The sequence below is a fragment of the Doryrhamphus excisus genome, linkage group LG17 (assembly GCF_037039965.1).
Source record: "Doryrhamphus excisus strain RoL-2023G ecotype Guam linkage group LG17, RoL_Dexc_Guam_v1.1, whole genome shotgun sequence".
NCBI classification, from domain to species: Eukaryota; Metazoa; Chordata; class Actinopteri; order Syngnathiformes; family Syngnathidae; genus Doryrhamphus; species Doryrhamphus excisus.
Genome location: NC_136373.1, coordinates 6,852,637 through 6,965,056, shown reverse-complemented (window position 1 = coordinate 6,965,056; position 112,420 = coordinate 6,852,637). Strand labels below are relative to the sequence as shown.

The 112,420-nt window shown below is 41.4% G+C and overlaps 6 protein-coding genes across 9 annotated transcripts; 5 read left to right on the top strand and 1 right to left on the bottom strand.

Annotated features, from left to right (window-relative positions):
• Window positions 1-12,700: 12,700 nt before the first annotated feature.
• celsr3 (cadherin, EGF LAG seven-pass G-type receptor 3) lies at window positions 12,701-67,637 on the top strand. Of its 2 annotated transcripts, XM_078797929.1 has the most exons (37): window positions 12,701-17,989; window positions 28,950-29,293; window positions 30,112-30,400; window positions 34,433-34,655; window positions 36,652-36,767; window positions 36,869-36,957; window positions 37,887-37,901; window positions 38,576-38,733; window positions 41,753-41,916; window positions 42,426-42,551; window positions 42,785-42,954; window positions 43,021-43,206; window positions 44,374-44,484; window positions 44,577-44,745; window positions 47,702-47,843; window positions 48,132-48,252; window positions 49,969-50,152; window positions 50,239-50,340; window positions 50,410-50,504; window positions 50,582-50,791; window positions 53,180-53,375; window positions 54,455-54,658; window positions 54,726-54,903; window positions 54,989-55,156; window positions 55,341-55,467; window positions 55,631-55,837; window positions 57,463-57,637; window positions 58,281-58,393; window positions 58,472-58,551; window positions 59,534-59,660; window positions 59,736-59,852; window positions 60,536-60,633; window positions 62,343-62,434; window positions 62,507-62,680; window positions 63,141-63,335; window positions 64,135-65,149; window positions 66,267-67,637. In XM_078797929.1, the coding sequence occupies exons 1-37, from the start codon at window positions 13,033-13,035 to the stop codon at window positions 66,292-66,294; spliced, it is 11,265 nt and encodes a 3,754-aa protein (XP_078654055.1). In that variant the 5' UTR covers window positions 12,701-13,032; the 3' UTR covers window positions 66,295-67,637. The 2 variants fall into 2 exon arrangements, with proteins under 2 accessions (XP_078654055.1, XP_057940080.2); XM_058084097.2 differs by lacking the exon at window positions 37,887-37,901 and having other exon boundaries at window positions 14,869-17,989; window positions 66,267-67,635.
• Window positions 67,638-67,656: 19 nt separating this feature from the next.
• On the bottom strand, window positions 67,657-72,088 carry fsbp (fibrinogen silencer binding protein). Its single transcript, XM_058084794.2, has 4 exons — window positions 71,679-72,088; window positions 69,741-69,793; window positions 69,489-69,660; window positions 67,657-69,364 (listed from the first exon to the last, which is right to left on the bottom strand). The coding sequence occupies exons 1-4, from the start codon at window positions 71,881-71,883 to the stop codon at window positions 69,042-69,044; spliced, it is 753 nt and encodes a 250-aa protein (XP_057940777.2). The 5' UTR covers window positions 71,884-72,088; the 3' UTR covers window positions 67,657-69,041.
• A 189-nt stretch (window positions 72,089-72,277) lies between these two features.
• wdr6 (WD repeat domain 6) lies at window positions 72,278-80,095 on the top strand. The gene is made up of 7 exons (XM_078797930.1): window positions 72,278-72,363; window positions 72,561-72,630; window positions 72,820-72,963; window positions 73,716-76,179; window positions 76,775-76,852; window positions 76,962-77,078; window positions 79,149-80,095. The coding sequence occupies exons 2-7, from the start codon at window positions 72,561-72,563 to the stop codon at window positions 79,942-79,944; spliced, it is 3,669 nt and encodes a 1,222-aa protein (XP_078654056.1). The 5' UTR covers window positions 72,278-72,363; the 3' UTR covers window positions 79,945-80,095.
• Window positions 80,096-80,311: 216 nt separating this feature from the next.
• LOC131137170 (uncharacterized) lies at window positions 80,312-81,466 on the top strand. The gene is made up of 4 exons (XM_058084795.2): window positions 80,312-80,591; window positions 80,724-80,784; window positions 80,856-81,119; window positions 81,194-81,466. Exons 1-4 carry the CDS (start codon window positions 80,448-80,450, stop codon window positions 81,400-81,402), a joined length of 678 nt encoding a protein of 225 aa, XP_057940778.2. The 5' UTR covers window positions 80,312-80,447; the 3' UTR covers window positions 81,403-81,466.
• An 844-nt stretch (window positions 81,467-82,310) lies between these two features.
• slc26a6.1 (solute carrier family 26 member 6, tandem duplicate 1) lies at window positions 82,311-93,745 on the top strand. Of its 3 annotated transcripts, none has more exons than XM_078797935.1 (18): window positions 82,311-82,527; window positions 82,591-82,730; window positions 83,891-84,001; window positions 84,076-84,203; window positions 85,113-85,277; window positions 85,377-85,529; window positions 85,753-85,835; window positions 87,048-87,195; window positions 87,355-87,468; window positions 87,583-87,660; window positions 88,287-88,382; window positions 88,483-88,589; window positions 89,843-89,912; window positions 89,982-90,071; window positions 90,134-90,286; window positions 91,457-91,511; window positions 91,640-91,752; window positions 93,606-93,745. In XM_078797935.1, exons 1-18 carry the CDS (start codon window positions 82,388-82,390, stop codon window positions 93,645-93,647), a joined length of 1,986 nt encoding a protein of 661 aa, XP_078654061.1. In that variant the 5' UTR covers window positions 82,311-82,387; the 3' UTR covers window positions 93,648-93,745. The 3 variants fall into 3 exon arrangements, with proteins under 3 accessions (XP_078654061.1, XP_078654060.1, XP_078654062.1); XM_078797934.1 differs by having other exon boundaries at window positions 82,311-82,533; XM_078797936.1 differs by having other exon boundaries at window positions 82,504-82,537.
• Window positions 93,732-103,798, top strand: slc26a6.2 (solute carrier family 26 member 6, tandem duplicate 2). Its single transcript, XM_078797933.1, has 19 exons — window positions 93,732-93,868; window positions 94,686-94,825; window positions 96,276-96,386; window positions 96,449-96,624; window positions 96,701-96,865; window positions 97,021-97,173; window positions 98,347-98,429; window positions 98,505-98,652; window positions 98,734-98,847; window positions 99,121-99,198; window positions 99,561-99,656; window positions 100,778-100,884; window positions 101,006-101,075; window positions 101,212-101,304; window positions 101,640-101,747; window positions 101,845-101,979; window positions 102,553-102,607; window positions 102,691-102,818; window positions 103,039-103,798. The coding sequence occupies exons 1-19, from the start codon at window positions 93,741-93,743 to the stop codon at window positions 103,060-103,062; spliced, it is 2,112 nt and encodes a 703-aa protein (XP_078654059.1). The 5' UTR covers window positions 93,732-93,740; the 3' UTR covers window positions 103,063-103,798.
• The last annotated feature ends 8,622 nt before the right edge of the window (window positions 103,799-112,420 follow it).

Genomic DNA, 112,420 nt, shown 5'->3' with positions numbered 1-112,420 from the left:
GAAGGTCTTCGGGGTTTAGGCATGATGACACGTGTAGTGCACAAGGTTCACCGTTAGAGGGCGACATGTTCAACAAAGCTGTGGTGAAAAGGTGAAAAGGTTTAGTTATATGATGTCACTAAATTACTCTTAAACAGGTTCCAACCATTTATTACATGCATTGTGCTATTATATTAACCTAACTACATAGCTTGTATTTATTTGTATTTTTTAAGAATAATAATATTAAAATATTACCATTAATACCACTAATAATACTAATAATAATGCTGTTAATAATATATATATATTTTTTAATTTTCAGGGAAGTGGAGGGTGGTTGGGGGCGTGAAAGTGGTTCTAAAAAAAAAAAAGGATATTCGAGAGAGTGGAGCATGTAGAGTCATGGCTGATCTGCTGTGTTGAAGATAGATGAATGAATGAGGACAGGGAAGCTCCAGAGAATATTTGGGGGGGGTACGCTGTAGTGTCTGGATGTGATTGACACTGTCAGAAATGTGTTCATTTAGCAATATATTTGGGATTATTTCTCACATCTAGAGCTGTTTCTAATATTTCGGCCCTCTTTTGTGGCTCAGTAAGGTCATAAAGTCCAATGTTCATGTTGAAAGACGTGTATTTGACCCAAGATAGCTTGAGGTGCGGCAAGAATCGAGGTTTGAGTAGTGCGTTAAATAATCAAATACAAATATACTACAACTATTCCATATTATCATCAGTGTACGTGTTAATGCATGGTCGCGGCATGTACTGTATATCAAACCACATCGTTTTTTTTAGAGTCCAAATAGATGTAGTCCAATGACCGCATTGTTAGCTAGCTGAAATTAACTTGTTTTCTTGTGTTATAATGCACAAAGGCTTATTATATTTCAAAAATGGTGCAGTTCCTGTTTAAGTTTAACTGAATTTGAGTCCGCTTACTTCATGTAACTTCCAGTGAATATGTTAAGACTCCTTTTGGAATATGCGTTAAAAGTAAGAAGAAAATCATTTGAAAGTTCTCATGAAGTACATTGTTGTGGGTGGATCAATGTCGGTTTGGTCCTGAAGCAGCCATTTTGGGCCAGAAGAATGACTGACAGGAAAGGGGGTGTGGTCATGGTGAAGGGGCCTCACTGAAGATAAGAATGGGGGAGGGGGAGGATGATCAGCTGAAGCAGAGCCTGTTTTCTGGCTGGATAGAATAAATTGAGAATTGAATTGAATTCAATTATTTTAATTAGGATTCCATGCATTTCCTAATTGGACTGCCGTGGTGCGTTCAGGACAGCAGCTTGTGTTTGACACCGTGCTTGTTCTGCCCTTGGGAGGCATTCACTTGCAATTATTAGTACTTGTACAGAACCAAAATCATTTCAATTTGCAACCACGGTCATTTGAAATGAAGCAATTTAAATCCTAAAAATATGACAATATTCCATATGCCGCCTCAAAGGAAAGATGCATTGTGGGTAATTGCTGTACTGTACAAAAAAGATGTAGCTATTTTCCTCTTTGTTCCTGTCATAGAGCGAATCTTTGACTAACCTCTATCCTCACCAGGGTCGTGGCTATGCTGGAGCCTATCCCAGCTGACTTCAGGTGAGAGGCGGGGTACACCCTGGACTGGTCGCCAGCCAATCGGTGAGCACAATCATTCCCACTCACATTCATACCTATTTATAGCTTTATCAGACCCCATATTTAGTAAATATATACGTATATATTTACAGTATGACGCTGGGTTATGTGGTGTACACTAATTAAGAATCATGGCGGAAGAAGTTGGCTGGTGAAACACAGTATTACGCACACAGGATGTTATGTTGGTTTTTTTGGCCAAGGTCAGGGGTCAACTACTCAGCAGAAGATCATTTGGAAGGAAATGGGCCCCACACACCATTAGGTCAGATTTAGTTAGCGAATGCTCTAATTGGTTATGAAGATGAGAAATTTCGGCTATCTAATGTTCTAATGAAGAGAGATCTGGGAGTCTGTGTGGGATTTCATACTGCCCTAACCCTTCCTCGGAATAATCTGTAGCAGATGTTTGGTGCACACACACACACACACACACACACACACACACACACACTGGCTTCATCAGCTAAATGATAGAACGGCCACTCTTGACTGCATCATCACAGATTCAGTGATCTAAAATTTGTTTAGATCAGGGGTGGGCAAACTACGGCCCGGGGTCCACATGCGGCCCACCAAGCATTTGAATCCGGCCCGCCATTTGCTTTTATTTTAAGTATTTCAACTTTCAACATACAAACTGGCAACATGAAGTCGGATGTCTTATTTAGTTAAAAAACAACAACAAAACTGTAAAATTAAATTACATAGTTTAATGTGGTCTGATGTTTAAAGTCATTCATTCATTCATTTTCTACCGCTTATCCTCACGAGGGGTGCTGGAGCCCCCCCAGTTGTCTTTGGGCGAGAGGCGCAGTACACCCTGGACTGGTGGCCAGCCAATCACAGGGCACATATAAACAAACAACCATTCACACTCACATTCATACCTATGGACAATTTGGATTCGCCAATTAACCTAGCATGTTTTTGGAATGTGGGAGGAAACCGGAGTACCCGGAGAAAACCCACGCATGCACGGGGAGAACATGCAAACTCCACACAGAGATGGCCGAGGGTGGAATTGAACCCTGGTTTCCTAGCTGTGAGGTCTGTGCGCTACCCACACGACCGCTATGCAGCCCTGATGTTTAAAGTGCTCCTGAAAAAAGGGATATTCAACATACAGCTGATAGTATAACACTTATACAGATAAAATTAGACAAATAATTCAAGGAAAATTAACAATTTTGTTAACTCAATGCGACTCACGAGTAAAAATATTTGCCCACCCCTGGTTTAGATGATTAGATTAACTTTCAGTAAGATTCTAGTGGTGCTAAAGACTGCAGTCAGTATCATGATTTTATTAGGATATGAAGGGCATGCACCGTGATACCGATACTTACCTATGTCAAGTACTGTTTACATCTAGAGTACAACAATGTATGCATGACGCACAATTCCACTATTTGCAAGGGACCTACAAGAAGAAGCTCTAATTGCACAAAAGAAAATGTGACAATTGATCATAAAAAATATTTCATGGATTTATATTCATTCATACCATCAATGTGTTTGTTATTGAACTGATATACAACTGACTAGCTTGTAAGCATTTATGATATACACTGATTGATGGATCCATTCAGTCTTTTCATTGGTAATGTGAATTACTGCCACGTACAAGACTGGAGTGTGTGTGTGTGTGTGTGGTGCCTTTGTGGGGTCATTGGAGGGGATAGTTTCATTTAATCTGATGAAGTTGCCTTGATTCAACAGCTGTCACCCAGACTTGTTTTGTTTTTTTTCTGTCCCAATCTCCTTAATGTGTCTCTACCACCACATTACTTTTGTAGGAATATACAACAACTAACAACTACAACAACAGACTCACCAATAAAATCAGGAATCGTGCATGAGTGGGTTTTCTCTGGGTACTCCGGTTAATTGGACTCTAATTTGTCCATAAGCATGCATGGTTGTTTGTCTATATGTGCCCTGTGATTGGCTGCCGACCAGTCCAGGGTGTACCCCGCTTCTCGTCCGAAGACAGCTGGGATAGGCTCCAGCATACTTGTGACCCTAGTGAGGATAAGCAGCATAGAAAATGAATGAATGGATGGCGGTCTAACAAAAACCAAAATCTAAAGACAATGTGGTGTCCTGTCATCACGATTGATTGTCGACATACTGTATAATTCCGTGAGTGCAGGGTTTTATTTGCCAGGATTTGTACAACACACAATGCATCAGTAGCCACGTTTACATGGACCCAAATATTCCAATTCCATTCACGTTATTTGCTCAAACGGAAAGAATGTAACCTTTGTATACACCTCATTCCGAAAGAAAAGTGCCAATCCGAATGAATATATAATCGGATTCACAGGGGTGGAATATTCCTTTCCCCAATCCGATTGAGGTATCTTGTACCCGCTCAATCGGAAAGTTGTCAGGGTGCGTTCTTTCAGCGCATGCTCAGCTGTGACGTAACACGCAGACGTCTCTTAGGTTTTGAAAATGGCGGCGAGCAGTCATCACTGGACTACAGCGGAAAGTTTGTTTTTGATACAAATTTTAAAAGAACTGAACGTAATTGCAAGACTGGACGGCCGAAAAACTATTTATTATTATTATTAAAAATTAATCCCATCCCCTATACGCCTCTTCTTCACTGTCATTTTCCGCAGGATCACATGGGTTTCAAGTTGCTGCTTTAAAAAAAAAGCGAAGCAACTGTCCCAACAACCGTGGTAATCACACTCTCGTCCGCCATCTTTGAGGAATCACGTGATAATGTTTACGTTTTACTGCGTATGCCCCATTGACTATTCCGTTTACTTATAGCGGTGCATGTAGACAGGAACAGGAGATTGGAATATTCCTTTCCATGTATACACTGTTTTCTGGTACGTCATACGGAAAGATTCCATTCGGAAAGAGGAAAATCTTTTCATGTAAACGTGGCTAGTGACACACAAACTGGGTCAACTGTAGAGCAGTATAAGTTTGGGAAGCCTTTGCTATTATGTTTCTGCTCATTTGAACGTTTATTCACATTAAAAGCGTAAGCGAGGCATCATTTCTTTCATCAAACACTAAAATTGTTCTTCACATGTGGAGGTAGTTACCGAGACAAATAGCACATCTTTTGTGTTAAAAGGTGTTGGATTTTATATAATTTAGGCCTCTTCTTACCTTCTCTTATGCGTCTGAGCTGTAATTACCCTCTTTGAAAGGCTTTTTATGATAACATGATCATTTTTTGGACTCTACCCAACATTGCTGCTGACTGCACTTATGATAAGTGCTGTAATGGTGGCAGAATGTAAATGTGGAAATGTAAATGTAGTAGAAGAGCCTGGCTGTCATCCATCAGGAATACAAGACGGTAGCGTTGAGCGCTAATGTACGTCTGGAGGTACGTCTCCGTTTTGGTGATTATGTTGAAAGGACAAGTACGCCGCAGAGAGGTGGCTGGCATTAACTTCAATTATCCTGTCAAGAAATACACTGATTGAATTGTAGTTTAACTAGCCGCTCAAAGTGCTGTAATAGGCTTTAGTTTGAATTAAGGAAATTATTAAAATATAATTCAATAAGTCAATTCATTATTTTTGTACCGCTTATCTTCATGAGGGTCGCAGGGGGTGCTGGAGCCTATCCCAGCTGTCTTCGGGCGAGAGGCGGGCTACACCCTGGACTATGTCTTAATTGTTTATGCCTTAAATGTATTATTTTCTGTTATGTTTACTATAAATGTGTGTAAAAGTGATTATAGGGGTGTTATTTCATGTCGAGAGGTCTCTAATAATGTTCATTCATTTTCTACCGCTTATCCTCACAAGGGTGGTGGGGTGTCTTCGGGTGAGAGGCGCGGTACACCACGGACTGGTGGCCAGCCAATCACAGGGCACATATAGACAAACAACCATTCACAATCACATTCATACCTATGGACAATTTGGAGTCGCCAATTAACCTAGCATGTTTTTGGAATGTGGGAGGAACCGAACATAAACATTCCAAAAAATGTAAATATTATTTATGTCTTAATTGTTTATGCCTAAAATGTATTCTTTTCTATTATGTTTACTATAAATGTGTGTAGAATTGATTATAGGGGTGTTATTTCATGTCGAGAGGTCTCTAATAATGTTCAATCATTCATTCATTTTCTACCGCTTATCCTCACAAGGGTGGTGGGGTGTCTTCGGGCGAGAAGCGGGGTACCTCCTGGACTGGTGGCCAGCCAATCACAGGGCACATATAGACAAACAACCATTCACACTCACATTCATACCTATGGACAATTTGGAGTCGCCAATTAACCTAGCATGTTTTTGGAAACCGGAGTACCCTGAGAAAACCCACGCATGCGCAAGGAGAACATGCAAACTCCACACAGAGATGGTCGAGGGTGGAATTGAACCCTGGTTTCCTGTGAGGTCTGCATGCTAACCACTATACCACCGTGCAGCCTCACTGCATGTTCCACATGGCAAAAATTTCTACTCCCATTCGGTGTGGAAGTGGTACCTTTTTAAATTTCTTTTTAAAATTCTTAAATTTAATTTTGTATTTGTGTGTCATGAGCCAATGCGCCACTTTTGGTACAAGTTTCAGGGAAAATGTAAAACAAGCCAAGAATAACAAGTTGAGATATTTTTATCTCCCTTGCTGCATAATTTCAGCTCCAGTAATGTCACCACTCTCCCGCTCTTTGTTTGTCTTCATCCTTCATGTTATTGTATTCACTCTAGTTTCTCGCCTACCCTGCTGTGTTTATTCTTACCACAGAGTTTATCTGACAACATCATCCCACTTTCACACTTAGCCCCCCCCCCCCCCCCCCCCTCCGTCCTATCGCCTCATTCTTTATATTCAGTGATGTAGGTCAGTGACTGAGTAAAAGACGACACGTGTCAGGCCTGTAAAGAGCTCTGTTCTCCTCTTCGGCACAGCTCCCGTTCTTTTCTGAGTGTTTTTACTTTGGAGCTTGTTGGTGTGTCCGTCGTTACTCGTCTATGCCGATGATGCCATCTCTTATCTTTATAACTGGGGAGTCTCCATCTTTTTAATGGTCTTTCATAGCTAAAAGCTTCACTAACCCCTTACTGTGTAGGGTCAAGTATTGGACACCATAGAGACAGAGATCATAAAATTTTTGCCATCATATGACCTTTAACTTTCTAGACAGTTTCTTTTATTATTTTAAATATAGTAAATGGATGTTTTTTTTTGTTTGAGAGAAATCCACAAATCTATCAAATCAACACATCGGTCAGAAAGGTTAGACTTGAAGACCTCGCAATTTAGACAATCATGGCACGCGCCATGGCGGCTCACTCCATATGTCGCCCTCACACTGTGTGGAGAGAGAACGGGGTGGGGGGGTTTCTAGCAAGTGGCTCTTCTGTCATTGACTGCTCGTTTCATTTGAAAGAGAGGGATGTCTCTCTGTGTGTTTGAGACACACACACACACACACACACACACACACACACACAAGTGGACAGATGAACAGCAGGCCAGTTACCACCTGCTGGCCTGCCGCTCACAATCTCCCCAGGCTTTTGGGGGGAGGGCGTGGGGGGGGGGGGTGGATCAGGGTTACAGACAGCCTGTGGCAGACTTCCCCCTTCACATCTTCACCCCCTCTATCAGTCCAACCCCCCTCTGTACCTCCACCCGACAGAAAGGCAAAAGGGCGGAGGCCCAGCAGACAATTAGTGGGGACCACTATATGCATGCACATGGGACAGCATAGATATAGACAACATAGAACCATCTAGTAGAACGTCTTTTAGTTTCCTTCCAACTTTGTACCATCTGTCCCTATCTCACCTTAACACACACGATTGTGGCAATAATCCATCAGTGTGCGTACACCCCAAATCTAACTCACACAAACAGACACACACACACATTCTCTGTCACCATGGAAACAAACATGGACACAGCCCGATGCCTGGAGGCGCACGGCGTCGAGAACACTTCCCGTATAGGGAGTCAGACGGTTATCGATCCTCTTAGTGCACAAGTCCAGATGATTACACACAAACACACACAAACACACACACACAAAGCAAATGAATACATACTGTCCTTTCAGAAAACTGTCCAACTTGCCCTTTTTTTCTTCAGTCAATCCGAACCCTCATGGTCGCTCCAGGTTCGATTCCCAGCATTTCCAGTTTCGGAAGCAAAATGACATAAAAAAACTGCACCTATATAAATGGATCGCACACAGCAGCTGAATGGATCAACAGCAGGCAGGAAAGATCCGACTGTTCATGGACCCGCATTATCTCAGCTAGACTGCAGGGAATAAGATTTAGTATTAGAAGTAGACATCAACAAGTCATGTTACAACCTGCACACTCAACCATCCATCCATTTTTTTTATGCCGCTTGTCTTTACTAGGGTGGTGGGAGTTTGTCAATTGCCATCTGGGGTACATAAAAAAAAACTTAAAAACAATTAGCCCCACAACACTCAAAATTACGAGAGCCCCTGAACGCCTCACAGTGCAAGACAGAGTGACAAGTTGTTCTTTGCTCTGTGTGCATCATATCAACAAATAGGGAAATGAGGCTTGTATGTATTTTTAGATACTATTAAAAAAGTGGGTAGTGGTTTGTTTAGAGTTGGGACACCATGGAAAGATTCCAGTCAGATAATCAAAACTAGCAAACCGCTGTCAGTGCGGCTCAAGCTTTTTGTAATGGTAATGGTAATGGTTTTATTTCATTTGAACAGATTACAATTGAATGCATCACATAAACAGTTCACAGTTCCACATGTCCAAAAGGAGTAGGAAGAAGCAAAGCTTATTAAATCCTACCCCTCCATCTGGTACTTTTACAATCAGTAACTGTTACATTTGTTCACTTCCTGCTTTCCATAATACAGATTAGGTTTTTTTTTTTTTTTTTAATAATGCACATCATACTGAAGTACAAGGTGATATGACCATACAATGACATAATGGGTACCATCGTAACTTTTGTACAATGCACTTAACTCCTTGGACACAAGTTGCCGCTGCATTCAGGGACACTTGTAAATCACGGCAAACACACCCACACATGCAGCCAAAGTATGTAATATTTACAAAACCAACCGCTTGTTGCTCATACAACAATAAGACAATGTTATTAAATGTTCCACTTGTAACAGACATCAATGTTAAACACACCTTTGGACCAATACTGATACTAAGTGTGCAGGACTCAGGGGGTACATGGCTTCAGGTCAAAAGTCCTAAGGGGTAAGTGATTGTAATAAGTTTGGGAACCACTGGGTTACAGCATCTTAACGTTTGTCTCATTTTGTCCCCTGACTTCCTCTTCTCCCGTCACGGTCCTGTGATGTCAGAGCCCCACGGGGTGTTCTACTGCCAGTCAGTCAGTCACTTTCGCTTAGCGTTTGTAGTCTGTGGAGCCTCTCTGATCCATTATAAATAGCTCTAAGTGGCACAATGCACTGCTCAGTGCTGTCACTCAACACCTTCTATTAGAACTTGTACTTGTTATCCTGATCTGGTTCTCAGAGTGGAAAGAAAGATGGACGTGAAACTTTTGTATATCATGACACAATTATAATTAGCCAAATACTTAGTCTCGTATTTGTTTTTTATGGCGGATTTGACTGAATTTGCCCTCTCTGTTTTTTACTTTTCAACTATGTTTTACGGCTGCACGGCGGTATAGTGGTTAGCACGCAGACCTCACAGCTAGGAAAATAAGGTTCAATTCCACGCTTGGCCATCTCTGTGTGGAGTTTGCGTGTTCTCCCCGTGCATGCATGGGTTTTCTCCGGCTAGTCCGGTTTCCTCCCACATTCCAAAAACATGCTAGGTTAATTGGCGACTCCAAATTGTCCATAGGTATGAATGTGAGTGTGAATGGTTGTTTGTCTATATGTGCCCTGTGATTGGCTGGCCACCAGTCCAGGCTGTACCCCGCCTCTCGCCTGAAGACAGCTGGTATAGGCTCCAGCACCCACCGCGACCCTCTTGAGGAAAAGCGGTAGAAAATGAATGAATGAATGAACAATGTTTCAATTTCTGTCCTATTGCACATTCTCCTCATATTATTATTATTATTACAGTTCCCGCTCCACTGTATATAATTAACTATCCATATTACTGAATAGGAATGACATGATTTCATGGCAGGAATGTTCTCCTTCCTGCTGATGAAATATTATTCCCCATAATAAAACCACAGGTCAAGACTTTCAAGGGCAAGCAAGGATTAAGCTTTTCGCTTCCTAGGATGAGCACAGAAGTTGCTTCCATAAAAATGCTGCTGAAAGCAAGTCTTCATGTTTCTTAGTCTGGTGACATAGAAATTATGCCGATTTTGAGCTTGTTTGACAGTTAATGAGGATGCTAATAATTGCCTTTGCGAAAATTGAAGGGAGGTTTTCTGCCCAAGTGACCTTCCTGTTCACTTGGAAGACGTACAATTGACCCCATGACCTTGCACATCAAGGATGGCTTTGTGATTGACTGCTTCCTTCGCATATCAGCGCATCTGGGGCTGTAATGTGTGAGTACGTAGTAATAGTGTCACACTCTGCCTCGTCACACAACTTGACTAGACATCCTCCGACACGCTCCCCCGACATGCAGCCATTCTAAATCCTATTAAGGGCACTAGCCAGTGCCAAGTAACCTACATTCCACTGTAATCACACTGTGTGACTGAGGCGTGCGGTGCAGCCACATCGAGAGGGGAAAACAACCCCACAACAAATCCTGTTGACAAAGTGAAAGGCTGCAGGCATCCTGAGGCCGAGGGAGGAGAATAGTATCTTTTGTGTGTTTTTAAATCGTCTTTAGAAATAGAAGATGGGCTTTTTGGGTGAACCGTATCATTTTGGATACGCTCCAAGTTTCTATGGGATGAGGAAAAAGGAGGAAAAGCGGAACTTCACATTAAAGTGAAGCTCCCGCAATGGGAGCATATTTTTGGGTAGGGTTTAATTTTCGTCTATTGGATGTCCCTCCATTCATTTTCTATATAGCGCTCGTCCTCATCATGGGTACAGTCTGGACTGGTCGCCACTCAATCATATTCGGGGGGGGGGGGGGGGCAAATTACGAGAAAAGCCATAAAAATAGGTACAATTCAAACTTAGTGACCAGGGGAGGCCAATGTGATTTTTTTCAGAATTACTGCATTACAATTTTAGTCATATTTGATCCATTTAAATTTATTTAATATGTTTAAACTTGACTTGAAGCTATGTTTATTTATGCTACCCCTCCCCTGTACTGTGTCATTTATACAAAATCGAAACTGAACAAACAAAACACCTTACACATCGCTGACTCGCGGTGTGTGTATTGTGTGACCGATAAATAACCTGCCATGGGGCCAAAGAGTTGAATGCGAGCAATTTGATAAAGAAGATGAGAAATAGTGATGTACAGTAAACTCAATTACTTTTACCGACTTGGGTTTTTATGAGTCACTAACAAAAGTGAACCCTGTACTCGATTCACTTGAGTTGGGTATGCACAACATTTTTTATTAAGTATAAAATTTGTCAAAGTGCATTTATCATCTAGTTTTTCCGTCTTTTTAAACAAAAATTGTTGATGAAAATTAGGAAAATTAACCCTGGTAATTTGTATGTCAAAATATTAGAGGTACATATTGTAAAATTAATACCTATCGCTCAGAAGTGATCATTATGATTATTGTAAGGGATACTTATGTTGACCAATGTAAATAAGGCAATTTTTATTGAAGAATTTGACTGTTATTGCCACTATTTAATATTTAAACCAGTTTTTCGTCCTTTGCATAGGCTCCATGACGTCACATTTAAGCTCTGACGTTCCCCAGACATTTTTTTATACCCTACAAAATCAGCAATATACAATTACGCATGCTTGTGCGTATTTGGCTGCTGCTCAGCCTCTTCCAGACCGACACGCCTTGTGTGTGTGTGTTTGTGTGTGTGCGTTTCCTCCCATCATCCATGACAGGAAATCATGCTCAATCCCACCCGTGTCCCATTAGGAAAAAAAAAACCTGCCCACGCAGCCAGAAGGAACGATTTGCTGAAGAGAAATGTGCAGACTACATATTTGCATAATGTGATTTTTGTATCCTCGCTCTAACACTATCATGCAAGGCATCTATCCATTTAGCCACGCACAAATTGGTGTAAAATTGTGCGCATGCGCTTAATTGGTGTTAATACGGTACATATAAAGATGAATCAGAATCATAATCAGAATAGCCTTTATTAATGCCCTTTAATATCATCAACCATATCATGTTGCTGTACTGTATTACTCATCAGAGCCGAGCCTGAGGATGACGTCACTGTTGAGAGATACCCATCTCTGAGGTTACGTCACCTTACTGGAAATTCCACAGTAGACAAAATGGTATCAGATTATATATTTGGCCATTGGTCACCTAGAAAAAGTGTAGTAAGCATTTAAAAAAGACACAATTGAATGATAACATTATTATTATATATAATATAAAATTATATATAATGTAAAATTATATATATTATATATAATAAAATTATATATAATACAATTATATATATTATATATAATGAAACTTATATAATTATGTATAATCATAATAATAATACTATTATTGTTATCATTATTTATTATTAACAAACTCACTGAATTAGAAGACAACACGTAATTTCTTGCAGTTAATTCAAATTATTTCAAATTAATTCAAAAGAGCAACAAAAAACAATACAGGTAATTTCTAATCCCATTCCAGCTCATTAGAAGTCCCCACATTCTTCTTCGTCAGTCTGACAAAATAAAATGAAATTAAATAAATTCAATAAAGTAAAACAGGGGAATAATCCCTGTTCAAATATTCAATTTCAAGCAAAGTGATGTAAGACTTTATGTTAATGTTCGTACAGGTTGAATGGAGTGACGGTGGAGTGATGGTGGGCTCCGTGTCCAAACCCACGCCAACCATTATGAGAACGACAATGTAAGGATGCAGGCCATGGGAGGAGGTGTACAAATATGGGAGGAAAGAGGCGGAGAATTTGATTGCGAGTGTGTGTGTGTGTGTGCGTGTGGATGCTGGAGGCGTGCACAGACGCCAAGAGTGCGTGCGCGCGCGCGTGTGTGTGTGTGAGGCAGCCAGTAAGAGTGCGAGCCATGTTGGATCTGAGTGAAGGTGTGGAGAGATGATGCTGCCGCTGCCGCCACCGCCGCCGCCGCGCCGCCCCTGACTCACACAGCCTGAGCATCACACACCACAGCGGGTAGATGCCAACTCTTCAGGCCGAGGAAGAGACGGGGGAGCCTGGGGGAAGGTGTCGGGAGGTGCCGGCGGTCCTGGAAGTAGCCACCTAGCCGGAGTGGAGGAGTGAGAAGTAACCAGGGGAAGAAGGCAAGAAAAAAAGAGAGAGGGGGGAGAAAAAGGGAGACTGAGGACGGAAGAGACTAAATGGCTACACTGCTACCGGGCTTCACCCAGCTCTTGCCTCTGGTACTTCACCTGCTTCTCCTCAGCTCTTTGTTCGCCCTCACCCCGCGGACGGTGAATGCAGCGGGGGCTTCCGACCTGTGGACCCAGGGCGCCCGCCTTAGGGATGCCAGTAAAGCGAGCAAGCGGTGTGAGCAAGCATGGGAGTCGCCGGAGGACAGCTGGGATCTACCCGCGAGCAGGTGGAGCGTGGAGCGGACACATCCAGAGGGACGCCCGGGAAGAGGAGAAGGGATGCCGGGGGCACGAAAGGAGACGCCGGAAGGAGTCGGGACGTTCTGGAGGCTTGGGGACGACCCGCCGATACTATCTCCTCCTTATCTTCTCCGTGATGGAGTCAGTGCGGGATGGGGAGTGGAAACGGGGAGGCCGGGGAAGAAGGGCGTTGTTCCGCCCTCCACCTCAGAAGCTTTCAGCTCCTCGCCGGTTCAGAGCGGTAAAAAACGGACAGTACAAAGGACTACAACGTGCGCGCTGCCACGGCCACACCTAACTAAACGTGGCGCTCATACAGCCTTTGTGCGAGCGTTTGGCCTGTGCAAAGCACCCGGAAGTGGAGGAAGGAGCGGTGGAGGGGTGTGGAAGAAGACTCGTCATGTGAGCAGGCTCAGGTCTTCCTCTATGAAATCATCTTCTTCTTATTGCACCCCTTTTTTTCTTTTTGGATACAATTCAGCTTCTCATCATGCATTTGAATCACAACCCAATAGAATCAAAACCCAGAGTTACCAGAACAAAAAGGCATCTGATGATGATGGTGGTGGTGGTGGTAGTGGTGGGGGGTCAGCCAGTATGGTCAAGAGAAGGGCTGGTAATTGTTCTCATTTGGGCAGGCACAATGCTATCGATCCGGGTAGCGTCCATGTGGGGGGTGAGGGTGCCTGGAGTAGGGAAGCGTGGTCAGATGGGGAGGAAGAGGACAGATGTTGCACACTGGCAATGTTTACATGCAGTGAAAAAGTTGAAAGAGGACGAGTTAACCAACACGTGAACTTATCTAATTATGCTGACAGTGATTCGGCTTTTCCGAGTCTGACGCTCCAACATCAAGCGCATCATGAAGTGAAAGCTGCAGCTGGAAGCAGGAGCAGGAGAGAGGAGAAGGAGACTCCCGGTGGTTGTTCGGATTTTTTGGAGGGAGCAAGGTGTGGTTTGTTAGCTGAGTTTATACATCCTGAGGAAAATATAACTCAGAGTTATCCAACATGGCAGTTCCCCATCCCCGAAGTATCAAGTCAGTGTTTTATTAGTGACAAAATTCAAATGTCATCACTCGTCCAAATACAAACAAGCCATTGTGTAAAAATTGAACCTCTTGAACAAGTCTGTTTGTCTCCAGCTGAATTTAAATCAGACGCGGCTGACTCAGCATCTTCTGTGCCTGGGAAGTTAACCGTTCCTTCTCAGCATCACTCCTTTCCTTTACAAGTCAACTTAACCACATGGCGCTATGAGTTTCCTCTATGGCCCTACTCTATAGCGGATGAGGGGATTTCAGCACATGGGACAGCTCTCTTTTTGTTGGGGGGTTTCAACAGAAACAGTAACAACAACAAAGAAGATAGTGGGGAAGACATGCATGATTTTGGTGACGAATCAGAGCCGGTAGAGTCCACTGAGCAAGTGTTGTTTGACAGTGTCCGACTATCTGCGAGGCGGAATATTTGGGGTGGGGGAGGAAGGGAGAGTAGCATTCAGCCAGAGGGGGACAGACTGGAGGGCTCTGCTGCTGCTGCTGCTGCTGCTGGGGGAGGAAAATTACAGGTGGGGGAGGGTGGGTTAATAGGAGGCAGAGGACCACGGGAAGACGGAAAGGACGGGAAGCAGAGCAAGATGGGGACAACAAAGCTAGACCAAGCTGAGGAGATCAAGGCAGAGGGAGGGAAGGGTCAGGATAGGGGCAATAATACCACCACCAGCACACAGCTAGATAGTGAAAGATGGACGAGAGAGAGCCAGGCTGATGAAAGCCGCGAGGATGAGAGTGAGCCAGAGGGGGAGGCTGAGGAGAAGCACGGTTCAAGGGGAGAGAGGAGCCTGGAAAGGCTGATAATAGAGTCGGATGATAAAACCTTGCAGGAAGAACGGGCGGGTAAGGTTTTGATGGCATGGCCTCGCTCTCGACGGGCAGCAAACAGACATCCCCATTTTTCACTGTATAACTACCAAGTACAAGTAGCTGAAAACCAGCCGCCTGGGACCTCTGTTATTGTCATGTCTGCCACAGACCCGGATGCAGGCGATGCAGGCAGACTCAGCTTCAGCATGGCCCCACTGATGAACAGCCGATCCTCTGACTATTTCCACATCCATCCCGATACTGGCTTAATCACCTCTACCCAGATTCTAGATCGAGAACATATGGATCTGCATTATTTTCGAGTCACCGCGACCGATCATGGTTCCCCTCGACTCTCTGGCACCACAATGGTCGCCATTACTGTTGCAGACCGCAATGATCACTCTCCTATATTTGAGCAGACAGAGTACAGAGAAACTATCAGGGAGAATGTCGAGGAAGGGTATCCAATCCTTCAATTGAGGGCGACAGATTTAGACTCCCCATCCAATGCTAATATCCGCTACCGATTTGTTGGCGACACTGCTACAGTTGGTAGAGCCGCTTTTGAGATTGACCCCAGATCAGGCCTCATAACTACACGTGGAATTGTTGATCGAGAAACAAGCGAGCACTACACGCTCCAGGTGGAGGCTAGTGACCAGGGAAAGGAACCAGGACCACGCTCGGCCACGGTTAAGGTCTTTATAACCGTGCTGGATGAAAATGACAATGTGCCACAGTTCAGCGAGAAACGCTACGTGGTTGCAGTGAAAGAGAATGTGAGACCTCACTCGGAGATCCTCCGTGTTAGCGCTACAGACCAGGACAAGGACAGTAATGCTGCAGTTCACTACAATATCATCAGCGGGAATAGCCGTGGACAGTTTTCCATAGACAGTTTCACCGGGGAGATCCAAGTGGTGGCACCTCTGGATTACGAGGCCGAGAGGGAGTACACCTTGCGTGTACGTGCACAGGACAACGGCCGACCCCCTCTTTCCAACAATACTGGCATTGTTAGCGTGCAGGTGACTGACGTCAATGACAACCCACCCATTTTTGTATCCACACCGTTTCAAGCATCGGTACTAGAGAGTGCCCCGGTTGGAAGCTCCATCCTCCACATTCAGGCCATCGATACCGATGCTGGCGACAACGCACGCCTCGAGTATAGACTGACAGGCACCAGCTCAGATACACCGTTCCTGATTAATTCTGCAACGGGTTGGGTCACGGTCAAATCCATTCTTGACAGAGAATCCGTAGAGCACTATTTCTTTGGTGTAGAAGCCAGAGATTATGGGATGCCGCCTCTTTCTGCCACAGCAAGTGTCACAATAACAGTAATGGACGTTAATGATAATCGACCCGAGTTTTTACAAAAGGAATACTACGCTCGCCTGAACGAGGACGCCGCGGTTGGCACCAGTGTGGTAACTGTCACGGCCGTGGATCGGGATGTCAACAGTGCTGTGACTTATCAGATAACAGGCGGGAACACCAGGAACCGCTTTGCCATCAGCACCGCAGGGGGCGCAGGGCTACTGTCTTTAGCCCTCCCGCTGGACTATAAACAAGAGCGGCGCTATGTCTTAACCGTCACCGCCTCGGATCGTACGCTTCATGACACCTGTCAGGTTCACATCAACATCACTGATGCCAACACACACCGGCCTGTGTTTCAGAGCGCACACTACTCCGTTAGCGTGAATGAGGATCGGCCTATTGGGAGTCAAGTGGTTGTCATCAGCGCAACAGATGATGATGTTGGTGAAAATGCTCGCATTACATACTTCCTGGAGGACAACATCCCTCAGTTTCGCATAGACCCTGCATCTGGGGCTATCACGCTCCAAGCAGAACTTGACTATGAAGATCAGATGACCTACACTTTGGCAATAACAGCCAAAGATAACGGCATTCCACAGAAATCAGATACCACATACGTGGAGGTGAATGTAAACGACGTGAACGACAACGCACCTCAGTTCCTCAGTCCAAGATATCAGGGAACTGTGAGTGAAGACGCTCCTCCATTCACAAGTGTCCTCCAAATCTCAGCCACTGACCGAGATGCACATGCCAACGGACGCGTTCAGTACACGTTCCAAAATGGCGAGGATGGAGATGGAGATTTTACCATTGAGCCGACATCTGGAATCGTGCGAACTGTTCGCCGTTTGGACCGTGAAAGTGTGCCATTTTATGAGCTCACAGCCTATGCCGTCGACCGAGGCGTTCCTCCCCAGAAAACTCCGGTTCACATTCAAGTCACAGTTCTTGATGTGAATGATAACGCCCCTGTCTTCCCTGCAGATGACTTTGAGGTTCTCGTGAGGGAAAACAGTGCTGTGGGCTCTGTCGTTGCCCAGATCACAGCCACAGACCCGGATGAGGGCGCCAACGCCCAAATCATGTATCAGATCGTGGAAGGCAACATCCCGGAGATCTTTCAGATGGACATCTTCTCAGGGGAGCTGACCTCCCTCATCGATCTTGACTATGAGGCTCGCAATGAGTATGTCATTGTCGTCCAGGCCACCTCAGCCCCTCTGGTCAGCCGAGCTACCGTGCGAATCAAATTGGTGGACCAGAACGACAACAAACCCACTCTGCAGGACTTCCAAATTATTTTTAACAACTTTGTATCCAACCGTTCAAATAGTTTCCCCAGCGGGATAATTGGGAAAGTCCCGGCCCACGATCCCGATGTTTCGGACCGGCTGTACTACACCATTGACAGAGGCAACGATCTCCACCTGCTGCTGCTCAACCACACCAGCGGAGAGATCCGACTGAGCCGTAAACTGGATAATAACAGGCCTCTGGTGGCTCCCATGCTGATCACTGTCACAGGTAAGAGAGCATGAAAGGGGAGTGGCGGGGAGGGAATATGGTATGGCTGCATCCACTGTGTCAAGCAGCATGAAGATAACTGGCGAGGAAGTATTTTGGGGATTTTTGTGTGTCCCGTCCTCTGACTGGAGTTGATTTTTATCTGGCAAGTTGGAAATGTGCATGTGAAATGAGGCGCAAAATGCTTGCTAATACTGAATACTAAAGAGTTTGTTGACCAGCCGGTTGTTTAAAAGACTCGGTTACTGTGTTGTTCTGATCTATTTGTATGGCTTTTACACCATAATTAGTGATACCATTAGTAATAATTGTCTGTGATTCTGTGTTTCCAAGTGTAAACATATTGCTTGTGTTTTCATTCATTCATTCAATTTCTACCGCTTATCTTCACGAGGGTCACGAGGGTTGCTGGAGCCTATCCCAGCTGTCTTTGGGCGAGAGGCGGGGTACCTGGTGGCCAGCCAATCACAGGGCACATATAGACAAACAACCATTCACACTCACATTCATACCTATGGACAATTTGGAGTCACCGTAGAAAACCCACGCAATCACAGGCAGAACATGCAAACTCCACGCAGAGATGGCCGAGGGTGGAACTGAACACGGGTCTCCTAGCTGTAAGGTCTGCACGCTAACCACTCAACCAACATGCAGCCCGCTTGTGTTTTCATTTCTCACTATATAAGCCATTTGGTGAAATTTTTTAAAGTACGGCAGCGCCTTGCCTATTAGAATTCAAAATTGTGAGCACCCCCCCCCAGTCATTTAGCGTTCTGAAAATGTGGCCACAGAACAATTTATTTCAATAGCCCTGCAGTAGCGCTAACAATCAAATGAGGTGTCATGAGTAAATTGGTGGACGAGCTTGTAAGGAAGTGGAATAACAAGTAAGGTGTTAAGTAAATTAATCAAATGACGAGTGACTTGTGAGTATTTTAAGTAAATAAGGAACGAGTGAAGAATGGAGTGTGCAAATCTAGTAATGAGCCGGTACAGCAAGCATGACAAGTGTAACCTATTGTTTACAATTTAACTAACATAAAAACCAACACATAAAAAGCATGTGTGTTTACTGGGCCCTTTAATGTACTGTAATGTACTTCATGCCAGATTTGTCTCACTATTCCAACAGTTGTGAGATTATATTAAAACTACAGTCATGCCATGTGTACAGCATGTGTGTGTGTGTGTGTTATCTCTGCCTTATTCTATCAACTTGTATGCACACGGATTAATGAATGAATTCTGGTCATCTTCCTCTTACTTCAGCATATACTATATTTTTCCACCCTTATATTATCCTTATTTCATATATAGCCATGCTTCTTCTTGCTTTCATTTAAACCCCACTCTTCCTTCTCAGCACTTCCCTTGTATCGCCCAAATTTCTCCTGGGACCCCTCTCCTTTATTTTTGTCTCTGCTTCTTTTTGTCCTTTGTGTTTTCCTCACCGCATATTTCCTCTCACGGTGTGACTGTGTGTGTATGTTGTCTGTTTTGAACATGCATAGCTGATTTGTGTGTTTGTGCAAGCTGTGTATCCTTCGCAGAAGCGTTTCTTCTCTTGAGTACAGTACAGTCATGCTTATGCATGATTTTGTGTTTTCCCATGTGTGACATCACAAAGTGCGTACTCAAAGATTTGCACTCCGTAGTGTATTCATTTCTTTCTAGTCAATAGTATCTCTGCATGGCAGAAAGCGCTGGGCCTGAACTCCTCTCTTTTGTCTTGGTCTCAGTCCTCCCTTTTCCTCTAGTTTCTGCTTCCACACTATAGGTTCTCTGGATAATTCCCATTTGTTCATGGTTTGTGGTTTAAATATCTATTTACACACACAATTATGCAGGACAAACATCTGGCTGCAGGGTCAGTAGGCTGAGGAAAATCATGTTTTATTCTGGTCTGGCACCCCGAAGGGCGTCAGCTGAAGGTGACCTCGATCAAAGCAACCGGCAAACCGTTGTAGTGTTCTATTGGCCAAGAACGGCTTTGGTTGCACTCGCCAAATCTCAGAGGCAAGGCTTTGGTGAAGGACAAAAGCAAGCTCAGGCTTGTTGTTGCTATATGTGTAAGGACACAGAGCAGGAGTAAAGGTGTCCCATTCATCCGACTCAGACATCTACTTGGCCTCGGTGGAGGACTGTGCTCTGTTGGGTGCCAGTCTGGTTTAGATAGAGACCATTACTGGCTGGAATCCCACAAGCAGCTGACTCTGCAAACACAGCTGCCTACAAGCACTGTACAGCAGGGGTCTCAAACTCAATTTACCTGGGGGCCACCGGAGCTAGGTTCTGGGTGAAGCCAGGTTGCATCAGGTTTTAAAAAAAAAACCCAAAATGCATTTATTAAAGAATGGAAAACAAACAATAAAAAAACTATCTTCAATGCTTTTGTTTCTGCTATACCCTACACTATTTCAGTACTTTGGTTCGGTTTTCCACACCAACATATCAGATAAAACATTCCACTGTTCTCAAATATCTTAATTTTTATTTTTCTATACACAAAATAAGATTAAAATAAATAAATAAACAAATTCTCGGGCATCTCTGTGTGGAGTTTGCATGTTCTCCCCGTGCATGCGTGGGTTTTCTCCGGGTACTCCGGTTTCCTCCCACATTCCAAAAACATGCTAGGTTAATTGGCGACTCCAAATTGTCCATAGGTATGAATGTGAGTGTGAATGGTTGTTTGTCTATATGTGCCCTGTGATTGGCTGGCGACCAGTCTAGGGTGTACCCCGCCTTATGCCCGAAGACAGCTGGGATAGGCTCCAGCACCCCCCGCGACCCTCGTGAGGAAAAGCGGTAGAAAATGAATGAATGAATGAAATAAACAAATTAAGAAGAAAGACAATAAATCAGTAATAAATAAGTAAAATAATAATAAAACAGCAAATAAGAAAAACGTAAGAAACCACATACAGTTGGTAGAGAAATTATTTTTTTCAGATTCAAATGTACAGTATTAACAGTTATTTAACCTTTAACAGGAACATTAATGAAACGTAATAATTTTACACAATTAGCGAGTTAGCATCGTACTCAGTTCCATCTGGGAGCAGCGTCATAACTTTAACATGTTTGATGAGATGCTTTATCTTGACGTGTATTTTCCGTTTTATTCCAAATCATTTCCTGCATTTATTTGTACCCAGCGTCACAAGCCTCAAAACTCCTCAAGCCGCGAGTTTGAGACCCCTGCTGTACAGTATTCATTCTGGCTAAGCTACTATATAGAGCACCTTTACCAGCTCGGTTGCCAAGAGTTAAATGTTTCTGGTGGAGCAGCCAGACCCAGTTGCCACTCTCCTAGAGGCTCCGAAGGCCAGATGGTTACTTTTTTTTTTTCTCTTGTTGAAATTTTATTGGCCTGCAGAGACTAGAGACTAGACCTATGACCCTGTCTGTAGCCTCATTGCGTGCTTAAACCGATGTGAACACACAAGTAAGCGTACATCACAGGAGTCATCCCCGTCACTAATACGCAGCCAAACAGGAACAATTGTTGAGGTAAATGTAAATTCAGGCAGGCATCATGCCACGGGCAAATCAGCCTCAGGTGCTTGACTGAGGTAAAACCCACAGTTACATCACAGGCACACTGCAGATAAGACGAGGGACCAAAACAAACTTCCGACGTGAATACCATTGCACATTTTCAGAGATTTGTCCACAGAACAAATAGAAAACAGATGCAGGACGATGGCATCTGCCACATCCAGCTGCTAACCGCTGTCCCTTGTAGAAGAGGTCAGTGGATTTGTGTGAGGCTGCAGATCTACTTATGGACGACAATAGACACAATGTGTGTGTGTGTACATGTGATACTGGCTAATGGGCGGAGACTTCAAATGCCGCAGGGCTTTTGTGTTAGCTCAAGTATCCGCTTTAATGTAAAGGATTAAAGTATCCCTTGTAAAAGGCTGCTTTAAATCCAGTGTCGCCAAGGTCGCTAACTGTGTGTGTGTGTGTGTGTGTGTGTGTGTGGGGCTGTTTTTTCAACTGAGTTCTACTTTTAGTATAATGACTGACCTCAGGGCTTGAAAGGCTTTCAAAACAAACAGAGCAGAAATCAGATGTCAAGTCAGTGCACAAGCTACTTGTGTATGTGTGTGTATGTGTGTGTGTTGCAATGATAACTGTAAATTGAAATTGCCATACGCTATAAATTATATTTGACTACTGAGAGATGCTGACACTAAGGTCTCTGTGTTGTCAGGTCACTGTTGTATTTGTGTGAGTAACTGGAAGAAAAGCTTGTGGGGGTGAAGTCATTGGGCACCATGTGTTGGTTCCTCACTACATCACTGGTTTAAAAAAAATTAATTCATGAATGATCACTGTTTTGTGGTTAACTATGGACTACTTTTTGTAAAAAAAAATCGAATATTTTCTACTGAAATGTTTGTTGATTAATCGAGTAATTGGAAAAAACACATTTAATTTTTATATTTTTATTTAGTTTTATACCTAAAAATGTAATCCAATACTTCTCTACAAGAGAGGAGAAATATGATCTCAGGGAAGAACTACATTTAAAACACTTATATGCTAGGACTACGTTAAAAAGCCATAGCATTTCAGTATGTGGAATCAAACTATGGAATGGATTGAGTAAGGAAGTCAAACAATGCACAACGATGAGCCAATTCAAGAAACAATACAAGCAGTTGATGTTTGCTAAATACAAGGATGAAGAGTCTTGAACCAGTCATGATGTGCTATACATATCACTATATTGACACTTACTATGGTACCCATTATGTCAGTGTTTGGTCATATCATCTTGTACTTTGGTACGTGACAAAAAAAAAAACTATATTAGGAAAGCAGGAAGTGAACAAATGTAACAGTTACTGATTGTAAAAGTACCAGATGGAGGGGTAGGATTTAATAAGCTTTGCTTCTTCCTACTCCTTTTGGACATGTGGAACTGTGAACTGATTATGTGATGCACTCAAGCAATCAACACCATTACCATTACCATATTTACTTTTGCTTCTCTTTCGTTACCTTGACACTTTTTCTAGCCTCTTTAATCTTCCTGTGTCTTCAAACCGCTGCTTCCTTCTTCGTCGAAACAGGAAAAAAATCCTCTACTATTTTTTTGTAATCGAGGTATTGGAATTATCTGAATAATCATTGTAGTCCGATTTATATGTAGTTTGGTGGTGATGAGGTATCAGTAATGTTACATTTATAAGACATGGCAATATAAGCTGTAGAAATATCATGTGAATTAGTCAGGAGCAGTGTTTTGTCAAAATGCACTTGCATGCTTTCCAGGCAACAGAGAGGAGAGCCAAACAAAACCCTGTTGACGGCGTAGTGTGAAATGGGATTGAACCCATCTGATGGTGGATACACTAATGGGCTGAAGGCACCATGTCAGATTTTTGTGTACTTCTGAGAAGCAAGCAATTGGCTTTTGTTCAGTCTAAATCCAATTTTTGCTCTTCATTTGAAGATGGTTTGCGTGTTAGTTTATAACAAATCCGCCCCCTTTGGGCTTTTTTACTTTTGTAATCCTCATCGCTTACATTAGCAAGAGAGCAGATACTTACTTAGAGTCTTAAGCACAACAGTGCCAATGAATATGAATGACGGGAGCAAGAGGGGCTTTTAAGTATTTAATCTTGTCAGACATGGCTGTCTGCATGCACAGCCCATGACGTGGACGGGATGTGGAGAAACATCTTCCAATCATCCAATCAAACACAAGGTTTTCTTTAAACTTTCTGCCTTGAGGCGTTTTTCCTTTGCCTCCATCACCAAATCCTCATATGGCATTTAATGGTTTTCTTGAATGAGTACTATAATAATCTCATACTCAAGTATAGTTTATTTGCTAAAATGTTACATCACAGGTAAAATGGGTAAACAAATTATTTTATTATTATTATTTTGGATTTCGAGTGTGCGAATGAGCCAATTCAAGAAACAATACAAGCAGTTGATGTTTGCTAAATACAAGGATGAAGAGTCTTGAACCAGTCATGATGTGCTATATATATCACTATATTGACACTTACTATGGTACCCATTATGTCATTGGATGGTTATATCACCTCGTACTTTGGTACGGGACAAAAAATAAATAAAAATACAAAATAAAAATTAATTAAATTATAATAAGAAAGCAGGAAGTGCACAAATGTAACAGTTACTGATTGTAAAAGTACCAGATGGAGGGGTAGGATTTAATAAGCTTCCTACTCCTTTTGGACATGTGGAACTGTGAACTGATTATGTGATGCATTCAATTGTCATCTGATGCATGTTCAAATGAAATAAACATTACCATTATCATTAGCTTGGAGATACTGACTGTCAATAGCATTTGCGGTGCGCCCTTATTGTGCATTTTGTGCAAAACAAATATTAACAGATGAATTTGTTTCATAAGACATAATGTAAATCCAATGAATCCATTGATAATCAGTTGAAATTAGTTTGTTTGTTGATGATTTAGTAGCAATGTGTGCAGAGGCTGACATCCAATTAGAAAATGTTGCCAGATAGTCACCAATAAATAGATGTACTTTAGAAATTGAGACAATTTTCATTATGTGGGCAAAGGTTTGTAGCTTTTCATGCATGACTCAGCTGAATTTAATTTTATCGTCATGTTGTGATAAGAGCTAGGAGACCAGGGTTCAATTCCACCCTCGGCCATCTCTGTGTGGAGTTTGCATGTTCTCCCCGTGCATGCGTGGATTTTCCTTTCCTCCCACATTCCAAAAACATGCTAGGTTAATTGGCGACTTGTCCATAGGTATGAATGTGAGTGTGAATGGTTGTTTGTCTATATGTGCCCTGTGATTGGCTGGCCACCAGTCCAGGGTGTACCCTGCCTCTCGCCAGTAGACAGCTGGGATAGGCTCCAGCACCCCCTCAACCCTCGTGAGGATAAGCGGTAGAAAATGAATGAATGTTGTGATAAGTCCCAAAATATTGTGATACATGCGTACTAGTAGAACAGATTAAATAGGTTTGCATTATTTCTTAGGGGAAAAACTGATTTAGTGACAGTATGTTCCGGTTCCGGAGTTGGACGCTTACTGAGGTTCTACTGTATCCTCCGATGTTATGCTCATTCCCGCCTGTGCCCCTGTAAAGACGTTTTGCTTGATGTTGGCAGTGATTTTCAACCAATCCATCCACCCATTTTCTTACTCAAATTTGACAAACATGTACTCCTCTAAAGATATATCCCAAATTTTGAGGTAATTCAACACAAATACCCCAAAGTTGCAGTTAGTGTTATGTAGAGCGCATTGAGCGGTGCAAGAAATTTCAAGGCATGACTACAATGTGGTGTATTTGTCATGAAAAACAACAGCAAAGGCAACACTTTATGGTGCATGTTTGCACCAATTTGTCCCTTTTGGGTCTGGAGTTTCAGGAATAAATGAGTTTACTTACACAAATAAATACATCTGTCCAATTTCTTCCACTTTTCAAACCTGAACCTCAGTAGACGGCTTGCTTGAAAATCTTTTTCCTGGACTGGCTTCTATTATCGACTACTTTGCAGACTATTTCTATGCACATTTCCAGGAAGTGAGAGCGGGATGCTGTGACATTTGAAGGAGCTTTCAACATGCTATTAGTCAAGCTACCTGGCAAAGTGAGATAGCACTGAAATCCCCATTTGTGAACCAACACAGCATGTTCGAGGCTGAACACTGATCGAACCCGCCTTTTTTTCCATGTTGGGCTAGTATCCAGCACCGGTGGGACCTCACCGCCGATTCTACATCAGCATGCTTATTCTTTAAAGGCTTTATGAGCACTCTCCCGTCCTCCTGTGAAGCTCAGATGGGAAGATCTCATCTTCTTGAGAGCCCACACGAGTTGTGAAAGCCTCTCTTGAGTTGTTATTTACAAAATGCTTTGTTTTGTGGTCAAAATAGCTTCCTATTTTGTGGTCTTTGTGTGATATTAATGTTTTATTGTTTCCATGCACGCTAAAGCGGCAGAGTGGTGATGCATTAGTTATGACTGAGCTGTTTTATTTGGAAGTTCGAAACTAAATCACCTGTCCTCACTTCCCATCATCACTCTAGAGAGATTCACAAAGCAGCCAAAGCTTTTTATTCCACAGCGGGATGTATTTCTGAATTAATAATGCCATCAGTCAACATCTCTTCTCTACGCTATTGTTCTTTATAGAAGTTCTGCTGCACTGCAGGCTCTTGCATCTCCGCTCGAGATGATGTTTGACCTTGTTTGTTCATGTACGGGGTGATTGGCTGTCCAAATAGTTGACAGTGGATGTGGGATTTGCTAAATGTCAATCAAAGTCCCGTGTGCTGTATACTGAAGCATGCTGAGACTTCTTAAGCTTCTTCAGACCTGTGGGGCTGCACTTGCTGACGAGTCAGATGATTGATTATCGTTGCTATGGGAAGGTCAGGAAGCAAAGTGAAGGCTTTTGTCCACACGCAAACCAAACCGCAACACATTGTTATGCTATGCATTTCTCATTTTTGCTTTCATTTCTGGTTCAACTCCTTTTTTAATAATAACGTGAATTTAATACTGAATAAGATTGTAGTATTTTTGGAAGTAAGTCCTGTTGATCTGCATGGTGGAAGAGTGGTTAGCGTGCAGGCCACACAGCGAGGAGACCCAAGTTCAATCCCACCCTCGGCCATGTTTGCATGTGTGGGTTTTCTCCGGGTACTCCGGTTTCCTCCCACATTCCAAAAACATGCTAGGTTAATTGGCGACTCCAAATTGTCCATAGGTATGAATGTGAGTGTGAATGGTTGTTTGTCTATATGTGCCCTGTGATTGGCTGGCCACCAGTCCAGGGTGTGCCCCGCCTCTTGCCTGAAGACAGCTGGGATAGGCTCCAGCACACCCGCGACCCTCGTGAAGATAAGCGGTAGAAAATGAATGAATAAGATTGTAGTATTTTTGGAAGTAAGTCTTGTTGATCTGCACGGCGGTCGAGTGGTTAGCGCACAGGCCACACAGCTAGGAGACCCAAGTTCGATTCCACCCTTGACTATCTCTGTGTGGAGTTTGCATGTTCTCCCCGTGCATGCGTGGGTTTTCTCCGGTTTCCTCCCACATTCCAAAAACATGCTAGGTTAATTGCACGACTCCAAATTGTCCATAGGTATGAATGTGAGTGTGAATGGTTGTTTGTCTATATGTGTCCTGTGATTGGCTGGCTACCATTCCAGGGTGTACCCCGCCTCTCGCTTGAAGACAGCTGGGATAGGCTCCAGCACCCCCGCGACCCTCATGAGGATAAGCGGTATAAAATGAATGATAGTCCTCTTGATGACACCGGATGGTAGAGGAGTAATTACACAGTGTCCTGTAATACTGTGAGTTTGCGAGTGTTTGTGTGCATGAGATTAAATCCCACTCCAGCAGATTATCCAAAGTCGTTTCCAAGATCTCTGTATCATTTAAATGACAATAGAAGATCATCTTCAATTTGTGTTCCATGATGGCAATAATATAATAATGCTGCCTTTTCTCTGCCCCCACAGCGGAAGATGACGTAATGATGACATGTCATTTATTTCATCTAATGTGACTTTGTGTGTCGGTACAGTAGGATAGTGTCACCACCTACTGTTGTACTACGTGTGTTCATTTTTCAGTGTGGCTCTCTCTTCCTTCTTAATGTCTCTTTTCCTTCTGGCTCTTTATTTATCACAGAGGGTCCTCCCCTCCGCTATATTGTGTGTGTGTGTGTGTTGGAGGTCAGTGGGGAGTGAGGTGCCTCATAATCCGGTTGTCAAACCAGCTGCCACCTCCAAACAAGCCGTATCCTCACTTACCTTTTTCTTCCACTTTTCTTCATCTCTTTGTTGCTTAGCAAATTGTTGTCACAGAGATTAAAAGGTGACAAGATTTATTAATTAATCACATTCATTCATTTTCGACGAGGGTCGCGGGGGTTGCTGGAGAGCCTTTCCCCGCTGTCTTTTGACGAGAGGCGGGGTACACCCTGGACTGGTGGCCAGCCAATCACAGGGCACATATATACAAACAACCATTCACACTCACATTCATACCTATGGACAATTTGGAGTCGCCAATTAACCTAGCATGTTTTTGGAATGTGGGAGGAAACCGGAGTACCCGGAGAAAACCCACGCATGCACAGGGAGAACATGCAAACTCCACACAGAGATGGCCGATGGTGGAATTGAACCCTGGTCTCCCAGCTGTGAGGTCTGCGCGCTAGCCACTCAACTGCCCTGCAGCCCTTAATTAATCACATGATAGATAGATGGATGGATGGATGGATGGATGGATGGATAGATGGATGGATGGATGGATGGATAGACTTTCTTTATTGTCATTGCACAATAACACAGCAGTGAAATTGCCAACGAAATGTCGTTGCCTGCTCCCGTATAATAATAAATAATAAATAATAATGTGGAGAATAAAATGACAAATTTTTCCGGTCTCCATAAATTACCATATGCATTTGTGTCTGTTTTTCTAGTGTTTCATAATCGACACGCTTCATAGAACAACAGCGAGTAGAGTGGCACCTTTTGTCAGTCATACAGTCTTTGTCTCCGTGGGGAGAGGCGGGGCCACTAGCATACAGCCCCTGTATGTTTTGTGTTAAATCTGTTATTTTCTAAAGCTGCAGTTATTTTGACATCAAAATCGTTTTGTCCTGTGTTGTTTTTGTTGTTTCATAGAAACAAACACCTGTTCAAACAAAAAAGATGGACGTCACTTGTTTCTCTGCAGAAATTTTCTCTGGTTTTTGGTCAAAAATCAGGTGTTGAAACCACACTGTGTTCTCCTGCCAATTTATAAAGACCCCAAAAGGCTAGAAACAAACTCATTTTTCTAATGAGAGTCTAGAGTTCCTTTACACAGTTTCAATGTTTTTGTAGTCCTAAAAAGTCCAACTCGCTGGTATTCCATTCACTTCTCATCAATCAATTTTTTTTTTCCATAGATGGCGTTCACAGCATTTCCGCTCACTGTGTCCTCCGTGTCCTCATCATCACCGAGGACATGCTGGGCAGCAGCGTCACTGTCCGCCTCCAGAACATGTCCCAGGAGCACTTCCTGTCACCTCAGCTGGGTCACTTCCTGGAGGGGGTGTCGGCCGTGCTTTCGGTGCCCGTTGAGGACGTCTTTGTCTTCAACATCCAGCCGGACATGGACGCCGCCCCAGGAGGAATCCTGAACGTCAGCTTCTCTGCCGCACTGCCGGGAGGACATTTCTTTCCTTCCGAGGCCCTGGAGGAACAACTCTACCTTAACAGGCCGCGGCTGACATCACTCACACAGATGGAGGTTGGTAAAATACCCAATTCCGCCTTGAATTGAGTCAAATTAGACCAAAAAGTTACGTTTGTTGCCATGGCAACAGGGGCCGCAATGTGAATGTATGAGTGACAAGTACAAAAGCACTTTACCTTGAAGGGAAAAACGAAATACGTTTTCCGTATGTTGAAGAATTATTTGAATCATGAAAAAATATATTAACATAATAATAATAATAATAATAATGATAATATAATAATATATAAACATATTCAAGAAAAAAGAATGTAATAATAATAATAATAATATATAAACATATTCAAGAAAAATAATATAATAATAATAATATTCAAGAAAAAAATAATATTCAAGAAAAAAGAATATAATATAATAATAATAATATATAAACATATTCAAGAAAAAATAATATTCAAGAAAAAAATAATATAATAATAATAATATAATAATATCTAAACATATTGAAGAAAAATATAATAATAATAATAATAATAATATTCAAGAAAGAAAGAATATTATAATAATAATAATATATAAACATATTCAAGAAAAATATAATAATAATAATATTCAAGAAAAAAGAATATTATAATAATAATAATATAATAATAATATATAAACATATTAAAGAAAAAAAGAATATTCAAGAAAAAAAGAATAATATAATAATAATATAATAATAATATATAAACATATTCAAGAAAAAAGAATATAATAATAATACTATTCAAGAAAAAAAGGAATATTCAAGAAAAAAAGAATAGCATTTAAATTTGCCGGCCGATACTAGCTACCACTACTAACAATGTCTTCCTCTCCTGTCCTTTCAGGTCCTGCCATTTGACGACAACGTGTGTCTCCGCGAGCCGTGCCAAAACTACATGAAGTGCATCTCCGTGCTGCGCTTCAATAGCTCCGCCCCCTTCATCTCCTCGCCCTCCATCCTGTTCCGGCCCATCCACCCTATTGCTGGCCTCCGCTGCCGTTGTCCGGTGGGCTTCACTGGTGACTACTGCGAGATGGAGATCAACCTTTGCTACTCCAACCCCTGCCTCAACGGAGGGGTTTGCGCCCGAAAAGAGGGAGGGTACACATGCATTTGCCGTGAAGACTACACTGGTGAGTAGCGATGGAGTGTATTTAGAAAGGCAAGCGCACATATTCAGTAGAACAACCATTCAAGCTCACATTCACATTTATAAACAATGAGAAATATATGTTTCATTCTCATGAACACAATGGCTTTCAAAAGTGGGGCAGCTCTCGCCGTTGCAGGTGTGAAGTAAAAATAGAGTGATACATGGATGAGGACAAGGGAACACAAAAGGGATCAAAAGCCGAGTGGAGGCCGAGGAGAAGGTAGCATTTACAGAGGACGTTATATGAAGCGAGCACTGCAGGGGGAAATGGGATGAGTGATGTCCTCGATTGCAGCCAAGGAAATCCATCGGCTTCTGGGTGGTTGGTTTGTGTAGGCGTCGGGGTGAGTCTGCCTCTTGTCAAAAAGCCTGGGGGCAAAGAGGTGGAGCGTGAACAAACGGGGCAATTGATTCTGCAAAACATGAAAATCTCTAGTGCGCTCATTCAATTTTTTTTCCACACAATTTAGCTTCCATTTTACACTCATTCACTCTCTGATTATGAGAGGACCTTTTTAATCCTTATGTCTTTGGACTTTCACTTAACTTTGAGCTATGACCCCCGTTTTACATCTATTGATGTGTTGGCTGATTCAGCGAAACGGACCACTTGTAACCTCTAGTATTCATCACTTAGCCAAGGATGGGAAGCTTGCCTTCACCTTCACCAGAAGGTGATCGGACTTTTACCACAAACTCTGCAAAGCCTTTCAAGATACAGCTAACAACAGAATAATTGATGACAAAAAGCTCATTTATGTATGTGAAAAAAAAGTCACAGATTAGACAAACTGGGTGATTTGGGTTTCATTATGCATTTCTTTAGGCGCTATAGAGGAGAAAAGGCTTTAAAAGGGAGCGAGACCTACAGAGGGAAGACAAGAGGAAAGATGGAGGGATGCTGCGTGGAGTATATTGGCCTCCAGGGATGTACCATGTGTTAGGGAGGAGGCGGGAAAGGGGGGCGGTGCAAACTAAGATGCCGAGGGGTGGCTGAAGAATATGCTGGCTTTGATGAATAAAACATCTGCATGAATGAAGGGATGCTGTGAATACATTAAGCGTGGAGGAGGAAGAAGGGATGATGAACAGGAAAAAGGTAGAAAGAAAGACAAGGGAGGAAGGAGCAATAGACAACGGAGGAGGTAAAAATAGGATTCAGGCAAGGGGGGCAAAGTTTCCTCATGTGAAAGTTGTTCTTCAACTTTTTTGCATATCACATGACACACGAGTGGGCGACGCAATTAGAATATAATACAATATAATATATACAATATATATATTATTGTAATGGACAATTTGGACACACCTGTTCTGAATGGTCTGTTTGTGATGAAGCATTGTTCACTGTATATTTAAAAAAAAAAAAAACAATTCTCCACTTTATTTACAGCCTGTCTCCACCTGTTCTCAACCGGGTGTGTATAATGAGCCAGACTGTATGTGTGTGTAAATGGGTTTAAGTGTCAGCACACGTATAATTCATGAGTATTAATGTCTATTTATTTATTTTAATATTAATGAGTCTGTGGAAGCAGGCTGGTGGTGCAAAAGACAAAGGCAGGCAAATCTGCAGTGTTAAAGCAGTTATTTTAGGTAGTAGGTTGCATGTTGTGTGACCTTGTTTGGATTATTGGAAACAGCATTTATCCTCATTTTACCTTTTTGCGTGTTCTTTACTCCCCTGTTATGAGAAGGGAAAAGTGGATACCGCAAATATACCAAAGATTCTCCTATTTGGTGAAATAGAGCAAAAAGAAGCAAGATGCTTGGATTAGCCTGCTGCTGTGTTTAATGTAACTGTCAGGAACATATGACGGATCCCAGGAGGTGGCATACGTGGTGCATGATGCGCATGGTGGCCTCTGATGCACAGTTTGATGCATTTGGTAATGGTTTTATTTCATTTGAACATGCATCAGATTACAATTGAATGCATCACATAATCAGTTCACAGTTCCACATGTCCAAAAGGAGTAGGAAGAAGCAAATTTTACAATCAGTAACTGTTACATTTGTTCACTTCCTGCTTTCCTAGTATAGTTTATTTTTTTTTTTTGTCCCGTACCGAAGTAGGAGGTGATATGACCATCCAATGACATAATGGGTACCATAGTAAGTGTCAATATAGTGATATATATAGCACATCATGACTGGTTCAAGACTCTTCATCCTTGTATTTAGCAAACATCAACTGCTTGTATTGTTTCTTGAATTGGCTCATCGTTGTGCATTGTTTGACTTCCTTACTCCATTCCAATCCATAGTTTGATTCCACATACTGAAATGCTATGGCTTTTTAACGTAGTCCTAGCATATAAGTGTTTCAAATGTAGTTCTTCCCTGAGATCATATTTCTCCTCTCTTGTAGAGAAGTATTGGATGACATTTTTAGGGAATTGGTTATTTTTAGCCTTATGCATTATTTTAGCTGTTTGAAGATTAACTATATCAGCAAATTTAAGTATTTGTGATTTTAGAAATAAGGAGTTATGTTCTCTGTAGGCGGCATTATGAATTATCCTTAATCATTTAAAGTCAAAGAGAGGCGTTCATTTGATTGGTTAAGATTACACTCAGCTGCGTTAAACCCTTTCACGCCTTCCCTCTTTGCCACTTACGGCGGTGGGAGAGATGGAGGCGTGGGTGCACGATGCTGCGCCAGACTGCGCTGCTCATGAAATTTGCGCTGGCCACACCCCCTTTGCCGTGTATGCTATCTGTCTGTGCATATTTGGATCCTGTGATGTGAAGACTTTTTGCCAGTGGGCAGCAGCTAAAACAGTACAAACAATGCATGATGAAACCTGACAGCCTGGAGAACAACACCAATGATTATCTACACATATATGTGTGTGTATGTGTGTGTGTAAGGAAGATAAATAGTGCAGATAAGAGAGAGGTTCAATGCAGTGGTTGTGTATTGGAAGGGAAAAATCCACATTTGTAGCACATTTGCTGTTTTTTTTTTTTGCTTGTGTGTATGGTGGCCAGCAGGTTCTGAAGTGGGTCCTTAAAGACTAGTTTGTCTCCAGGCTAGTTTCAACCCCTTGTCTGCTCTCTTTATGTGAGTCAAGGGGAGGGTGTGAGTGTGAGTGTGAGCAGCTGCTGTGTCAGACAGCGTTTGTGTCCAAATGTGCTCTAGGAAAGGTGAACACTGAGCCAGTCTTTACTGGATGTGGTATGTAGTAATGGGTGGCTTGTGTGGGTGTTTCTGTGCATGTAGCCAACAAGTGAGGTAGATGATAGCCATGTTTTTGATGAATCCAGAAGAAATTTTGACCCTGAAGGGAACTTAACCTCCATTTGGACCTCATTTTATTCGACATGGTAACTATTTAAACCTCTGTTGGGTGTTTTTTTTTATCGCTCTAATATTCTGTGTTCCTTCGTTAAGGATTGACCTTTACTCTGATCAAATGAAGCGTTTATCCTCCTCAAGGAATCAGACCCCTGCTGCTTACACTCCATAATCAAGATGTCATTTGCATAAAGATGAGAGTGTGACTGGAATGAGTGTCTTTTGTTGCATTGAAATGTGCCTGACACTCTGAAAAACCTGCCTGTGAGGTTTTGGTGTGAGATGTGCACCTGTCAGGCAATTTAACACTGCGCAGGGTGCGCTTCGCCTGCGCCAAGAATAGACCAGGTCGGAGCTGGCCAGCTTTCAGCGCACCTTTGGGGCACTGTTTTGTCACAAAATTGTCACTGGGCCAAGCTGACAATGTGGACACCTCCATTGGTGCGCCGCCACGCCCATCTCGGGGCTGTCCAGTCTATTAATTTACCAAATTGGGTGGTCACAGTGGTGCGCTGGACCAAATTACCACTGTGTGGCTGTTACATTACAATATTTTTTCATGCTAATAGCCTATAATAATATATAAATTAGCTTTCCAAGTATATAATTAGTGCTTTAATGTTTGTATATAGTATTAGGTAATATTATGAAATATATTTCATAATAAGATTTATGGTATCTTTTGGTAAAATATCTACCTCTTCTTCACAGGTGACCGCTGTGAGTTCGATCGCCGTCATGGCGGCTGCATGCCGGGCGTGTGTCGTAACGGAGGAACATGTCGGGAGCTCTCAGGTGGCGGCTTCCGATGCGAGTGCCCCGCCGGTGGGTTCGAGCGGCCATATTGCACTGTCACTGCCCGCTCCTTCCCGCCTAAAACCTTCGCCATGTTCCGGGGCCTGAGACAGAGATTTCACCTCTCTTTCTCTTTAACGTAAGTACATATGAAAAAATGATTCTTCTGTCTGGGCTGTCACCTCTCAAAATCCAATTTCCCTCATCCAGAGATCTGTAATTACGTTCTTTGATTCATCAAGGCTCCATCTTTTTAGTTCATCATTATCTCAGAGATGGATGCTATTAGCTTTCCCTCTTTGTTTCTTCTCTCGTCTTTCAGTTGTCCATCACCAAGTTTCATTAACATCTGAGATCCCAATAAATCTAACTTTGTTTTGTCTTAAACGGTTTTCCAATTCTTCCAACTTCTCCCATAACAAAGGGATATCTTTTTTGTATCTGGGGATTAACTTGATGCTCTTGCTCAGTTGATCCCATATACTGTACTGGCCTTTTTTGTTGAATTTGACTTCTAATAGTGACTAACCTTAAAGCAGGGGTCTCAAACTCAATTTACCTGGGGGCCACTGGAGCTAGGGTCTGGGCAAGGCTGGGCCGCATCAGGTTTCCCCCCCCCCCAAAAAAACGCATTTATTAAAAACAGAAAAATATACAAACTTTTTCAGTGCTTTGGTGCGGATTTTCTACAATAAAAGCTCTGATAAAACATTCCACTGTTCTCAAATTTTTATTTTTCTGCACAAAATAAGATGAAAAATAAATAAACTAATCAAGAATAAAGAAAATCAATCAATCAGTAATAAATAAATATAATAATAATAAAACGGCAAATAATAAAAACTTGAGAAACCACATATAGTTGGTGGGTAGACAAATTATTTTTTCAGATTAAAATGAACAAAGCATTATCAGAGCCCTGTAGACATGACAAAACACGACTATAGTCACATTTATACTCTTTTTATTTACAACATATTGCGCAACTGCAGTGTCTTGAGACACATGCTAACTCGCAAACTAGAGAGCTAGCGACCTAAACAGTAGCCTTCAAGTTATTTCCTTTAAACTTAAATAGCCAAAAACTTACCACTTCCACACGGATAGGGAGGATAACTATTAACAGTTATTTAACCTTTAACATGAACATTAATCAAACATAATAATTTTTTCTGGGTACATGATACCATACAGCATCCATATCAAACTTGCGCGGGCCGCACTAACATTAAACTTTCATATCAAGGCGGGGGCCTCAAAGGCCGCATGTTTGAGACCCCTGCCTTAAAGGTTCTCCATGGCATTCTTACTTAAATTTTGTATTTTATTCCTCTTTACCTTTTTTGTTGCATGGAAAAAAAATATTTGGCTTGATTTCACACAACACTGCAATGCACGGCTGTATTTATCTTTATATATTCCCTTTTCATCAGTCACTCTTAGAGGTGCAATATTTGTCTTTGTGATTTTGCCCTAGGACAGATACCGGGTAAATACTGTCTGCTGTATTATTCACGGGGGCTGCAGCATGTACTGTTTGTGTGTCCCGGCCAGCTGGAATAGGAGTGTGTGCTGCTAAGATGAATGAATAGCTGACTGAACAGATTTTAAGCGGAACAACATCAATATGCTTTGGCCTCAGGGGAGACAAATATTAAATAAAGATGTTTTCTGCTCAATTTGTACAACATATTTATTTAATGTCCAATTAGATAATCCAACAACTTATAACAGACCTATGCAGTTTATCCTTTCAGCCTCTTTTTACTGGTGATTGTGCAACTGTTGGTTGCTTTGGAGAAATGCGATAGCTCTGCATTCTGCTGCATGGTGCAGCACTGCGTGGCCTACTGCAGAGACACAATAGAATAGCTATCGAAATGACCTGTATCTGTTTTGGTCCTTAGCAGGAGGAGCTATCACATTGTAGTCATGGTAACTAGACTACCTACAACTACCTACTTCAAGCACTTGAAAGGCCAATATTGGCAGTATTTTACTTATTAGCTACTGTCTACAATATTTACAGTCATAATTTTGTAATGTTAGGACGTATAGAGTGTTTAGATTTGTTTGCATATATGTTTGCATATATCTATGAACTAACTATGACATAATATGTGTGTCTTTTCAAGGTTTGCAACACTTGAGAACAACGGTCTTCTTTTCTACAATGGCCGCTTCAACGAGAAACATGACTTCATCGCTTTAGAGATCCAAGAAGGACAAGTGGTGCTGAAATATTCTACAGGTATGTTTTGGTTTTTGCTAACATTGTCCACCATATTTACGAAGTGTCCATCGATGTCACGGAACAAATGGGTTAATTTCAAGTTTTTGCAATACCCGCAGGTGAATCGTCCACTCAGGTGAGTCCCTTCCTGCCAGGAGGCGTGAGTGATGGGGAGTGGCACACGGTTCACATCCACTACTACAACAAAGTGAGTTCATCCTCAATTGTGTTTTTATTCTTACCCATATACAGTGTAATTTATGTATATATTAGGGATGACAATCGATTAAAATATTTAATCATGATTAATCATGCTGTCTGTAGTTAACTTGGAATTAATCACATTTAATCGCAGATAGAAATGACTATAATAATAATAATTATTATTATTATTTTATTAATATATAATATTTACTTATATTATTTACATATGTATTATTACTTATATTATTTAATTATATATTACTTATATATTCTTTATTTTACATTATTTTAAAAATATATATACACTCTGAAAGCATATTTTTGTATTACTATTTTTCTTTATTATTATCATATCAGCTCTGAAACTCGCCCACAAATGTTCAACAAATACAAAATGTGAGCGAGTGAGACCTCTCACACTGACACCAAGGCTTTTTGTACAAATGTAAATATCCAAAACAAAGCACAATAGTCATAAAATTATTTGACTACAATAGTCCCCCAGTTTTTGAATGTTTAATGCAAGCGCCAATGTGTCCTACTTTGTTTGACAGTCTTTGAACGCACCATCTCCCTTTTTGCCCATGCACAGATGCATGTATTTAGATGCATTTTTTTTTACCTTTTTCTTTTACATCATATTTGCTCCCAAATGCTGATACTATGTGGGAATACATAATTGTAAGATTTGATGACTTTATTGAGTGTTAATGTGTATATTCGTGGTACACAACCTCACTGAAAAAGTATTGCTTTGTACTGCTGTTTTTTTGTGTGCTTTTGTTCTGTCTGCAGAACTCCAGTAGATGTTTTTATTTGAGCACAAATGTGTGTGTTCCATCATGTGGGCATTTGTTCATTATTCCATCCTTACACAATGGATGCACATTATCTTTAATTTTTTGTTCTTTTTTTTTTTTTTTTATTCCTCAGCCAGCTATACGCTATGTGAGTATGCGTGTGAATGAACTTACATGCTGCCTCGTTTTCCAATCAGATTTTTTTTTCCTCAGTATTGTTTTGTTGTCTTACTAACCCGTTTCCCCTTTCCTTGCTAACAATGAGATGACGTGTATCCCACTGGTTTGCCTTGGAGTCATTGGGGGTATATGCTGATAGTGGCTCGACATAACTAGCCAGACAGCATCCGCAATCAGACTTAATCGGTCCCACGACGGCGGTTATCGACTTATGTTTTTATGCCAAGTGCGCGTTCACATGAAAGATGGCGTTTGATGTCATATTATTACATCTGTTGAAAAGTGGAGCCAGTGTATTTTACATCAGATTTATTACACTAACTATTCCCAACTAGTCTTTTTTATTTAGAAATGCTGCACAAGTTGCATTCAATGCACCTTGTAGTTTTTGTGGAAAAATTATTTCCTCCACATGAGAAAATTCAGTTGATACACAGTGGGATACATCGTGGTGGCCTACAAGGTGCATTTCTACTTGACAATATAATGTTTCGATATTGTTTGTTGTGCCGTCTTACTCCCTGCTGTCGATAAATATAACCTTGACGTTTATCCTGTTTTCCTCTGCACGTCTGCTCGTGTGTGGTTGTTGTTTCTTTACATCACACATTTAATCTTCTGTTCTTGTTTGTGTGTGGTCAGCCTAAGCGCAGCATGAGTGGCGAGGCCCAGGGTCCATCAGATGAGAAGATTGCTGTGGTAAGCGTTGATGACTGCGATACAGCCTTGTCACTCCGCTTTGGCACGCAGCTTGGAAATTACAGCTGCGCCGCTCAGGGCAAACAGACCAGCAACAAGAAGTGAGTTCTTTTATGTACAGTATATATGTTGACAAAGTCAATTAGTTAGAACTCATCACTTGTCCCTTATATTATTGTATTCAGGATTTCATTGTTTGTGGAATTATGTCATTGATAATAGTGCTGCGTTAATCCAGGCTAAATTGGGATTCGAACATGTGTACAGCGTTCGTCTTACCTGGGGATACTTACCTGCAGGAATGTTTGGGCAGGAGCCACCATGAGTCTCTGGGTTTTATAGGTTTGGTGATGTCATTAGTGACATCATCAGATCATACCATGTACAGGGGATGAGGGGAAGGGGTTGTAAGGTTGGATGGGTATTTAATCTCGGGTTCGGGTAGGGAAATATGTGTATGGGTTAATGTTTTATGGAGAGTTGTAGTAGCAGTGGGGTCACATCAGATGATGGTGTTGAAATACAGTTTTAAGCGTTTCATGATTAGATGTGTTTTGTAGACCAACCTATGGACGAAAGTGGGACATTCTGGGCAGATTGGGAGCCCTATAAGAGTATATAATATTCATTCATTCATTTTCTACCGCTTTTCCTCACGAGGGTCGCGGGGGTGCTGGAGCCTATCCCAGCTGTCTTCGGGCGAGAGGCGGGGTACACCCTGGACTGGTGGCCAGCCAATCACAAGGCACATATAGACAAACAACCATTCACACTCACATTCATACCTATGGACAATTTAGAGTCACGCATGCACGGGGAGAACATGCAGTATATAATATAATATATATAATATATACAATACCTTTTTTTCTTCTTTTTGTTTTGGGAAGTCAAGTCAAATCATTCTTTTTTTTTTCCAATTTATTATTATTTTTTCTTGTGTTTTCCACAAGTTTCTCTGCTAAACTAAATAAGTTTGCCTCCTGAATTGTTTTGGCCTTCGGACACTACATTACGACAATATATGTTTACACTTCAAGTACCATGCAATATATACTGTATATGTAGATGTGATGTTCACACACTACAGATTTTCAATAATATTCAGGTCTGGAGCCTGAAATGGCCATTCTAGAACATTGTACTACGTTCCCCTGCATGGATGCCTTAGTAGAATTTGAGGTGTGTTTAGGGTCATTGTCTTGTTGGAAGTATCCAGCCCCACCTCAACTTTATCACCGATTCTTGAGCATTCTTGGTATGAACCTGCTGATACTAACTGGAATCCATGTCACCTTCAAGTTGAGGATTCCCAGTACCTGTACTGGCTACACAGCACACAGCATGATGGAACCACCACCAAATGTTACTGTGGGTAGCAAGTGTTGGTCTTGGAATGCTGTGTTCTTTATCCGCCATGCATACCGCCACTTGTTATGTTCAAATAACTCCATGGTGGTCACAGCTAGGAGACCTGGGTTCGATTCGGAGTTTGCTGCTTCAGCAAATACTTATCTATTTATCTACTTATTTTTTTTTATCACTGCTCATGTCAAATTTCGAGTGTCGTAATGTGTCATTTGTAACCCTACTTGTGGTGTCTGCTGACAATTTTGTACAACAAACACAAACCAAGCTTGTCGTCGTGGTGATGCGCGGCCTCTGGGTAATCTGTAATCACGTTGGCTGTGTCATGTCAGCCCGCAGCAACAGAGAATGGATCAGAGAAGGTCTAGCTGTTGTAAATCTCTCCTCTCTCCGCACGTCTCCTCGTCAGAACTGATTTTTTTTTTTTTATATCTGACAAAAGTTGAGCTTCATCTCTAGTTTGTGTGACTCTGGGGCCATTTGTCTTGTTTTGTTTCCTCAGTCTCGCTCAAGCGCTACTAAAGCAAAGCTCTGGAAACAGAAAAGCTCTCCCAGTGACAGCACATTCATGTCTCATTTTTATGTAATGTGACATATTCTTTTGTTTCATCCACTCACCTTCCTGCTATCTTTTTTCTACATTTCTACTCTCTTGATGTTTGCTGTAACTCACACTTAATCTTTGTTTGTTCATCTGCCTCCCCGGCTGCCTCCTGTCATCCTTTTATCTTTTTTTTTTGCCTCCATTTTTTTTGTTTTTTATTTTTTGCTCCTGTCTCCGCTCTATTCCCACTCTGCTTTGTAATCCAACTGATATTTAATCTCCTTCATCTCTCTTCTTGTCTCCTGTTTGCAATTCATTTCTTCCTCTGATTTATCTTTACCCTCAACATGACCACCATTAGTATTTGAATTCCTTCTTAAACACCACAATCTAATTGTTAAATGTACTACAAAAAAGGTCAGTAAGGATAATTCATAATGCCGCCTACAGAGAACATACTAACTCCTTATTTCTAAAATCACAAATACTTAAACTTGCTGATATAGTTCATCTTCAAACAGCTAAAATAATGCATAAGGCTAAAAATAACCAATTACCTAAAAATGTCATCCAATACTTCTCTACAAGAGAGGAGAAATATGATCTCAGGGAAGAACTACATTTGAAACACTTCTATGCTAGGACTACGTTAAAAAGCCATAGCATTTCAGTATGTGGAATCAAACTATGGAATGGATTGAGTAAGGAAGTCAAACAATGCACAACGATGAGCCAATTCAAGAAACAATACAAGCAGTTGATGTTTGCTAAATACAAGGATGAAGAGTCTTGAACCAGTCATGATGTGCTATATATATCACTATATTGACACTTACTATGGTACCCATTATGTCATTGGATGGTCATATCACCTTGTACTTCGGTACGTGGTACATTATTTAAACAAACAAACAAACAAACAAAACCTTAAACTGTATTACGGAAAGCAGGAAGTGAACAAATGTAACAGTTACTGATTGTAAAAGTACCAGATGGAGGGGTAGGATTTAATAAGCTTTGCTTCTTCCTACTCCTTTTGGACATGTGGAACTGTGAACTGATTATGGGATGCACTCAATTGTAATCTGATGCATGTTCAAATGAAATTAAACCATTACCATTACCATAATCCCCCTTTTTTATTAGGTTCTTCCCTTTTCTCCTGACGCTCTGTATTAATGAACTATCTTCCATTTCCTTCTTATTAGGTCTCTTGACCTAACTGGTCCACTGTTCTTGGGTGGAGTTCCCAATGTTCCAGATAACTTCCCATTTGGCACCAGGGAGTTTATTGGCTGTATGAAGGAGCTGCACATTGATAACAAGCCGCTGGACCTGGCTGGGTTTATTGCCAACAACGGAACCCTCCCAGGTCAGCACTGCTAGTCGTTATTGTTCATTTGTGTCACTTGAGTGAACAAACTGGCCCAGTAACTATATCAGGAAATGCATTATGTAAAGGTACAATTGTGATATTTGACTGTTTTTTTGCATTCCTGTAATATATGGTGTACCTTTCCACGATAGCCAATTCAAGAAACAATACAAGCAGTTGATGTTTGCTAAATACAAGGATGAAGAGTATTGAACCAGTCATGATGTGCTATATATATCACTATATTGACACTTACTATGGTACCCATTATGTCATTGGATGGTCATATCACCTATAAAAAAACCTTAAACTATATTAGGAAAGCAGGAAGTGAACAAATGTAACAGTTACTGATTGTAAAAGTACCAGATGGAGGGGTAGGATTTAATAAGCTTTGCTTCTTCCTACTCCTTTTGGACATGTGGAACTGTGAACTGATTATGTGATGCATTCAATTGTAATCTGATGCATGTTCAAATGAAATAAAACCATTACCATTACCATAGGCTGCACTGCTAAACTTCCCTACTGCAAGTCCAATCCTTGTCAGAATGGAGGAACCTGCCGGGTCAGCTGGGAGACGTTCTCCTGTGATTGCCCACTTGGGTACGGAGGCAAGGACTGCGGCCATGGTGAGAGTCTTTTCAGTTTCATTTCATGGTTGATTCTTGGTATATTTTACCTTGTCACCCCATGAAGGTCTTTTCAATAGCTCGCTAACGTTGTCGTGAAAGCATCCATTAAGGTACTTAGCAGAAAATGTTCACAGTATTAAAAAAATGCTTTTGGTTTTCAGTGGCAGACATGTACAGCACGGTTCAATGCTTTTACCAAAAGCACATCAAAAACATGTTTTTTCCCGTAGTGATGCCCCACCCCCATCGCTTCCTGGGAAACAGCGCCCTGTGGTGGGACTTGAAGAATGACGTAACCATCTCCACTCCTTGGTACCTGGGCTTGGTGTTCCGAACCAGAGCCAGAGAGGGGACTCTGCTCCAGGCCCAGGCGGGCCAGTACACCAGCCTGCTCTTCCAGGTCTCTCCAGTTTCTCCTTGCTTGGTTTCTAGATTGTGTTTACTGACGTTTCCCATCTTTTCCCAGCTAACAAATGGCCAGCTAGTTTTCTCGGTGACTCGGGGTTCAACCAGACCAGTGAGGCTGAGGCTGGATCAGGTTCAAGTGGCGGACGGGCGGTGGCATGACCTCCAGCTTGAGTTGCGTGATGTGCACAGCGGGCGTGAGACACGTTACGTCGCTACACTTCGCCTTGATTTTGGACTCTATCAGGTAAGAGATACTTGAAATGATCACTCATTTATCACTGCACCTTTATCCAGATTTTCACAAAATTGTAACGGGTCCCTGCTGTCAGTCAGTCTGCTCTGCATTAAATATTAAAATGCCAATGACCAGAGGACACAGAAAGATGATTGAACTAAGAAGTGGCAGAATAGCAAATAGCAATAATATTTTTTACTGTCTTACATCATTTAGAAAAGAATGATGAGTTGAAATATGAGACGATGACACAGTCACCACCAATTAGACTGATTATGTTTGTTTGGCAGCGACTGTCAGCCCAACATCAATCCTGACTGCTGAAAGAGGAACCCCTTAAATGGGACTTATTGATTTACAGTTCATGCTTGATGTTCCCGGCTATTATGTCAGCATTGGCCCACTCTATATTGATCTGAATGTTATTGTTAGCTTTTACTTAAAAGAGGACCTATTATGCTTTTTCCACTTTTCTGACCTATAAATGTAGCTAGAATGTTGTATTCCAGTGTTAAACGATGCCAGTGTTTCAAATAATGAGGTTTGCGCATTTCGAAGTGAGCTCTGAACGCTCGGTTTCAGAGAGTTTTTTTCTAACATTGTCTCTTATGACATCACAGAGTGCAGGGCTTCCTTATATGGGCGTGTACTGCTTCTCACAAGCTCTGCCTTTCATTGTAGGGTGTTAGCTAAGCCTCCCAGGGACAGTTTCTTCGGGTGTAAGGGAAAGCCATTTTGTCTCGGATGAGGATGCTGAGGTTCTCATTGGGAGTGACCAGGATGGATAGGATCAGGAACGAGTACATCAGAGGGACATTACATGTTAGAGGCCAGAGGAGGGATAGTGAATATATTGGTAGAAGGATGCTGCGTAGAGGAAGCCCAAAGAGGAAGTTTATGGATGTAGTGAAGGAGGACATGAGGAGCAATTGATTTGCTGTGACGACCCCTGAAGGGAAAAGCCGAAAAAGAAAGAAGAAGAAGAAGAAGGGGACCTTTAATGTATACATCATCTCAACTGGTTGTGACAACCTTGATAGCTTCACTCCAAAACAATTACCTTTTACGAGGTCAAACACTATCATCATTGAAACGATATCTTTATGCATCTTTGTTCAGGAATTCAGTTTCCATCCATTATTAATGATCATCCTTCCTTTCCCCCCCTCCTATTAGGGAACAGCAATAGTGGGAAATGAGATTCATGGTTTGAAGGTGAAACATCTGCATGTGGGAGGAGTGTTGGGCTCTGGAGAGGTCCAGAACGGGATAAGGGGATGCATACAGGTGAGGAGAAATTGATTCATTATCCATGAAGCAGAAGCCAATTTGCTCCTTTAAACCTTAAATGCCATGACACCCCCTCTATCTCATTCTAGGGCGTTCGTTTGGGTGTGAGACCGGACTCTCCCTTGCTGCCCCGCCCCTCCAGAACGGTGAAAGTGGAGATCGGCTGCAATGTCGGCAACCCCTGCGTTTCATCTCCTTGCCCCGCCCACAGCCGATGTTCTGACCACTGGGAGCGACATTCCTGCATATGTGAACCAGGTGAGAACCTTCCCTCCATAATATGGTCCAATCCATCTCACAGTTTGGAGATCATTGAAACGAGAGAGAAAGAAACCCAAACTTCTTAATTGGCTGAATCTAATGAAGGAGGAAAAGATTAAAGCAGAAGTCGACACAACAGAGATGGAAAACACATGAAGACATGAACCAAAAAGATGAAACACAGCAACAGACAGATTGAAAATGTTAATGGTTAATTAAGAGAAGGCAGTGGCAGACTGGAATAATGTAAACAGAGGAGATTTGGGGCGGCAGATGGAAATCGGAGAAGAAAGAAGGTCTCATCAAATAGCCCGGAAACACTGGAGACGAACTCCTTAAATCAATAAATATACTGTCTTCATTATTTCGTTATGTTGATTTGTAGAACCACAAAATGAATTATGTGTCAGGAGATGGGGATAACGGCTGCGCAGTGGACGAATGGTTAGCACGCAGGCCTCACAACTAGGAGACCCAAGTTCATTTCCACCATCTGCCATCTCTGTGTGGAGTTTGCATGTTCTGTGTATGTGTGTGGGTTTCCTCCCACATTCCAAAAACATGCTACGTTAATTAGCGACTCTAAATTGTCCATAGGTATGAATGTGAGTGTGAATGGTTGTTTGTCTATATGTGCCCTGTGATTGGCTGGCCACCAGTCCAGGGTGTACCCCACCTCTCGCCTGAAGACAGCTGGGATAGTCTCCAGCACCGCCGCGACCCTCGTGAGGATAAGTGGTAGAAAATGAATGAATGAATGAATCAGATCGGGAAAACGGCTGCGTGGTAGTTGAGTGGTTAGCACGCAGACCTCACAGCTAGGAGACCTGAGTTCAATTCCACCCTCGGCTATCTCTGTGGAGTTTGCATGTTCTCCCCATGCGTGTGTGGGTTTTCTCCGGGTACTCCAGTTTCCTCCCACATTCCAAAAACATGCTAGGTTAATTGGCGACTCCAAATTGTCCATAGGTATGAATGTGAGTGTGAATGGTTGTTTGTCTATATGTGCCCTGTGATTGGCTGGCGACCATTCCAGGATATACCCCGCCTCTAGCCTGAAGACAGCTGGGATAGGCTCTAGCACCCCTGCTACCCTCGTTAGGATAAGCAGTAGAAAATGAATAAATGAGATCGGGAAGACGGCTGTGCGGTGATCGAGTGGTTAGCACGCAGGCCTCACAGCTAAGAGACACAAGTTCAATTCCACCCTCGGCTATCTCTGTGTGGAGTTTGCATGTTCTTCCCGTGCATGCGTGGGTTTTCTCCGGGTACTCCGGTTTCCTCCCACATTCCAAAAACATGCTAGGTTAATTGGCGACTCCAAATTGTCCATAGGTATGAATGTGAGTGTGAATGGTTGTTTGTCTATATGTGCCCTGTGATTGGCTGGCGACCAGTCCAGGGTGTACCCCGCCTCTCGCCTGAAGACAGCTGGGATAGTTTCCAGCATACCTGCGACCCTCTTGAGGATAAGCGATACAGAAATTGTATGGATGGAACTTGGACTTTTTTCCTTGTTGTTCAGTGCGGCCCTTAAGCTAAAACTGTAAGACAGTGTATGTGCAAACTCAACAAATTAAGAAAGTAAGAGTGAAGTTGCTAACAAGAAAAAGTTAGAAAATGAGAGCAAGTGCTTGCAGCAAAGATGGAGGGAGTGAAGAAGGAGTGGTGAAGAGGATACGATGTGTGTGTGTGTGTGTGTGTGTGTGCGGGAGCCTGAGGCCTGGCAGCCTGAAAGAGGAAGCAGAGAGGCAATGCTCCTCCTGCAGCATCCTTTGTATGCCAGACTCTCGCCTGTGAGCTAATGCTAAAGCACCTGAACTTATTCAATTGGAACATCACATACAAACACATAATCGTATGGAAAAAAACTTCCTGTGTGTACACTCAGAGTTTATTTTCAGCTCCGGCTCTCATTATCTTTGATTAGCACGATGATCATTAAAAATGGAGAACGCCAGACAACAAGTGCAGCTCAAAGACGAATAAAAGTTTAATAAGAGCACGGAAAGAAAAAATAAGAGAGGTGCGCTGTAAATAATTCTCTTTCATTTGAGAGACAAGATATGCAAATGACAGTCTATGGAACTGCTGTACGTTTAAATGAGACCTTTTGTTTTACATTTTTGATGGATTTTAATACTCATGTGCTCATGATAGCCTTGAGGACTCTAATTTAAATGTCACTTCAAAATTTTTAATAAAAGTGCCGCTGGTATGACAAGAAAAATCATCCCTGTATCTGATATCATCTGGGGTTTATATATATATATATATATATATATATATATATATATATATATATATATATATGTGTGTGTGTATGTACTGCTTGTATTATCTGTCAATCAACAATGAAACTGTTTAAGAATATAACCATTAACTCATATATGTATGTCTAATAGCCTATTGATTTAAAAAAAAATGTTCATAGTTTCAAATCTGTGTGTTTCTCCGCTTCTTCTTTCCCTTATTGTTGCCACAAGGCCGGTATCAATAAAGGCTGTCGTCACGGTGCTCAGTCAGTTGCCATGGTGAACGGCTGAAGATGTATAGGGCTGATAGTGGATGATTGAATGTGTCTTTGCCAGGAAAGCAAGCAACAGTAGTAGTAGAATATGACACAGAAACTGATTGCAAACATCTCAAGATATATACAAAACATATATAGAGGAAATGTAAGAATGTAAATACTGAACATTTAATGTTGTTATTTTAAACACAGTGGGATGACATCTGTTATAATACAGTATTAACCCTCAGTATGTTTACAGAAATGCTCAATGCTATGAAAATAATCATAAAACATTGCCAGAATCCGTCACTCATGCATCAATAATAATGTTGCATTTCAATTGGAAATCGGCACTTGCAGCTATAATCTTCCGACGTATGTTTGACATAGAAAATGAGCTTTAGTACATAAATAACTTTATATTTCATTGTTTTGCAGGTTACTATGGGAAAGGCTGCACTGATGCTTGCCATCTGAACCCATGCGACAATGAGGCTCAGTGCCACAGGAAGCCCACGTCGTCACATGGGTACACATGTGACTGCGGAGACAACCACTATGGACAGTACTGCCAAGACAGGTATTTTGTGTGTTTATGTGTACTCCTTATATGTCTTTTTATTATTTATTATGATAGTGAGTAGCAAGAGTTGGTAGTGTCGTGGTCTGGGGCTGCATGAGTGCTGCTGACACTGAAGTAAACATAAACTTGTACCGTGACATCATGATCATGTAGGAGTGGAAGAGGATTCCATTAAAGCAGTGCTAGATAGCAATGGTGCTAACACGTGTTCGTTCGATTGTGGACAGTAAACGGCTTCTGAAATACGATGGCTGTATCAGTAGTACTCTCTCTGTGCTCATTTAGGATAGACCACCAGTGTCCGAGGGGCTGGTGGGGGTCTCCCACCTGTGGACCTTGTCACTGTGACACCAATAAAGGATTTGATCCAGACTGTAACAAAACCAGTGGGCACTGTCAGTGCAAGGTAAGGAACAAACTAACTAGAATACTGCAATGACTACTTTAAAAAATATCTTGTTTTCACATATAACATATTGAGCATGTGCCTGCTTCTCAGAGGTTTATTCAGCAGTGATACCTGCATATTTACCGATCTGTTTATCCTGGTTTTAATCTGCTCCTTTGACCCTAGTCTCTTAATCTCTGACGGTAACACTCACACAGGTCGTACATGTGGACCCAGGCAGATAAATACAATATAGAAGATATCCCTTGATATCATGTACAATATGTTTCTTGTATTGTCGTGATTCTATCACCAGTAGGTGATGTGTTTATATTGAAGCCACATGGCACAGGTCACCATTCATAAAACTATCAGTAGCCACGTTTACATGAGATTTTCCTCTTTCCGAATGGAATCTTTCTGAATGATGTACCAGAAAACAGTGTATACATGGAAAGGAATATTCCAATCTCCTGTCTACATGCACCGCTATAATCAAATGGAATAGTCAATAGGGCATGCGCAGTAAAATGTAAACAACATCACGTGATTCATCAAAGATGGCGGACGAGAGTGTGATTACCACGGTTTTTGGGACAGTTGCTATGCTTTTTTTAAAGCAGCAACTTGAACGTTGAAGGTATTTGCTCAATTTTGCTAGCTAAAGATAAAAGCAAGCTAAAACAAACACATGTCTCACAAAAGAAAGAAAAGATACTTATACACGCACCCACACAAAAAAGGACTAACTGACAGTTAAAGAGGAAACATCGAGTACGCATATGACAGCTTGCTTTGCAACAAAGAAAAAGCAGAATGTTCCAGATGCCTTGATGCCCCTGTGAACAAAGGAAAGATGCCTTGATGCCCCTGCGAACAAACAAAAGCAGAAACACCATGAAAGCGGTTCAAGCAAGGGCAGTGACGAAATCTGATTGGTCCAGGACTCCAGCCTCTTACACAATGAGTGTATAAAAGACCGGGCAGGGAAAGGAAGGGTGCTTTTTTTGCAGCTGTGCTGTAATAAGACCCGCTTACTTGTAGGCATACAGGGACTGCAGATAAGTCCGGACGTCTGTATTGGGTATTGTTGTCAGGAATAAACAATCTGGTTCTCATTCTATCATTTGGTTCTTTAAGATTCCCTTATCCGCTGTCGTCCAGTGACGACTGCTCGCCGCCATTTTCAAAACCTGAGAGACGTCTGCGTGTTACGTCACAGCTGAGCATGCGCTGAAAGAATGCATCCTGACAACTTTCCGATTGAGCGGGTACAAGATACTTCAATCGGATTGGGGAAAGGAATATTCCACCCCCGTAAATCCGATTATATATTCATTCGGATTGGCACTTTTCTTTCGGAATGAGGTGTATACAAAGGTTACATTCTTTCTGTTTGAGCAAATAACCCAAATGGAATTGGAATATTTGGGTCCATGTAAACATGGCTACTCTGACATTATTATACTTCATGATAATGGCTATCATCTTTGCATGCATTTATCCTAATCATATTCTCATTAGTTTTACTTGTGCAAAATCATATTTTTTTATGCACCTGAAAATTCATATTAATAGTCCTTGCACTTGCAAACTTTGGCCTCATGGCGGGTTAATTATCACACCTAATAATGCATGGACAGAGAGTGTTATGCAATACTGTACAAAAACAATACGGAACTCTGGGATATTTCACATCAGTGACACTGTGCTTATGTGTGGGAATATATTCAGGAGTTTCACTATCGTCCACGGGGCACAGACGGCTGCCTGCCTTGTGACTGTTACCCGGTGGGCTCCTTCTCACGGACATGTGACCCTGAGATTGGCCAGTGCCAGTGCAGACCCGGTGTGATCGGTCGCCAGTGCAACATGTGTGACAACCCCTTTGCTGAGGTCACAAACTCAGGGTGTGAAGGTACGAAGAGAAAAATATTACTACACAAATTATATATTATTACTATATTATTTCTGTATCATGAGTAAGATTTCCTTTTTATGCAGTCATTTATGATGGCTGCCCAAAAACCATCACTCAAGGCATCTGGTGGCCACGGACCAAGTTCAACTTGCCTGCAGCAGTTCCCTGCCCCAAAGGCTCTGTGGGTGAGTCCACACATTGACATTAACAGGTCGTGACCTCGTGGAAAAACACTGCTTCTCTTTGCCTTGCAGGCGCTGCCATCAGACACTGTGACGTTGAGAGAGGCTGGATGGAGCCAGACCTTTACAACTGCACCTCTCCTCCATTTGTGGAGCTCAGCGCTGCTGTATGTTGTTGACAAGTCATAAGCTACTCGGTGTCAAAGTGTCAATCTGAATACTTACATCGATTGTTTTCATCTAGCTGGACTCTCTTGAACGCAATGAAACAGAGCTAAACACGATTATGGAAAAGAAGCTTGCACATCAGCTCCGTGATGTCACCGAAGCGACCGGCCGCCTCTATGGTAACGATTTGCTGATTGCAGAGCGACTGTTGTCACGCCTGTTGGCCTTCGAGACCCAACAAAGTGGCTTTGGACTTACTGCCACTCAAGATGCGCACTTTAATGAGGTAGGATACTGAATACATGCATAGTACACACACACTGTGACACACTGTTCAGTCTACCGCTTTTTCCTCACGAGGGTCGCTGGGGGTGCTGGAGCCTATCCCAGCTGTCTTCGGGCAAGAGGCGGGGTACACCCTGGACTGGTCGCCAGCCAATCACAGGGCACATATAGACAAACAACCATTCACACTCACATTCATACCTATGGACAATTTGGAGTCGCCAATTAACCTAGCATGTTTTTGGAATGTGGGAGGAAACTGGAGTACCCGGAGTAAACCCACGCATGCACGGGGAGAACATGCAAACTCCACACAGAGGGTGGAATTAAACTCGGGTCTCCTAGCTGTGAGGTCTGCGCGCTAACCACACGACCGCCGTGCCGGCCCGTGACACATTGTATTGTATTTAAATGTTGGAGTCCAGTCCGGAATATTGGCTGTTGGGAGTGGGATGGGACAGGAGTGATCCTGCTAATCCGGACCAGACGTTGTAGTGACCTAATTCTAAATTTGGTACATGGATATCGCCACTCTTTGATCATTCCTAAATCTGCACGGATACAGGCTTAATTACCACTTATAAATTCCTCAGTTAGAATTTCTAATAAGGAGTATTTGCATGATAAATTATAATATTCTGAAATTAATTTTTACATGTACTCACCTTGAGTCAATGTTTTTAACTGTGACATATTCCCAGCATGTTTATCAGTAGTCGCTAGTCATTTTAATGTGTGAATATGTTATGAAATTCAGCACTGCCACAGTGCCAATTGTGCCTGCTGGCACTGTGAACCGTGACAATTGTACGCTCCCCAATCTGATTGCATTATGGCATTGTAGATTAAAGAGAGCATCTCTAATCCATGTAAATGCAATCAATTTGGTGCAATTTTAGCATCACAAAAGGATTACTGCCATGCTACTGATAATGCAAACATGGTATTGTCAGTAAACATCTGCATAATAGATGCAACATGCAACAGTAGTTTTGCATGAGATACTGTACTTTTATGGGTATTGTTGCTACGGCAATGCAGTGAGGGGAGCTCATCCAATATTGCAGTATTAACAGAGCCTCGTTTGGAGGAAGCGAGGATAATATACATATATGAGGAAGCAGGAATGTAATTCTTCCTCTGCGTGATAGCAGTTGGGCACGCTAATACACCGTGCTACTGAAAGGGGCTCAGTCATTGTTATACCTTTCCAGGCGGGTTGCTATGGAAACTGACATGGCCGTGGAAGTAATACAGTACTGTAAATGATGTTTTGTCATCAGAGTATGCTCTAATTACTGTGCATTTAATCATACGTTGTGGGGCATGCTGAATCCTCTGTCACTCCTGCTTAAGACATTATAAGAAAATTAGAAGAAATTTAATCGTCATCATAATTAAAAGGGATTTGATTGTTAATTTTGTGCACACAATCATCAGTCCAATTAGTTTTCATTAACTTAAATGATCAGTAGATGGCAATTTTATTTAATTTACTCCACCCACGGCCTGCCTTCCGGGCACGCACACTCTGCTGTGAACACACTCCCAAGTGCTCCCGAGGACTTCCTGATTACTGCCGAACACCACTTTCTTTTTTTTTTTTTCAAATTTTGTCGGTATAGGAGTTGATAATAAATTAATAAACCTTTGGAGAGCTACTTGAAAAGTGGTTAGGAGCTACTGGTTGGAGACCTCTGACTTACTGTGTCTGACCTCCAAGAGTTTACTGAGTGCAGACAATCTTGGCACAACATTGGTAGTAGAAATGTGGTCATTACCCATTTTTTGCAGGACTACCCATGTTTATAAAAAAACTCAGATAGAACCACCAATTGTGCCAATAGCAACTCCAGACATCAGTGAGTGCATGCAGCTAAGACGCTCCCTGTACGCACAGTCTACAGTATGATGCTACACACATCAACTTACTTACATCAAAATAAACACATTTAGGACACCGATAAATTTAATTGTTACTTACAGCTTGCTTTTCCAACTCTTCAACATGAAGAAGTAACTATGGTATCAAAATAATGCTTACGCAATAACATACATGCAAAACTATACTTTCATCTACAACCTGCAAGGTATGCTGGGCAAACTTGCTTAAGTTACGTCCCCTCTGAAACTGGACTGTTGGTTTTCTCATGATTGTCACCTTTCATCCAGATCCAAGTACAGTTGCTATGCGCTGAATTTTTTTTACAAATTGTATTAATAATGTGTATTAATATTTAATAATAATTAATATATAATAATGTGTGAATCAAATCATATTGTTCATTGAGCTTCTTATCACACAGCACTTCTGTGGACCTTCAGTGACCCTTAAGAGTTTATTTTCTTGTTCGTTTCCCCTTCCTCAAAATAATTCTTCTTCTTTTAGAACATCCTGCGGGGCTGCAGCGTACTTTTGAGTCCCGGAACGGAGGGGCTTTGGAGGGCCCTCGCCCAGGGTCAGAACCACATTCCTGGTGGTCCTTCCGAGCTGACAGAATTACTGGGGCAGTATACGCAGAATCTGGCCCAGAACATGAAGCTCACCTACCTCAACCCTGTGGCCCTGGTAGCTCCTAATATTGGTGAGTTGAAAGTGACATATTATTTCTTTTACTAACATTTTTTAATATTTGCATTGTTTTAATTTTTTTCAATGTTATAAAGCTTCATTTGGCGCATGTAGGATCCATTTAAATGTGGATCCATCTATAAGTAAATATAAGATGCATGTAAATATGATTCCATGTCAGATAAAGGGTAAAATGTCACCTCATCCCAAGATATGATAACATAACTACCGGTCATAAAATTGTAGCAAAACATGGCGACTGAATCCGTTGCTTTTCTGCAAAGAACGGACATGAGCGACTGAAATTTAGGCAACTAACTTTAAATTTTACATGATAACATTTTAAAACCAGATTAATCGCAGTTATCAAATTAATCAATCGCGATTAATCATCACATCATACCGGTCATAAAATTGCAGCAAAACATGCTGACTGATTCCATTGCTTTTCTGCAAAGAATGGACATGAGAAACTTAAATTTAGGCAACCAACTTTAAGTTTTACATGATAACATTTTAAAACCAGATTAATCACAGTTTGAAAATTAATTAATCACGATTAATCACCACATCATACCTGTCATAAAATTGTAGCAAAACATGGCGACTGAATCCATTGCTTTTCTGCAAAGAACGGACATGAGCGACTCAAATTTAGGCAACCAACTTTAAATTTTACATGTTAACAATTTTAAACCAGATTAATCTCAGTTAGCAAATTAATTAATCATGATTAATCACCAAATCGCACAATTTTCCTTTATATTACCTAATAGTATTGCCATATTACCTTGCCATTTTCCTTTGTTCATTAGCAAAGAGTGCATTTGGAATACAGGAAGTGGACAAATGTGTTGCAATTGATGTGAAACAGATGACCTAATGGACTAGAGATGTGTTTGTTCGGCGGCGGAGATACATACTGTATATGGTGTTGGAATTGCACTGCGTGCTTGCCATGATGTTGCCGTTTGAGTCTTCAATTGTATGTCAATAAAAGTTATGTTGACTATTATGTGGCCATCGACTTAAGCAGTGTATAAGTTACAAAGGTTAGCGGACTAACGATGTTCTAATTGTATTGTCACACAGTCATGAATCTGGATCGGGTGGAAAACCACACCGACGTGCGGCGACGTTTCCCACGTTACCACACCACGCTGTTTCGCAGTCAATCCGTCTGGGATCCCTACACCCACGTGTTACTGCCCCCTGCTGCCCTGGGGCCACAACGACAACAGCAACAACATAGCTGGAGGGAGAAGGAGCGGAAAGAGAAAGAAGTTGAGAAAGAATGTAAGAGTACATATCAAAGAGTACGGAACATGCTAACAACATGCTAACTATAACTGCTCCTTCTCAGACATCCCTCCTGTTCAACCCCCAGTCAGCATTTCAGCCAATCACACGAGTGAATACACAGCAGCCAGACGCACCCGCGCAGCGCCTGAACCTCCCATCACAATAGTCATTTTGCTGATCTATAGAAGTCTTGGGGGAGCGCTACCTCCAAAGTATCACACAGACCGACGAGGAGTGAGGTGAGTACCGAATACCGAATGATGCTTTCTGATCATGTTAATGTATGACTTATGTAACCCTGTATTTGCTTTCATACGGTCCCAGGCTTCCCAGACACCCAGTAATGAACTCCCCAGTGGTCACCATATCTGTCTACAACAACCAGACGTTCGTGGGTGGACATTTGGACCAGCCCATCCTACTGGAGTTCAAACTACTGGAGACGGCCAATCGCAGCAAGCCGTTGTGTGTCCAGTGGAACCACAGCAGCCAGTGAGTACACACCATACCGATTGTGCATTACTTTTTACAATTGCTCTTTCTAAGAAACTAAGAAATATTAATGTTTTTCCTTATCTATCAGTTATTTCAGTGATATTTAAAACAAAAAAAAACACAACAAATGAATCTATATTATCAACGCAAACATATGTGTTGTTGTTGTGTGTCCCTGCAGGTGTGAGATCGGAGGTTGTTGGACAGTGAGGGACTGCATGGTGGTGTATAGGAACACCTCACATGTCCGCTGTCAGTGTCAAAGGTTTGGTACCTTCGGGGTGCTGATGGACAGTTCCCACAGAGAGGTTTGTACAATAGGCTTACATTCACTTACTGGACATTTCACCTATATAGTATATACATATATAGTGAAATGCAGATGAAAATGCTCAGAAGATGCCTAGTGGGATACATTGTAGTCGTCTAGAACATTGCTTTTTTTTAATCTATACCTCTTTTCGCAAGCAGCAGTTAGAAGGCGATTTGGAGACACTCGCCCTGGTTACTTATTCCTTCCTGGTGCTCTCCATGCTGGCTCTACTTGTCACTGTCCTGGTTCTGTCGTGCCTCCGAGGCCTAAAGTCCAACACCCGGAGCATCCATTCCAACACAGCTGCAGCCATGTTTTTGTCCGAGCTTGTGTTTCTGCTGGGGGTCAATCAAACTGAGCAACAGGTTTGTACTTGACTTTTAATTTTTTTCAATCAAAAGGTCCCCTTTTTGATTGAGTAATGTTAAGTAACTATGTAAATATATATAGCATCGGTCCCTTCCCCCGGCTACGTTTCATTAACCATATACGTAATTGTGTGTGTTGTGTACATCTTGCTTTTTTTTTTTTCCAGAGGAGGTGCGACAAATATGTGCTCAGTCAGCGTGTAATCACATTAATTAAAGTGCATCCTCACACAGACAGCTGTAGAGTGAAGACAGTTACCTCCAGCTTTCCCCTTCATGCACATCACACTCGGGAGAGCATGTTAGTGCTCACAGCGGTTACGCCATATTTTGCTATTTCTGTCTTCCTTCACAGTTTAGTTGATTCTTTATGCACACATGTGTGTGTGTGCGTGTGTGTGTGCATTGATGCATGCGAGTGACTAAAATGTACCATATGGGTTTATTTCTGCTGCAGTTGCTTTGCCATTTTAAAGATTGAATTCACTTAGATTTTGTTAATTATATATATATATTGTTCATAAAAAAATGTACATTTAACTCAATAATTAAGTCTGCACGGTGGTCGAGTGGGTAGCGCGCAGACACAACTGACCGTTTTCCACACTTAAATTATCCTAAAATATTATTAATACGGCCATCAGTGGATTCAAATGTTAAAGTAGGATTAATCACAGCTAGGAGACCCGAGTTCAATTCCACCCTCTGTGTAGAGTTTGCATGTTCTCCCCGTGCATGCGTGGGTTTTTGTCCGGGTTTCCTCCCACATTCCAAAAACATGCTAGGTTAATTGGCGACTCCAAATTGTCCATAGGTATGAATGTGAGTGTGAATGGTTGTTTGTCTATATGTGCCCTGTGATTGGCTGGCCACCAGTCCAGGGTGTGACAGCTGGGATAGGCTCCAGCACCCCAGCGACCCTCATGAGGATAAGCGGTAGAAAATGAATGAATATATTTATTGTTCATTTAAAAAATTGTAAATTTACCTCAATAATTAAGGCTGCACGGCGGTCGAGTGGTTAGCGCGCAGACACAACTGACCGTTTTCCACACTTAAATTACCCTAAAATATTATTAATCGGGTCGTCAGTGGATTAAAATGTTAAGTTAGGATTAATCACAGCTAGGAGACCCGAGTTCAATTCCAACATGGAGTTTGCATGTTCTCCCCGTGCATGCGTGGTTTTTCTCCGGGTACTCCGGTTTCCTCCCATATTCCAAAAACATGATAGGTTAATTGGCGACTTCAAATCGTCCATAGGTATGAATTTGAGTGTGAATGGTTGTTTGTCTATATGTTCCCTGTGATTGGCTGGCCACCAGTCCAGGGTGTGACAGCTGGGATAGGCTCCAGCACCCCAGCGACCCTCATGAGGATAAGCGGTAGAAAATGAATGAATGAATGAACTCAATAATTAATTATCCATTATAAATCCATTAGCAAGATTATCTCTTTAGCTCTTATTTCACACTTCCCCATTCGTCCTTCATTCTCCCCTCCTCGTTGCTTCGTATCTCTGAGCCATCTGTCTGGCCTTGCTTCGATAAGTTATCTCCTTTTGGCTCATTCAGCCATTCTTTCTTTCCCTTTGAATCACTTGTCTCTTCATTTTCTTCCAGTTCCTGTGCACGGTGGTAGCCATCTTGCTGCATTACTTCTTTATGTCAACATTTGCTTGGATGTTTGTGGAGGGCCTTCACATCTACAGGATGCAGACGGAGCAACGTAACATCAATTTTGGAGCCATGAGATTCTACTATGCCATCGGCTGGGGCGTGCCTGCTATTATTACTGGTATACACTATATTTTTGTATGAATAAACGTGGTCATGTAAAAAACCATCGGCTAAATATTAGTACCAGACATTTGCTTGGTACTGTATTTGTTGCTAGGCAGATTTATCAATCTTTACTGCTTCATAGGCCAAAAACAATTGTCAACCACACACCCTTAGGCTATTTCAATGGCAAACTCACAGAGATTTTGACGTTTTGTCCCTTGCCAAAGATCATGAGATGTGTTTAGGTACACACATATACATATACACATATACCAGTAGGATTATACTGTAGTAAATATAGAATATGATATTGTGCAGGAAGAAAAACTGCACCGACTACTAGGTCGATACATGATTTTAAGTTGATGCCAACACAGTCAAGTCGTTGCAGATGCCTTCACCAGCTGTCCGTGCAGATAAGCCGTCCTATTGGCATTTGTCTGGAACCCGATTCCATTTAAGCTGTGAGATAGGACACCGGAATGCACACACAAGACAGACGTTTTATTTTTTTGTTGACACATCCCATTAAGAATTCATTTCTGTCAGCGTCTTCCAATTACTTGCTGCATACAACTAAATTTCTCTCCCTGAGACATATATAGAACAAGCATATAATATACAATATGTATTGTGTTTGTGTCTTTCCGTGAAAGGTCTGGCAGTGGGCTTGGACCCTGAAGGTTATGGGAACCCAGACTTTTGTTGGATCTCAATCTATGACAAGCTGATTTGGAGCTTTGCTGGGCCCATTGGAATTGTCATACTGGTAACGTTCACATGGAGAAGTGATGAGTTAACTCTTAAATTGAACATATGAAGATAATCTGACTCTCCATCTGTCCAGATGAACGGGGGTATTTTCACGATTGTGGCCAAGATGTCTTGTAACCCAACACAGAAGGAGACCAAGAAACTCCCTGTCATGTGAGTACAGCTCCATAAAGTTTATATTTTCAATGGTTAACAAAAATCTACCCAGCTGGCCATTTTCCATACTTAAGTTACCCTAAAATATTATTAATAGGGCCATCAGTGGATTAAAATGTTAAGTTAGGATTAATCACATTTTGGGGCTGTATGGTGGACGAGTGGTTAGTATGCAGGCCTCACAGCTAGGAGACCCGAGTTCGATTCCATCCTCTGTATGCATGTTCTCCCCGTGCATGCGTGGGTTTCCTCACACATTCCAAAAACATGTGAGTGTGAATGGTTGTTTGTCTATATGTGCCCTGTGATTGGCTGGCCACCAGTCCAGGGTGTACCCCGCCTCTTGCCCAAAGACAGCTGGGATAGGCTCCAGCACCCCCGCGGCCCTTGTGAGGAAAAGCGGTAGAAAATGAATGAATGAAAATTAGGATTAATCACATTTTTGGCGCTGTACAGTTAGCACGCAGGCCTCACAGCTAGGAGACACGAGTTCAATTCCACCCTCTGTGTGGAGTTTGCATGTTCTCCCCGTGCATGCGTGGGTTTCCTCCCACATTCCAAAAACATGCTAGGTTAATTGGCGACTCCAAATTGTCCATAGGTATGAATGTGAGTGTGAATGGTTGTTTGTCTATATGTGCCCTGTGATTGGCTGGCCACCAGTCCAGGGTGTACCCCGCCTCTCGCCTGAAGACAGCTGGGATAGGCTCCAGCACCGCCAGTGACCCTCGGTAGAAAATGAATGAATAAACCATTTTTGCGGATTAAAAAATGGATGGACGGACGAGAGGCGGGGTCACCCTGGACTGGTCGCCAGCCAATGGTAGGGCATGAAACAGCATAATTTATGAATTAATTATTTTGTGAAAAACCGCTATCCATAAATGGCGTGATGTTCGAACCATGATTTAGTGAGGGACAACTGTATATATAAAATATTTTTTCTCCACACTCATTGCTGCCCTATCTTCTTCTGCAGTGCGACCATTCGCAACGCATTCCTACTGCTGATGATAGCCACCTCCACCTGGCTGTGTGGCTTGATGGCTGTCAACAACAGCATCCTGGCGTTCTACTATATATTCGACGTCCTCTGTCTAGTGCAGGTATGAACAAAGTATACAGTATGTACTCGACGGCCATGTGGGCGCTTAGTTATGATTGCTAATGCTGCTTTTTAGGGCCTGTCTGTATCACTGGTCTTCACCGTGTTCAACTCTGAGGTGAAGGAGGCCTGGACGGTGGCCTGTTTGGGGAAGAAGAGTCTTGAAGAGCCGCCAAGACCAGCGCAGAATACGGTGAGTTACACATAATCCGCCCCTGAGTTTATTGTTTGGTGACTTTATTTGTCGACATTAGTCGCAAACGTAAATGCACATTTTTGGATCTCATTAGATAGTGTAAATGTGCCTAATGAAATGTCCAGTGAGTGTGTTTACTGTTGGAGATCTTTTTGTAGGTACATATATACTTGTTATCTTCTGCTGAACTGACCTCAGTGAGCTCCTTCCTGCCTTCCATATTCCCCCATCCTTCATCTCTTCCTCCTGTCCTCTCATTCTCCAGCTGCCTCCAGGGATTGGTACTGACCCAAATAGAATAATAGGAATATACCACCCGGCGCATTCCACGCGTCGCACATTGTGGGTGCATAGTGATGCAGTATGTTGGTTAAGACGCAGTTCATCCATCCTTTTAACGTCCATTTGCCTCTAAACTCTCGCATATTTTTAGATGTACAAACTGGACCGTGTTTTAACCCTCCGCTCCGTTGACCTGTATGTACAGTACATTATAGATGATCTGCTCCCTTTCTGTCTCATTAAACATAAACGAGAACAGTGGTCTTATACAGTATAGAAAGCCCAAGTCATGTCCTATTTTAACTGCTCCTGTCAAAGCGCTTCGTCCGGTGACAACTGATGGGAAATCTTCGCTTTGTTCTAATAAACGTCATCTTACATAAAAATACTTTATCCAGGCCCAGAATCCATATCACAACGCTTCGTTGTTGGAGCAGAGTGGGCTGCACCGCATCACACTTGGAGCCTCCACCATCTCCTCTGTCAGCTCTGCCAGGTAAAAAAAAAACACATTTATTATATGGAAATAATATACACTACCGTTTGGGATCACTTGGGAATTTTTGGGGCCAGGAAGCTTTCCTGGTGGTTGCCTTCCACAAATAAATGAATGCATGAGAAGCATTGTATAAGGGCCAGTTTTGGTTGGATTGTTGTTTCTCGGTCGGGTTGTTGATTGATTAATTAGCTAATTAATTAGTTAGCAAGCTCCCCCCAGACTTAGTTAGTCAGTATAGTTACTCCAGACCCCATTCACTGTGCAATATCTGATCAACCTCCATGTGCAATATTAAGGGCTCTAAATGCAATATACTAAGTGTGAAGTATTTCCATAATGCCTCATATTAACTCTCTAACAACATCTCAGTGTATAGACTGGTCATAGTATATCTCATCTCGTTTCATATTATCTACATGCTGTATTGTATATAACTGGGGAAAACTGTTGATTTTGTTAATACTTGGGTTGTTTATATTATTTATTTTTCTATATTGTGTATTTTGTACTGCTTAACTGATTCTGTACTCTTGCTGCTGTGCAATACAAATTTCCCCACTGAGGGACGAATAAAGGCATATCTTAATCTTAATCTTAATCTTAATCTTAATCTTAATCTTAGGACAGCCCATTCAAATTTGATGTCGATCCAGATAAAGGCATCGAACACGTGCGAGTTGAGTTGCTATAAATACAGGGTCAGGCAAAATGATCTGACACATTTGTAGGTTAAATAAAAGGCAAATAAAGTAAAGAAACAAAAAAAGTGTTTGTATTTTCGAAAAGTACACTACCACTCAAAAGTTTGGGATCACTTGGGAATTTTTTTTAACCAGTCTGAGATATGGCTTTTTCTTGGCAGTCCTGCTATGAAGTCCAGCATCCTGAAGTCGCCGCTTCACTGTTGATACTGACACTGGTGTTTGACGGCTACTATTTAGTGCAGCTGCCAGGTGACGACCTGTGAGGCGTCTTTGTTTTAAACTACACACTCAGATATTTGTCTTCTTGCACAGTTGTGCGGTGTTTTTCTGTCCTTGTCAGACCCAGTTTGTGCATCGTTTTTTTGTCCTTGTTAGATCCCGTTTTTTGTGCTCTCTGAAGGGAGTAGTTAACAGCATGGTAAGAGATTTTAGTTTTAGTTTGGATTTTTAGATGGCTTTTCTAATCATATATTAGCCTTATAAAATGATGAACTTGGATTAGCAGCCATACCAGGAGATTGATGAGGACTGACAGTTGTTGATAGTAGGCCTCTATGCAAAAATGTACATCCTTCTTTTGAAAATCATCTGATTTATTTTAATTGTTTGTGAAATGCATGAAAATGTGTTTTTCTTTGGAAAACAAAAACATTTGCAATTGATCCCAAACTTTTGAGCGGTAGTGTACATATTAACTTGAAATCATTCAAGAGGACCTGCGTGTCTTCAGTGGTTCTTCGTGTGGCAAGATTTGGGACAGTGTCGCTTCAGGGAGGAAGTGACTGTTTGCATTAACAGCCTGTTGTTTATTTAGTGGGTCAGTGGGGTACAGATCAGACGACTGTACCGCATGTAGAGCAACACTAATGTTCTTTTTCTTCGCAGCTCACTGCTTGTTTGTACAAGACATGCAATATTTGAGTGGATGCTGTCTTTTAGTCTGCATGAGTAGACACGCATTGTGTACCGAAGAGTCACTCCTCTCCTTGTTTGACTGTTTAGGGAAAATCTCTTAGCTCGTCAAACTCTGGAACAAAGCATCGTTCAAACTGGAGCGACGGATCTGGATGTAGCCATGTTTCACAGAGATGGAGGTAAACGCTATATAAGCATATGTTGCTATGTTACATGTTTTTCACAATAATAATCCCTCTCTCCCTAACAAGGTGAGGATTCCGATTCTGACTCCGACCTCTCCATGGATGAGGAGCGCAGTCTCTCCATCCCGTCATCTGAGAGTGAGGACAATGTTCGTCTACGCGGGCGCATCCAGCGGCGTTTCAAACGCTCCAACCACGGCGAGCGCCTGCTCACTGAGCCCACCCACAACGGTACCAAAGGTAGTTTGACCAGCCAAGGTGTCACAATAATTTTACTTAAGCTACCGTATTTTATAGTTTAAAGGGAAACTGTATTTTGTCCATCAAATGAAACAGTTACTGATTGTAAAAATAAACTGCATTATGGAAAGCAGGAAGTGAACAAATGTAACAGTTACTGATTGTAAAAGTACCAGATGGAGGGGTAGGATTTAATAAGCTTTGCTTCTTCCTACTCCTTTTGGACATGTGGAACTGTGAACTGATTATGGGATGCATTCAATTGGAATCTGATGCATGTTCAAATTAAATATTACCATTACCATTACCATCATTCACAATGCTGATTTGAAACATGAACACATATTTATTTCCCTTTTCTGTGCATTATAATGCTAGAAAACAAAAAAAAACTGAAATAAAATGTACAGTGCTACCTCACAGACAATGTGATGTATGGATAAATATCTTTGTGTGACAGATCTGGATGGTAACGACCTTCTGTCTTACTGGCCCGCCTTAGAGGAGTGTGAGAAACACACCCTCCAAAAGTGGGGCTCGGAGCGCCCCCTGGGGGCCGACTACAGCAAGGACGCGGCCAACAACAACCAAGCCGACGGAGCACTCACCAGCGGGGACGAGAGCGGCCTCACGCAGCCACACAGGCACCGCAAGGGTGAGCTCAGCAGCCTGAACATGTTATGTTATGTTATGTTATGTTATGTTATGTTATGTTATGTTATGTTATGTTATGTTATGTTATGTTATGTTATGTTATGTTATGTTATGTTATGTTGTTTTATGTTATGTTATGTGTTATGTTATGTTATGTTATGTTTTATGTTATGTTATGTAATGTTTTATGTTATGTTTGTAATGTTTTATGTTGTGTTTTATGTTGTGTTTTATGTTGTGTTTTATGTTGTGTTTTATGTTATGTTTTATGTTATTTTTTATGTTTTATGTTATGTTTTATGTTTTATGTTATGTTTTATGTTATTTTTTATGTTTTATGTTATTTTTTATGTTTTATGTTTTATGTTATTTTTTATGTTTTATGTTTTATGTTTTATGTTATTTTATGTTTTATGTTATTTTATGTTATTCTAATATTATATTATAATATTATGTTATATTATAATAATGTTATATTATATTATATTATATTATATTATATTATATTATATTATATTATATTATATTATATTATATTATATTATATTATATTATATTATATTATATTATATTATATTATATTATATTATATTATATTATATTATATTATATTATATTATATTATATTATATTATATATACATACTCTATTGTACAAACTCATAATGACAAAGGATGCTTTCATATTACAGCCTCAAAACATGACTGACATTTTCTTTTAGGCGTTACGGCGTCCCTCAGGGCGTACTACTCAAACCCAATGTGTTGATCAGCCTCTTGTTTTTTATGTCCTCCTCGTAGGTATCCTGAAGAATCGTCTCGGTTGCCCCCCAGCCCTCCAGGGCATTTCAACAGTGGGCCGGGGTCCCAGTGAGCTCAACTGGTACCGCACCTCGACCCTGGGCCACCGAGGTGTCCCTGCAGCCTCTTATGGCCGCATGTACTCTGCCTCAGCTGGTGGTGGAGGGGGCACAGGCTCCCTCTCGCAGCCAGGTTCCCGCTACTCCTCCAGGGAACATCTGGACTCACTGGCTCGGAGGCAGCTGTCCCGGGATCCTCTCGGGAGGCAGACAGTCGGGGGCTCGAGGGACCGACTGGACTCGAGGGGTTCCAGAGATAACCTGGACCTTTTACCCAGGAGAAGGGAGCTTGGCCAGGGTGCGGGGCTCGGGGGCCTGGGGCTGGATCACCAGAGAATGTCGTCATCCAGGGAGAATTTGACCTCCTCCAGGGATAGACTGGACAACCATCACTCAAGCACCATTCACGCCTCCAGAGAAGACTTGAGGGGGAACGGCATGGAGGGAACCCTGAGTGGGTCCAGATTGCAGCTGAACACGCTCACTCGCCGGCAAGCTTCATCCCGGGAACACCTAGCAGGGGCGCTGATGAGCAGTAGGTCCAGAGAGCAGCTGGAGGCCAATGGAGTGGGGTCACAACCATGTCGGGAATGGCTGCGCTCCCTGCCACCCCGCCAGCCCTCCCACCCGGACCAACCTCCACCTTCCTCCCCACCGCCACCCATCTCAGAGGAACCCCAGCAAGAGGCCTTCCCTCCTCCAGGTCACATGAGAGGACGACTGGACTCTGCATGTAGGTACCCTGGGCAGACCCCGCCTGTCACAGGTTTGAACCCTTTGGGGCGACAGCCGTCTAGCGAACACCTGGACATACTCTCCTCCATCCTTGCATCCTTCAACCCTTCTGTCCTCACTCCTCCAAATGCTGCCTCAAACTCTGGGCCTAATGGCTCCGCCCAGGGCCCCTCCCCCTCTGCCACCTCCCACAGCATATCCGAAGTTTCTCCTGACTCCGAGTAAGTGTCCTCTTCCTTTTGTCCTTAGCAAAAAATGATTAGACCCCCCTTGTTTTTTCAGTTTATCCATTTTAATACATATGTACAAATAAAATATACACATACTAGATGGATGGATGGATGGATGGATGGATAGTTAGATAGATAGACTTTCTTTATTGTCATTGCACAATAACACAGCAGTGAAATTGCCAATGAAATGTCGTTGCCTGGCTCCCGTATAATAATAAATAATAATGTGGAAAATAAATAGATGACATCAAATATGAACAATGTACAGCGTAAACAGTAATTTGTACAAATAATTTAAAATTTAAAATTTTAAATTTCATTAAATGCTGGAGTGCTGGAGCCTATCCCAGCTGTCTTCGGGCGAGAGGCGGGGTACACCCTGGACTGGTCGCCAGCCAATCACAGGGCACATATAGACAAACAACCATTCACACTCACATTCATACCTATGGACAATTTGGAGTCGCCAATTAACCTAGCATGTTTTTGGAATGTGGGAGGAAACCGGAGTACCCGGAGAAAACCCACGCATGCACAGGGAGAACATGCAAACTCCACACAGAGATGCCAGAGGGTGGAATTGAACCCTGGTCTCCTAGCTGTGAGGTCTGCGCACTAACCACTAGACCGCCGTGCCGCCCAAATTTTAAATTTTAAATGTTTTAAATTATTTGTACAAATTACTGTTTAATTTTAAAAATAAACATAATACTTACAATACATTGTGAAAGTATAGCATATGTACCGAATTTGAGTCTTTTTTAAGCATAAACAGTAATTTGTACAAATAATTTAAATAATAAATAAAATTTTTAATTTTTTATTTTTAATTTTTTTTTATTATTTTTTTTAATTTTATTTTTTTTATTTTTTATTTTTTATTTTTTTTATTTTTTATTTTTTATTTTTTTTATTTTTTATTTTTTATTTTTTATTTTTTATTTTTTATTTTTTATTTTTTATTTTTTATTTTTTATTTTTTATTTTTTATTTTTTATTTTTTATTTTTTATTTTTTATTTTTTTTAATAAATAAACATAATACATACAATACATTGTATAGTATATACCAAAGTTGAGTCTTTTTTTTTCTCTCCTCCCATCAGAGCCAACAGAGGTGAAGGACAGTCTTGATGACGGCCTCTGTAGACCCACAATCTTCTGTGAGGACAGAGTCAAAGGCCATGGAGTATCCTGAAGTTCATCGTAGGACTCAAACAGTTTTGGACAGGTGACATATCGACATGTCTTTAAAACTGTTTACACACAAACCCAGACAGAATCAATGTAAAAGGAAAAAGGACTGTACATACATAACACACACAAAAAAAACACTTTTATACATTTTGTATCTTTTTAATTGGGGACAGGTCTCTTATGATGTTTTACTTTTTTGTAATGTCCGTGTGAGTGAAAGTGGTGAGCGAGCGCCATTTATTTCCCCCCAAAAAAACATTTTAATCAAATGTGGCAAAGTGTTCGTAATCTGATGGGAAAACATCCAAGAGGTGATGTAAATAGGAGTCGGGAATGATTGTATTGAGGATGCCACACCAGGGTGCAGGGTTTTAACCATTAAAGCTCCATCACAAGTTGTCATGTTTTTGCAGTTCAATGAATGTGACCTTGTCGTCTATGTACCTCTTGTGCCTGGACCTTGTCCGTGGATCCGCTGCACCGCATCCTCAGTGGGTGAAGGTTTGATACCGCTCTGCCTCCCTCTGTCCCTCCCTTCAATGCCACAACCATTGAAGACCTTTTTTACATAACAACCTGCCTCGTGACATAACAGGAACAACTTTATCCTGTCTGTGCGCATCCAAGCCAAAGGGAAAACTGTTGAAATGTAGAGGCATTTTTCTTCCAGAAAGTCTGGTTTTGTACCACTTTAGAGGTTCTACAGAATGTGATCGCCTTCTCATTCTTTCACCTTGACCCTCAATCCATTTCAATCTGTTGAATTATTCACTCACATTTTTATTATCGGCTATATAGGTAATTTTTTGCGTGAGTGTCCTCTCCATATAAACATATCTTCATGAATAGTGGATGTAAATATTGTTTCAAATGGAAAGCATCTCCTACCACTCAATTTAGTTTGGATACACAAAGCATTTAAAAGGAAGCACAGAAAAAAGGGATGTGCTCCAAGAAGAAGAAGGGAATAGGGAAGGGACAGGAAGTACACAATGAGGCGGAGGGTTGGAAAAACGATTACGAATGGGAATGTCTGTGATTGCCTTTGTGGATGCCTTTTTGGCATGACAAAATTCCTTTGCTGTTACCGCGGATACAAGTGAAATGTTGGAAATTAAAAACAAAAAGTATTCCTACATGGGTGCTTTTTTTGTGCGTAGGTATGTATGTGTGTGTGTGTGAGATATCAAACGTAAGAATCTTAAATTATCATCTTAAAGGCAAAATCAATATATAGTAAAAATATAAATTAATTTTTATAAATGGGCTCAGTGGCAAACACAACACGGCATTTGGCGATAAAAGGTATTTTTATTCACTTTAATGAGGTACATTTTTTTCGACACATACACATTCAAAGTTATGGTTATACACATAAAACCTGTAATGTGTTGATTGTCCATGGAGAAATGCAAATCTAAAACCTTCTAAAGATCAGCAGCATTTCTTGAAATGCTGCAAACCTTTCAAGAAAATCATTTCTTGAAACGCTGGTTTTTATTTGACCGCCTCACAAAACAATGTAGTTGTGTTTTGAAATGTTTTCCCCCTACAAATTAATGCTAAAGGATGTTATTGTCAACATTTTTAGTACAAATAACCCACAAATTATTTGATAATGTATAGTAATAAATCTCATAATAATGCAGTATTTCCCGTAATATGCCATATTTCACTCTGTAAAGTTGTGGAATTGCCTTTTGTCTCACAGGCAATTCGTACTGTCAAGCATTTGCAGCATTTCTTGAAACGCTGCTTTTTATTTAACCGCGTTACAAAACAATGAAGTTGTGTTTTGAAATGTTTTCCCCCTACAAATTAATGCTAAAGGATGTTTTTGTCAAGATTTTTAGACCAAATGAACCACAAATTATTTGATAATGTATAATAATACATCAATATGCAATGCATATTACAATGCAATATTTCCTGTAATATGCCATCTTTCACTCTGTAAAGTTGTGGAATTGCCTTTTGTCTCACAGGCAATTCGTACTGTCTAGCATTTCAAGAAAAGCATTTCTTGAAACGCTGCGTTTTATTTCACCGCATTACAAAACAATGTAATTGTGTTTTTGAAATGGTTACCCCCTACAAATTAGCAAATTAGCTGTCTAGCATTTGCAGCATTTCTTGAAATGCTACAAACATTTAAATGCATTTGAAAACATGGAACAGTGTGAACTTTCCCAGGAGTGGCTGGCCAACCAAAAATTACCACAAGAGCACAGCAGCGACTTAGCCAAGAGGTCACAAAAGACCCCACAACAGCATCCAAAGAACTACAGGCCTCATTTAAGGTCAGTGTTTGACTCCATCATGAGAAAGCCACTGCATGAAAACATTTTGATGATCCCCAAGACCTTTGGGAAAATACTCCGTGGTTTGACGAGACAAAAGTGTGAATTTTATATATGTGTATATAATTATATACACACACACACACACTATAAATATACATATATGTACAGCATGTATTATCCTCTCTGTGTAGTTGAATGACATTAGTGCAAGTGGTGGGGCCAAATGGCCAAAACATTCAAGTAGCTTATGCTAATGTGAAAGCTATTTAGCAGAATAAACAGGCATTTAAGTCCAAGCCCATGTATAAAAAATAGTTCAGTGGCATGTCGGACTACGGCGAAAATGGCTAAGAATCCCAATTAGGCTCTCATCCCGCTGGATCAGGACCGCTCCTCGTCATCATCACTGCTTCCTGATGAAGACGGCGCCACATCTTCTCCCATCCTCTTCAGCTTGGCCTTGTAGTAGTTCTTCTTCATCCTGAAGGCTTTCTGCTTCTGGCGAGCTGCTCGTGTATTCTCCCTGACCAGCTCCTGCTCCCACGCCAGCACCTTCATCCTGCTCTCCCACTCCAGCAGCCTCATCTGCTGCTGCTGCTCCAGGACTTCTGCCCTCTGCTGGTTCTCCATTGGATCACGCTCTGCATCTTGTGACCTGCTGCCCCCTAATGGGGTCAGACGCTGGCTGAGGATGCTGGAGGTGCCTGGGAGAAGAGGTGACTATATTAATTTCATCTAGCAGGACACTATTTATTTGTAGGCGTGCATTAGAAGACAAATTTTATCCAAGAGGACACTGAGGGCCACATACTGGTTTGGTGTGTGTACCTGCTGCGGTGAAATAAGCGGCAGGAAAAGATACATCCTGCAGCTCGGCATTCTGGGAGCTTCTGGACTTTGACGTGGGGGTGTGGTGTAGATCCGACCAGTCATTCCCTGCTACCCTGTCCAAGTCGTGATGCTGCAGGGAGATGGTCATGTGCTCCTTGCTGTCTTCAACCTGGGGGTGACACTGACATTTTAATTACCTTTTAATTACCTTTTATAATACTTTATACGGATGTGTTTTGATGTATTTACCATACTCAAGCTGCCATTCATCTGCCCAGCAACATTTATCATCCTCAAGTTTCCTGGTTGACAGTAGAAGAAGAAGAAATAAGCAGGGAGAAAGTGCAGCTCAAATGTTTCAATGCTACAGCGCTCCTCCTAGTGGCCACAGAAGTAATGATACACTATAGTCAGTCAAAAAACTGTAAAACAGGTAAGAAATATTATGGAAATAGGATATGAATGTGTTGTGAGCCCTCAAAATGACACCGTTATTCATATTTTTTGTTTTAATATTTTTGTTTTAATATTTTTGTATATTTTTTGGTTAATTATTGATTACTATATACTATAATATTTTAATATTTAAAATATACTATAGACCCCCTTTAAAGTATATTTAAGTATATTTAATTATACTATAATATTTTAATTTTTTTGTTAATTGTTGTTTTTTAATATTTGTATATATTTTTGTTAGTTGTTGATTACTATATACTATAATATTTTAATATTTTAAATATACTATAGACCCTCTTTAAAGTATATTTAAGTATATTTAATTATACTATAATATTTTTTGTTAATTGTTGTTTTTTATTATTTTTATATATTTTTTGTTAATTGTTGATTACTGTATACTATAATTTTTTAATATTTGTATATATTTTTGTTAATTGTTGATTACTATATACTATAATATTTTAATATTTTAAATATACTATAGACCCCCTTTAAAGTATATTTAAGTATATTTAATTATACTATAATATTTTAATTTTTTTGTTAATTGTTGTTTTTTAATATTTTAATATATTTTTGTTAGTTGTTGATATATACTATAATATTTTAATATTTTAAATATACTATAGACCCCCTTTAAAGTATATTTAAGTATATTTAATTATACTATAATATTTTAATTTTTTTGTTAATTGTTGTTTTTTAATATTTTTGTATATTTTTTGTTAATTGTTGTTTTTTAATATTTTTATATATTTTTGTTAGTTGTTGATTACTATATACTATAATATTTTAAATATACTATAGACCCCCTTTAAAGTATATTTAAGTATATTTAATTATACTATAATATTTTATTTTTTTGTTAATTGTTGTTTTTTAATATTTTTATATATTTTTTGTTAATTGTTGATTACTGTATACTATAATATTTTAAATATACTATAGACCCCCTTTAAAGTATATTTAAGTATATTTAATTATACTATAATATTTTATTTTTTTGTTAATTGTTGTTTTTTAATATTTTTATATATATTTTTGTTAATTGTTGATTACTGTATACTATAATATTTTAATATTTTAAATATACTATAGACCCCCTTTAAAGTATATTTAAGTATATTTAATTATACTATAATATTTTAATTTTTTGTTAATTGTTGTTTTTTAATATTTTTATATATTTTTTGTTAATTGTTGATTACTGTATACTATAATATTTTAATATTTTAAATATACTATAGTTCCCCTTTAAAGTATATTTAAGTGTATTTAATTATACTATAATATATATTTTTTGTTAATTGTTGATTACTACAAAATGCCTCTAATTATGTTATTTTCATTTTATATTTTTTTCTGAAATAAGCGTAAAATATGCACAAATGCATTTTTTTTTAGTCTTTTCAATTTCTCAAGTAAGCTTAACAGTACTTCTTTTTACACTTGTATGAGCGTTAAGGACCTAAAATGTGACTTTAAACATTGCTTTTACAGTTGAAGATGTTCAGACAGAGATAGTGTGACACTGTAATTCAGACATGTTCATACTGCTTTCAGTGGGTGAAAATAGAAGACACCCTTGCCTGCCTTGCTGACATATGCCAAAAATAAGGATAGCAACTACACATGGCCCCATTGTATGAAATCGGAGGCATAATGATAATAATGGCACATAATGATGACGGTGGTGCTGATTTATGATGAGTGTATCTCTACTACCTTCTACAAGCTTGCGCACCGCCGCTTTGTGGCCAGCTCCTCCTGCGTGGCTGGTGAGGGCAGCCTCGCCCATGGTCTGAAGTTTAATGGATTTACAACAGGCCTTGCATCGGGCGGAGTGAATGTCCTGGGCGTCCTTAAGCAGCCACTCTTCGTAGATGTCCTTGGAGAGCCAGGACTCTTGGAACTTGCACTTCCCCGGCATGGCCACAACCTCAAGTTAGCTGTGGATGGCTAGTCCAAGCAGCTTCACCTTAGACGATCGTGGTGCGTTCATGTTCACTCGGAAATATGTGGTGATCAGATGTTTTTATGTTCCGTTTGTTTAAAATTACGGCTCGACACTTATCTGTAGGGTTACGTTAAAAACGACGAAAATATCGGTAGCAATTTTGCCGAACCAACAATATCCTAGTATGCTAAAACGACATATTTGAAATCATAAAGTAGCCCTGTCGATAACCAAATATAAATAAATGCACCTCTGCTGAACACTAACACGTGACTTGTTTCTCCAATAGAAACGCGGTTAGAATATTTTCATCCAGCCAGTAACTAGGAAACCACCCGAGAAGTCTGATTGGTCAAAAGACCGGAAGCAGGAACACTCACATGGTTGTTTTGGGGCACATTAACAATTTTCAACCGTCGTTGTGCATCGTTTTACTCGTAAGGGAGTAAATCGGTAAGATACAGAAAACGGAATCTTATTTCAAAGCTAGGGCGTCAATTGTACTATCATATAAAATAATTTACTAGCCATACAACAACGAGTACAGTACTGTATCATAGTGTTCTAAACAGCAAACACCCCACCGTTGTATTTTGATTTCAGTATTAACTCTTAACTATGATGTACTCTACGTTATAATTGTCTTTCAGATGGAGACAGCAGCGTTAGTAGCGCCTGTCACTGCGCTGGAGTTCTTTCAGGATGCATTTCTACTGACTGGTAGGCTTCTCTATTATTTTTGCTAATTTTAACAAGAAAGCACAATATCGCATGTTGACATACAAGTCGTTTATTGACAATGTGAACTGTTCAGCGCTTCACTGTTTTTTTTTAACATGACCTCATTCATGGTTCCAAAAGTTTGCCACAACATATTTTGTGTTAATATGACGTCATCTTTGTTGTCAGGTGAAGGTCCAGTGTTGACGGCGTACAGTCTTCAGCCTAAACCTAAACGATGTACTTCAATGGCTGTGCTCCAACACTATCGCATCCACGGGATTAGACCAAAAATATTGTCAACATCACAAAGTTCTGACAGGGAAACCAAAGGTAAGCATGATGATATACAAGCCTGACATATATATATATATATATATATATATATATACACACACCAGTAGCTTGGAGAACATTCAAGGTTAAAAATGTTTAAGTATTATAAATAAATAATAATCAATAATAACATCGTAATAAATTATAAATAATAATAATCCGTTCCAGGGTCAAACTGTGACCATCAAAGCTTTTATTACACATCCAGACAATTTAGAAAATTGTACGTTGTTAACTGGCTGCACGGCGGTCAAGTGGTCACAGCTAGGAGACCAGGGTTCAATTCCGCCCTCGGCCATCTCTGTGTGGAGTTTGCATGTTCTCCCCGTGCATGCGTGGGTTTTCTCCGGGTACTCCGGTTTCCTCCCACTTGACAAAAACATGCTAGGTTAATTGGCGACTCCAAATTGTCCATAGGTATGAATGTGAGTGTGAATGGTTGTTTGTCTAATTGTGCCCTGTGATTAGCTGGCCACCAGTCCAGGGTGTACCCGAAGACAGCTGGGATAGGCTCCAGCACCCCTGTGACCCTCGTGAGGATAAGCGGTAGAAAATGAATGAATGAATGAATAATAATAATCCCTTCCAGGGTCAAACTGTGACCATCAAAGCTTTAATTACACATGCAGAAAATTGTACGTTGTTAACTGCCAAATGTAAAAATAGGTTAATCATTGTTTGTTTCATTTATAATAATAATTTAATATAATATCATAATAACCAAAATGCTGCCGTGTCCAATCCCCTAGGGCTGATGTCGACTGACCTCGCTGTATTTGGTGGTAAAGCAGTCCGACTGCTGAGGCTCCATTTCGATGTCCCTGGTGCTCAGCATCCACGTTTGGAGATACTGGGCCCTCTTGTGGAACTACAAGACTGGGCCCTGGATGTCCGCTGGCTATGTGAAGACGAACAGCCTATCCTGTGTGTAGCTGTAGCCCATAACGCTGCTCTTCTCCTGGACATGAACACAGGAAGTGCCTTGGCTCAACGCTCCTGTCTGGAAGGCTGTTTGCTGTACTCTGCCCTGCTCGTGGTTCATAAATGTTGGGATGATACCATCCTGATAGGAGGGACTGTTTTCAACCAGCTGGTTCTCTGGAAGCCTGGAGGCAAAGGAAGTGAGAACAAAGGTCCAGTTGAAAGACGTCTACTGGGGCACAGTGGTGTCATCTTCAGCATCTCGTACCTCCAGGAGAAAGGATGGCTGGCTTCAGCCTCTGATGATCGTAGCGTGAGGGTGTGGGCTGTCGGTTTTTTAGGGGGCCCCGGAGGGAACTGTGGAGACCTGAATCCAACCTGTTTACACGTTCTTTTCGGACACCAAGCGAGGGTATTCTCTGTGCGTCTCTCCCCAAGGAGGGTGTTTAGCGCTGGGGAAGATGGAGCCTGCTTAGTGTGGGACTTGGCTGGAGGTGGGACGGTGGTTCGCACCTTGAAGGGACACAGAGCGGGCGGAATCCGGGCACTGGCAGTCACAGAAAAAAGGGTGGCGACTGGGGGAGCGGACGGAGGGGTTCAGTTGTGGCCGGTTGAGGAGAACGAAGATGAAGAAACACTGGAAGCGGAGAAGATTACCGATCTGGAATTTTCTGGTGAAGGTGTGCCGAAAGTGGTTTGTCTTCTTGAGGATGATGATGATGATGATTATGATACAAAATGGAGTAGATGTAAGATTGCAGTTTGTACTGACCAAGGAGTCGTTTACCAGTATAGCAATGGCGCCTGGGAGTTACTATGGCGAGGAACTCCTGAGTTTCAATCCTACTGTGTGATGGAGACAATAGCTGTTAGCGTGAAAGCTTCAAGAAGAGTTAATTTATGCGCTGTTGGGAGCCTTAGTGGAGCGTTGAGGGTCTTTCCCATCACTCAACCTCAGAAAGGCGTTTCCCTCCAAGCCGGATCAGGCAAGATCCACAGTCTTATATGGCAAACTGGCGGTGATGATCTATATTTACTAGCGTCCAGTGCAGACGGACGCGTCCATCGCTGGTGTGTTGATGTCACAAAAAAAAATGGATTTTTGAGTCTCGGGGTGAGTCACATCCCTTGGTTTCTGCTACCGCCATGTGCCAAACGCTGGCTGACGGCCGCAGTGCGACTCCGTTCTGAGGCGGAGGGGGCGCTATGGGTGTGCGGAGACAGAAGAGGCTCCCTGCTTTTGTTCCAGGAGAGAAAAACCGATGAAATTAGCGAGGGTTTGATGCCGTTAAGCTGCCTGTTTGGTGTGCATGGTAAACAGGGCGTAACTTCAGTGTGCCAGTATGATGGACTTCTATACAGTACTGGGAGGGACGGTTGCGTGCGTGTTTTTAGAGTGCATCAAACATCTCAAGAACCACTTGAGGAACATGGAAAAGACGGCCTTCAGCTGGAGGTTCTGAGGGTCCAGCGGGCCTGCAAAGGTATGGAGTGGTTAGAGAAGGTTTTGATCCTGAAAGCTGAACATAACATTCTAAATGAAAGTGAAAGTGAAAGTCAAGATGGGATACAAGGACACATAGACAATGACAAAGAGTCCAAGATGGAGAACAAGGGAAGGGAAGCCCGCTTTGTCATCTTCGGCTTCCACGCCTCCCACTTTGTAGTTTGGGACCCGGTGAGACAAGAGAAGCTGGTAGTGGTGCCTTGCGGCGGCGGACATCGCTCTTGGAGTGTCTGGCCACCCCACAAAGACATCTGGCCCGGATACGGCGCTCTGGTCTTCATCAAGCAGGGCTCTGTCCTGGCATCAGAGCCTCCCGGAGAGCTGCCAAGCTGGTCCGGCGGTACCACGGCAAGGAATGGAGGATGGAGCCTGAGAGAGGGGATCCATGGGAAAGGAATCGGGTGTGTTTGCCGGCTGGGGTGCGTAAAGGAATGGGAGATAATAGCGACAGGTGGTGAGGACACAAGCGTAACCGTCCTGGCTCTGCACCCCGAGTCTGGCAGCATCAAAGTCCTCTCCGTTATCACAGACCACATCTCAAGCGTCCGCGCCATGGCGGTGCTAGCTCATGAGGAGAGCAGCACCCCGTCACAATCCCTATCTGCGCTGTTGGTATCAGCCAGCGGACGGGCTCAGATGCAATGCTACCGACTGTATGTCGTTTGGGATGAGCAGAGACCGGCGCCATCTTGCCAGGTGGTGCAGGTGGCAGGTCACCGATTGGACGAGCACTGGGAGAGGAAGCGGAACAGACACAAGATGGTGAAAATGGACCCAGAAACAAGGCAAGTCATAAATCAGTTCATGGGTGTAAATTGCCAGGAAACTGCCAGCCAATCACAGGGCACGTATAGACAAACAACCATTCACACTCACATTCATACCTATGGACAATTTGGAGTGACCAATTAACCTAGCATGTTTTTGGAATGTGGGAGGAAACCGGAGTACCGCGTGAGAAAACCCACGCATGCAAACTCCACACAGAGATGGCCGAGGGTGGAATTGAACCCTGGTCTCCTAGCTGTGAGGTCTACACGCTAACCACTATACCGCCGTGCCGCCACTTTAGTGATCACCATTATCTTAAAATTAGCATCATAAATCCTCTGTTGTTTGCTAACTTGCTAACAACCTTTGAGACAGTTGTTCCAATGGATCACTGCTGTGTGTGACCGGAAGAAAAGCTCTGATCAACATGGCTTGAGTAAAAGCGAAACACAGTTTACATGTATACATCTCTAGACCTTGAATATAAGATGACTGGACTTACTAATTAATTACTAATTACTGAATAGTGGCGTCTTATATGCAATACGATCAATACATTATATGCTGTCCTTTCTCGAGAATTGACTCAACATGGCTGTGTGTTTCCAGGTACATGTCTATGGCAGTAATGGAACAAAACCAACACGGTGGTCTTGTGGTTCTTGCATGCAGTGACGGGGCTGTCAGGTTAGCAATGCCGCAGCAAATGAGTCTTATATGCTATACCTTTGTCCCAGAGAGAAGCACTAGAATAGTGTTTTTCTGCTCTTCATTGCACCTTTGCTGTCTTTTCCAGATTGTTCTCAGTCAGTGAAAGCAAGCGTCAACTGGATTTATTGTGGGAGACATTTCACCACCAGCGGTGTGTTCTCAGCGTCGCCACATGTAGCCTGGAGGATGGAAAAGGGAACAGGTAAACATTTACATTGGTACTGTCTGGTTGCAGTATCTTGACTTCAATGTTCACGCTGTAGGGTATGTGGCACAATTCTGATTTTTTTTTGTTACATAAGATTTTTTTTAATGAGGTCGTTAAAATGTTAATATGAATATGACATTCATGCACCAAAGCACGGCATCACTCTTTTCTGTCTGACTGAAGTAAACATTGTTGCAGTGTTAGTGTTAGTGATATGCAAATTTAGGCTGGTATCGGTGATACCGATATGACTGTGTGTGCAAATTCACCTAAGTAGTTAGGAAGCTCTTTGAGTGGGCATGCCCGTAGGGGGGTCATGGGTGGAATAAATTAAAAGGACCGTTTTGGAAGGAAGCACAAATCAAAGGAAATACAGCTGGAATGGGTGCAGATTCTGAAAAATCTAAAAAGTTTTCTGTGCTGGTTATTGTGTGTAGCTGCTCCATAGGACCAACCCAATACAAAGGGTCAATATATACATATATATTACATTAATGTAGAAAAGTATATTGTGTTTAGTGAATTTAAAAAAATTACAATATTGAAAGTTATTTATAAAAATGCATTTGTAATGGTAATGGTTTTATTTAATTTGAACATGCATCAGATTACAATTGAATGCATCACATAATCAGTTCACAGTTCCACATGTCCAAAAGGAGTAGGAAGAAGCAAAGCTTATTAAATCCTACCCCTCCATCTGGTACTTTTACAATCAGTAACTGTTACATTTGTTCACTTCCTGCTTTCCGAATGTAGTTTAAGTTAAATTCACCTAAATAGTTAGGAAGCACTTTGAGTGGGCAAGCCCAGAGGCAGGTCATGGGTGGAATAAATTAAAAGGACCGTTTTGGAAGGAAGCACAAATCAAAGGAAATACAGCTGGAATGGGTGCAGATTCTGAAAAATCTAAAAAGTTTTCTGTGCTGGTTATTGTGTGTAGCTGCTCTATAGGACCAACCCAATACAAAGGGTCAATATATACATATATATTACATTAATGTAGAAAAGTATATTGTGTTTAGTGAATTTAAAAAAATTACAATATTGAAAGTTATTTATAAAAATGCATTTGTAATGGTAATGGTTTTATTTAATTTGAACATGCATCAGATTACAATTGAATGCATCACATAATCAGTTCACAGTTCCACATGTCCAAAAGGAGTAGGAAGAAGCAAAGCTTATTAAATCCTACCCCTCCATCTGGTACTTTTACAATCAGTAACTGTTACATTTGTTCACTTCCTGCTTTCCGAATGTAGTTTAAGTTAAATTCACCTAAATAGTTAGGAAGCACTTCGAGTGGGCATGCCCAGAGGCAGGTCATGGGTGGAATAAATTAAAAGGATCGTTTTGGAAGGAAGCACAAATCAAAGGAAATACAGCTGGAATAGGTGCAGATTCTGGAAAATCTAAAAAAATTTCTGTGGGGGTTATTGTGTGTAGCTGCTCTATAGGACCAACTCAATACAAAGGGTTGAGATATATATATATATACGTATATTACATTCATGTAGAAAAGTATATTGTATTTAGTGAATTCATAAAAATGCATTTGTAGTGGTTTAATTTCAGTTGAACATGCATCAGATTAAATAATAATAATTATTTAATAATTATTTAATAATAATAATAATAATAATTTTATAAAAAATTTAACACAGACCATTTTGGCAGGAAGAACAAATCAAAGGAAATACAACTGGAATAGGTGCAGATTCAGGAAAATCTAAGTCTAATTTAAATTTAAAGTTTTCTGTGGGGGTTATTGTGTGTAGCTGCTCTATAGGACCAACTCAATACAAAGGGTCGATATATATATATTTTTTACGTTAATGTAGAAAAATATATCATATTTAGTGAATTTAAAAAAAAATACAAGTTAATTTATAAAAATGCATTTGTAACAATATTTGTAGTGGAAAAATAATTACAAATAATAATAATAATTAAAATTGTTCCAAAAAACAATGCCTTTCTCCCTAGGTGTCTGGTGTACTCTGTTGCTGAGTAATCATAATGACATATTTCATAACGACAAACATTCCTGTGTTTTTGCAGGTATATGATGCTGTTCAGTGCAGCAACAGATGGTCAAATAGCGGTGTGGGACCTGACCCAAACCACCTCCATCTCGTCTTCTGGCTCTCCCTTTGCAACTCCACCAACCCCCTGCCTCATTATTGCCGCCCACCAAAGTGGTGTCAACTCATTGGCCGTTTGGGCTGACACACACCAAGATGGCAGTTGCCTGGTAACGGTTTCCAGCGGAGGGGATGATGGGCAGCTGACGGCATCCATCATCAGGGCGCGGTACCCTCGGGAGCATGGCAAGACCGGGGACGTTACCCCTCTTTGTCTTCATCTCCTCTCCCAGTGGAACGTCCCTTTGGCCCATTCTGCCCCTCTGACCTCTCTGAGGTTCTTAAAATCTCACCTGATAGTCACGGCTTCTTGCGATCAAAGAATTTGTCTGTGGAAAGTCTGCAGTACAGGCATCAGCCACAAAGGGGTGCTGTGCTCCCATGTTGCTGATGCTGCAGGGATGGCAGTCTGGGAGAAGCAAGTGATGCTGGAAGATGATGAAAAAAGGAATACGACTTGCGAGAAGGTGAACTGTGAAAGAACTGGGAGTCGAGCTATGCTCGGGAGGACCGATGGGTGGGGTGGGAAGAAACAGGAAGTAACCGATGAAGCAGCCAGGAAGACAGATGGCCACATTTTGAAGATGGATAAAGGGAACATTGAAGTTTCTTCCTGTGAGGGAGGAAAGACTGGGTGGGTGCTGGTCTGCGGTCAAGGCTTCCAGCTGCTTCGTGTTAGAAATAAACACAAAGATGAAGACGAGAAAAACTAAAGGAGGAAAAGCAAGACAAACACACCTTTAGTCAGTTAATAGACATGGAGAAATAAGTGGATTTTACAATCACAATCAATCATAATTGTATATATTTTACATTTGTAGACTTTGTTTTATTTTTTTTTTTAAATAAAGTTAATTTATTCTTCACTTACAGGAGACTCGCTGGTTAATTGGGAATGATGTGGTGTATTTTCACATTTTTAGAAAATATAGATATAAACATTTATAAACAAAATATTAGTGTTATATATCACTCCAATTCCCATGCTTGGTGACTTGAAACCCAAAACTTAAAATATCACGTACCAGTAAATTGTCACTTAATTTCTAGCCAAATAAAATAATACATAATTGTAAACAAGTACTGTACAATCTACACAAGGATGTACTGTACTGTGTACTGTATGTTGCAGTTATGTATGTGTGGGGGGGTCACAGTACATGAAGACTCCTGACTCCATGAATACATTAATATTTTAATATATTATTCTCGTCTCATGTTGCCTTTTTTCACTAGCAGCCATCTCTCCAGCTGTGTCATCACACAGAGAAAGGAGGAAAGTGCATGGGTCTCCGAGAAGAGGAAAACTACGCCAAGAATTTTGTATTGTGACGCATTTGGAGGCACAGCTGATGACAAGGTGAGCCAAGGGAGGGATTATGGGAATTGGAGACTTTTAGACACCTGAATGTGACCTTGAGTACACTTGAGCACTTTTTCTGACTACAAATGTCAACTGACAGCGAGAGAAAATGTTTACGATATGTTTCAGTTTTTCTTGTTGATGCCACGTGAACGTCTGCCTGTCATTGGTTCATCTGGGGGTAAAACAGGTGATGGCTAATCTACTCTAAAAGTCCATTTGCAAGGACCTGAATCCTGTATCTCCATTTTATTGTTGCAGTCAAACCTCCCAGCACCAATGGCAGAAAGCGCAGTCAAAAGCAGAAACCCTCTGCCAAAGCAAGACCAGCTCCTTTCCAAGCAGACTCCACCATGACACCTTGGAGGGGACTGGTTCTTTCGGACTCCTCTTTTACATCCATTTATTTGCCCCCGTCTCCGACACCCCTTCAGTCGACCCCCTATAACGACAACCAAAACAAAGAACTAACTTTAAGTTTCAACTCTCAATCTTCTTCCCCCACTGTCCATGCGGACAGCACAAGTACAGTAGCATTTTTCTTTATTTTTATTACACCGCCATCCTTTATTTATGAAGTAATCTCTCTCTCTGTCCAGATGGAGAATTACAGAAGCAGCAGAAGATGCCCACCCAGACCACGACCCCTCGACTGCCCCGTCTCCCTCCCCTGCATCCCATCACCAATCTGAGCTTCTCTCGTAGCTTTACCTTCTCTTTCTTTGAGCTTCCTCTGTACCAATCACCTCCGTTGCGGTCCGAACGTATGAGGAACCTCATGAAGCTTTTGAGAGAGACACATTATTGATAGCCTCGAATTGCATGTTGAGTACATGTTGGCAGGTTTGCACAACATTGAACACTGTTTCTGACAGTTCAGTAGCCGTGAGTCCTGGATCTGTAAAATACTTGCAAATGATGCTTTCATGGACCAAGGAATATCCCTTAGCCCTTCCCCTACTCCGTAAAATCAAGAGACAGGGGTTAAGAAGCCTTTATCGCTTGCTAGCTGTAACAAAGACAGATGACATTATTAAATTGTTCGTAATAAATTTTTCCTACCTTTCTTGCGTTTGACTTTTCCATACTGGGATTGCTGGGATGACAGTACTTTATTGTCCTGTTCTGAAAGACCTCCCAACTACGTCACAGTCCTTTCTATTCTGCTCAGCCGTAATTGTGCCCCTGCAGAAAGTGCAAAAGGAGAAAGGGTTGGCATTTTTTGGTGAGGATCAATTTGGTAATGGTAATGGTTTAATTTCATTTGAACATGCATCAGATTACAATTGAATGCATCACATAATCAGTTCACAGTTCCACATGTAATGTAGGAGTAGGAAGAAGTAAACATAGTCCTAGCACTTTTAATGTAACTTAAAATTGTCGTCGTGTGCATATAAATTAGTTACTATTTGTGTTTAATATCAGTATCTGTATTTTTGCATACTGGTATCTGAATGAAGTATTATCATAATGGAGTTGAAGTATTTTGGTGGATGTTCTGTTCAAAATACCATCAACATGTATGTTTCTCATGTACGGTACTAAATGATTTGGAAGTAAGAGAGCGGTGTTGAAGGGGGAGCAGAAAGAGGGTGTTGTAAATGCAGTGCAGAGTTCAAAGATGTTCTCCACCCTCCCGGACTTACGTGTACTTTTGTGTGCTTTGCCCACACTCTTGCAGATACCAACTAGGTCATCCTTGCTGGTTTGTTAGTTCGCACAACAAAGTCTCTTTTTGCTATGCAGAAAAGTTGTGACACATTCAAAGTTTTTGTTATTCTTCTCTGCAGATGGATGACACAGAGCAGTATAATTGCAACCCTGACAACGGACCTCCGCTTGTCTATGTCGCTCTGGATGAAACTCAGCTGGAGATCATCGGCCGGCGAGTAGACAAGTTTGTGCCTTTTCTGGAGAGCGTCAAGACACGGTGTCGGTGAGTGAATTGATGGTTTATGTTGTACGGTCTCAGTAACTTTGTGTACTCTCCTAGATGTTCAGGTTCCAGGTTGAAGAGCATTCTGCTGAGCTGCTTTCCTGTGCTGTTATGGCTACCTCACTACTCCATCAAAGAAAGCGCCATCAGAGACCTGGCGTCTGGGCTGAGTGTGGGCATCATGCATCTGCCACAGGGTGAGACACATTCCATAGGTCACATACTGTTAAAGGTCCTCTTATATAGTACTGCATAAGCATCAGGGGTACCACAATAGTGTATTGGCAAAATGTAGCCTTGATGCTGGAAGTTTAGTTTTAAACAACACGCTGTTTCATACGCTTTTTCCACCTTTCTGACCTATAAATGTTGTTAGAATGTTGGATTCTTGTGTTTAACGATGCCAAAGTTTCAGATAATAAGGTCTGTGCATTTGGAAGTGAGCCCTGAAAGAACTTTGGGATGGTTCAAAACGCTCGGTTTCAGGGGGCGTCGCAAAACTGTTCTTTTGTGATGTCACAGAGGAGCGGGTTTCCTTATGGGCGGACACTCTTTGCTCAGATTGTTTGTTTATGAAACAAGCTCAAGCAGATGTTATTGTAGTTGGTGAGTCCCAGCGAGATAAAATTTTTTTTATCTGGCAACGGCATTTGACACCGGACTGTTTTTGTGAAATATCCGCCAACCTTTTAGTGCGCTCTCGCCGGGGAAAGTGTGTTAATGTCAGACACGCTATGTGTCCACGGTAGTACCGCAAAAAACATGTAATCACCACATTTCCATTTTCAATGTTGTGCCAAGATTGTCTGCGGGTAGTAAACACGGCGCCCTAACTTCCGATTTCTGAGCTCCATGGCACCAGCGGTGCCTCTGACAAAGTGTGTCTGACAATGAGTGCTCCTCCTCAGGCAGGTGAGATTAGAAAAGCACCAGTAGTGCCTACTCTTTGAGAACCAAAAAGTTTTCTGAGCGGGTTATTGTGTGTAGCTGCTCTATAGGAGTCCACTACTCAATACAAAAGGTTGAAAAGTTAGCATTTATTTATTTATTTATTTACCTAGACTGGTCGCCAGCCAATCACAGGGCACATATAGACAAACAACCATTCACACTCACATTCATACCTATGGACAATTTGGAGTCGCCAATTAACCTAGCATGTTTTTGGAATTTGGGAGGAAACCGGAGTACCCGGAGAAAACCCACGCATGCACGGGGAGAACATGCAAACTCCACACAGAGATGGCGGAGGGTGGAATTGAACTCGGGTCTCCTAGCTGTGAGGTCTGCGAGCTAACCACTCATCCACCGTGCAGCCCCTCCTTGAAACAGTTTCTGCCTTTTGTGTCCCTCACAGGTATGGCCAACGCCATGTTGGCAGGCATTCCTCCTGTGTATGGTCTCTACACGTCACTCTACCCGCTCATCATCTACGCCATATTTGGCACCTCCAAACATCTCTCTTTGGGTGACGGTCCAATTCTTTTACTACCAACAAATGAAGCTGAAACTGAAATAACAAAAAGTTTGTTTATGTGATAGGAACCTTTGCCGTCCTGGCCATCATGATTGGGTCCGTCCCAGCCATGGCGGAGTCGCCTAGCAACGGTGCTGAGACGGCTAAAGTCAACATAGTGGTCCAGCTTACCTTACTCTGCGGCCTCATACAGGTCACGATTCGTACACGATTCATTTCTCAATTGAATGTGCCTCAAAAGTCAAACATATCATGAATTGTTTTTGTATGAGGAAACTATCAGGCTTTTTAGTACAATATGAGCGATAATATTATAGAATAAAATATGAGCTGGAAACCTCATATTACAAATATACAACATAAGGTGGCCAAAAATATTTCAATATTGAACAAAGCAAAATTTGTTCTCAATCAGAAATCACTCCACACTCTTTACCATATCTTACTTAGTGTGGAAATATGGGCTAATAACTATAAAAGCAATCTTCACTTGCTAAATGTACTACAAAAAAGGCCAGTAAGGATAATTCATAATGCCGCCTACAGAGAACATACTAACTCCTTATTTCTAAAATCACAAATACTTCAACTTGCTGATATAGTTCATCTTCAAACAGCTAAAATAATGCATAAGGCTAAAAATAACCAATTCCCTAAAAATGTCATCCAATACTTCTCTACAAGAAAAAAAACAACCTTAAACTGTATTATGGAAAGCAGGAAGTGAACAAATGTAACAGTTACTGATTGTAAAAGTACCAGATGGAGGGGTAGGATTTAATAAGCTTTGCTTCTTCCTACTCCTTTTGGACATGTGGAACTGTGAACTGATTATGTGATGCATTCAGTTGTAATCTGATGCATGTTCAAATGAAATTAAACCATTAACTATCAACTTTATATACACATTATTAAATGATGCTGATACTGCCCGTTGATAGACACTTATTAATTAATTACACAGTATTAATTATGACACTTATTAACCGGCAATGTCAATGATGGCACACGCACACACACATACACACACATACACACAACAACAAGTATACTTGCTATTGATATGACTGTAATAAAGCAATAACTGTGTGTCCTCATCCAGCTGCTACTCTATGTTCTGCGTTGCGGTGCTGTGTGTCGCTGGTTGTCAGACCCTGTCATCGGAGGCTACACTACAGCTGCCGCCCTGCACGTCATCGTACTGCAGTTGCCCCTCATGACCGGAATACCGACACAGAGACACACTGGAGTGTTGGCTTCTGCTTGGGTTGGTAGTGAAACAACAATAACACACTCACTATCATGCAGTAATATACTATAATACTGTAATAATAGGCTTCAAAGTACTCATTGTGTCTTCTGCTAGACTTTAAAAGGTGTTCTCTACGGAGTGACCGGCGTAACACCAGCAACTCTTTCACTGTCTTTGGTCTCAATGGTGATACTCACTGTGGGCAAGATGCTGAATAAGCACTTTAAGAACAAGCTACCTGTAGCCATCCCCTGGGAGGCTGTACTGGTGAGAGACACACACACACACGCGCATGATGATTAAATAGGTAGCCTTTTTATGTGCTACTTTATTATGCAGACACACTCATATGAAGAGCTGTTCAATTATGCAAAGCTGCCAAGGCTTTGCCCTCCAGTTGACCTCTGTGAACAATATGTCATTATAACGACCAACGCACGGTTGTTCTTTTCTATACTGCGCCTTAACTCTTGTCGTTTGTCTCCTACAGATTGGCTTGGCCACCGTCGTGTCCGTAAAGATGGACCTGGCTGGACAACATAAAGTCCAGGTGGTTGGAGACATTCCCAGTGGGTCAGTAGCAGTGGCGTCATTAGGCCTATTTTTTATTTTTATTTTTATTTTTATTTTTATTTTTATTTTTATTTTTATTTTTATTTTTATTTTTATTTTTATTTTTATTTTTATTTTTATTTTTATTTTTATTTTTATTTTTATTTTTATTTTTATTTTTATTTTTATTTTTATTTTTATTTTTACTAAAAAATATCTACCAAATTTTATATAATAGGACAAAAGCAGGCTAATAAGCAGGCAAATAATCAGAAGAAGAATAATGATGATAGTAATAATAATATAGTAATATAATAATGATTATTATATAATTGATGACTGTCCACTGGACAGAATGGTTGCAGAGCTTGAGCAGCGGTTTTGCAGTGTAGATTGTGTGTACTTGTGTCAATTTAATGGTGGCTTCAGCCCCCCTAAAATGTTCTTAAATCCCCATAAATAATTTGATATTTTTTATAGATTTTTTTTCAATAGATTTTATAGATTTTTTTTTTTACAAAAAAAATCTCTGACAAATTTCATATAATAGGGCAAAAGCAGGCTAATAAGCAAGCCAATAAGCAGGCAAATACTAGCCTACTACTAGTAATAATCAGAAGAAGAATAATGATGATAGTAATAATAATAGGCTAACTAATAATATAATAATGATTATTATATAATTGATTACTGTGCATTGGACAGAATGGTTGCAGAGCGGTTTTGCAGTGTAGATTTTGTGTACTTGTGTCAATTTATTGGTGGCTTCAGCCCCCTTAAAATGTTTTTAAGCCCACCTAAATAATTTGATATTTTTTTATATATTTTTTAATGGTGGCCTAAAACAATTGAGTATCTCTACTAAATCTGTCGAAAATTGGGAAAGTTATATCCCAGTTCTTGTTCCTTATTTGTTTTTTGGATTTTTTTTTTTTTTTATGTCTACTACATTCATTCATATCCTGTGCATCTCCAGGGGGCTAAGCCCCCCCTTGTCCTCAGAACCGAGTGCCGCCCCTGGTCAGTAGAATGTTGTATTGTCTCCTCGTCATTGTTGTCAGTGTGACATGAATCTCTGGTAATACTGCTTACTAATGCCATTGTTTCTGTTAAATGACATGGCCTTTATGATGTTGACCTAATCTTTCCTCGCTTGTATTGTCAACTATTTATATTGATATGTATTATAACATATAATTATATTATTCAAGATCAATTCTATCTTTTGTGCAGCCTTTCTGCTCCCATCGTCCCCTCGCTGTCCCAGGCCGGTGAGCTCTTCGTCCCGGCTCTGTCGATCGCTCTGGTGGGTTTCAGCTTCCACACAGCCATGGGCTCGGTCTTTGCCCGCAAACACGGCTACCACTTTGACTCCAGTCAGGTACACAGGTTCTTCTGACGCACTTACTAAATATTCAGGCATTTGGGCTATAATTGGACTATATATAGTTATATATATACATAGGTATAGTTGGACTCCAACCTCAGCAGTGATATATTTGAAAGGTACTATTTCTGATTTCTAACCGTCCCTGCTTAGGACCTGCTGGCTCTGGGTTTATGTAACTCCATAGGAGCCATGTTCCAGTGTTTTGCTGTCAGCTGCTCTTTCTCACGCAGTATGGTGCAGGAAAGCATTGGTGTCAAATCACAGGTACTGTTCCCGAATAGACACTTTTACCACTTATATTATTATATTCATTCAAATATCTATCTTTTTTTTTGTTGACTTTAATCCTTTTTATTGTCTGCTGTTTTTCCTGTCTAGATATCAGGTTTGATATCAGCCCTGACCATTTTAACCGTCTTGTTGAAGATCGGTCATCTATTTGAGCAGCTGCCAAAGGTATCCTGGTTATCCCGATATCCTAGTTATTGATCCCGTTGACTTTGTTCATAACTATATTTTTTACAGTATACTACAAATGGCCATGATAAAACACATGCATTACAGAAACGCTGCAAGTTCACGTAACAAAACTGAAATTAGTCGTGCTACAATGGTTCCACATCTGAGGGAGATTATTTTTATTTTTATTTTTATTTTTATTTTTATTTTTATTTTTATTTTTATTTTTATTTTTATTTTTATTTTTATTTTTATTTTTATTTTTATTTTTATTTTTATTTTTATTTTTATTTTTATTTTTATTTTTATTTTTATTTTTATTTTATATATTTTTTTTGTATATTTTTTTTGTGTCCTGTCCAGCCATTGGGGCAGATAGTATTGTTGATCTAAATGCCCTTACATGCCAAACAGATTTGCTCTGTGTCAATTTTATTTGCCGTTATTTGATGTTTTTGTTATGTGTGAGATCTGTTTTTAAAGATTTAAGACGTAAAATTGTATAGCTTAAGACAGCTATGCCTCAAATCTGGTCGTGTGTGTCCAAGAATGAATACTGGATGAATAGATGCGTCCCCCCAGGGTTTGTATTGGCAGTAATACTTTGGCCTGCTGTGTTCCAGGCCGTGTTAGCAGTCATCATCGTGGTCAATCTGCAGGGGCTGCTGGCTCAGTTCAAGGATGTGTTTACACTCTGGAAGATTGACAGATTGGACATGGTAAGCACACACATCGTTATTGTACTTGATTATCATGACAATGGTTTCAAACTGTGCCAATCCCCTCCTGACCTTGAACGTTTAACCTCTCCTCCTCCAGCTGGTGTGGGTGGCATCCCTGGTTTTAACTCTGGTTCTAAACCTGGACTTGGGTCTGGGAGTAGCCATCGCCTTCTCTCTGGTCACGCTCATCTACAGGACACAACAGTCAGTATTTCATTCATGGCACATCATTTCAGAATAACAATTATGTTTTAGTTATGTAATTAGTTATTGTTATTGTTATTGATCCATTCAGCGTCTTTTGTATTCAATGAAAAAAACAACTGAATGGAATTAATTGGAAGCAGGCTGATTGCTAATAATTATTTCCAAAATATAAAAGTTAAATTTTTTAATTTCTTAATACAGTTAAGATGTTTGTGTGAGAGCACACAGTGGGAAACATTTGGGAACTTGAATAGCCAACTCTCTGCTCTTATCCTCCTCCTACCCTTTGTATGAGTTACATTACCTGGATATATACATTCAGAATAATGAATACAAACCATTACATCATTTATTTACGTAATACTATGGCTTCTAAGTCGATTAATCTAAGTCTTGTTTCGATTAATTGAGTAATTACGTCAAACGCTTGTCCATCACGAAGGTGTCATATCGGTAAGCAGACAATAAAGGGGACCTATTATGCTCATTTTTAGAACCTTGAGTTTCTACATCCTCTAGAATCTGCACCTATTCAAGATGTGATTCCATGGATTTCCTGCTTCCTGGCAAAACGGTCTCTTTTAATGTATTGTACCTACGGCCTGCCTCCAGGCATGCCAACTCCGCTGTGTTTGGGCATACTCCCAAGGGCTCCCGAGGACTTCTGGACAGCTGCCGAACGGAAAAAAAAAATTTGGCTTTGCATGATCGGTAGGAGCGCGCAGAACTCACAGCTAGGAGACCAGGGTTCAATTCCACCCTCGGCTTCGTGCATGCGTGGGTTTTCTCCAGGTACTCCGGTTTCCTCCCACATTCCAAAAACATGCTAGGTTAATTGGCGACTCCAAATTGTCCATAGGTATGAATGTGAGTGTGAATGGTTGTTTGTCTATATGTGCCCTATGATTGGCTGGCAACCAGTCCAGGGTGTACCCCGCCTATCGCCCAAAAGACAGCTTGGATAGGCCCCAGAACCCCCCCGCGATAGCGGTAGAAAAGCGGTAGAGAATGAATGAACGAATTATCGGTAGGTTTGGTCGCTCGATTCTGTCACACCTCAGGGCAGGTTGGACCCCAAATGATGGAGACAAGCTGGAGGAATTGGAATTAAATACACAGCGACCACACGGGCAAAAATGCAACAACAAAAAGCTATGGTCTACCAATAATAAAAGCAAAAAGGCTAACAAAAGAAACACAAACAACACTGCCAGCGTTGTCATGAATTAATGAATATTTTCCTCTTTCAGCTCCTCCACTGCAGTGTTGGGTCAAATTCCTGGTACAGACTGTTACAGAGATGTGGAACTCTATGCTGAGGTGTTTCCACTCTTCTTCCCATGACTCCCTGGAAGGTTCACTCATATAAAATGTGTGTTTTTTTTTCAGGCAAAACTAGTTCCGGGTGTTACTATAATCTCCTGTCCCAACCCAGTTTATTTTGCTAACTCTGAATTGGTCTTCACTGAGATCAGACAGGTGAAAACACACACACATGGACATTTTAAGAGCTGGTCCACAGTGTCAAACTCTCCATCCAGATAGTGAGTCGTGCTCAGAAGGAAAGAGCAGAAGTGGTCCAAGCATCCTTGTCGTCTTCCTCTGCCCAGTTGATGACTCGCAATCACTACTTGATTTTGGACCTCAGTTCCGTCCACTTCATGGACTCTGTAGCCCTGAAAACCATTTGTAAGGTAAAGACCCCGAAAGACCCTCCCACATTCCATAAATGTGAGCGTGAATGGTTGGTTGTCTGTATGTGCCAGTCCAGGGTGTACCTGGAGGCAGCTGGGATAGGCTCCAGCAAACCCCGCCACCCTCGTGGGGATAAGCGGCATAGAAAACGGATTGATGGATTTACGTATGTATTTACTAGAGTACCTCCATAAGTTCATTATTTTCTTCAAATGTCTTCATATGGGCTGCACGGCGGTAAAGTGGTTAGCGTGCAGACCTCACAGCTAGGAGACCCGAGTTCAATCCCACCCTCAGCCATCTGGATTTTGCATGTTTTCTCCGGATACTCCGGTTTCCTCACACATTCCAAAAACATTCATTCATTCATTCATTTTCTACCGCTTTTTCCTCACAAGGAGGGTTAAATTAAAAAATTTAACTTTTATATTTTGGAAATAATTATTAGCAATCAGGGTGCTGGAGCCTATCCCAGCCGGCTGTCTTCAGGCGAGAAACGTGGTACACCCTGGACTGGTGGCCAGCCAATCACAGGGCACATATAAACAAACAACCATTCACACTCACATTCATACCTATGGACAATTTGGAGTCGCTAATTAACCTAGCATGTTTTTGGAATGTGGGAGGAAACCGAAGTACCCGGAAAAAAACCACGCATGCACGGGAAGAACATGCAAACTCCACACAGAGATGGCCGAGGGGGGAATTGAACCCAGGTCATTCCAAAAACATGCTAGGTTAATTGGCGACTCCAAATTGTCCATAGGTATGAATGTGAGTGTGAATGGTTGTTTGTCTATATGTGCCCTGTGATTGGCTGGCCACCAGTCCAGGGTGTACCCCGCTTCTTGCCCGAAGACAGCTGGGATAAGGCTTCAGCACCCCCGCGACCTTTGTGAGGATAAGCGGTAGAAAATGAATGAATGAATGTCTTCATATGATGACACAATGATATATGTAAATTATGTATATTATGTGAAGTAAAGGTAAATAGAATAATGTGTTTGGCTACTTTCTCCTCTTTTAAGTCATATATTGTATTCTTTGGCATTTCTCCTGTAATACACACCCTTTGAAGAACTTTTTATAGCTTTTGATGAATGAATGATTAACGCATTTTACAACTTTATCTTTACGCTCATGAGGCATGTGTGTGTTTTCAATAGGTTGCACACGACTTAGAAGCCCAGGGTATCAGTGTGTGTCTGGCCTCCTGCCCAGGTCAGTTTCATTTTGCCAAACAACTCATTCATTATGAGTTTTCCCACTAAAAATCGTACTTGTTGTCTCAGCTGCTCTTGCATGCACAAATATACTGAAACCAGACTTGTGTACTGTCTTGGCAATAGAGAACCTTTTATCCCAGCTGCGCTATCAGGACTGCCTGTTCGGCTCCTCCATCTTCCCATCGGTGCAACACGCTGTCTCCCGTTGTCTCAGCACCTTGCCTGTTCTTCTTGAGGTGTGTTGTTTGTTATTTCACTGAAAAGTTCAACAAAATGCATCAAAGCATGTTATGGCGGTCTAAATACACCTGAGCAGAGTACCTTTCATTACACCATGACATAATAATTGTATGTAAAGTATTGAATGTACTTTATATAATAAGTGAAGTATCTTATTAAGTACTTTGCACATGTAATTATGTGTATTTATGTTAAAAAAGGTGACAAAAAACCTTTCTCAATGAAACTTTGCAAGTATAGGCAAGAAAAAATGACCATACATTTTTATTTACATTAAATTAGCATTAGTGTAAATGTTAGCTCCTTACAGGCCCAACCTACACAAACTAGACGAAAACATCTTATCAGAAACAGCGAAAAAGATAGGCTAGATACCTTATCTTCACAGAGCTGTCTTTGTAATTTTGCACCCCAAAATTAATTGTTTTTTTTTTGTTTGTATTTTGCAATCTCTTCTCAGGACTTTGCCTCTGATGCAAGTTTAAGCTGAAAGCACAACGCCGACTGCTTCCTCGGAACATCAATATTAGGGATGCAGCCTAGAATCTAGCCTATTCTACTACCTAGCCTACTAGCATAGCCGATTTTAAACACATAGATTTATATACGGTTACAGTGTTGTACTACATAATGTCGAAGTGCCATAACTTAGTATTTTTTTAAATCACCTCTGGTTTAATCCTGTGTCACTCCTAAACCTCGTAAACATCCAAGCACGAGATTTCCATGAAATCGTGTGACTTTTTGTGACTTTGTGCTGCACTAGGATTCCTAGTACTATTTAAAAAGCCCTTGAACTCAGCATTGTAGGGTCCCTTTTAAACTGCAGTACTCCCAGGAAGCATTTAGAGCAGACAATTGTTCTTGTTTACATGTGGAATGTGTGTCAAGAACCTTTGACTTTGTAGTCTATGTAAAAATCGAATTCAGAAAAATATAACAATACATGAAAGAGTACAATAACACGTCTCAGTTTCGTCTTTATGTGAACAATTTTTATTACATCATTGTATCTGATGGCGGAGATTAGATGTTACCGTAATTATGTGCCGCCATAAACTGTGATGGCAGATAACAGTCTTAAAGGGGAACTTCACTTTTTATTGGAATTTTGCACATTCTTTCCCTTTGTTGTGCATTTAAACGTGAAAAAACGAAAATATGAGCTAGCTAAAGATGGACATCATGGGGAAATACTTTTTGACGCAAAAAAAAAAATCGTCATTGTAGCAGCGAACACGAAAAATTGTCAGCAGCTTTTACCTGATGACCAGAGCACACGTTCTCACGTGTGCTGGAAGACGCGGACATTCTAAGTGTTGTCGCTGTTGCTATGCTGCTGTTATTGACGGTAGCAGCGGAAGCTAAGTGCTTGATATGAAATGGATGGATAATGGATAAATGGATAATATGATGTGATGTGTGTGTTTATAAATAAAAAGGCCAACAAGGAGCTAATTATAAAAGCTAAGCATGACTGACTCACATTGAGGTTCTTGATTGGACATACAGTACTGTAATTACTTTAAGAAAACCATAAAAATAGCAAGATATAAGCTCTTATATAAACTCTTCCAAGATATTGTTGTAGTTGTGGGACTTCAAAGAATAACAAAAGGAGCAGCAGGGAATCTGGCAAGAACCAGCGACCACCAAACGTGACTTTAGGCTCATCGGTGTAGCTTGAGGATCCAATAAACATTGATTACATTGTTTCTCCTGTTGCGTTATCGGTTATCTGCTTGTCAGGCCTTTAAGCTGGCATCATATTTTCTATTGTGTCGTCTAATCATTGAACAAGAACACCCCTGACTCTGCTCAAATGGCTGACTTATCTAATCCTTCACAGATAAAACCAGAGGACTTGATGGAGAAAACATCCACAAATTGAATGTGAAACTTGAGGGAGGATTCGTTCATGAATTCTTGAAGCAGGTGAATCTTCCTTTTTGGGTTTGGTTTTTTTTTTTTGCTTCTTTTAGTTATGGCAGAGAGGAGACCAGCAAGCTATCGGGTCCACCGAGAGATCCTGGATGAAGGAGCTGTGGACGAGCTGGCTGAGAAGTCGGAATCGAAAACGTCTCTTTGTGACAAAATCAAAACTTCACTAAGGTAAAGTCGTCTTCTTACTCCAATGGTGGTTTAAAATCATGAACATTTGATGAAGAAATGTTGGGTTTCCAGTAGTGCAGGGGTGTCAATCTCAATCAAAACACAAAGCTATTTTTAGGACATTAACCCTTAACCATATGGACATTTTTTTACAAATCAAAATGCCATAAAAGTAGTTGATCCCCAAGAAATTGCTTACTTACCAAGCTATTTGTTTGATAAGGCGGGCCGACTCAATTCTATTTTTTATTTTTTTATTCTATTTTTATTTTTTATTCTATTTTCCCGAGCCTGAGTTTACTATATTCTCAAATAATTTTAATAATAATAATCTACTCTCAAAAAGAAAATGTTTTCACTCGTGATGTTGCAACCCAAGCAAAGTCCACTGTTATCTGGTGTCAATAATTTTTGGGGCGTTTCCAAAGATATGTCACATAAAGACAACTAAATAATTTATTTATTTATCACTGTATGTATTTTTCACTGTCGATACACAAAAATATGGACTGCATGATATATATTTATAAACATGTACATCAGTACTGGAGTACATTGATATGTTTTGCAAGTAAATGTAGTTTAGAATGTGTTTTTTAAATGATGGCATCAATAATATGGCTGCTGAATGCAAAGTGGTTGGGTGAGTCGTGAATGACTCACGGCGAACACTTCTTAATGGTTGAGTCAGCGTTTGATGCCGTTCCAGCCAAACAGACCTTTCACAGAGCGGACATAAAAGAAGACACATGATTGCTGGTACTGATGATTTTTTGTATATTTCTTAACATCACTGATGTCATCGATTCTTTCTCAGGTGTTCTGGCCCCAGGTTCAAGAGCTGTCTGCTGGGTAGTGTTCCTGTTCTGTCGTGGTTGCCTCGTTACTCCTTCAGAGAAAATGCATTGGGTGATCTCATATCAGGGATCAGTGTGGGCATCATGCAGCTGCCCCAAGGTCAGATTCGTTATGCTAAGAGTCCACTGGGCCGGCGCCAGTTGGTGCCAGTTCGCGCCAATGCAATTTGCTGTGGCAACTAGTCTCGTTAATAAGGTGCTTAGTGGCGTGCAGTGCCTCAAACTGCCTCCCAACTGGCTCATGGTGGCCCGTAATGGCGGCAAGAAAATTTGAAAATGTTAAAAAATTTTGTCGCACCAATTGCTTGATGCAAGCGGCACAAACAATCCGCCTATTGGAATCCACTGGAATGTAATGGGGACTGCACGACGGTCAAGTGGTTAGTGTGCAGACATCACAGCGAGGAGACCCGAGTTCAATCCCACCCTCGGCCATCTATGTGTGGAGTTTGCATGTTCTCCCCGTGCATGCGTGGGTTTTCTCCGGGTACTCCGGTTTCCTCCCACATTCCAAAAACATGCTAGGTTAATTGGCGACTCCAAATTGTCCATAGGTATGAATGTGAGTGTGAATGGTTGTTTGTCTATATGTGCCCTGTGATTGGCTGGCCACCAGTCCAGGGTGTACCCCACCTCTCGTCCGGAGACAGCTAGGATAGGCTCCAGCACTGCCCACGACCCTCGTGAGGACAAGCGGTAGAAAATGAGTGAATTAATTATAGTATAGGCTGCACGGTGGATGAGTGGTTAACAAACAGGCCTCACAGCTAGGAGACCCATGTTCAATTCCAATTTGAAGACAGCTGGGATAGGCTCCAGCACCCCCCACAACCCTCGTGAGGACAAGCGGCAGAAAATTAATGAATGAATTATCGTATAGGGTGCACGGCGGTTGAGTGGTTAGCACGCAGGCCTCACAGCTAGGAGACCCGCGTTCAATTCCACCCTCGAAGACTGTTGGGTTAGGCTCCAGCACCCCCCACAACCCTTGTGAGGACAAGCAGTAAAAAATGAATTAAAGAATTATAGTGTAGGCTGCTCGGCGGATGAGTGGTTAGCACGCAGGCCTCACAGCTTGGAGACCCACATTCAATTCCACATTTGAAGACAGCTGGGATAGGCTCCAGCACCCACCATGACCCTCGTGAGGATAAGCGGTAGAAAATTAATGAATGAATTATAGTATAGGCTGCACGGTGGATGAGTGGTTAGCACACGGGCCTCACAGCGAGGAGACCCGTGTTCAATTCCACATTCAAAGACAGCTTGGATAGGCTCCTGCACCCACCGCGACCCTTGTGAGGATAAGCGGTAGAAAATGAATGAATGAATGGAATCGAATGGCACGAGCCAAGTTATGCCGAATAACGGAAACATGGCAACATGCCGAGCAAACATTAATTCGCCGCCACAGCGAACCACAACACTTAATCTGGATTATGTTGGCGCGAACTGGCACCAACTGGCACCGGCCCAGAGTCCAGGCTCCTAGCATTATGTCTTATTGTGTTTGGACAGCTCCAGATGATGCTATGCTTTATGTGTCCCAGGTATGGCTTATGCCTTGCTGGCAGCCGTCCCTCCTGTTTTTGGCCTTTACGCCTCCTTCTACCCCGTCCTCATCTACTTCATCTTCGGCACGTCCAAGCACATCTCCATTGGTTAGTTCGATGCTTCTGGCTGTGAAATGTCTACTGTATACGACTTAGTTCTTTCCCTCCAGGATCATACGCAGTGATGAGCGTGATGGTAGGCGGCGTGACAGAGCGACTCGCCCCAGATTCAAATTTCATGATTTTTGACAATGTGACCAACTCCAGTGTGGTGGACGTCTTTACCCGAGACGCGGAGCGGGTCAGAGTGGCCGCTGCCGTCACTTTCTTAACCGGAATATTCCAGGTACGGTAACTCACGCAAACACTGCGGAATTTAACTTGCACTTCCCAGGCGGAGTTATATTTGTCTCTTATGTTAGATCCTGTTTGGTTTGGTTCATTTTGGATTTGTGGTGACCTACCTGTCTGAGCCGCTGGTGAGAGGTTACACCACAGGCGCCGCCATCCACGTCATCGTGTCCCAGCTCAAGTACACCTTTGGAATCAGCCCTTTGAGATACAGTGGACCGCTTTCACTGATATATGTAAGGAAGACTCATGGGACTGCAATCTATTTGTGGCTGTGGGACCACATAATTTTGTATGGGACTAATAAGATAACAGGGTTTTAGATGGGGGGGGGGGCTACATCACCACTTTCCACTTTTGCTCTAATCCTTTTTCATTTCATTCATTGCAGACCGTACTGGAAGTGTGTTATCTGATTCCACAGACCAACGTTGGCACACTTGTGGTCAGTCTCGTCGCCATTATCGGCCTCATCCTTTCCAAGGAGCTCAATTCATACTTGAGTAAAAAAATACCTGTGCCTATACCTGTGGAGTTGCTTGCTGTGAGTATGAAAACCACCTCGTATGATATATAGTATATATATTTGGTTTGGGCGGTACAATGCGTCACGAATGAGGCATTTTCCCCCTGCTCCGGCTGTTGACAACCAATATGGTAGCGGCCATATTTAACCATCAAACAGCTAAAACTAGTACCGTATTTTCCGGACTATAAGTCGCACTTTTGGGGTGGCGTGGTGGACGAGTGGTTAGCGTGCAGTCACCATTGGGCTGATTTCATCCCCTATGATTGACTGATTCCTCAGTCAATTTACAATTGTATTGTTTTTATTAGGGGGCGGCACGGCGGTCGAGTGGTTAGCGCGCAGAGGAGACCAGGGTTCAATTCCACCTTCGGCCATCTCTGTGTGGAGTTTGCATGTTCTCCCCGTGCATGCGTGGGTTTTCTCCGGGTACTCCAGTTTCCTCCCACATTCCAAAAACATGCTAGGTTAATTGGCGACTCCAAATTGTCCATAGGTATGAATGTGAGTGTGAATGGTTGTTTGTCTATATGTGCCCTGTGACTGGCTGGCAACCAGTCCAGGGTGTACCCCGCCTCTCTCTCAAAGACAGCTGGGATAGGCTCCAGCATCCCCCGCGACCGTCATGAGGATAAGCAGTAGAAAATGAATTAATGTTTTCAACACATTGCAACTCAAATTTGTTTCTAAAACTTACCACTTCCACATGGGATGGGAGGAGACTCATGTCAGATATGCCATGGCTGACCTCATGACTTCATGCAGGAGGAAGTTAGAAGCGGGCTAAGGATAAGCGGTAGAAAATGAATGAATGAATGAAGTCGCACTTTTTCATAGGTTGGCTGTTCCTGCGACTTATACTCCAGAGCGACTTGTAAATGAAAAAAAACTGTTTATGTTACATAAACACTGGACACCTTTTTTGTTTTTGTTTTTTGTTTATTTATTAGCCTGTTCTCTATTCTTTTATTATTCTTAGAACTTGCCTTCCAAGATGATGTAATGTCTGTTTTGGTCAAGTAGTTTGTAAAATAATTATTTGCAAAAAATGCGACTTATACTCCAGTGCGACTTATGTATGTTTGGCCTTGTGCGACTTATACTCCGGAGCGACTTATAGTCCAAAAAATACGGTAAATTAATTTATCATAAAGTGTATGTAGCCACTAACACTTCTTCTGTCTTCTACAGATTGTCATAGCTACACTGGTGTCCTGGCAAGTTAACCTAGCGGGGAAATATGGAGTGGATGTGGTTGGAGATATTCCATCTGGGTGAGAAAGATTATTTATCAAAATCAGCTGAAATATTATACAATATTCCTCCTTTTTCCCCTTCTTTGGCTGCAGCCTTCAGCCGCCTGTCTTCCCAACCACCTCTCTCTTCGTAGAGGTGATCGGGGATGCCTTTGCTCTCTCTGTGGTTGGCTACGGCATCGCTATCTCGCTGGGACGCATATTTGCACTCAAGTACGGATACAAAGTGGACAGCAACCAGGTAAGTCGGATACAAGCACGGAGAATACGACAAAGTTGATACTGTACAACTTGAAGAGTGTCCGTCATTTGTATGCTTTAGGAATTGATCGCCTTGGGTCTCAGTAACTCCGTTGGCGGGATTTTCCAGTGTTTTGCTATCAGCTGTTCCATGTCCCGATCCATGGTGCAGGAGAGCACAGGAGGGAAGACACAGGTTGGGAATTCAATTCTCTTTTAGGAAGCAGTCGTGACTCAGGACTGTTGCCGTTTCATATCTAATTGTTGGGAATATCCAGATACTTGCCTTTAATTGGACAGTATACATGTATAGTACATATAGTACCACCATGTATGTCATACTGGTTATACCAAACCCAATTGAATTCCCATTGCACTTATTTCTGTGCATCACCACTTAGCCGTGTGTATCATTCCTAGAATCACACACACCACCTACAGTCCGATCTACTCTCTTGCTTCCATGCAGGTTGCCGGAGCTCTATCAGCCGTTGTTATTCTTTTCATCACCCTGTGGATCGGCGCTCTATTTGAAGAACTGCCCAAGGTGAAATCATGAATCATTTTAAACAAAGTCGATTGTTTTCCTTTGAAGCGTGACATTTTTTTTTTTGCGTGGTCCATCATAACCGTAGAACCATAGAAAGCCATCAAAAAGTGGTCATCACACGGCTCTCGTGGAAAGCAGTTGAAATTATTTCAACACAGGTGGTTGACCCTCAAACTTTGGTTTTTAGAAGCAAACACTCAACACAACAACATGAGTCACATGCAATGCGGTTATTCTTGTTTGTGTACAGTGCAAAGGATACTGAAAACACAGTTATGAATCACCGTGCTTTATCATTTCAATCACTATTTGTTTAGATGCATGAATAGATATTGAATAATATGTTATGTATGACACAGGCAGTTCTGGCTGCCATCGTCTATGTGAACCTGCATGGTATGATGAAACAATTCCTGGATATACCTGCATTGTGGAGGACCAACAAACTAGACATGGTGAGTACAATAAATTGTAGTCACGGAATTGAACAGTTTTATACAAACATTCACACACACACTATATTCATCATTTGTTTATAGCTGTTAATTGGGTCCACACATGACCTCATTAAATTAATTTCTGCAATATAGGATTCAATAGGAATATTTTCATATAGTTAGAGAATAGGGGCTGCACTGTGGTTGAGTGGTTAGTGCGCAGACCTCGCAGCTAGGAGAGCCGAGTTCAATCCCACCCTCGGCCATCTCTGTGTGTAGTTCTCCCTGTGCTATAACCACCGACTTAGTGGTTTTCTCCGGGTGCTCCGGTTTCCTCCCACATTCCAAAAACATTCCGTTTTCTTGCCACTTTATTAACTCGATTGGGGGTTGGCAACCTGCGGCTACCGAGCAAGCAAGTGTTCAGCCTCCTTTCACAATACTACAATAGCCAAGTGGGGAAAATGCACTTTTGAAATTTCTTTTCACTAATATGTCATTTAATTTTTGCTTATGGCTGCATGGTGATCGAGTGGTTAGCGCGCAGACCTCACAGCTAGGAGACCCGAGTTCAATCCCACCCTTGGCCATCTCTGTGTGGAGTTTGCATCTTTTCCCCGTGCATGCATGAGTTTTCTCTGGGGACTCCGGTTTCCTCCCACATTCCAAAAACATGCTAGATTAATTAGCGACTCCAAATTGTCCATTGGTATGAATGTGAGTGTGAATGGTTGTTTGTCTATATGTGCCTTTTGATTGACTGGCCACCAGTACCCTGCCTCTTGCCTGAAGACAGCTGGGATAGGCTCCAACACCCCCGCGACCCTCGTGAGGATACGTGGTAGAAAATGAAATGAATGTTTTCAACACATTCCAACTCAAATTTATTTCTAAAACTTACCACTTCCACATGGGATGAGAGGAGACTCATGTCAGATATGCTTTGGCTGACTTCATGACTTCATGCAGAAGGAAGTTAGAGGCGGGCCTCCCTTTGAAGGCGCCAGAAAACTTAGGGACCGATGCAGCAAACTTGAGAAAAATAATAACAATAATAATTCTCAAAGGTGATTCTCACTGTGCCATGCTTTGAACGCAAGCTACTCTGTGGTCAGTTTTTACCCATCTCTTCATTTTAGGTGATCTGGATCACCACTTTCATCCTCACCGTGCTGTTGAACCCTGACCTGGGACTCGCCGCCGCCATTGTCTTCTCAATGCTTACCGTCATCTTCAGAACACAGCTGTAGGAAAACACATCCATTATTTAACAATTTATTTCGCTAATACACTTCAATACTTAGGACCACATTGTTTATAAATATTACAATTAATTTTGTGTTTTCCCTGCTGCTGTTGTATTCTAGACCAAAATACTCTGCATTAGGTCAGGTTCCAGGCACGGACATATACAGGCCTTTGGAGGACTATAATCAGGTATAACTTATTATACATTACATATTATATCATTGTCTGTGAAATATAACATGTCACACTACTTGCGTGCTAATTTTGCATTAACTTTTTTTGACACAAGGGGATATATGTACTTTTAAAATCTGTCTGATTGCAGGTGAAAGAGGTTCCCGGTATTTTGATCTTTCGTTCATCCGCCACGCTGTACTTTGCAAATGCTGAGATGTACCAGGATGCACTGGGGGAGAAGGTGAGCACACACACACACAGTCTGAGGACACTAATACAGACAGATCCAACAAGGGGGTCTGGTTTGGAGGCCTTGGGAACTTGAGGACGTGTGTGTGTCATCAGACATTACAGTCACAATACTGGCACCTAGTGACCAGTGTAGAATACTACATTTGACAGCATCTTTTAATGCGTCTACTGAATGCTTTGTGTATTTTAGTTCATTTATTCATGGATATACTTTTTCTATGCAAAAAATATGTAATGTTTCCTTAAATATGCATATATTTGTACTAAAAATGGTCCGCGTTAAGTTGCAATGGACTGTAATTGTTTTGTTCTTTGTTATTTCAGTCCGGCATTGATATTACCAAAATTCTGTCAGCAAAGAAGAAGCTTCTAGCCAAAAGGAAGAGGTATGAGAAGAAACAAGCAAAAATTACTGCAAAAAATGGAAACACGGTAAGCATGCAACTGTAATAAATGACATTCATTTACTGATGGACGTTGTCAACACTTTTGCATGGAGTGTGATTATTAGCTAATTTGTGTCCAATAGGATGAAGCAGAGACAAAGGATGTAGCCACCATCCAGATAGATGCCGAGCGTGATCCCTCATTGCCCACAGCCATCATCCTGGACCTCAGCCCTGTCAACTTCTTAGACACTGTGGGAGTCAAGACCTTGCGTGGGGTCAGAACTTTTACACAGAATTAATAATAGCACAGTTGAGGGATTTTATTTATTAATAATTTTTATTGTATTTATTGTAACCAGTTAACATGTAATAGTTGCAGTATCTTGTATCTCAGCGAATACATACTGAAGCTAGTTCTGTCAACAGCAACACTTACCATGTCCGCTCTCATTGGGATGGCTGTGTCTTCCAGCACGCGTCTTGTGCTCCAGTCCTCAAGTAAAAAATGCGAAATTGAGAGCGGCGAAACAAGCGATTAGTGAGATATCCCAATGACAGCATTGTAAGCTAGCTGAAATTAACTCGTTTCTCATGTTATAATGAACAGAAAAGGGAAAGAAATGTGTTCATGTTTCTCATAAGGATTATGAATGATGGGCAAAAAAGTCCTACAGAGGAAAACAGAGAACAAGGAACTTCCTTTACCCAGTTGAACTACTATAAATAATAAATTATAAAATTATATTAACTTATAAAATAATAATTATTATTACAACAATTTCACAGCTGTGTTATTGTGCAATGACAATAAAGAAAGTCTATCTATCTAAATCTTTTCTTTGGTTTAGATTATCAAAGACTACGGAGAAATTGGTATCGAGGTGGCGCTCGCTTCTTGTCAAAGTAGGTTCACGACATTGCATGAAAAGAATAAAACAAATTGCGTAAAAAAGGGTATAAATAATGAATGAAGTGTCTCCCCCCAGGCGCCGTGGTGGATAATCTGCACACTGGTGGTTTCTTCAACGACAAAGTGACTAAGTCTTGCGTCTTCTCCACCATCCATGACGCCGTGCTTCACTTTCAGGTGGACCCGACGTTGCAACACAATGAGGTGATGAAAAATAAACATTAACATTTTAGTATAAAAGATATGACAATTAAAGGCTAGCACTGAAATGCTTTCCCCCAATACTTGGAATGTACGCAGTTTGTTCATTTCCAGAATTTAAGGCTTCACAAGTCTTATTGAAATCGCACATTTGTGTTCAACATCTTGAAAAAGTGTTTTTTGCCTGTAGTATCTAATATCCCGGTGTGACTTTCTTTCGCAGGAAGTCACAGCAACATATTTCTGAATGCTGGATAATATAATGAAGAAGGAAAAGACTCTGCCTGAGGACTGTGTTGACTGACTGGGCTCATATGCGCACAAAATACGCAAGACCAATGGAAAGATATTATGGACATACAGTACAGTATGTACTAATGTACTAATAGCACAAAATGGAAGGGTTTACAAGCCCTGCAATTGCATTCACAAACAGAAAAGACACAAAAGCGCGGCAGGGAATGAATGTAACGTGATTTGGAGAAAATCAGTGTTGGGAATAACTGTGTTAAAAAATAATGTTGTTTTCCAGTAATGTCTAATATAATTACTTTTTTAAATGTTACAACACTAAGAGTGAAGGTTTCCGACAGTGAAATATACGTTATTATTCACTGATATCTATAATCTGGATGTGGCTTCAGTCGCCATTGTTTACAATTACCACATGTACTGCCACTGCACAGGAAGCTAAATAGCTAGACAACAAGACATGTAGTTGCACACTCAGGAAAACATTGCTACCTAGTGTTTTGAAAAAAATAATTTGGAATTAATGTTAAAACCAATATTATTTATGGCGGTACTGCATATTGAAGTAGTTTTATACTTTTCAACAATATTCCAATGTATTATTTCATTGTGCCTAATGGGGTTCATGTTCTTTTGTATGGCATAATAAGGTTGAAATACAAATGGATATTGTATTTAGAAGCCATAATGTGTACATCAACTGATTTAATTGCTTAATAAATTTGTGTTTAGATGGATAAGAAACTATAGAGTTAACAACTGGGGCCAGAGGCAGCGTCTCCAATTAGGCCATAGAGTTCCCTCGCGGCCCACAGCGACTGGAAGTCCTTGGCGCTGCTGGCTGCATTCTTCTTAGGCATGTCGGATGCCATCAAGGGCCCTACGATCCCCTTGGAAACCCTTGAGGGCCTCAAACTAATTACTCTTGCTGTCCGCATTGAGAGGCGTCTTGCTGCCAGAGGAGGACAGCCTGTGGGTACGCGCCCTGGCTGATTTCGAGCGACTCCCCACCATACACGGCTTTGCCGTGGGATGAACCCACACAGGTGGGTGGTAGCCCAATGTGATACATGTTTGCGGCCGGGCAGACTATTGCATCGGTCACTGCCTCATCCACTCGGACCGCCACCACTCCTGAGCTCCCGGTTCCACTGGTCGTAACTCCTCCATGGAAGCAGCTCCCGGGTACGCTCTCCTGGTCCAATAAGGACGTACACATTGTGGTGTTTATTGACTCTGGAGCGAACGATTGTTTTATTGATGAAACCTTTATTAAACTTTTAGACATTCCTGTCACTCACCTTGTTAAAGGCAGGACCTTTAACGAGGCTCACATCCACTAAGGTTCTGTTTCAGTGGTCCCAGTGGTTTCAGTGGTTGACGCTTCCGTCCTCTCCCAGCGTTTCCCCTCTGACCACCAGCTGCATCCATCCTTCGTGTGTACCACCAGCAACCTGCCTCTTGGGCCGCCAGTATACCCTGGATACTGCTCGGAACGCACTCATCAGCTCAGTTCCCCTTTTCATGGGGCTTATGGGTACCAGCGTCCAACCTTCCCCTTTCTGGAATCGGATCTTAGCGGTCCTGACCGTGTTCACCCACCCGGATAGTGTGGGTCCAAACATCTGAGCATAACCAACGCCTGGCAAAACATCATCGTTCCACTAGCACAGATTACAAGGCTGGCCAGAAGGTGTTGCTGTCTTCACAGGACCTGCTGCTACACACAGAGTCCAAGAAGCTACAACCCAGGTACATTGGCCCATATGTCATTGAATGTGTCATTAATCCTTCCTTCCTCCTCAGGCCCGTCCAGAGGTGTCTGTCACGTTTGCATTGTGGTTAGTGTGGGGTGAAAAGCAATACAGTGTGCTGCTGCACTGCAGTGTGAGACATATAGATGACAAATAAGACTTTTTTTTTCAAATTTCCCTGGACATTTTGATTATCAGAAACATGTAAATGTCTACACTATTGACTTTTAAAACAAATTTTCACAGCCTATTAAGTTATTAATCATGACTCCAGGATTGTATTAATAATACTACCATATGTGATTCACCCACCTTGGTGACAAACGCAGGGAAATCCAGCACCAACATGATCTGCTCCTTTTCAAAAACATCCATCAAGAACAGTGCAGAAAAGTTGCACGAAGCACTGGTTTTACTATGCATGCGACAAATGTGAATGACTGCACAAACTTGTATATAAGGCCATTAAAATGATGATGTCACACTGCCCAGTGATGTCATGACCTCAAACCCATGTGGTGATGCCACGCCCTCTGTTTCCATAGCTGCAATGACACATCATCGGGGGAAATCCGAACACTGCTTGACTCTCTTCACAGGACGACAGTCAAGAGTGAGAGGATTCCACATGTTTCACTAAAACACAAATGTTTTCCGAAAACAAGGAAGCAAGCATAAATACATATATATATTTTTTAAATGGATAGCGATAATCCATTGCCATATGGTGTTCAAAGCCTGATTGAGTGTACGTCCAGGTCGGTGGTTATAACAGAGCCTGAAAACATCCCAGAATTTATAGAGGCACATCTCACACATATGACACAATTTGAAGGAGAGGACTGTAAAGATATTAAGGAGGTTGCCTTTCACTATCAAGAGCAATGGGGTAAGTCAAGAGTGGTTGACTGCTACTTATAAAGGGAATAAAAAAAAAACAGTCCTACAGTACATTCAGCAACCCACTAATGCAGACTGACTCACCACCACACAAATAAATCACCTGAAATGGCAAACAAGTGTTCGGAAAAATGTGTTTGTTGCCGCAGTGCTGAATGCCCCTCATTTTAATGATTGTTTATTGTTCAAAATCTAGCCACAATTCTGGAATTAACCGTGAATTGATTTGAATTTACTAAAGGCACTAAATTCATCACACAGAGACTTAATACTCAAAATATGTAATTGCCCCCGAGTAACGTATTCATTGGCACGTGCTGCTAAATGTAATGGTAAGGGTAATGGTTTAATTTCATTTGAACATGCATCGGATTACAATTGAATGCATCCCATAATCAGTTCACAGTTCCACATGTCCAAAAGGAGTAGGAAGAAGCAAAGCTTATTAAATCCTACCCCTCCATCTGGTACTTGTACAATCAGTAACTGTTACATTTGTTCACTTCCTGCTTTCCTAATATAGTTTAAGTTAAATTCACCTAAATAGTTAGGAAGCACTTCAAGTGGGCATGCCCGGAGGCGGGTCATGGGTGGAATAAATTAAAACGGACCGTTTTGGCAGGAAACACAAATCAAAGGAAATACAACTGGAATGGGTGCAGATTCTGGAAAATCTAGTTTTTTTTTATTTTTATTATTGTGTGTAGCTGCTCTATAGGACCAACTCAATACAAAAGGTTGAGATATATATATTTTTACATTAATGTAGATTAATTGTACATGTACATTAATGTATATTGTATTTAATGAATATTTAAAAAATTACAACATTCAAAGTTATTTATAAAATTATATTTTTATAATTATATTTCTAGCAAAAAAATAATTACAAATAATAATATTGAAATTGTTCCAAAAAAACCAATGCATACCCCCAAAAAATGCCTTCTCCCTAGGTGTCTGGTGTACTCTGTTGCTGACTAATCACAATGACATATTTCATGTGTTTTTGCAGGTTAACTGTTACATTTGTTCACTCCCTGCTTTCCTAATATAGTTTTATAGTTTTTTTTTATTTTTATTATTATTAGTTTTTAATTTTTTTAATTTTATTTTTGTCACGAACCGAAGTACGAGGTGATATGACCATCCAATGACATAATGGGTACCATAGTAAGTGTCAATATAGTGATATATATAGCACATCATGACTGGTTCAAGACTCTTCATCCTTGTATTTAGCAAATTTAGTAAATGTGCTGCATTTAGTAGGTGCAACTTATACACCGGTGCAGATCAGCTCAAGCAGTACAAAATGTGGTCTACAATTGTTTAATTGTCATGTCTTTGCTAGAGTTACACTTCTGGTCAAAAGGCAAGAAAACTGGAGTGACCCAAGAGAAAGAAACAGAGGAATCTCCTTCATTCTCTGTGTCAGGTACATCAACTGTGTCAGTCAAATGGAATGAACGTGTAACGAAATCAGGAATAGGAACACCTCAAGATGAAGAGATCCCAGAGGACCCTTCCGGACCGGTTACATCACCACGCAGAGAGACGACTGAGGCTGAAAGTAGTGAAATTTGGGATTCGCCTGGACCGTCACAATATGAACACATGGGCACATCAGAAGCACAACAGACATCTGCTAGAGACTCCCAATCCACATCAGTGAGAAGAAATGTAAACGTATGTGAATCATGGCAGTCCTCACCACTAACAAAGATCAGTGTGTCAAGGACAAAGGACATATCTGCTTCGATTCAGGTATCTGTTCCAGAAGAGACCTCTGGAAAAGGACTGCTTTCAAGCAAAAAGACCTTTAAATCTGAAGAAAAGGACGGTCCACTTCCGGAATCAACTCTACCTGAATCAGTGCCAGTTACAGATCACGTTTTTAGACCCGTACTTAAATTGCAAACCATTCTGGACGGATATGTTTCTGGACCACAAAGGCACAGAAAGACAACTACTGTTACAGCAGAGACGCCCAATCCTGCGCCAGTTCCTCATCAACGTGACCTGTCTGATCTGCTGCCAACAATAACTGAATCCAGATCAGAGACTACTCAATCTGGTAGAGAAGGAATACGCATATCCATTGAGACTGTATTACCCGATTTCGAGAATTTATTTGAACCACCACATGAAGAATGCCTATTTGGAAACGAGAAAGTAGAATCACCCCAGCAAGAGATGATGGTGACTAATATAGTAGATTTATCAGTAATGCCACTACCACACAGAGAGACCACCACGGAGGATGTATTCGAATCAAGGACCCCGCCACTACATGGGCAAATCCCTGTATCAGATACAGATCACAGTTCTTTACCAGTGACTTTTACAGATCGAGAGATCACTCTATCTGATCGAGCAAGCCTGCCAGAATCAGAATCATCTCCTCAGAAAGAGTCTGATTCAAAGCACTTATCCGAAACCGAATCACTTCATGAACTGACTGTGTCTCATACAGAGGACTTGCCACTACCACCACAAATCACTCTTTCCGATACAGACACAACCGGACCACAGCTATTACCAGAACAAGAGAATTTCTCTGGATCACCGCCTTTAAGACTAAAAGAATCCCCTTTGTCCATGACTGAGTCTTCAGGATCTGTGGCAAGGCTACATGCAGAAATCATTGTTTCTGATACAGACGACATGTCCGGAACACAGTTATTACTATATCGAGAGAATTTATCTGGATCACCGCCTTCAAAACAAAGAAAATCATCTTTGTCAGATACCGAGGAGCCAACAGAACCAACCCCACGGGCAGAAATAAGTTGGTTTGAGGAACAACAGCAATCTGAACAAGAGGCCGAGGTTCAGTATGAACTGAGTTTACCAGAAGCTGCAAAGTCACCAAACGAGACCTCTGTGTTAGGTCTAGAGTTAGGTCCAGATGTAGGGCCCATATATGAAGCTGCCCTACATTTACATGGAGGGATTACTGTATTTGATACAGAGGACCTAGCTGAACCAGTGCTAATTACAAAAGACATATCTGGACCAGGGCCACCGCATCAAGCAGAGAAAACTGTATGTGATACAGAAGACCTGACAGAACTAAAGAGCATTACAGATGATTCTTGTGAACTATATGCAAATATAATAGATTTAACCGGCACATTGCCATCAACTTTTGAAGGAACCACTGTGTCAGATACAGAAGACCTATCAGAGATGTTTTCAACTACAGAGCCATTTTATGGACCTGCCCAACATCAAGAGACATTGTCTGACATTGAGGACCTGGCTGAACCAGTACCAAATGAAACAGACATATCTGGACCTGGGCCACCATTACCACTGAAAGAGAGTACCGTGTCTGATTCTAACCTATTTAATTTACCAACAACCCCAAAAGATACTACAATGGCTGACACAGGCAACAAAACAAGCCAGGGACCATCCCAGCACAAAGAGGCCACGTTTTTTGACATAGAGGACTTACCTAAACCAGACACACTACCACATGCAGAGGTCACTGCAGATAGATCATCATATGAAGATACACATGTGTCTTATATTGAGCATCTTCTTGAACCAGTGCCTAAAGGTTTTTCTGACACGGAGGACATTTCTGATACAGACGTCACAGATCTAGAAGATCCATCTCAACTGATTCCACCACAACAAAGTATTTTGTTTTCTGAGCCTACTGTATCACGATCCGTGCCACAAATCGAGGACACTGCACAAGATGTGCCACCATCTCAAAAAGAGACTTCTGTGTCAGATATCAAAAGCATAGCTGGACCAATGCAAATGTCAATCAAAGAGCTTTATGATACAGATGATTTTTCTGGACCACAACTTCTGGCACAGGATGAGATCACAACATCGGCTGCAGATGATCTATCTGAAACAGTAGCATCACCACATAAAAAGCCCTTTGTGTTTGATATCGAGGAATCATCTAGATCATTGTCGCTGAAGACTTGTGAGTCTAATTTAGAGAACTTTTCGAACATTGGAGAAATATCTGAACCAGCGACATCATCAATAATAGAGTCAAATGTGCCTGAAACAGATGAACAAAGTGCATTGGTGCCATCGCCACAGAAGGAAACCACCTTGTCCATTGAAGAACCTTTGCCGTCAGCTTTCAAGAACACCATTCTGTCTGATACAGAGGACACATATGGAACAATCTCACTACCAGATGATGTAGTGGAACTGTCTGAAAACTATGTTTCGGATTTTGAGGACGTTCTTGAAGCAGTACCATCACTAAAGAAAGAAACAGAAAATGTGTTTGATACACAAGTCGTTTCTGATTCAGTCCCAAATACCAAATTACCACATGGAATCTTTGGCTCAGATGTGGAAGATGTACCATCTCTACAAAAAGAGACCATTGACTTTGATACAGAATGTTCAACTCGACCAGCGTTATCACTTCAAAAAGAGACCATTGACCCTGATACTGAAGATATAACTGGACCAATGGCATTTCCACAAAAATACACTGTTGACTCTGATGCTGATGATATAACTGAACCAAAGTCATCACCACAGAAAGACCCCATCGACATAGACACAGAAGTCATAATTGCACAAAAATATACAATTGAGCATGATACTGAACCAATTGGGCCAGTTTTAACCCCACAAAGAGAGAACTTTGAGTTGTATACAGAAGGCATTACTGGACCAGTACATTCACCCCAAAAAGAGACAATTGAGTCCGATACAGAAGACCTAACTGGACCTGTACCATCACCACAAAAAGAAACCATTTACTTTGATTCGGAAGACCTAAGTGGACTGTTGCCATCACCACAAAATGAGATCATTGAGTCTGACAAAGAAGTCATTGTTGAATTAGTACAACCACCACTCAAGGAGACTATTGAGTGTGATACCGAAAACATGAGTGGACGAGTGCCATCACCACCAAAATATACCACCAACTTTGATACGGACATAACTGGACCAGTGCTCTCCCCACAAAATAGTTCCATGGTTCCATCACCAGAAAAAGAGATAATAGAGTCTGATACAGAGGACATCACTGGACCCGGACCATTGCCACAAAGTGAGACCACTGAACCTGACAAAGAGGACATAATTGAATCGGTGCCATCAGTATCTAAGGAGACAATTGAGTCTGACGCAAAGGACATTACTGGACCACCACTATTACCACAAAATGTGTTTTTACCACAGAAAGAGAACATTTGGTTTCATACAGAGGACACAACTGGACTGTTTCTAGCACCACAAAGGGAGACCACAGAGTCTAGCAAAGAGAACATTATTGAATCAGTGCCATCGCGACAAAAGCAGAGCACTGAGTCTGATACTGAAGAAAACACCGGACCAGTACCAGAAAATAATACCATCGACTTTGCTAAAAACATAACTGAACCAATGACATCACCACAAAAAGAGGCAGTTGAGTCTGATTCAGAAGACATCACCCTGCCATCACTACAAAAAGAGTTCATTGAGTCTGATCATGAAGACATAATTACACCAGAAAGAGACATACTTAAGTCAGAAATAAAGGACTTCACTGGACCAGTTTCATCACCACAAAGGGAGACCACTGAGCCTGACAAAGAGAACATTACTGAGTCAGCGCCATCACTACAAAAAGAGACCAGTGGCTATGAAACGGAAGACATAAGTGGATCAGTGTCGTCGCCACTAAAGGAGACCATTGACTCTGATACAGAAGACATAACTGGACAAGTGTCATTGCCACAAAATAAGACCTATAACTATGACTCTGCAGCTGACATAGTTGAACCAGTTCCTATACCACACACAGAGATCACAACATGGGATACACAGGACTTGTATAAACCAGCGGAATCACCACACAAGGATAGCAATGAGTCTGAACTTGAGGACATTTCTGGACTTGTTATATCATCTGTGAATGGAAGTATCATTTATGACTTACAGGATACACCTGATCTGGTTCAATGTACAGAGGAATTATCTGAACCGGTAACATCACAAGAGAAAGAAAGCAGAGAGGACATAACCAGAGAAACACCACCACAAGAAGATACCATTTCTCAAATGTCATCAGTGAAAGACATTGCTATGTCTGATACTGAGGACTTATATGAACCACTTTCACTGGACCCCAGGACCGCAGGACCACTGTCGTCACCATTTGAAGATAGCACTGTGTCTTATGTAGGGCATTTCTCTGAACCGATTCTACTACCATCTGGTAAGATTACTGTGCCTGATACAGATGAACTACACAAATCAATACTATTACCACAGAAGGAGGCTGTTTTGTTGGCTACAGATGACCGATTTGAACCACTCCTATTACCACCATCTGGGTTCAATTTTGAAGACTTAACAGCATCAGGTCATTTACTCCAGGAAGAAATCATTGTTTTAGACACTGTAGAATTACCAGTACAGTCACAGCAGCAAGAAACCTCTGATTCTGGTATTGAACTCTCATCTGGATTTATAACATCACCAAAGAAAGACATTGTATCAGATTACACAGATGACTTACTTCAACCACTACCTAATGCAGAATGCCCAACTCAAATGGAAAACCCATTGATTGATACAAATGAATTTCTATTCAAACCCGTCTTTGATCCAGAAGATGGACCTAGTCCACTACCATCACCAGAAAAAGAGATTTTTGTGCGTAATACAGAAAGATCTTCCACACCCATGCCATTGCCATGTACACGGAACACT

Excerpts from the sequence above, each read along its gene's own strand:
- fsbp (XM_058084794.2), bottom strand. The coding sequence starts at position 71,883 with ATGCCGGGGAAGTGCAAGTTCCAAGAGTCCTGGCTCTCCAAGGACATC. Across the intron at positions 69,661-69,740 it reads TGAATGGCAGCTTGAGTATG|GTTGAAGACAGCAAGGAGCA; the intron begins GTAAATACATCA and ends TGTCACCCCCAG. Across the intron at positions 69,365-69,488 it reads CGCTTATTTCACCGCAGCAG|GCACCTCCAGCATCCTCAGC; the intron begins GTACACACACCA and ends CTCTTCTCCCAG.
- wdr6 (XM_078797930.1), top strand. The coding sequence starts at position 72,561 with ATGGAGACAGCAGCGTTAGTAGCGCCTGTCACTGCGCTGGAGTTCTTT. Across the intron at positions 76,853-76,961 it reads TGCAGTGACGGGGCTGTCAG|ATTGTTCTCAGTCAGTGAAA; the intron begins GTTAGCAATGCC and ends TGTCTTTTCCAG. Across the intron at positions 77,079-79,148 it reads GAGGATGGAAAAGGGAACAG|GTATATGATGCTGTTCAGTG; the intron begins GTAAACATTTAC and ends GTGTTTTTGCAG.
- slc26a6.1 (XM_078797934.1), top strand. The coding sequence starts at position 82,388 with ATGGATGACACAGAGCAGTATAATTGCAACCCTGACAACGGACCTCCG. Across the intron at positions 90,072-90,133 it reads TCTTCACTGAGATCAGACAG|ATAGTGAGTCGTGCTCAGAA; the intron begins GTGAAAACACAC and ends CTCTCCATCCAG. Across the intron at positions 90,287-91,456 it reads CCCTGAAAACCATTTGTAAG|GTTGCACACGACTTAGAAGC; the intron begins GTAAAGACCCCG and ends TGTTTTCAATAG.
- slc26a6.2 (XM_078797933.1), top strand. The coding sequence starts at position 93,741 with ATGGCAGAGAGGAGACCAGCAAGCTATCGGGTCCACCGAGAGATCCTG. Across the intron at positions 96,866-97,020 it reads GACCGCTTTCACTGATATAT|ACCGTACTGGAAGTGTGTTA; the intron begins GTAAGGAAGACT and ends CATTCATTGCAG. Across the intron at positions 98,430-98,504 it reads GTTGGAGATATTCCATCTGG|CCTTCAGCCGCCTGTCTTCC; the intron begins GTGAGAAAGATT and ends CTTTGGCTGCAG.
- celsr3 (XM_078797929.1), top strand. The coding sequence starts at position 13,033 with ATGGCTACACTGCTACCGGGCTTCACCCAGCTCTTGCCTCTGGTACTT. Across the intron at positions 34,656-36,651 it reads CACCTCTCTTTCTCTTTAAC|GTTTGCAACACTTGAGAACA; the intron begins GTAAGTACATAT and ends TGTCTTTTCAAG. Across the intron at positions 42,955-43,020 it reads ACACCAGCCTGCTCTTCCAG|CTAACAAATGGCCAGCTAGT; the intron begins GTCTCTCCAGTT and ends ATCTTTTCCCAG.
- LOC131137170 (XM_058084795.2), top strand. The coding sequence starts at position 80,448 with ATGTTGCCTTTTTTCACTAGCAGCCATCTCTCCAGCTGTGTCATCACA. Across the intron at positions 80,785-80,855 it reads TTCATCTGGGGGTAAAACAG|TCAAACCTCCCAGCACCAAT; the intron begins GTGATGGCTAAT and ends TTATTGTTGCAG. Across the intron at positions 81,120-81,193 it reads TGTCCATGCGGACAGCACAA|ATGGAGAATTACAGAAGCAG; the intron begins GTACAGTAGCAT and ends CTCTCTGTCCAG.